This window comes from Polypterus senegalus, chromosome 10 (genome assembly GCF_016835505.1).
Source record: "Polypterus senegalus isolate Bchr_013 chromosome 10, ASM1683550v1, whole genome shotgun sequence".
NCBI classification, from domain to species: domain Eukaryota; kingdom Metazoa; phylum Chordata; class Cladistia; order Polypteriformes; family Polypteridae; genus Polypterus; species Polypterus senegalus.
Genome location: NC_053163.1, coordinates 25,299,017 through 25,428,337, shown reverse-complemented (window position 1 = coordinate 25,428,337; position 129,321 = coordinate 25,299,017). Strand labels below are relative to the sequence as shown.

Sequence of the window (129,321 nt, the reverse complement as noted above, 5' to 3'; positions counted from 1 at the left end):
CCACGTAGAATTAAGGCAGTTCTGAAGGCGAAAGGGGGTCAAACACCGTATTAATATGGTGTTCCTAATAATCCTTTAAGTGAGTGTATATTGTGCATGTGACATATGAAATATGATTTAATTTGACACGGAGGAGTAGTAGGAGTGAAATAAAGAACAGACAGCACCAGTCGAACAGCAGCATTCCGAAGGAACTGGACAGGTCAGATAAGAGTTGAAGGAGCTCCGACAGGAAAGAGTTTCACTAGTCACTGTCCAACTGAGAGAGAAATGAATTGCCTGAACAAGAAGTTATGTGGCATAGTTAGTGAGAAAGTGCTCAATCATCTGAACATTATCAAAAAAAAAAAAACTGACCCAATTAGGGAATTGAAGAAATACTTTATCTCTGTATATATAAAATCCAACATCTGTCTGTCTGTCCATTTTTGACGAGAGAACTACTTAACGGATTTAGATCAAGTTTTTTTCTATAATTTGCTTGAACATTCCGGTTGATTTTGTAACTTCTCTCATTGCACTAAGAATCATAGTTTGCTTGAGGTACCAATTTATTTGCGCAAATCTGAGAGACACGCTGAAGGGAGGAGGAAGCGTGACATCAGGAGTGGGGAGCCTCTGTTCGAATTGCTCTACCTCTGCCCACGTTTTTGTTTAAAAAAACTTGCTTCCACTTAGCTAGCATACCTGTTTATTTATTGATTTTTAAAGTTTGTCCTGTTTCATGACTGTGCCCTAAGATGGATTAGTGTCCCGTGTAGAGTTGTTATATATATTGGCTTTAACAAATAAGAGAATTAATTTTCCATTTTTCGCTCACCTATCCATAAAATATTCTTGCACAAAAATTAAAAATGACCTGGGTAATTTTTGGTGAACTTGAAGAAAACATCAGTAATCTTTATAAACATCAAGAGCTTTGACAATATCCATTGGCACCCACATTTGATTTTTCCACATACCAGAGTCAGGAATTTGACACTAGCCAAAGTCTGGGAGACCGGAAGATTTCAAATTCTTCCAGAATAATTTTACACTTTGCTCTTTATAGGATGATCACTCTTTGAAAAGGTTCACAATCTCACTCCATTTCAGGAATTTGTCACTGGTTGTGAGATTGTGAAACACCCAAATTTGAGAAAATATTAAGTATCTATTTCCAGACTTACAGTATAAAGAGTTTTTGTAAAATATTGCATCTTCTCTCTGGAGAGCTGCTGTTGTGGAGACCTGGACAAAAAGATGTGAGCTAATATTAATATGTGTTATAAAGGGTAGGGAAGATTCAGATCATGTAGACAGTTTTTGAATGTTTAACAGCTAGCTTAAGTTAGCCATTTAAATGGATTGACCAACCCTGGAGGAAGAAGAAGAGACCATTCTGCAGACCATATCTCTCATAGGCATACTTAATCGTAAAAACATGTGAACCAATTTTAAAAAATCAGATCAAATTCAAATATTTAAATGGGAAAATCCTTTATAAAAGAGCTTTACGCAGTTTTTCAATTTTTTTATCTACTTGTAGACATGAAGAGAGAACCTAGCCCCATGATGGAAGAAAAGAAGCTTCAATACTTTAGAAAAGAGAACAATAAACAAAAAAACAGATTTTTAAAGAACTTGAGACATGACATGAAGCACACAATTAGCTGCAATTCCTGAATGCATCTTCACTTGTGACCTTCTCCAAGTGCCCTACCATGAGATGTAATCCACAAACCTACTATACTGTGTAGAGTCAAATGGAAGGGTCAAGTAAGGCTGAAGTGAAGGTTGATAGCCATTCAGCAGGCTGCCTCTACCCATGAGCCTTTGCGTGTGGTTAAAGTGAAAAGTGCTTTCTCAGGCTTGACAAAAAAGACAATATTTAGCAGTTTCCCTTTGGGTTAATAAATTATCTGTCTGTCTCAGTGGCTCTTAAACGTTTTTCCCTTGCAACCCAATTTGGCCTATAATTTTTGCTGCAGAACAGTGACCGATCATCGTCTTGTACTCCCTTGGAGATTCACCACCTATCATCATCCTTCTTCATTAGACAATTGCTGCAGATCAACATCCGGGGGGATGGTTTTGTTTCCCCTTTGCAATCAGTGACCTGTCGCATGGCTTTCCGCCAACCATTCACAATTCTTTCTCATTCATTACAATTGTAATTCATGGCTTAGCACGACCCAATTTTTGACATCATGCAACCCAAAATGGTTCATGACCCATAGTTTAAGAAACATCAGTCTATCAATATGGAATGGATGTAACATATGGAAGCATTAGAGGAAATGTTTTCCATCTTTAGGCCAGTGACAAACTGGCAGCAGTAATTTACATGACTACTGCATTTTCTATGCCTACCAATGAGTGAATGCCCATTTGGCCTGCCATGGAGTGTCTGTGATGTCAAACGTGATTAACCTGTTTTCACATACAGTGGTGTGAAAAACTATTTGCCCCCTTCCTGATTTCTTATTCTTTTGCATGTTTGTCACACAAAATGTTTCTGATCATCAAACACATTTAACCATTAGTCAAATATAACACAAGTAAACACAAAATGCAGTTTTTAAATGATGGTTTTTATTATTTAGGGAGAAAAAAAAATCCAAACCTACATGGCCCTGTGTGAAAAAGTAATTGCCCCCTAAACCTAATAACTGGTTGGGCCACTCTTAGCAGCAATAACTGCAATCAAGCATTTGCGATAACTTGCAATGAGTCTTTTACAGCGCTCTGGAGGAATTTTGGCCCACTCATCTTTGCAGAATTGTTGTAATTCAGCTTTATTTGAGGGTTTTCTAGCATGAACCGCCTTTTTAAGGTCATGCCATAGCATCTCAATTGGATTCAGGTCAGGACTTTGACTAGGCCACTCCAAAGTCTTCATTTTGTTTTTCTTCAGCCATTCAGAGGTGGATTTGCTGGTGTGTTTTGGGTCATTGTCCTGTTACAGCACCCAAGATCGCTTCAGCTTGAGTTGACGAACAGATGGCCGGACATTCTCCTTCAGGATTTTGTGGTAGACAGTAGAATTCATGGTTCCATCTATCTCAGCAAGCCTTCCAGGTCCTGAAGCAGCAAAACAACCCCAGACCATCACACTACCACCACCATATTTTACTGTTGGTATGATGTTCTTTTTCTGAAATGCTCTGTTCCTTTTACGCCAGATGTAACGGGACATTTGCCTTCCAAAAAGTTCAACTTTTGTCTCATCAGTCCACAAGGTATTTTCCCAAAAGTCTTGGCAATCATTGAGATGTTTCTTAGCAAAATTGAGACGAGCCCTAATGTTCTTTTTGCTTAACAGTGGTTTGCGTCTTGGAAATCTGCCATGCAGGCCTTTTTTGCCCAGTCTCTTTCTTATGGTGGAGTCGTGAACACACTGACCTTAATTGAGGCAAGTGAGGCCTGCAGTTCTTTAGACGTTGTCCTGGGGTCTTTTGTGACCTCTCGGATGAGTCGTCTCTGCGCTCTTGGGGTAATTTTGGTCGGCCGGCCACTCCTGGGAAGGTTCACCACTGTTCCATGTTTTTGCCATTTGTGGATAATGGCTCTCACTGTGGTTCGCTGGAGTCCCAAAGCTTTAGAAATGGCTTTATAACCTTTACCAGACTGATAGATCTCAATTACTTCTGTTCTCATTTGTTCCTGAATTTCTTTGGATCTTGGCATGATGTCTAGCTTTTGAGGTGCTTTTGGTCTACTTCTCTGTGTCAGGCAGCTCCTATTTAAGTGATTTCTTGATTGAAACAGGTGTGGCAGTAATCAGGCCTGGGGGTGGCTACGGAAATTGAACTCAGGTGTGATACACCACAGTTAGGTTATTTTTAACAAGGGGGCAATTACTTTTTCACACAGGGCCATGTAGGTTTGGATTTTTTTTCTCCCTAAATAATAAAAACCATCATTTAAAAACTGCATTTTGTGTTTACTTGTGTTATATTTGACTAATGGTTAAATGTGTTTGATGATCAGAAACATTTTGTGTGACAAACATGCAAAAGAATAAGAAATCAGGAAGGGGGCAAATAGTTTTTCACACCACTGTATCTGATGGAATGACATTTTTATTGTTTGCCAATGGAGACTTTAAACAACCTGGGTACATGTATATGTGCACATGCAATGAAAACGTCATTTATAGACATTTGAACATAAAGCCGGCATATGCAGGCTTGAAAGAAGAACATGCACACAATAAATAAGACCTTATGACCAACACCTTTCGAACCCCACCTCATTAATCGCCCCCACCCCCCCCCAACCTATATCCACCTGCCCTCCCCTCCTAATTTGCGATATATTGCCTTGGATTACTGTAAGTCTAATCATATTCCTCTGATGATGACTCCTGATAGAAGTTAAAAGCTTAGAAATAAAAATCTATTTTAAGATACGGGATTCATTTTCTCTCTTTCTAGATTTCCAGCTACAAATATGCAAACCGTATCACAGAGCTTCACTTACATTTGTGCATTCCCTGATGTTTATTGGTTCATGTTTCAACATTATGTTTTGGATTTATTATTTTTTTTTCTTTTCATGTTGTGCCAGCAGCCATACCACACGTGCTTCAGAAGAGGTCATCCACCTGAAGCTAAGCATGTTCAGGCCTGGCCTGTACTTTGGATGGGAGACCACCTGGGAAAGGTCTGGGTGTCAGCTAGAAGAAGTGTTGGTAAGGCCATCAAGGGGGTGCTTACTCTATGGTTTGTGTGTGGATCCCAATGCCCCAGTGCAGTGATGGGCACACTGTGCTGTAAAAATGGTGCCAGCCATTGGATAAGATGTAAATTGAGGTCCTGACTCTCTGTGGTCTTAAAAGATCCCTGAGCATCCTTCATAAAGAGCTGAGTGTATTCTGATGTCCTGGAGTAGTTGCCCTCCATGGCCTGGTCATTCTGGCCCCTAATGATCCTCTGTCTCTAATTGGCTATTTCTCTCTCTCACCCCTTCACTTCTTAATGGCTAACATGTGATAAGCACATTGGTTCAAAATGGCTGCCATCACATCATCCAGGTGGATGCTGCACTTTTGTGGGGTCGAAGTGGCACCCACTCGCTATGTAAAGCGCTTTGAGTAGTTAGAAAAGACCTATATAAATGTAAAAAATTCTTATTATGTTTGTTATTATTGTTTAATATGCTGGTTTCATACAGTGCTTATAAAAAGTGTCTACCACCCCCTTGGAAGTTTTAATGTTTTATTCTTATACCACAGTGAATCTCACTGGATTACATTTGGGTTTTTTGAAATTGATAAACAGAAAATGACTTTAAGGTCAAAGTGAAAACAGATCCCTGCAATGTGGTCTAAATCATTAGCAAATCTAAAATAATTGATCACATTTTTTGCGATTGATTATGGAACTAGGATTTAATTAAGCCTTTAATGTAAATTTTAATCCATTTTCAAGTTCATTTTGTCAAATTATGGGGTTGTATGAATTTTTGATTTAATCAAAAGAACAAAACTGAAAATAGTGACATTAGAACAACACACTTTGTCCTATTTCTATATTTTCACTCCTTTAACATGACACGCTTACCATAAACAATCTCTGGTAAGCCAATTGGTTTTAGAAGTCACAAAATGAGTTCCATGAAGATCACCTATCTGGGTTTTCATTGAGTGATGCACCTAAATGTGAAAGGTCCAACTTGTGGTGAGTCAGTATGGTGTCTAACCTACACAATGAAGACAAAAGAACACTCTTAGCAAATCCATGAACAGGTTTAGGGATGGAGACAAGAACATATCCATGTCCCTGAATATCCCTTGGAGTTCAGTTAAATCAATTATTAAAAAATGAAAAGAGTACGGCACAGCTTTAAATCTGCTCCACGACAATTTATTTCTTTTACACACAAGGAAGGCCTCAATGGGCTTATTGGAGAGCCCCCCAGACTTGACTCTCTAAGAAGACAAGAAAAAACTCACAAAAAAAACCTTGTAGGAAAAAAGAGGAGGAAATCTTGGGAAGGGCAATTCAGAGAGAGAGAGAATTCCAGGTTGGCTGGGCATGCAATGGGTGTCAAAAAATGGGGTAAACAGAACACACATAACAGAATACTCCTCCTCACAGAGCTTGACGGACAATCTATGTTGCAACGTTAGATTACCTGACATGACATCTAGTGAGGGAGGCCACCAAGAGACAAAAGAGAACTCTTAAGGAGTCACAAGTGCCACTGGCTTAGATGGCAGAGACTGCGCAGACAGCAAATGTTGACCAGATGCCCCACCAGCCACAATTTTATGGGACATCTCAACTAGAAAGCATTCAGGAAGCTCTGAAGTTAGCTGGAAGAAGGTTCAATGTTCTGACGAGACCAAAATTGTGTTTTCTGGCCATCAGACTAGACACCATGTTTGAACACTGCTTATTATCAGTTAAAGTTTAATTAAGTTCAAGTTTAGTTAACAAAAACACACTGTTCCCACCATAAGGAATAGTGGTGGAAGAATCATTCTGTGGAGTTGTATCTCTTCAGCAGGCCCTGAAAGGATTGTGGGGGTAAAAATACAGGGAAATCCTGGAGAAAAACCCAATGCTGTCAGCAAAAAACCTTCCACTTCTAATAAGGTTTGGTTTTCAGCAAGACAACCCCACCAAAGCATGAGGAATGGTTAAAAAACAGCAACGTTAATGTCCTACAGAGTCAAGAATTCAATCCATTTGAGAATTTGTGGATAGGTCACTCACGATAAACATGTGACCTGACAGTGAAACCTGAGCACTCCGACTAAAGGCTGTCATGGCTGACAGAGGTGCGTCTACTAAATACAGACCTGAAGGCGTTGAGTACTTACGCATTCAATGATTCTGCATTTTATATTCATCATTAATTTAGACCATTTTGCAGAAGCCTGTTTTCACTTTGACATTAAAAGAGTGTTATTCTGTTAATCAGAGCCAAAAAAACCAAACTAAATCCTTTTTGATTCAATGTTGTATAAAATTCAGGTCAGAGTCAGGTTGGGGGCCATTAACTGGTATAGCATGTTGCCACACCACCCACATGATGAAACACCTCAGGATCCTGGTTGACAACACCCCGGGGCAGACACAGTCCAGTGTCACTCTCTGGAAATGACCGTCTATCTGCCGTAGCCAGGTGTTACATGGGCCTCCCCTTGGCCTGGTCAAGCCACTCAGGTCCTCAACAATGAGGATCCTGCAAGCCGGATCACCCTCAAGGAATCGCGCCACATGGCCGTAGTGTCATAACTGACACTCCTTCACAATACAGGTAATGTGCCTCATCTGGGACTCCATGAGTAACCGCTCATTCGACACAAAGTCAAACCAGCAGTTCTCAAGGATTCTCTGAAGAGATACAGTACCAAAGGAGTCCAGTCTTCTTCTCAGGTCACTGGATAGCATCCATGTCTCGCAACCATATAGCAAGACAGGAAGCACCAGGACTCTAAAGACTTGGACTTTCATTCTTTTACACAGATATTGGGAGTGCCACACACCCCTTTCCAGCAACCTTATGACTCCCCCTTGCTCTCTCAATCCATCTACTGACTTCATAGGAAGAGTCATCAGAGGCATGGATGTCACTAATGCCATCAACACTCTCTCCACAGACTGACATACTGCTGATGGCTGTGTCCAAGAGGTCATTAACTCTTGTAGGCCTGATGTTGACTTTTGTCAAAAGGAGGATTTGACGCTGGTAATCAACTGTAAACTTTGACAAAATCAAGCTGTTATGTTTTAGTTGGACTCTCGTTGCTAGAAGAAAAGTTAGCTTCATTGGTTTTGATCGAGATTTCCTGCACTCGCTTGAGTAGCAAGGTGCAACCGAGGGCAAAAATGGCATTGATCAAAGCGAACGTGTAAAGCAAAATACTCTGTGGACGACATTTTGCCAATTCTCTCTGAATTGGACTATGACTTGTCAGACTCTAATTTTGATGCAAGTGATCAAAAACAAATATGAGGTTCCTGGCTTCAGGTGGTTGGTCCCCAGCTAATCGTTGTGCTGAACAGGTTCATGTAGCTGACACTCCTACGACACTGCTCGCCTTGGAGGACTACCACTTAACAATAATAAGAGGTAGAAACCAGATTGCAATGTACTGTGACCCTGACCGCTGCTGCTGCTACTCCAGCCACACAAAGGCAGCCTGGCAGAAAGCCTGTCGCAAATTCTTGACAAATTGGCAGCCACAGCATGCAGCAACAGATGTTTTATGTTGATTTCTCTGTGAATCTCTGTGATTATATGATATCATCTACTTTTAAATTCTGCTACGTACTTGTAAAATTTTTATTTGTATACTGTATTGAGGATTTGTTCAGTTCTGTGTATTGTATTGTATTGCATTGACCCCCTTCTTTTTGACACCCACTGCACGTTCAACCTACCTGGAAAGGGGTCTGTCTTTGAACTGCCTTTCCCAAGGTTTCTTCCATTTTTTCCCTACTGGGTTTTTTTTTTGGGGAGTTTTTCCTTGTTTTCTTAGAGAGTCAAGGCTGGGGGGCTGTCAAGAGGCAGGGCCTGTTAAAACTCATTCTTGTGTGATTTTGGGCTATACAAAAATAAATTGTATTGTATTGTATTGTATTGAAGCAATTCCTTTTTAGAAAACTATGTTTTTTGGAAAAAATATTCAGCCCTCAAAGAGTTAAAGGCCAAATTTTGGTTTTGATCCAGGACACTCACGAGCCCAGACACTCACACTCCTCACTCAGTCTCTTGAGAGCCCTGATCAGAGCCTCCATTGAGTCGGCGAAGATCACAGCATCGTCAGCAAAGTCGAGATCAGTGAATCTGTCTTCACCAACAGATGCCCCCCAACCACCGGACCCCATGACACTACTCAACACCCAGTCCACACAAGTATAAGTAGAAGCAAGCAATGAACCTCAGAATCAGCTGGGAGGTGTTTAACATAACATTAAAATGTGAAAACTCCCACTTTTAATAGGCTCTGTAAGTGAAAGAATACGAAGGTTAAAATGAATTACTCGTGTCTTGGTATCACCACAAGCAGCATCTTACGATTATGCTGGGTGCAAGGAGCCAAAAAAAGCTTGTGGAAGCAGATCGGCACATATGGGAGGGATGGAGGGGGGTGTTCTTGATCCAGCAGTCTAGCTCCTTAAACTTTAAAATACGCTATAAGCTATTTTCTCAGTTCTAACGTTTTTAAACATTCTGCCCTCCAAACATGGATACCACTGTGCACATTCAAAAACTTATTGGTCTATATAACATGATGTAAAAGAAACAACAATTAAAAACCAACAAAGTTCTCAAGAGAAGAAAAAACATGAAAAATTTAGGGATTAGATGATAAATAAATACAGTTTTAGATTTGCCTTCCACAAAGTCCAATAAAGGATGGCTTTAAAGTTGAATTTTATTGAGGTCCAAAAAGACAGTCACTCCACTTCTCTTACTTTTTTGACGTTTACACCATCTAATGGGGCTTTCTTCTTGAAGACAGAATTCTTTATCTCAGATAAAATCTTGTCTTTACTGGAAACATGTCTGAAGAGAAGCATAGTGTAATGGACATTTTTTTTTTATTTTTCATGTCTTTAAAAGGGGCTGATTATTCACAACCAGAAAGGATCCTCAAACATGACGAAGAAATGCATTGATATTAAGGATATTTCTCTTTCCGAATTTCTCTGCTCCTCACATCAAGTCATTCCAAGTTCTCGTTTATAGTCCTTCTATTGTAAAAGTCCAGTTCAAAGCTGGGCAATGTAGTTGCTAGGAAACAATCCAACTTGTCCCCGAAGACGCCCTTTCCACCAGGATGGGTCAGAACGATCCAGCACTTCAATGACATCCCCGTGCTGAAAGCCCAACTCGTCCACCTCTTCTGCTGAGAAGTCATAGAGGGCGCGGACACGCATAACTCCTCCAGCCTGGAGACATAAAAAAAAAAAGCAAATGGTGAGCTGAATAATTTCTCAACCCTCTTAGATGAACTTGTATTAAATTGCATTAACATGGAAAAAAAAAGGTGATGGGGGCTGCATGAGCAGAGAATTTGTATAGGTGCAAAGAGAGGGGAATGACCCATGAAAATCAATAATTGAACAAAGCTTGACAATTACTTGCGGTACAGGATGAGCTTCAGACTGACGCCGAGGTGGAGTTGAGCTGCTACCTGGGTTACCAAATGGAGGTGACCTCACCTTAAAGAAGAAACCATATAAGGATAAAAACAGTTTCAACTGACAGTAACAGACTTTCATGATAGAGCTATCTATTCCATCTGGATCCTGTGATACTCCAATTATCCATACCAGCTTTTTCCATTACAGGTTTGTAGGTAACCATATCACAGGCAAGAATCAATCCAGGATAGGACACCAGTCCATCACAAGAATCACTCATAAAACACAAGCATAACACACACACATCTTCGAGATAGGAGATTAAACTGGAATACTCAGAAATCCATGCAGACATTTGCGAACAATAAAAAAAGCTTCTCATGGAAATTAACTATGGTCCCTTGAAGCTTTTAGGTGGCAGAATAGATCTAAAGCTTAGGTTACTTTTCAGATGGAAATTCACAGTTCCAAATTCTCCATTTAAAGAAGAAGATAATTTAATTCCAAGGTATGTTACCTGCTGAGATGGAATATCAGATGGCCTTCGGGACTGCATTGGATTTGGAGGTATTCCAAATGGCCCTGCACGCTCCTCTAAGCTTCCACGCTTGCTCTGGATAAAATGAAAGACACTTCAAAATCTTTGCTTTTATGTACACAACTTTTAATGATCTAAGCAGCATTGATAGAGCACGCAGAATATTTTCTCAACTTTCGTAGGAATATGTAAAATCACCTTGGAGCTACAGAAAGACCTAGTTTCCATGATGTAGTGTATACCAAGTCCAGGTGACTTTAGGTTGGTTATTCTTATGTACCTGGACACAAAACACTTTTTTTTTTCCAGTGAGGAGATTCAAGCTGTGTTGTTTAGTGGGGGATTTAAATTGATCTTGGCATGGGTGAGTGTGGCTGTTTGTGTGTTTGCCCTTGTTGTGGACCAACACTCTGTATGGCGGTTTCCTCCTTGAACAGGCTATATGGTCTCCAGAAAATTGAATGGGACTGAGCTTTTGTGAGGACTGCGTCTTTGTGGACCTGGAGAAAGCATATGACTGGGTGCCTTGAGAGGAGTTGTGGAATTGTAAGAGGAATTTGGGAGTGGCAAAGAAGTATGTAAGAGTTGTACAGGATATGTATGAGGGAATTGTGACAGTGATAAGGCTTGCAGTAGGAGTTTTGGATGCATTTGGTGTGGAGATGGGGTTACATCAGGGACTGGCTCTGAGCCCTTTCTTATTTGCAATGGTGATGGACAGGTTAACAGACAAGATTAGACAGGAGTCCCCGTGGACTATGATGTTTGCTGATGACATTGTGATCTGTAGCGAGAGTAAGGAGCAGGTTGAGGAGACCCTGGAGAGGTGGAGATATGCTCTAGAGAGGAGAGGAATGAAGGTCAGTAGGAACAAAACAGAATACATGTGTGCAAATGAGAGGGAGATCAGTGGAATGGTGAGGATGCAAGGAGTAGAGTTGGCAAAGGTGAATGAGTTTAAATACTTGGGATCAACAGTACAGAGTAATGGGGATTGTGGAAGAGAAGTGAAAAATAGAATGCAGGCAGGGTGGAATTGGTGGAGAAGAGTGTCAAGAGTAATTTGTGACAGACGGGTATCAGCAAGAGTGAAAGGGAAGGTCTACAGGACGGATGATTTGGAGACAGTGGCACTGACCAGAAAGCAGGAGACAGAGCTGGAGGTGGCAGAGTTAGAGATGTTAAGATTTGCATTGGGTGAGATGAAGATGGGCAGGATTAGAAATGACAACATTAAAGGGTCAGCTGAGGTTGGATGGTTTTGAGACAAAGTCAGAGAGATGAGATTGTGTTGATCTGGACATGTGCAGAGGAGAGATGCTGGGTATATTGGGAAAAGGATTATAAGGATAGAGCTGCCAGGGAAGAGAAAAAGAGGAACCCCTAAGAGAAGATTTATGTATGTGGTGATGGAGGACATGAAGGTGGTGGGTGTAACAGAGCAAAAAGGTGATCCGCTGTGGCAACTCCCAATGGGAGCAATCAAAAGAAGAAGAAGACTGAGCTGTTGTGAAGACAAGTACTGTTTTTATATTTTTAATGTAGTTTATTATGTCTGGAGGAAACCAGGCACCTGTGCAGTACCATTCCAATAGTGAAGGATGGTGGTGGCAGATTAGTCAGGGATGTGGGAAAGCTGAACAGAGCAAAGTTTAGAGATATCTTGAATGAAATCCTGCTCCAGAGCACTCCAGACCAAAGATGGAGCTGAATGTTCTCCTCCCAATATGATAAACACTCAGAGCACAAAGCAAAGACAATACAAGAGAGGCTTAGGGACAACTCTGTAAATGTTCTTGAGGGATCCATCCAGAGCCCAGACTTGAACCCAATCATACATTTTTGGAGAGACCTGAAAACAGCTGTCAACTGACGGTCTCCATACAACTCGATAGAAAAGAAAAAGCAGGAAATCTTCAAATTGAAGTGTGTGAAGCTTGTCCCTTCATACCCATGAAGACTCCAGGCTGTAATCGCTGTCAAAGGTGCTTCAACTGAATACTCACTGTGAAGACCTGGGGTACGCCTGCTGCCCCAACCTGACACAAATAGACAACGCCAGCAGCTCAATACAACAAAAACCTTTATTTCATGGAAAGGCGGTCTCATCCAGAGTAATCCACAAGGACCGATATCAACGATCCCAAGCTGGGTAAAACTCTGCCCCCTTTCCTCTAGAGTCTTGCAGCCTCTTTTCTCTTTTGAGCCTCACCAGCCTTATCCTTCGACTCTGGCTCCCTTTGGGAGGAGGCTGGCATCTTTTTAAGCCACACCCCTGAGCACTCCAGCTGGTTCATTAAGGAGGTCTGAAATTGCTCCCAGGTGCGACTGAAGCCCAAAGTAGAGATCAGCAGCTCCTGCAGTTCCCTATAGCTCCCACAGCTACCCTTTGTGGCATCCACATACCCCAACAGGACTGTGCTGGCAAATAGTAATTCCCACACAGCCCTGAAGCAATCCAAGGCACCGTTACATCCCACGACGGCTGCCAAATAATAGTTCCACCCCGGAGGCATCCCAGCTGGGTAATGGTGCTGGCCGCCATCTGTCACATCAGTAAAGATCTGGATACTTGTCACAATGTGAGATAACAGTTTTTAATACATTTTTAATAAATCTGTCTAAAATAATTTTTTCGAAATTTTTTAAAATTAATTTGAATGATTTTGGCATATGGCTGCAACATAAGAAAACATTAAAAAAGTGACAGGACCGGAATATTTTTTAAATGTAAGTATGTACAGTATGCATAAATTTAAATGTCTGTATGTATTTCTATAACACAATTTAAGTGGAATGAAAAATGCTATGATGTCCTTGTTTTTGATTTTGAACATGCGCTGACTGTTTTGTAATATTATAGTATTGAGCTATAATTAGTTGCCGTGCTGTGTCACATTGCCGGGGTTCTGTTGTGCATGAATTCGTTCTTGGGACATGAAATGAACGTGGCCACGTTGTCTTATTTAAAGCCAAGATGCATACTTTATAAGTGAACGTGCTTTGTTTTATATGAAGAGAAGACCCTGTAGCAGAAAGTTACTCTGGCGATTTCTATGATGAGGGGTTTTGACTTTTGCTTTCCCCCAGTGTTTATCCAGACTTACATCCTGTCTATTCCTTTCAACTTGGTTGCCAATCTTAATGTCTTCCACTTTTTTGCCCTCAGCTCTGTCAAGACTACTCATCGTATAATTCACTTAAAGTATCTCTGCCTCAAGTTGGCTTTTTAAAATATTTATGATTTGATCTTTGTTGAAAGGTCGGAATGGTTATGACAGTATGTATAATAGCAATGGAGCAAAAGTTTGATTTGCACATGGATATTTACTAGCCAGTTTTCTCTTAGACAATCAAAAAGCAGCAGTGGTCTCAGTGGTCTTCAACCTTTTCACCACAACGCTGTACACGCAACTGTAATTAACAGGACTTCCTAATACGTTTGAATGAGCGAACCACAGACATACTTAAGATGTTTGTCCAAGAAGCATTTTGGGTTCTGTGCATGAAAGATACTCATAGTGATGCATATGTGGCTATGTTTGCATAAGTTGAAATTGTTTGTCAGATCAAATTTTCTCTCTCTACAGCCTTAAGCAGGTTTATGCATCAAGGAAATTAGCTGAATTTTTGAGTACACAAACCAAAAGTGTTTACTGTATGGTTTGCTGACTTGCCTGCTTGCAATAGAAGGACCCTATGGTTAATCACCCGTAATACATTTTTCAGTAAATATATGTTTTCCATTCATTGCTTTTGTACATGGAGTCATTTCAGAAATTATTCAGACTCCTTCACTTTCCACACACATTTATTGCAGTGAATAGATTTGACATTTATGCTAATCAATAACCCATAATGACAAACTGAAAACACAGAATGTTTTTTGTAACTTTATTAAATATCAAAAACTAAAATCTCTCTTTTATGATTTATGACTGATTATGATTGATGTCAAGAACTTGACTGGGGTTCACCTGTTGCAAGCTGAATTGATTGGACATCATTTAGAAAGGCACACACCTGTGAATATAAGGTTTACAATTCAGGACAAAACCCGAGCCATGAAGTCCAAGGGACTCTCTGTAGACCTCCGCAAATCAAATTGTGGTGAGGTATACATCAGGACAAAGGGATAGAACCATTTGTAAAGCTCTGAGTGTTCCTAGGAGCTGAGTGGCCTTGATAATTTTGAACCGTAAGAAGTTTGAAACCTCCAGGACTCTTCCTAGAGTTGACCATCCGGCCAAACTGATCAACCAGATATACTAGGCCTCAGTCAAGGAGGTGAATAAAAACCAAATTGTCACTCCAAGAGTGCTTCAGAAGTCCTCTACTGAGATGGGAGAACCTTTTGGGAGCAGCACTTGAAAGTTTTTGCTACAGAGTAACGTTAGATGGAAGAGCTCTTGAGAAAAAGGTATAGGAACGCACGTTTGAACTCTGAGAGCTCAAGGAAAAAAATTCCCTGGTCTGATCAGCCCAAAACTGAACATCTTTGAGCAAAACTCCAAGCTCTATGTCTGGCAAAGACCAGGCACTACCATTCAACTGTTTAATGCCATCCCTATGATGAAGCATGGTGGAGGCAGCATCTTGCTATACCAGAGGTAGACTGGTTAAAATTGAGGGAAGGAGGATCATTGAAGAAAACCTACTGTAGAGTGCTTGTGGACTCACACTAAGGTGATGGTTCACCTCTCAAAGCCTGTCAACACTGGAGTGGTTTTGGAACAAGAATCGAACTGTCCTTGAATGGTCCAATCAAAGCCCAGACTTAAAACCTTATTAATTATTTATGAAGAGACCTGAAGATGGAAGTTTACAAAAGCCTACCATCCCAAATAATGGAGCTTGAGAGGTCCTGCCAAGAAGAATGGGATAGACTGTCCAAATCTAGGTGTGCAAACCCTGTAGAGTCTTACCCAGGAACACATGGAGCTTTAATTGATGTCAAAACTGGCTTCTACAAAATATCAAATGAAGGGTCTGAATACTGATACGATTGAGAGATTTCATTTTCTGATTATTAATAAATTTGGAAACCTTTGGAAACAAGTTTTCACTTTGTCATTATGGGTTATTGAGTGTAGATTGATAGGCAGTTAAAAGTAAATTTATAACACAATAAAGTGTGCAGAAAGTGAATCAGTCGGAATACTTTCTGAATCCACTGTATGAGGGGGTACTCAAAAATAACCGGAATCTATACCTGGTGCGCTATCTAGACGTAGAATTTTGCCGTTAGATGCAGCATACTTACATTATTCTGTGGCACTCTGCATTGTTCATACAGCATTCCGTGTCGGTTTTTCTTGGTGCTTATTAAACGTGTTCTGAGATTTTTGTGATGGGTGATCATAAAGAACAGCGAGTCTGCGTTAAATTTTGTTTTTCCTTAGGGCAGCGTTTCTCACCCTTTAAGTATTTGTGACTCGAGTTTTCATAACAGTTTTGATTAAGCCCCTCCTAACATTTTTTGAAATGTAGATGCATATTTTATTATACCTACTTAACTTTTATCGACATTTATCTAACTCTATATTTATTGTTCTTGTATCAGAATGTAATTTAAGTTAATTTGTTTTGGTTTCAACTGATGCTTTTTTCATATTTTTGATTCTTGTTTTCTTTTTTCACATCTTCGTGCCCCCCTTTTTGTTACTTCGCGCCCCCCTAGGGGGGCCCGCCCCACAGGTTGAGAACCACTGTCTTAGAGAAAACAGCTGCTGAAACTGTACTGATGCTTGAAACTGCTTTTACAGAGGAAGCTTTAAGTAAAACACAGGCCTACAAGTGGCTTTGCGTTTCAAATGAGGGGAAATGTCACTTAAGACCAACCAAGATCTGGCTGACCTTCCACAATTAGGAATGACGTAAGTCTTGAAAAAATTCGAAATGCAATTTACGAAGATCATCCTCGGACTATTGAAGAGATTTCTGAGTTGACTTGTGTGTTTAGGGAGTTCTTGCCACCTTCCCTATCTTGCTCTGTGTGACTTTTTCTTGTTCCCGCATATGAAAAAAGAACTCAAAGGAAATTGTTTTTTTGTAAAATCACTGCAGGCATTGGACAACTTCCTCTTCAGCAATTTACCAAATCATAGGAATAAGTGCATTCATTCACGTGGAGAGTACTTTGAAGGAGACTAAAGTTCCAGTAAGTAAAAATTATTAAAACAATTTCTTTTTTCAGTTCCGGTTATTTTTATACAAATGGGTGAATTCAGTCAATCAGTCAGTCAGTTATTTTCCAACCCGCTATATCCTAACACAGCACACTCATTTGGGACAATTTCAGATCACCAATGCACCTGACCTGCATGTCTTTGGACTGTGGGAGGAAACCGGAGCACCTGGAGGAAACCCACGCAGATACGGGGAGAACATGCAAACTCCACGCAAGGAGGACCCGGGAAGCGAACCCAGGTTTCAATAAATCAAAATGATTTCAATACACTTCTTTTGTTTCTCTTTTTAAAAAAACCTATTTGACAAAAATGGATTCCTAAGCTTTGTTTAAAAAGTTCAACGCTCAGTTGCTACCTTAAACCAAACCTTACCTGCTGGAGCTCGTCCCTGGTGCCCTCCCGCAAGAAGATCTGCTTGTGTTTGGAAATGGAGGAAGTCTTGTAGAAGTCAACCAGCTTGTTAAGGGAGGGGAATTTTTCTGTCCAGAGGAAATAGTTTCCTTTGCCATCTTTCATCACTTTGAAATGCTGCACGTCTAAGTCATGTCTGAAACACAGCAAATGAATACACAGATTCAATATAGAAATCTTTACAGTCCAATGAAAGATACAATACACAGAATCAATTTATGAATCATCTGAGTATTATACAAAATTTTGGTAACCTCAGCACTAATATACTGCTCAAAAAAATTAAAGGAACACTTTTTAATCAGAATATAGCATCAAGTCAATGAAACTTCTGGGATATTAATCTGGTCAGTTAAGTAGCAGAGGAGGTTGTTAATCAGTTTCAGCTGCTTTGCTGTTAATGAAATTAACAACAGATGCACTAGAGGGGCAACAATGAGATGACCCCCAAAACAGGAATGGTTTAACAGGTGGAAGCCACTGACATTTTTCCCTCCTCATCTTTTCTGACTGTTTCTTCACTAGTTTTGCATTTGGCTACAGTCAGTGTCACTACTGGTAGCATGAGGCGAAACCTGGACCCTACAGAGGTTGCACAGGAAATCCAACTTCTCCAGGATGGCACATCAATGTGTGTCATTGCCAGAAGGTTTGCAGTGTCTCCCAGCACAGTCTCAAGGGCATGGAGGAGATTCCAGGAGACAAGCAGTTACTCTAGGAGAGCTGGACAGGACCATAGAAGGTCCATAACCCATCAGCAGGACTGGTATCTGCTCTTTTGGACAAGGACAAACAGGATGAGCATTTCCAGAGCTCTACAAAATGACCTCCAGCAGGCCACTGGTGTGAATGTCTCTGACCAAACAATCAGAAACAGACTTCTTGAGGGTGGTCTGAGGGCCCAACGTCCTCTAGTGGGCCCTGTGCTCACAACCCAGCGCAGTGGAGCTCGATCGGCATTTACCATAGAATACCAGAATTGTCAGGTCCACCAATAGCACCCTGTGTTTTTCACAGATGAGAGCAGGTTCACCCTGAGCACATGTGACAGACGTTGAAGTGTCTGCAGAAGCCATGGAGAATGTTATGCTGTCTGTAACATCATTCGGCATGACCAGTTTGGTGGTGGGTCAGTGATGGTCTGGGGAGGCATATCCATGGAGGAACGCACAGACTTCTACAAGCTAGACAAAGACACCTTGACTGCCATTAGGTATCAGGATGAAATCCTTGGACCCATTGTCAGACCCTACGCTGGTGCAGTAGGTCCTGGTTTCCTCCTAATGCACGACAATGCCCGGCCTCATGTGGCAAGAGTATGCAGGCAGTACCTGGAGGATGAAGGAATTGAAACAATTGAATGGCCTTCACAATCCCCTGACTTAAACCCAATAGAACATCTGTGGGACATTATGTTTCGGTCCATTAGGCGCCGCCAGGTTGCTCCTCAGACTGTACAACAGCTCAGGGATGCCCTCATACAGATCTGGGAGGAAATGCCACAAGACACCATCCGTCGTCTCATTAGGAGCATGCCCCGACATTGTCAAGCATGCATACAAGCTCGTGGGGGCCACACAAGATACTGAAAAGCATTTTGAGTAACAGAAATTAAGTTTTTGAAAAAATGGACTAGCCTGCCACATCTTCTTTCACTCTGATTTTAGGGTGTCTACACAATTGAGCCCTCTGTAGGCAGAAAACTTTTATTTCCATTAAAAGACTTGGCATCCTTTTGTTCCTAAGACATTGCCCTGTCGTTATTTGTATAGATATCCAACTTCATATTGAGATCTGATGTATCTAATGTGTTTCTTTAAAGTGTTCCTTTAATTTTTGTGTGCAGTGTATCTTATTTTAATGGATGGGGTGTTACATTTACATGATGTGCCTCAAATAAATACATGAGGAAAACTCTTCTGGTCTAGTGTCTAAAGAACTGGACATTAAATAATAAAGTTGCCACTTCAATCAAGAGTTTACTTGACCTTCCTGTACTTCAGTTATAAATTAAAAGAAATACATGTGAATATCAATAGTTTAGCTTGTCACTTTCATACTTCTAAAGCTTTTTCTTATGTTGTTCACCACAGACAGGAACCATGTAAGCTATTGTAATGTGTTATCCAAAGCAATGACAGCACCCAAAAACTTTAACCCCACAGAGAGGTGAACATAAGGTAGAAAATAAATTAGCAAAGGAATAAGGAGGACTTAAATCATTTTTCCATTATCTACCTTAATAATAATACTAATACATTTGATTTATATACAGTAGCACCCTTACTCCATAGATGTTAAACGCCTGTCTGTTCCATGAGGTCCTAAGCTTCTCTCTCTTTTAGGATTCGTGGTTTTAGCATATTTTATACTGTGAGAGATGGCCGGCAGTTAATCTCGGCCAACACCCCCAGGACACTAGATGGAGTCCTCCCTGCAACATGGAGGTGCCCCGAATTCCTGCAGGGCATCATTAACAATGGAGTTTGGCTTCACAGTCCTGTTGGATACCGTGGGGCCCGCCAGGGGACGCTGCAGGGAGGCACAGGGATTTATATTTTCCTCATAGCCTGGAAGTACTCCCTAGTCATGGGGACGGAAGAAATGAAGAAAAAGAAGAGTTTTCATCTGACCCGGAAGTGCTATGGAATCACATGGACTGAAGGACAGAAGCACTTCCGTGTCGAGCACTATTTAAAGGACTGTGGGAAACCCAGCAGACTGAGCCGGAGTTGGGAGGGAGTGTGACGGAGCTGCTGGGTGGAGAGGAGGATTGATGTATTGTTGATTATTGATTTATTATTGTATATTGTGGAGGTGGAGGTGCTTTGTGCACATTATTCAAGAAATTAAAATTATTTCTGGGGCTTTTACCTGGTGTCTGGACGTGTTGTCTGCGGGTTTGGAGGAGCGACAGCGACCCCTAGTGTCACAATACTTACTAACTTGAATTTTGGAATTATTACCCTATTTACTTTTTCACTAGCCCTGGTAGCTATCCAAAGACAAGCATTCGAATACTTAAAAATATTTACCACCTTTTGCTCTCTGTGTAATTTCATCCCTTTACTTCTGTATTCATGTCTGTCTGAACCTTTCTTCACTGGCACTACCATTTTCAAACGTATTCCCGCTTCTCAGACTCAGTCCGGTTTGGCATTTGCCGTCTTTGAAGGCAACTCAGCAAGCCTCATATGTCCCTCGTGTGTCTCACGTTCGCACTTCCTCTTTTGTTGTGTTACCAAAGCCTAACTGACCAATCACACCAAAGCCAAACAGGCCAATCAGATTGCTCTGTGGGTCAGGACACACAACCTCAGTGCTTTATTATATAGTAGATATTTTATTATGGTGACATTACATGGCCACACTGTCTCCTTTGTGCACTGTTATTTTTTTAGATAGCTGTTGCCAGTTTGTGACTATCTTTGCATGACCATGGTCATGTTTTCACAATTCCCTTACCAGTCGACAGAGGTGTTTATATACTGTCCAGCTTTATATTCCATCCTGAGGCTACTGCAGAAACAATTCTCTGATGTTTGTCCAGTTTGAGAGGAGCTCTTTAGAAATCCTTGAGGCGGTCACTGCAGAGCTCCCCCCTCTATTTTTTAGCACTGGTACTGATTTAATAGCCCAGCCACCCTTAGACTACATCCACACTACCACATTTTAATTTAAAATGAAAATGTTCTCCATCCACAATATTGTTCTCACGTCATTTACAAAAGTATCCCATCTATGTTAAAACGACCATAAACACAAATGCCTACACTGGGCATGTGTGCATAGGTAGAAAAAAGGAAAAGGCTGTGTCCTCCACGCTAGACATTCATTTGCAGTTTGTATTTACACATGGAGAACAGCAATGGAATTGCTATTGAGAGCAACACGTACAGTAAGTGTAAGGTGAACAACACATCGGAGAAAATATAAAGAGCAGCATCCAGTCATGCAAGGGCCACACAATAAGAACAAACCAATCTGAGAGTCAGCATTTTCAAAGCTTTCTGTCTTCGCCCATTTACATTGCAAAGATGAGCCAGCATTTTCAGAAGTATATGGCCCTCTGGGGTGAGTGTTTTTTCAAAAGTCTCAATTTTTTAGGGGTTGAAAAACAGCAGGGTGGTGTGGACAAAAGGTGAAAACAGAGACTAATCTCTGCATTTTTAAATGAGAATGCTGTAGTGTGGACATAACCTTAGTGTTCTTAACCTCACCTGTTTATTTTAATGGGGCACATAGCTGCACTCTTGCCAAGTGGGTGCCCTGTACTCCAACCGGGCAGTTTGAAGGAATTCTCCAAGATCTCATTCCTCTCCATGACTACTTTCTGTCTGACTAAAAGACTAATCAGCTATTACAGCTACGGGGCTTTAGTTGCCATATATTTGGGGAAACTCATCTTCAGTAGCAGTGTCAACATAAAATGATTAATTACAATGCAAAGCCAACTTTGACTCACTTTATAACAATATAAATCCCAAATACAATATTTTGGGTGATAAGGCATTCTCAGGACAGTCCACTACATAAGCCTCAATGCTCAATATTTATTAGTAAATTATACTAAATTATACAGACGATATACTGGATACAATGTTTCACACAGCACCTTATGCTGACTTATGTTGAGGTTTAATCAGCAGCCACATCCTTTGACTACGAAACCAACAACTGTGTCAAAACGTCTGCTGGTTTATTCAGTCACGTATGCAAGCTGCAAAAGAAAACTTTGAATGGAAGCTACTGCCAAATTTAGCTTAGATCAGTTATAGTAATTGGCTGAAATTTACAAGGCAGACATTCTTTTATTACTGAGGGAAAGTGCAGAATCTTTAGGACATGAAAAGACAATATTTGCTTTCAAACCACAGATCAGATGTCGATTTGTGCTCATTACTACATTGAATCTCAACATGGAAAGCATGGTGATTTAAACTCTGAGACAAATTCAGAGAAGTGAGATTGCGTTGGTTTGGACATCTGCAGAGGAGAGATGCTGGGTATATTGAGAGAAGGGTGCTAAGGATAGAGCTGCCAGGCAAGAGGAAGAGAGGAAGGCCTAAGAGGAGGTTTATGGATGTGGTGAGAGAGAACATGCAGGTGAAAGGTTGTGACAGAACAAGATGACGAGGACAAGAAGATAGGGAAAAAGATGATCCGCTGTGGCAACCCCTAATGGGAGCAGCTGAAAGAAGAAGAAGACTAAAATAAGCAAAATTGATCTTTGTAGAATAAGTACTCAGTCAACACTTTTCATTCGTGTCCCTAATCCAGTCACTACAGGCTTTTTTAACACTAGAATTACCCAAGCCTACAAAAAAACGTGTAGATCCGTCCCACCTTAAATCGCTTCTCACCTCTCTGTCAACGTCTTTTGTCCTTTAAATGTGTTGATAAGCAGCAAACAGCAAGCAGCCTGCTATCACATCCCCCACCGTCACACAGTTTTCTCAGCTCAAGTCTGTTTACCTGTGTGTCAGTTGTTTAGAGTTGTATAGAGTTAGAAGACAAGCAAAATGACACCTTTTATAAATACTATATCGTTATTTGGAACACATGCATTTCATGTGTGTTCCATGTCTACAACGATCTATGTCAGGGGTGCCCACACTTTTTCAGCTTGCGAGCTACTTTTATAATGACCAGGTCAATATGATCTACCTACATTAAAAATGCTCTCTCTCTCTCTCTCTCTCTATACTGTATATATATACTGAGTATCGGAGGTGGGTAGTAATGAGTTACATTTACTCTGTTACATTTACTTCAGTAACTTTTTAAAAAAATTGCACTTCTAAGAGAGGTTTTACTGCACCATAGTTTTTACTTTTACTTGAGAACATTTGTGATGAAGAAACGCTACTCTTACTCCGCTACATTGGGCAACACTCAAATCGTTACTTTTTTTCCATTAGATAAAGTCTGACAGACAATTTTCAGTCTGCTCTGTAGCGTATGCTGTCAAGTTGTGCACACGCCTTCCATTGCGTCTCAACTGCGATTTTAATTCCCTCTCCTTTCTCTTGTCACGCTTGGGTCACAGATTTGCACAGAGACACAGAAGGTCGTAGAAAAAAAGAAGGATTTTTATTCAGACACCGCAAACACATGAGCTTAAACGTGCTCCATGACAAGTCAGAGATGACAGTTCCGCTAGGAGCAGAGAGAGATAAAAGCAAACAATCAATTCCCAAACTGACAGGCTGCAAGGCTTATAAGTCGGCGGAGTACCGCGCGAGGCTTGTATTACGCGTTATAGTGCAAGGATAAGGAGCAATGTGTATTCAGTGTTTCAGGGTTTGTGGTTTTCCCAGGGGCGTTTGTCTCTATTTGGGGTGCGATCAGCCCTCCAGCTCACACCCTCCCCCTCAGCTTTATTCACATTCCTGTGAATCAAGCGACTCTCTGTACTAGGTTCATTTAGTCGTGATAACACGTCTGCGTTGACGTGTTCAGAACCTGGTCGGTGCTTTACTGTGAAACTGTAAGGTTGTAAACCCAGAAACCATCTCATTAGACGAGAGTTTGTATCTTTCTGTCGGTACAACCACTGAAGTGGAGCATGATCAGTTACCAAAGTGAAGTTTCGTCCCCACAAGTAATAGCGAAGCGCTTCCACAGCCCACCTAATTGCCAAGCATTCTTTCTCAATTGTAGAATAATTGCGTTCCCTAGGAAGTAATTTCCTACTCAAATATGTGATTGGATGTTCTTCTCCATCAAAAATTTGTGACAGGACTGCGCCCACACCAAATGCACTTGCGTCTGTTTGCAAGATAAAATCTTTTGTGAAATCCGGGTTCCTTAGAACCGGGTAAGAAGACAATGCTTTTTTTAAATCGTTGAAAGAACGTTCGCAATTTTCTGTCCACAAGATAGGTCGGTTTTTCTGCCTCTAGTAAGTTCTGTAAGAGGAGCAGCTCTATGTGCAAAATTTGGAATGAATTTTCTGTAGTAACCAGCGAGTCCCAGAAAGCGTACTTGTTTCTGTGTCTCAGGTCTCGGGTAAACAAGCATTTCTTCTATTTTCCTTAATTGTGGCCTAAGTAAACCCTTGCCCATAGAATAGCCTAAGTAATGAGTCTCGGACATGCCTAGTTTACATTTCTTAGGGTTAGCAGTAAGGCCAGCCTGTCTCAAGCTTTCAAGAACGGCTCTAAGTGTGTTTTCCAATCATTGCTAAAAATCACGACATCGTCAAGGTATGCCCCAGCATATTCAGAGTGAGGACGTAGGATCTGATCCATCATACGCTGAAAAGTTAGAGGTGCCCGTGAAGACCAAACGGAGTCTTGTAAATTCATAGAGTCCGTCAGGAGTCGCAAATGCCGTTTTCTCACAACTGCTAGCCTCTAAAGGCACCTGCCAATAGCCTTTCGTGAGATCTAGCGTGGAGATATAGCTCGCCTGACCCAGTTTTTCCAACAGTTCATCGACACGGGGCATGGGATAAGCATCAATTTAGAGACCTTATTCAAGCGTCTGAAATCGATACAGAACCGAACCGAACCGTCTTGCTTTGGGACTAATACGACTGGGCTGCACCAGTCACTTTTACTTTCACGAATTACACCCAGTGTCAGCATCTTTTTACCTCTTCACAATATTTGCGCTTCGGTATCCGAACGGCGCATCTGTCTGCGAACATCAGGTTCTGTGGTAATTTTATGTTTTGTAATGTTAGTCTTGCCTGGTAAATCTGAAAAGACATCAGTGTTCCGTTCTATCAAAGATAACAGTTCTGTCTTTTGCGTGTCAGTAAGATCGTTACCAATGGTAACATCGGTCTGAGAAACAGCAGCCAAGGAAGTGTTAACCTCTTGTCGGTCGTGCCATTCCTTCAAGAGGTTAATGTGTAAAATCTGGAATGGTTTGCGCCGGCCCGGTATTCTAACCTTGTAATTTACTGGACTCATACGCTCCTCAATAATGGCGGGCCCTGCCATTTAGCTAAGAATTTGTGTGGATCCGAGGGAACCAGTACCAAAACACGATCGCCAGGTTTGAACTCACGGAGCTTGCTGCGCCTATCGTAAAGACGCTTCTGAGTTTCCTGTTCTCGTTGTTGGTGTTCCACAGCAATAGAGGAAAGCATAGAAATTCTGTCTTGCAACGAAATTAGTCGATCTGCAAAGCTTGGACCTTAGCTGCTCTCTCTTCCTATCCATTCCTCACGTACCACATCCAGGATGCCTCGCGCTGCCTGCCTATAACAACTCGAAGGGACTCAAGCCAGTGGACGCTTGTGGTGATTCTCGCAACGCGTACAAAACAAAAGGTAGGACAGTGTTCCATGTTGTGGGATCATTATGAGCAACTCGCCTGATCATCTGTTTCAATGTTTTGTTAAATCGCTCGGTTAAACCATTCGTTTGAGGATGGTAAACAGTAGTACTCAATTTCTTAATAGCAAAGCTGTCACACAATTGTTTCATCACGAGAAGTGAAAGGTGTGCCCTGATCAGTTAAGATTTCTCTAGGGATACCAATACGAGTAAAAGTTTCACATAGTGCTTTGGCTACAGCCGAAGAGTTGGCCTTTTCAGCACATCATTTCTGGATATCGTGTCGCATAATCAACCAACACCAGCAAATATTGGTACCCATCCTTAGTCTTAGGTAATGGTCCCACAATATCTAATCCCACACGCTGAAAGGGAACTTCCAATATGGGTATAGGACAAAGGGGAGCCGAGGAGGCTTATAAGCAGAGACGATCTGGCAGTCTGGACATGAAGTACAAAATCGTTCAACATCTTTTCCCATATTAAGCCAATAAAATCGTTTTGATAACCGGTCTCTAGTTTTGTCGGCACCGAGGTGCCCCCCCAAGATGTGTGAATGTGCCAGATGCAAAACAGTTTCCCTATGTGCTTCAGGTACCACCAGTTGTTCAATAAATTCCCCCTCCAAATGATCTGAGATCACTCTGAAAAGGCAACCGTCCTTTTCTATAAAGTGTGGTGTTTCACACCCCCGGAATTACGCTCTTGGTAATAAGAGTCATTAGCAGGGCGAGCCTGTTTAAATGCATATTCTAATGAGCTATCAGTATGCTGCAAACGCACAAAATCTGATTGTTCGTTAACGCTCGGTTTGTGTTCGGAGGCGTTTGCAATCTGGGAAGATGTAGAAGGACCAGCCCATTCTGGAAGATTGTCGGGGGTGACCTCCTCCGTCTCGCTGGAGAGATCGGGTTCAATATCTAAGTTGGGCTCTAGATTTTCCCCGCCGCTACCAGTTCTTCGTCTTGTTTTCTTCTTCTTCCCCCCCCACTAAGTTCATTAGTGGACTGGACTACTGGTCCCTTACATTTATTAATCAGTTTCGGAAAAAGGGCATTTCTCCGTCCTATGAGTAATGGCCAAGGGCACGAGTCCGAAACGGCAGACCAAACCTTAAAGTGGCGACCCTATAAGTTAAAGGAAGAAGTAAAGTCTGATAATCTTTAACATCACCATGTACACAGCGTATTTTTACAGTCTCACAGTCTCTAAGGCATTGTTCATTAAGACAGTCTCGTCTCACAATACAAAGGTCACTTCCCGAGTCTAACAATGCTGAGATTTCTCTGTCCCCCAATTTCACCGGGATCAACAAGCCATCTTTTCCATCCGGATATGTAATAGTTGAGCAACAAATCTGGCCAGTCCAATCCCCATTGAATGAGCTGGAGACAAGCGACATTCTCTTGCCAAATGGCCGAGCTGATCACATCGGAAACATCTACGGTCGGCTCCGTTTCCAAAATATCCTCTGCGACGTCCACATCGACGTGCTCTGTAGTGTCCACGGTCTCGTTGACCCGCTGTTGCCGCTGTCTCCCCAGAAACAGGCGTCCCATCTACGACTGGATTTCCCGGGGTCCTACCTGACCCCATTAGATTTTCAGGTCCTGCAGCTTGTCGATCGAGCGGAGAATGTCCTGGACGTTCGTTCACAGGTTGCGAAGCAGCACGAAATCCACCGCTCTTTCTCCAAGCGGACTGTGAACCCTTTAATCGTCTGGACATAATCGTTAATGATTTAATATCATGGCGTAGAAATTCATCTCGAAGAACTTCAGGTATGCCGGCCAGTAATATATTCACGACAACTGTTTCCATCACGTCACCTTCAAACCAACAGTGCACTTTATGTATCAAATCTTGAATTTGCGCACGGATTGGGTCATCCATGTTTAGTTCCCAGTCTTTAAGTGCATATGTTTTAGACTTCTGAAATAAGTCTTCAGCGGCATCCATCTGTGCAACCACTCCTGGTACCACTTGTCACGCTTGGGTCACAGATTTGCACAGAGACACAGAAGGTCGTAGAAAAAAAGAAGGATTTTTATTCAAACACCGCAAACACATGAGCTTAAACGTGCTCCATGGCAAGTCAGATATAACAGTTCCGCTAGGAGCAGAGAGAGATAAAAGAAAACAATCAATTCCAAACTGACAGGCTGCAAGGCTTATAAGTCGGCGGAGTACCGCGCAAGGCTTGTATTACGCGTTATAGTGCAAGGATAAGGAGCAATGTGTAGTCAGTGTTTCAGGGTTTGTGGTTTTCCCAGGGCCGTCTGTCTCTATTTGGGGTGCGATCAGCCCTCCAGCTCACACTCTTTCTCAGATCGCTTTTCAGAAGGAAGACAGGTTAGTAGTTTTTATGAACAGTTCGAAAGTGTCTTTCCAGATTTTCCTTCTTTGGATTAGCAATGACAAATTGACAGATCAGACAAATGCACTTCGATTGTGACATTGTGAGAGAAAAAAATCCTCTTCCAATTCCACATCCAGCCCATAAACAACAATTCTTTTTTAAATCCTTTCTTTAATTGATATAAATTGGAAGGCCAACTAGATCACTTAGATAGCCGGAGTTTTGCATCGTGTGTGTGGGATGACCAGTGTGTTAAAAGAAAAGAGATCTCAGACTGGCCGCCCTGTATGTCAATCAAGTGGCAAATGCCATAGGGAGGATATATGATAGACTAACATTTAAAAAAAATTATAAACTATATTTGTGCCTTTTTATTTTTTTTAACTCTGGTACTTGGTGTTGGCACAATCGCCACATGGGCAAAGTATACTGTAGCTTCTTGCAATGTTGGGAAGATACAGAAAGCTCCACAGGAGCCTCCTCATAATTGCGATACATTTATGTGCTATAGAATGCCATGCCCAGGAGAGGCTAGGTGGTATTTTGGTCTTGGCACCCATCTGTAATGTTTATTTCCTGTCCTTTTCATTGCCTTTTTTAATTGCTTTGTAAGTTTTTATCAATGAATCTAGAAAGCACTTTGAGTTGGCTTTGTGTGTAAAATGTGCTATTTAAATCAACTAAGCACTTTGATCTACAATCACATATGAAAAAAAATAATGTCGTAGTTGATGTTTATCTTTCCATGGTATTCTTATGGTTGCTATTCTTTATTCGTTTTTATTTGCTTTCCTGAGGAGTTCCTCGGATTTCTTAATGATTATTCTGGAGTTTGTGAGGTTGAGAGTTTGATACAAATAATTATTTTGTTTTATATTAATTCCTGACAACGATGAAACATTTTAATATCTTATTGTCGTGCCATTTTGAATATTGACAGGAGATGGAGATGCCATTATGGTGAGTTTCGTGTTGTCCATTGCTTAGGCAGCTTCCCAGAGTTCTCCAAAAGCCTTTTTTCAAGATGCTATTTGCGCACTCTGCAACGCGCCCAATGCAAGTCTCCAGCACATCTTGTCAGGCTGCAAGATCGCACTTTCCCAGGGGCGCTACAGATGGCACCACAACCAGGTCCTGAGGAAACTGGCTGAGGTGCTGGAGGGGCGTCGACAGGGCAGCACAGGACCACCACTATCAGAGGACTGTACCAGCTTCATTACGGAAGGGGGGGGGACAAAGTTACACCAGGCCAAGAGAGATGTCGAGGCCTTTTTCCCCTGACCAAGAGTGGAACATGAGGGTTGACCTCAACAAACAGCTGAGGTTCCCCACGGAGATAACAACTACATCACTCCGCCCTGATATTGTGGTGTGGTCCACCAAAGTAAGATCGGTGCACCTCATTGAGCTGACCATTCCATCTGAAGGGGAGATAGAGGCCGCCTTCGAGCGCAAGAAGGCCAAGTACTCCGAGCTGGCTGAGGAGTGCAGGGAGGGCGGCTGGAAGACCACCATCTACCCAGTGGAAGTGGGATGCCGAGAGTATGTGGGGCTGTCAACCACACGCCTCCTGAGGGACGCAGGGGTGACTGGAAGGAACCTAAGAAAGGCCATTAAAGATCTGGCAGAAGAGGCAGAGAAAGGCAGCTCTGGTTGAGGAGAAAGGACAGGAGCTGGGGAAAGAACAAATAACCCCAATAACAGCTGCAGGGGGTGACAGGGAGACGTCCCTGTCACTGCTCCGCTACCAGGAGGCGTTCTAGCGATTAAAGGAGCGAAACGTTGGTGAATGGTGGCTGAAGACCCTGCAGCTGACCCATGGGCACCGGAGGAGGTGCGACAGGCAGCAATGCCAAGCAGGTTATACCACCTACCTGTACATCGACTGTATATAAGGTCATATTATTTGCCATTTCAGTATCTGTGTTTGGATAAATATAAAGATTCTAATCGCACTTCTCTGGTTTTTTTTTTTATTTTTATTTTCTGACTTAAGATTTTTACTTGGTGAAAGACTGGTTTCAACCCCAGTGTGTACTCTATTTTGACTCTTATTTCATCTTCCAATCGCAGAATAAAAAGTTATTCTACTTTGACAGAGAAGGTACTTGTTTCTGTACAGAGCCAGTAAGAAACTGCTGTAGGTAATGGCATGAGAAGGTCATAAAGATGAAGGTATAACCCAAGGTTGAAGTTGTACCCAAGTCCAAAAGAAAAGAAAGATCAAACCCAAAATGAAAAACAAACTTTTTCTAAAGAAACAAGAATCAGTTGAGTCTAAGAATCAAAAGTTCACACACTAAATGCTGCAATTCGCTATCAGATTTCACAAGAATTTTGCCTTGAAACTTGGACGTCAACAGACATACAGTATACAGCGATCAAAAGATAACGTCACACTGCAACCAGCATGGGCACCGTGTTATCGCAGCTCCGACCAACTGTGGCTGCTCTGAAAACTCACAAATTAGCAGCAAAATGCATAAGTAATACCATAAACATAGAAAAATATGCATTTTACAAAAACAAAAAAATAAATGAATCAAAATAGACAAAACATTCATCAGACTGCTGTTAAATAATCTGAAATGTAAAATGATAACAGATGCCATGGTGGTCTGTGAGGAGCAGGGATGGGCAGAAGAAGCCTTAGAGGTGTGCGGGGCCCAGAGCTGACCAACCCCACGCGAGGCCGGTTACATCAAACGCTGTTACCTGTATTTGTGCGCTGTATTAACTTGTGTGCAAATTTAATAAAAATAAGGTTAACATACACCGGATTTTCTCATTACAGTATTCAGCTAAATTTTTGAAAGATAACACGCGAACTTTATCAAAATATAACTGATATGTCAGTCAGTCAGTCGTTTTCCAACCCGCTATATCCCAACACAGGGTCACAGGGGTCTGCTGGAGCCAATCCCAGCTAACACAGGGTGCAAGGCAGGAAAAAAATCCCGGGCAGGGCGCTAGTCCACCGCAGAAATATAATGATATAATCTTTTTAAAAAGTGCAATTCATATTTTTAATGACAATACCACGTCAGTGCGAAATGCGATGAGGTGTCATGTGGAAATTAGCAGGGCCTCTTCTAGAGAAATACGCAAATTGCAAGTAAACTCTGTGTCTCGATATCCAGGATGTCATAGTCATAACTCATGTTGATGTCATGTCAGCCGGTTATCATGTTTTTGTGCATTAATATTCGGACATGTTTATGGCCTACAAATAAAATGTAAGTTTCACTGTTTCGACAGGAAGTGTGAAATTAACATAGAGGTATCATCATGAAATCTTTTACCGGTTTCCAGGTTCAGAGACGAACATTTTCTTGTCTTCCAATTGGAAAAGTCGTTGATGATATCTTCATAGTCTAATCTGGAACTGCAATGTCTTTTTGTATAGAGAAGAGAAGCCAACCCAGCGACTAATGGGCTATACCTATTTTAGGAAGGGATTATACATGGTGACCCTTTACGGGCAATAAAGGTGGACTTTGGAATGCATATGCATATGTGGAATTTGACCTTGAAGAGGAATTTTAAAAGGATTCCACTTAGAAGCATCTCAAATATATATATATATATACATATATATATATATACATATATACATATATATACATATATATATATATATATATATATATATATATATATATATATATATATATATATATATATATATATTGTGGAGCCAACCCGGACACAGACAGGCGGACATGTTGTTTATCAAACCACCACACGTTTATTTACAACTATTTACAATGATTTGGTCACTCAGACCCAGTTCAATAAAGTGCACAAACCCCAATAATCACAGTCCTAGCCACAAATGCCTTCTTCTCGGGCCACCTCCACACCTCTTCTGCCTCGTCCTGCTTCCACCTGACTCCAGCCTTGAATGAAGGGAGATGGCCTCTTTTTATATGCTCCCGGATGAGCTCCAGGTGGTTCCTGACACTCCCCCGGACGCCCTTTTAATTCTTCCCCCCAGCACTTCCTGGTGTGGCAGAAGTGCTGAGGTAACAGGTCCCCAAGGCATTGGGGTGCCTCCTGGCGGTGACCACGGGCCCCTACAGGGTAGGGCTTCCATGCCCTCAACCCGTGGCCCCCAAAGCAACCAGGAAGGCGGCCCCCACGTGATCCAGGGTAGGCGCAGACCCACATCCGGTACCTCACGGCGTCCCGGCCGGGTCATTGCCCCTGGCATCCCTGACAATATATATATATATATATATATATTTATATATATATATATATATATATATATATAGTGGTTATCTGCTTTGGAATAAGTCCAACTTGGTATACGTCCTGTTTGGACAAGAAAAATTTTGCTTGGTATACGACCTTTGTTTGGAATACGACTCGCGTGCTAACCTTGTTTACCTCTCTCGAGACAAAGCCACGACTGCCAACGAGCGTTAGTGCGCCAGTTGCTAGCATTCAGTGAACAAACCGTGCTATAACTCTCTGTGAACTTTCACGTGTGTGATAAAGCGGGTCCACAGCTCCTGTCAAAGTCCAGCTTTAAAATAAATAATCACCGCACTCGCAGCTTAGTGAGGGGGCGTGGTGGTTATGTGGCTGAAGGTTGTCAGGGCGATTAGCGATGTGGGCGTTTCTCACCAAAGTGCACCTGTGAGGGGCCGTCCACATTCATGATTGTTCCTGGGGCTGCTTATCTTGATAAACAGAAGCGCGAGTTGGCTTGAAGGGGAATAAAAAGAAAGGAAGCAGGAGGGCCGCCAGGTAAAAAGGCACCGGGCTTCTTCTTGTTTTTTTTATTTTAATTTTTTATTTTTAAAGAATGCTTCCTGCTCTATTTTAAATTTGTTGTTTTTAAGAAGACTTTTTTCTATTGTTTTTAACCTCCACGTTTCACTTCTGATTTTATGGATTACTAGCAAAATGTCCGCGCTTTGCAGCGGCGAAGTACTGCATTAAAATTTTTATTAAGAAGAAAAGTAAACCTTTTTAAACTGAGGAAAAATATGCCAATAATTATTTGTTAAGGATCTCTTTGTATACCACATTGTCAGTTCGGCCCTCCGGTTGTAATATGGCCAAGCTGTGCGCTGAGCTTACTCTTGAGCATGCAAGTACAGTTGGCCATGTGAACAGTAATCTTGTCTCAAATCTCACAGCTTGGATTGCTGCTGTAACAATTGGTTTGAGTTTCATGGTTTGTTTCAATTCCGACAGTATTTGCAGGATTTGTTGTGTTGAAGTGACATTTGGCATCTGTCAAGCATTGTAAGCACACAACCGGTTTCATCGATAACTTCACATCCAGCTTTTGTGAGTTTAAACATTCATAAACATCAAAATGTCCACTACTGAAATCATCACCTGTGAATCTAAGATGTTTAAGAGGCATTGGCGATTGTCGAAAGGTGTAAAATATTTGGCCATTTCGGTGCACTTGAAAGTGACAACCGAACAATTCAGCGGCAGCCATCAACTCACATGCAGATGCATAGGTGAAGGGCTTAAGCATTTCACTCTTACAGTGCCCCTGTTTAGTATAATTATCTCCTGTACCGTCATCAGTCCACACCTTGAACCTGTCATTCAATACATAAGACACAATGTTCCTCCGGATATCAAGAGTGAGCCTGATATGGCCGTGCAATATGTAACAAAGAGAATGGAAAAGGCAGGTGCCTTAAATAAGTACGTACATTGGCTTTGGTTAGCGCAGGGAAGCCACCTACCAAATTTCGCGAAGATGGGGCCATAAATAAGAAAGTTCAACATGGCGGATGTTGTCGACCGTTATGACCGTTATGTGTAGAATTTCGGAATGAAAACTGCTTAAGTTTTGTAAGTATGCTGTAAGGAATAAGCCTGCCAAATGTCAGCTTTCTACCTACACGGGAAGTTGGAGAATTAGTGATGAGTCAGTGAGTGAGTGAGTGAGTGAGTCAGTCAATCAGTCAGTGAGGGCTTTGCCTTTTAATATTATAGATTTATTGGAACTTTGGAGACTGCACTTTAATTTGAACACCTTGTTTTGTTAATAAAGCACTTTGCACTTTTTCACCATCCCCTTGCTTTACCGATGAGGTTAGCAGTGAGGCACATTACTGACGGTGTAGGGTTCAAGGGCTCCCCGGCAGCAAATGGGAGCATACAGCAAACCTGCATCATCGCAACGTGATTTCGTGTTTTTTTCATGTAAATTTGAATTGATTGTTGAAAAGTATGAAGGTGGCATGCGTATCCGGGACATGGCTGTTGCATACCGTTTGCCGAGAACGACGGTATCTACGATTGTGAAAAACAAAGATGTTATTAAAAAGTAAAGTGAGGTAAAATTTTCATTTATTTCATCTAATTGCTTTTGTATTTATGTATTTTAGTATTAAGCAGTGTTTAAATTATTTTATACAACCCTGTCAATGTATAATATGCCAATAGCAATAGGATTTTTTTTTTCATATGAACGGTTAATCATTTTCCCATTATTTCTTATGGGAAAAATTTGTTTGGTATACGTCCTGTTTGGTATAAGTCCAAGGGTCTGGAACGAATTAAGGACGTATACCAAGGTTCCACTGTATATATATATATATATACACACTGGAGAATATAACTTGACAAATCCGCTTGAACGGGACATGTGGACTTCAAAATTGGGGCCCCCTTAGGCACGAGGGCTGGGTCACTCACCCCATTTGACACCCCAAAATGCTGCTCTTGGGGATGGGGGTCACAAACCATTCTTTGCAAACTGATTGGGTGACATTTTTGATTTTTCTAGTGTGGCCAATAATCTGGGGCAGAGAGCTGTGCATGTGCCAGATTTTTGAAATTACTCTTTTGCCAGCTTTCGACAGATGTCATCCCGACATCAGACTGTACCTACTTCAGTCCTGACACAGCAGTAAAGATTTATTACCTGTGATCTGTGAGAATCTTAAAGGCTACGTTCACATTAACCAGGCTGAAGTGACTCAGATCCAAGTTTTTGCCTTAATGTGACACAAATCTGATGTTTTCAGGGTGGTGTGAACAAGCAATCCAATCTCTTCAAATCAGACTTGAGTCTCTTTAATATGTGGTCCTAGATTGGATACATAATCGTGTTGTGGCCGCACGACATGAATGAGAATGGCCAGAGCTGTCAACCAGCAGCGGCAGTGTGTAAAAACAACAATGGAGGAGAGCTACAGCTCTGACAACAGTCACAGTCCATCCATTGCTGCATCCTTTCTCATACTCACATATCCCATGGTGCAGCAGTGTCCTCAATTGCTACAATGAGCAAAAGCTGGCCATTTGGCTTTTATTCACTTTCTTGACATAATCATGTACCGTTGAAGAACTGCTTGCCATCCTCCAGAGTAAAACGTGATGCATACACCAACAACTAGTTTGTCAGATTTGTTGGTTTTAATACTAAGGATCATCTCATAAAAATGCCGCTGCTCAGTTTTTAACTGGTACCAGCAAGCAGGAGCACGTTACCCCGATTTTGGCTTCCCTTCACTGGCTTCCAGTTCGTTTTTTCTAATCTATTTTAAGATTCTTTTATTTGTTTTTAAATCCTTTAATGGTTGTGCCCCATTTTATCTGTCAGAACTGCTGCACACATCTGCACCCTCTCGACCTCTCAGGTCAGCAGACCGAATAATTTTACTTGTTCCTAAGACACGATGCAAACTCAGAGTTAATCGGGCTTTTTCAGTTGCAGCTCCAAAACTCTGGAACGATTTGCCATTGCACGTTAGGCAGGTTCCTTCACTTGCTGTCTTTAAGTCTTATTTAAAAACATACTTTTACTCCCTGGCCTTTGACCCAGTGTGAGATGTTGACTAACTGTGTACTTGTTTATTATGAATTTCTTCAGCTCTTATGTGTTTCTGTTTCTTTTACCCTTTGGTTATTGTGTGTCTTATATGTTATGTTTTATTGTACAGCACTTTGGTCAGCCTTGAGTTTGTTTTTAAAGTGCTTAATAAATAAATCTACTCTCTATATATAAAATCTTAAGCCTAAAAGTTCAATGATTTTATGCAACGATTTTATGTGATGTTTTTATGTCACTTTTTTGTCACACCTTAAATTGGTCCTATTTTTAAAACCTACATATATATTTGATATCATTCTTTTCAGAATTTATCGAACTTTAAGGTGATGTGGTTAGATTTTCTGATTCTTATTACATTTTTAAATTCTAAACTAAAATATCAAGAACTCACATCCCGCAAGACAAGACTTTGTGCCAAGAGATTTAACCATGCCCGGGGCCAGAAATAAAAAACAAAGAGTAGGACAGCTGCTGTACAGGCTTTTAAATGTTCGAAGTGCCACGCAAGATGCAGATAACATGGCATGGCAGCAGCAGCAAGCCAGCAGCTGATCGAGCAAAGAGGAGGTAAAAAAAAACTATTTGTTGCCCATTGCATCACTGTTTAAGAAGGGGTTTCGGAGGAGCGACCGCGTCTCTTTGGGGTGCCCCTCAGCCCCTCTCTTCAAAACATGAGCGGCAGAGACACGAAGTGGTTGGCGCGTAGCGCAGGCAAGGGGGGTTGGCAAGCGAAGTGAGCGGGGGGTAAGCTTCCTAGAAAAAAAATGAATAAATGAATAAATAAATGTGTGCATGCATACTATTTTGGAGGATAGATGCTTTCAGATTACAGTTAAATACGTGAACCATCTAGACAGGCAAATGTGATCTGAGCAAAAAGCTGGAATTAAGAAATGAGGATTATAATGTGAACACAGCTGAAGTAATGCGGACTGATTTCTGCAGTTATGTAACCAATGAATAAAAGATAAAATGTCATAAAATCCTTATTTTAGTCTTCTTTTTCTCAGTGTGACTGTTGACCATTTACGATCAGGGTGCTGAGGAAGTCATCTACTGACATCCTACTAGCATGATTGTGTGGCTGTTCATGTTATTTGCCGAAAAGCATTTCCTGCCCACCTGCAGGTAATATCCTAGGAGAAGAGTGCCCACCTTCACCCAAGTAGCAGCTCTTTCTTTCTCTCTCTCTTTCATCTTGTTGGTTCCTCAATCCACTGCCACTCCCATCTCATACATGAGGAACACTGCTGTTTCAACACACTGATACTAGGAGGAGCTCATCTCTCACCAGTGTGGATTCTTCTTTCCAAGGACAGATTTAGCCCGACCCGTCTTCTGCACTGCTTCAACCCTTGTAGTCTCTTTTTCTCTGGCACTTCTTTGCCAGCCCAGCGTCCAATCTCATGAAGGAGACTCTCAAACCTCAATAACTCTCAGAATATAATGACCCACGGCTGCATCCTCGGTCAGCATGAGCTGTGCTCGGCTGATATTTAGGGTGTTGTTTGTGAAACGTACAGTACCTACGTTTTCACATGGTGGATTTGAAAGCATTTCACTTATATTTATTTATCACTTTTAAAAAATCAGAAGAAACCCGGTCACACATTGACAGAAATGATAATATCACATTTCTAAAAGGAAGAGGGAATTTTTTTAAAACAAAGTCCTCTCAGACAATTGTAAGCTGCAGGCTTATGTCTGGCTAAGTCGACTCTCCATTATAATGGCGTGTGCTGTCCGTTAGGTTGGCTCGTATACTCTGCTCATTATTCACAAACAGAGGGACAGCTGGGGGGCTGCCACCTGTGGAAACCATACATTACATTTTCTTCACTCCATTGCCCCCGCCATGACACGTCACTTGAAATGCCAGACCTCCTGGAATGACAATTCTTCAAATTTGGCTGATGGGTAATGCAATTAAAATTGCTCCAGTTACCGGGCTGTTGGTGTGCCAGAGGGGTACGACAGCATGACAGTCCTGAGGAAACGCGGATCAGTCATCAGGTGCTCCTGCATGGCCTCTTTTTCATTACTGAGGTAAACCATACTGTTAGTACAACAAACAAGAGCAGCCAGGTTTTCCACAGTGATCTCACTAGGGTTAGGTTCAACACAAAAGGCTGTCTCTTTTGGCCTGATGTCTCTCTTAATAGTCACCTAAAATACAACTAGATAGAGGGCCGTAACTTCTCCTTTACAATTATGACATGAATTCCATTTTAAAAAGAAAATTGTGTATTCCTCGGTAATCACCTGCCATCAACTGACAGACAAATTATAGGGTGAGTGAATGCAGAGCTTGGAGCTTAAGATTTATGAGAGATCTTTCACATGATCCTAACATGAGCATCTGTAGGAGACATTTTGCATTTTCGACTGTCCCATAAATGTCTTCAGCAGGTACACATAGTTCTAAAAATCCAATGTGTAATGATTTTTTTTTAAATTATTTTCATTATTTGCATGAAACTTGTCAAAGCGTCATATTAAAAAGCCATTTTTGGTCCACTGTGGTGTTCATGGGATACAAAAATAAAAATACTGTACAAGCCCCACTTCCAAACACTTTCCTAACAAATGGCACATCACAAGTGCAAGATTCATTCATATCTAAAAAATACATACATGCAGATTTCCTGTTGAAGTATATATGGTTACCTTTTTTATTCATTTGTTAAATTTTATTCATCCCTGTGTCACACATGTATGACAGAGGATCACCTTCCAGGTTAATCTGAGGTGAGTGATACCACCCTGGGTTGAGAAGGGGGATGCTGTCATTAACGCTGTCATCTATTTTTTCATCCACTTCAGCAAGAAAATCCCTAGTGAGGGCAAATTACTGTTCCCCTTCCAGCCAGAGCACTGTAAAAGACCAGATGCCCAAGAGAGGGGCATCTAAAACCGAACTCAGACTGGCACCAGAGCAGAGCTCCTGAGAAAGACCCACTCTATTGAGCTGCTAATGCTAGAGAAAGAAAGAAAGAAAGAAAGAAAGAAAGAAAGAATACTTTGTGTGACTTGTCATCCCTATCTGATAAGGGAAGGGTGATCATTTGAATTGCAGCAACTACAGGGGTAAGGTCCTCTCTACGGTCATTCTTAATAGCATCCGTGATCAGAGCAGTCTGGTTTTATGCCTAAGAAGACTACCATTAACCACATCCTGGTACTGAGGGTTCGAATGCAAATATTGGCAAAGTTTCTTTGTAGCCTTTGTCAATTTTCGTAAAGCATTCGACTCAATTGGTCGAGCGGCCTGGTGGGACATCCTGAGACTTTGCAGGATTCCCCCCCTGCAAGACACCAAGCTGCCTATATTATATTATATTATACTAGCTAACCCGCAGTGTACCATACGGCGCATAATCAGGCCGGTTTTTTAATGATTTTTAAGCACAGGGAGAAAATTAACATTTGAAAAATCGGTAATGTAATAAATCAGCAAGAAAAGCAACATTGTAACAATGCACAGAATGAACCAACACACTATCGTCCGTGACTGAAAACTGGCGGACCGCCATCGCTCATGTGCCCACCTCCAACTCGTCACTTGAGTCGTTGTCGTCTTTGCACAGTCCAGATGCAGCTGTGACTCACGTAAACGTTCCGTGTTCCTGCAGGAGCATCTAAGAAGACGGATGTTTGTCGTGGATGCGAATCGCTGTCTGTAGCATGTAAAACAGTTTGCTATGGTGCACGCGGTCGTGCATCGTAACTGAAAACTCGGTTTTTAAAGACTGCTTACTTCATTGTGTTTTAACCTCAGTTGTAAAGGATTGTTTTAAGGATCCCATGGGATACCCCTCGCAAACCGTTTTACACGCTGCATATGGCGATTCACCTCCGGCGTGGCTCCTTCCTGTGTGCGCCATAGGTGTCTTATTTGTCGGCGGCTTAGTGAATCCATACCCCTTCCGGCGTGCTTTCCATGGGTGTCTTGCCTTAGTGAATTATATTATATTATATTATATTATATTATATTATATTATATTATATTATATTATATTATATTATAGTAGCTGTTCCCCACGGCACCACCGATGTAGTAGTGAAACAAGACAAATTTTTAAAATCAATAGAAAAAAATGTAATTCTGGCCAAGTGTAAGGTGGGTGCACTCCAACATCAAACATTGGCACTGTACCTGATCGTGTTAAGCTCAGACAGGAGAGTGTCCCCCACGTGTGGAGAAGAGCTCTAAAATATATGTAGCTGTGATATCTCACTCAAAAACGTCAAACGTTACTCCTTAACAATCTCTAGGTGATAATATCTGTTGAAGAAACAGGTATCAATAGCTAAGCAGAGGCAAGGTACACTCCAACATGTGGCTAGATGTACAGTGACTTGAATTGAGGCTGGCACATGAGTGAGGAGGGCCCTGTCCCCTACCCTCGACCCGCAACCACTCTCTAGAATTGGTACCGCAAGTGAACTATCAACCGGAATGTTCAAAAAATTTTTAGAAAAATACCCAATTTAAATCCATTAAGTAGTTCTCTCATATAAGAGGACAGACATACAGACAGTCAGCCGTTGGATTTTATATATAGAAAGAAATTATATTATATGAGTCAGTCATTTTCTAACCTGGTTAGTCCTGAAAAGGTTCATGGGGGTCTGCTGGAGCCTATACAAGCTACCATAGGGCACAAGGCAGGAACAAACCCTGGACAGGGTGACAGTCCATCACAGTGCAAATACACACGCACACACACATCCCACAACCACCAACTAGGCCAATTTAGGAAATGTCAGTCCTCCTAACCTGCATGTCTTTGGACTCTGCGTGGAAAACGGAGAACTCGAAAGAAATCTACTTATTGCGAGGCAGCAGAAATACCACTGTTTTATCACGTTGCTCTTTATATTATATTATATTATATTATATTATATTATATTATATTAGATAGATAGATAGATAGATAGATAGATAGATAGATAGATAGATAGATACTTATATTATATTATATTATATTATATTATATTATATTATATTATATTATATTATATTATATTATATTATATTAGTTGTGTAAGCCCATGCTGTAAAATGCCCAGGCTCCTAGAAACTATCGAAATTGTCAGAAAAAAAAATTGAAATGTAGAGTCGGTGGTTTTGTTTTGCGGATGTGCTCGCCCTCCTCGTCTATCAGCAACTAAGCGAGTTTCTCTCTTATCTTTCTTTCCTCGGCGGTTTCACTTTGGTGATGGAGTCACTTTCTTTCAGCTTCATGCTGTAGCCTCGTATTTCTTTATTCTTCTGACTCGTTAACTTTAGGCCACACTGTCGGCTGTTTGAGCTTCATGCTGTTGCCTTGCACTTCCGGGCAGACAGACACACACACTTCCACGAATAGATGTTTATATATTACTAGCTGTGTAAGACCATGCTGTAAAAAGCACAGCATCCTAGAAACTATTGAAATTGTCAGAAAAAAAATGAAATGCAGGGATGTCAAGTAATTGAAATTAACTACTCTGGGCATCTCTCTCCTAGGAGGTTTCGTGTTGCCGATGTGCTCACATCATTTGTGTATTAGCGGCTAAGCAACTGTCTTTCTTCGGAGGTTTCGTTTTGCCGACGTGGTCACCTCACTTGTGTATTAGCAGCGGGAGGAAAAGTAAAAGGGATACCGTTTTGCCGATGTGCTTGTCTCGCTTCTGTATTGACCGCTAAATGAGTGACTCTTTCTTCAGATGTTTCGTTTTGTCAATGTGCTGTCCTCATTTATGTATCCTCTGAGGTGGAGCCATTACCCCGACTCCACCTTTCACTTCCGGGCCAGACAGACAGACATACACACTTCCACGTTTAGAAATTTATATTATATTATATTATATTATATTATATTATATTATATTATATTATATTATATTATTTGTAAGTAAACTATTAAGGCTTTTTCAAGCTCTTTCATAGGTATTAAGAGTAAGGTACATCTATAAATAAATAAACTTAAGCATTGTACAATCTGAGTGACTAAACATGAAAGAACCTTCATGTATTGCAGACCTACATAAATTAAGAAGAAAAATGACTCATTTTGATGTCTTCTGTTGAAGGACTTATGTTTTATTACTTTCACTTTCAACCAATGTTTGTTTCTGTATGACAGTTCATAGATTTCCTATTTCTTCCTTTGCAGAAGACCTAAGGGCCCATGTTTTAGATTTCAACAATAGTAATAATGATGAGGCAGAATACTTTGACCCAATACCTAAAACATCTAAACATATATCTTACATCCCCGCCCGACATCCTCTTGAATCTTACCTGACAGAAATGGAGAATTCTCCTGGTGAGCTCTGACTACCACGGATGAGAAATGATCCCAACTCCTTTTTTATCAGCATTTCCTCAGCGTTTTGTCTTGTTATGGTTTCATGAAACCAGCTAAAGTGTGATAAGAAATACAGGAGAGTCAGTTCAAATACTCCACCATATAAATGAATGGAACTGAGGAAAACATATTAGTCAGGCAGATGGACTGTCACACATCCACCCAAATTTGATATACATCCCCATACCCCTCCATTAGGTTTAGCTCGGTAGATAATGGACAATATGACTTGATTCAAAGGTTATGGATATAACAGAGAGACCGTCTGCTTTAGAATAGGTTCTGTGGGCAGTGTATGAAAACCAAGAAACCTTTCCATTTGTACCTGAGAGGTGGTTACCATCGCTATGAATGGAATGGAATAAAATCCTTTTAATTCAACAAGGAGATTATCACCAGAGACAGATGTGTCAAGTTGTACTCCATGATTTGTAATGTAGTTTTTCATGCACCATCTGTTAAAATTGGCAAACTGGAAAAATAACAGAGAGACAGGTGGAGAGACCTAGTTGCGTATTTTAAATGTTGAGAAACAGTCATATTGGTGGACACTTTGAAGTGCATTGGTGTGCATCTTAACCATGCGACTGCCCAATCAAGCTCCAAATCTATAATTCGTTTTAGATAAAATCAGCACCTACAAATAAGTATGTAATATTTAAAGACATTTTGCAAATGAGAGATAATGACGCCAGCTTTAACATTTAATGACAAGAAGCAAACAAATTCATAAAGATGATGAAATTCCTCACACATGATGGAAGTGGATGAGGCAGTGTAAGTTTGAATTCTGAACACGTATGTTCCTTCTGTGACGTATTGTTTTAGGATTTCATAGATACAAGTATGATATTTTCCAAGATGGTATTCTATCCCAGTAAGAAAATAGTCAGATTTTTTATGAAAAGGCCATGCGAAGAAACCTGTCAAATGTAGTGCAAAGTCTGTTTGTTAACCAAAAATCCAAAACTAATCTGTTTTCAAGCGTAAAAGTAGTTAAAAAAATGAAAGGCAAAAAAATTAAAGAACAGGGTCTTAGCCAGGAAACTGATAAATAAAAATGCCCTAGAAATAATTAATGTTTCATTCCACAAACTTGGATAACCAGGAAATCTTTGAGCTAAGCCATATACCCCCTAATTCAATCTCCGGCTCTCAAGATGGCTGTCAACAGCAACACAAACTAAGCCCGAAATGATGGTGCCCACTGAAAACAAAACAGTGTTATGGTAAGATGTTAAAATGCTTAATGTATTTAGAAAAACTTATCAAAATAACATTCAGAAACCTTCAAAACCCTTCAATGTATGTTTAAGAAGAAATTAAAATGCTGTAAAATATTTATAGCGAAAGCAAATTTTTACACTTACAGAAAGATGTATTCACTAAAGAGTAAAATCTTATGTAGTTCTCATGCACCCTTAAAAAGTTGGGTTCTTTTAAGGCACTTTGTGGTTCTTTATTGGTTGTGTGATTGCTTGACAAAGCACCATTTCATTTTGGGACAGGTTCTTTGCATATGAAGTTGTTTCTTTGTGCTTTGAAAAACTTCCCAATATGTGGAAAACAAGCTGAAATGTTTAATGTGTGGTAAACTACCTAGCTGGTGTCACACACATGAGACTAGGAGGGAGCTGAGTAGACCATGTGGAGGTAATTACCCACCAGGCCAGGGGGTGGCGGGGTGCACTAAGCCTACCTCTGTTATCTCTGCAGGCCAAATACGGGAAGACCTGCCTGATTCAACAGCAATGATGTCACTTCCGGCTCTGGCACTCAGACTGACGGCACTTCCGGTTCTGATGCCCAGACTAACATCACTTCCGGCTCTGGCGCTCAGACTAACATCACTTGCAGTTCCGGTGCCGAGACTGCCATCACCTCCGCTTTCGGCTTGGAACTCAACCAAATCACATCATTTCTATCCTCTTTGCCCTTTTGCAGCCAGGGACAAAATCCGGGTGGCTGCCCCAAACCTTTTTTGTGCATTGAGACTACTTCTTTCACACTGGGCATAACAGATTATGAAAACCTGGACTTAGCCTGTGTTATGGGAGGCAGCAAGAGTCCTTTTAAAATCACAACCCACTGGTATTTCGCAAATCTGCTACCATCTAGTTCTGGTCATTTAGTGTATGGAGCCGATTGCAGATCTAAATAAATAAAGGTTCTTTCTGGAACCTTCTTGTGGATGGGTCTTCTGGAAACAAATCATGGCATTTCTCTGAAGAATCACTCTGGCAACATTTATTTTAAAGAGTGTAGAGAATGTCTACAATTAACGACTAATGGGCTTTCATTTATTTTCACTCACCCAGGCAGACACACACTCTTACCTTGGCGTCCGTTGCTCGATGTAGTTTCTGGGAACGTACCCTTCATGACCATGAAGTTCAGCCTTAAACCAGTCATCTTGATTTCCTAAAATCTGGAACACCAAAAGAGATTCCATCACTGACATGGCACATCACGCTGAAAGCCCTCATGCTGATTCAGTCTGACATTTTAACCTTATTAAGAATTCTCACTTATTAAGGGGGATTATGTGTTTATATCTTGAAGAAGCCACTGCGGCTCATCGTCGGGTATGTTATCGACAGTCCCAGGTTGAAGTGGTTCCCAGAAGCTACTGGGGCCAACCCAGACCATCAGACTAATTGAGTCTGACCAGAGGAAAATCTCCATTTGCTGCTCTTTGTACAACGTTTAGCATTATGCCAGGTCTCCCCCTCTTCAAAAAAAAATTAAAAAGGAATAAATGAATGTTTGCCAACTGGGACTGCTAACCCTTTTTACTTTCTTTAACCCTAATTTACACAATTAGCAATGACAGAAAAGATATTCTTAAGCCCTCACCTTTAGAATGTCTCCTTTGCGAAAGGTGAGCTCATCCTCCGCCGTGGCAGTAAAGTCATACTTCCCTACAGCTTCCATCTTGAGGGGACCACCAGTCAAGTTAGAAGGGAGGCAGTCTTTGAGCTGGAAATGTGGTGTTCTGGCTAACGAGACACAAAGGAAAAGCATTTTAACTTCGATAATCCTCTGTAATTGTACAATACAATTTATTTAGTATTGCCCAAAATCACACAAGGAGTGCCACAATGGGCTTGAACAGGCTCCGCCTTTCGACAGCCCCCAGCCTTCACTCTCTAAGAAGAAAAGGAAAAACTCCCAAAAACAAAACTTGAAAGGGAAAGAATGGAAGAAACCTTGGGAAAGGCAGTTCAAAGAGAGACCCCTTTCCAGGTAGGTTGGGCGTGCAGTGGGTGTCAAAAAAGGGGATGAATGCAATACAATACACAGAACAGAGCACAAGTAATCCTCAATACAATATAATAGTACAATAGAAATATTACATGTACAGAGCAGACTTCAATAGTCGATGATATTACATAATACAATTTGAGACAGGAGCACATCTGCAATTATTATTTTTGTGAAATTGTTATATCAACATTTTCTTTAATATAAATCTCCATTTTGTGCTTTGCTTTCTTTCACAATTTATGGCAACAGCACCCTTTGTATGCTACAGACGTCACATGACGTGATGTCATCAAGCCTCACCAATAAAACACTCATCCACAACTTGACCAAAAAGGCATTGTCTAGAAGAAGCTAAAAGGAGGTCCACATGAAAGATTTTGATATAGGTTACTAGTGTCAATGCATCTTTTTCTACCTGAATTTACATTTGTGGTTTATGTTTTGGTTTTGGCATTCTGTTTTTTCTTTCCTTTGTGCTTCAATCTTGGCTTACATTTTGGCTAATGTTTTGAGCGTCCATTATACGCTGCTTCTCTTCCTTACTGACCTTTGCAAGTCACACTGCCCCTCACATATTCCTTTTTAAAAGTATTCTGCATCTCTAACTAAATCACTATTTTGTGTTCCCATTGTTAAGATGCGGCTGTTCATTGTCAAGTTGTGTCACATGATGTCATTGGAGTAACATTATTTAAGGTGATGTCACAAGTCAGCCACTGCCTAAATCTGTGAATTTAAGCCTACTTCTTTTATTCCTTCTATGTAAACTTTGGTACTTAGACCTAGGCATTGATTTAGACAGTGATTCTTAGACTACAATTCTTTAATCATACATTGGGTTTGTCATAAATTAGTTTGACTTTCTGGTTACAAATCTTGCATGTATCTTGGTTAAAATCCATCTCTTTTTTCCAATCACTTTTTTCCAAAGCTGCCAGAAACAGTAACAGTAAACTGCCATTAACTTTCCAGAATACTAGACATAATGCTTGTGCTCTGCATTTAATAAGGAATTAGGTCTTCTAAGCTTATATTATTCTTCCCGGCGGTATTGGTTTGATATGCTTAGACTACAAGGCGGCAGTTATCATGGACCCTATTGTTAGGTAAGTAAAGATTAAAGGAGAATGGAATCAAAATGTGAGTTTATACATCAAAGAAATATGACAAAGCACTGAGCTAATGAGAGAGAGCCCAGAGTAAGACTGCATAACTGACAAGGAACTGAGGTAGATCTAAAGATGAAAATGAAGAGGAAACAGTCAGATGACCTAACTGTGAAGTACGATAAAAGGGAACAGAGTGATGAGACAGAATTTTAAGGTTGTCAGGCAGATGGAATGAGAGAGTGTTGTGTCTAAATGTTCACTTGATAAATATTCTTTCACGCTTACACAAGGTGGCAATAGTTTTGAGGGAAAATGGAATCAGGAGGTGGCACAGGGAAGTCAGAATTCATGCAGGTGTTATAAACAGGGAAAACAATAAATGATAAAGCTTAGGGTAGGTAGTTAGAGCCATTGGCAGAGTGGTAAGTTTTAAGAGAAAGTAAAGAAACACAAAACTCCAGTCTCAGCTGAGGGGTAGAGATGGTCCAGTTTAGTGACCTCAGGATTGTATCTTTTGTTTATTTGCAATAGATGTGGGTCTATTGGCTTCATCAGGTGGTAACCTCAGGTGTACAGTGGAATGAAGCCAACTGTGAAGCAGTTGGGATTAGGATTAGCACCTCCAAATCTGAGGTTATGAAAGATTTAAGAAGGTGAAATGACCTGATGAGACCAAAATTGATCTTTTTGGCCAATTCTGAGCACTGCACGTTATCAAAAACACACCATTCATCTGCAGCAGGCTTGTGAAGAAGAGGGTAACACACATAAAAATCCAGGAGGAAAGCTTGAAGGAAACCTGCACCTTGGGAAACAAATTACTTTCCAGCAAAATAATAAAAAAAAATCATCTAAATAAAGCCAAAACTATAAAAGAATGTCTTTAAAACAACAATGTTAATGTCCTGGGGTGACCGAATCAGAGTCCAGATCAACGTATGGTTGGACCTGAGAAAGGCCGTTCACTCATGATCTTCAGTTCAACCTGACAGGGTTTGAGGAGTATGGCAAAGAATATTATGAGAAAATGCCCATGTCCAGATGGGCAAAGTAGATAGACTCAAGGCTGTCATGGCTGTCAAAGGCACATCTACTAAATATTGGCTTGGAGTGGACAAATATTTACGTAATCAATTATTTTGCATTTTATATTTGTAATTAATGTAGAGCAGAGGTCTGTTTTCACTTTGACATTAAATACGAGGGATGCTCAAAAGGTTTCTGCACTTTTATATTTTTGTTGGAAATGGTGAAGGTGGGACGAGTAGTAATTGGGTATAAAAAAGTTGGTACGATGCTGGGAAAATGGCATCACAAACAAAGGTAACTATGTAGAAAATAAACAGAGTTAAAATAAAGTGTGGAAACTTTTTGAACATCCCTTGTAATTTTTTTCTGTTGATCAGTGTCAGAAAGCAAAATTAAATCCACTGGGATTCAATAATATGTAAAAATAAAATAGGAAAACGTCCAAAGGTAAATACCTATTATCAATACTGTAAGTAATTCATTTTTAAGAAAAGTAAATAACGGTGAAAATATAATTCTGGTATAGATAGACAGACTTTTTTTCATCTTAGCTCTTTCTCTTTAAATTCTAGTTTAGCTTCAATCTATTTTTATTTGTAGGGAGACTATAAGTATTTACTCTCTTTTTAGGCACTGGTTTCATTGCTGACCTTTTATACTCACTCTGGATGACTTATTTGGCCACCTAACTCCATCGTGCAATATTTGCTAAGATGATTACAGCACTGTGGCTTAGATTGATGGATTAAAAACCACAAAGTTGCAAATTCAGTCCCCTTTAATGATCCAAGACACTCAATGGACCAGTGCTGCAGCTGTATAAATGGAAAGTACACAAGAGTGACTTCACCTTTTAGGCCATATAAGGCTCCACTGACTTAAAAGTTGTACTCCTTCCAATTGTGATGAAAAGCTTTTAGAGATAAACGGAGCAGTGAATTTGCAATCTTTTGGACCATCTCCAGTTTGCATACCACTGCAGCTGGCCAACGGTGAATGAATTATCCTTTGCACTTCATTTAATCCTGGTACACTTGTATAACAAAAACTGCAATGTCATTGAAAGGTTTATAGAATACAGATAAGCATTTAATACTGTTGTTACACTAAAACTGATCATGAGGCTCCTACATGTGAGACTTAATGCCACCCTTTGTAACTGGTAGACCCCAGCAGGTTCAGATTTGTAGCGTCACTTCTTCCTAAATGAGCCGCAGTGCAGGTTATTGTGTTCAACTCCCTTCTATTTTTCATTGTTCATCTATGGCCTGTCACTGCTCCAGGACAATCATTAAACTTGCTGCTGATACCACCATTGTAGGCCTAGTCACTAGAAATCATTAAACAGCTTAAGCCAATGTCACATGATGCAACTATGTCATTGATGATCACATCACCAGATCATGTCAGTTTAAATGACTGTAAAATCGATTGCCTTGTCACATTTATTCACTGAGTGCAAATCTTCTAGCACAGTCATGCTCGCCCCTTTTTATGACACCCAATAGCGTGCTGGCTGATGAAGACTGCCTGTTTAAAAGGTTCGGCCGCAGTCTCGGCCGTTATTTTCTTCTATTATTTTCCATTCTCTCATGGTATGTAAAACATGAGACATCAGACAGACGAGCTTCTCTTTTGCTTGTGAGGTGTTTGTTATACCTCATTCCTTCATTCTATACATTGTACTTCCAGATGAAAATTCAATGGTTGTCAGCTATCGAGCACACAAAGCCTTTGACTATGACTAAAGACAAGAGAGAGTCGGCACAAGCCATGGACTAGCTGGAGTGAGTCGCTGGGCATGTGACTGGGCATGTTTATATGACTGGCACAAACTTGTAAAGAATATGCAAATGAAGGCTCTGAAGAAGTCGTTGAAGATGAAATGGCCTCAGAAATGAGGAGGAAGACCACACTTTCCATTATCTATGACAGACAGTGAATGTGAATAGGCAGAGTCAGCAGCTGTAAATTTTCATGGAGTTGACATCACAGATTGCCAGGAATGGCAACTTGGCGATCTTTAAGATGATTCATTAATTTTTTTTACCTCATTAGACCTCCTCACCATTTACCATACCATTCTGGTAGGCACCTGCTCGTGCTGGTGAAGTTGGGTACAGATATTAATGGCACGCAGCTGCCTTCTATCCAAGAGTGAAGCAACACATACAGTGCCCCAGGGAGTCAAACAGTAATACTGAAGACCTCCATCATAGTATGCTGTCACTCTCTCTTCTGTCCATCATCCTGCACTGTCAATCTCTCCTCTGTTCTGACTAACAGCACGTGACCATTAGAACTTGCAACACAAGATTCCAGGACAGCTTTTAATCACAGGTTGTAAACTGATTGCTTTTGACAGTTTTTGATGAAACGTATGTTCACATTGCTGCTGTATTCAGGATCTGCTGTTCTATCTATTTATTGTCTATCCTTCTGTCACTGGGAGACAAGAACGTCAGAATCTCTTTGACATTAAACTTGAATTGGGACTTGACATTAGAAAGCCTGGATAAGCACAAGGATACTTGGGAATTTTTCTCACTGCACAACAGATATTGTCCTAGGCATCACAGTGTGGACACCCAAATAAGACAACAGTGTCATTCTGGGAATTTTGACATGCACAGGATACAAATTAATATCAATTAAAGAGATCTGCATCAACTCCTGCTATAATTTAAATTGGTGTCCTAATATACTGTTTACCACTAATATCTTCTTATTCTTTCGGTTGCTCCCATTAAGGGTTGCCACAGTGGATCATCTTCTTCCATATCTTTCTTTCCTCTACATCTTGTTCTGCTACACTCATTACCTGCATGTCCTCTAACACCACATCCATAAACCTTCTCTTAGGCCTTCCTCTTTTCCTCTTGCCTGGCAGCTCCTTCTCCAAATATACTCAGCATCTCTCCTCTGCACATGTCCAAACCAACGCAATATCACCTCTCTGACTTTGTCTCCAAACCATCCAACTTGAGCTGACCCTCTAATGTACTCGTTCCTAATACTTTCCATCCTCATCACACCCAATGCAAATCTTAACATTTTTAACTCGGCCACCTCCAACCCTGTCTCCTGCTTTCTGGTGCCACCATCTCCAGCCCATATAACATAGCTGGTCTCACTACCATCCTGTAGACCTTCCATTTCACTCTTGCTGATACCCGTCTGTCACAAATCACTCCTGACACTCTTCTCCACCCATTCCACCCTGCCTGCACTCTCTTCTTCACCTCTCTTCCACAATCCCCATTACTCTGTACTGTTGATCCCAAGTATTTAAACTCATCCACCTTCACCAGCTCTACTACTTTTATCCTCGCCATTCCACTCACCTCCCTCTCATTCACACACAAAGAGTGAAAACATAAGAAAGAGGAGAACATTTAGTCCATCAGGCTCATTTGTTTATCTAAAAGCTAAATTTCCCCAATATCTTGTCAAGATGTACTGTATCTTAAAGGTTGTCAACGTTTCTGCTTCAAACACAAGCCCCTGTAGTTTGTTCTGGATTCCCACATCTCTTTGAGCGAGGAAGTGTTTCCTTACTTAAGGTTGTATGCACTTCCCTGTTAATATCCACTTGATGTGAGCACAGTGACACAACATGGCAAAAAGGAGGTAATAAGGCCTCAAAATGACCCAAAAACTCCATACCAAGACTACACTAGTCAGCTGCAGAAACCTGAAGATCCTAAACTCTAAAGGATGGATTTAATGCCTGCATTTTTAAATAATTTTAAATGTCCTAAATACACAATAATGTCCTTCAAGGGATAGGATGATCGTAAACCTCTGGCATAAACTGACAGCGCAAAATTACGTCATGTCATTTATAAATCCTCTTATTCCAGGGCATGGTCACAGGTGGTGCTGGGGGTCTATCCCAGTTAGCATAGGGCACAAGGCAGGACCAAACAGTGGCAAGGATGCCAGTCCATTGTAGTGCAAAGTACTGTATCTAGATTAAATAATTCAAGTATATTAACAAAATAAAGCACAAACAGGCAAACAGGAAAAAAAAAGACAAGAAACGAAGAAAAGATGCATGCTTAAAGAGGTAACCCATAGCTAACAAGAAACTGCCACCCAGCAACAGGGCCTCACTTCCTATCAGCCAGTCTCTAACATGAAGGGCGTACATAAGGAAAGCAAGACGGTGCTGCAGGGGAACAAGAATCATTTTTAACAAAAATAAAACACAACAATGCAAAAGATGACAACAACCACTATATTCATTAAAATAAATAATATTTTGAGGGCAAGGAAGAGTTCAAAAAAAGTATCACATTAGTTAGACTGACTCACACAATGCTAATTTACTTCTTCCATCACAGGGAGAATATTTTGTTATATATTCCCAACTCAATAGCTGTCAAAGAACACAAGTCTCCAGAGCAAATGGTGTTTATTTTCTTAATTTAAAAGATCCCACTTCCAAATTGTAGAAATTTATTATCAGACAAATTTGCAAAGAAAAAAAAAAGTCAAATTAAATAGAATTTAAGGGCAGAGTAGTGTGATCCCCCTAAATTATTCTTAAAAATGGGTGCCATCATCCCAGTTTGCAAATTTCAATGCACTCTCCCACACTCCTCCGCAATATTGATAAAGGTGTGTCAACAGCTTAACAACATCCAAAGCCTTCAGAAACTCCAGGTAAATATCCCTATATCTAGAAAGGGGTGGGGGGTCCATGTGGTGGTCAAACCATGGATTCAAGAGGAACAACATGGATTTCACCTTGGTCACAGTACAGCTCTTTAACCCTCCCAAGAATTTGGGGGCAAGGTGGGCTCATAGAAGTATGTCCAACCAGTGGTTCCTTACTTCAGGTTGTAATGCACTTCCCCTTTAATATTCACTTGATGTGAGCACAGTGACACAACATGGCAAAAGTTAGGTAATCAGGCCTCAAAATGACCCAAAACCTCCATACCAAGACTTCACTAGTCAGCTGAAGAAACCTGAAGAACCCAAACTCAAAAGGCTGGATTCAGCGCCAGCACTTTTGAATAATTTTTTAATGTCCAAAATACATAATAATGTGCTTCAAGGGACAGGATGATCATAAACCTCTGGCATAAACTGACAATGCAAAATTACGTCATGTCATTTAAAAATCCTCTTATTCCAGACCATGGTTACAGGTGCTGCTGGAGCCTATCCCAGCTAGCATAGGGCACAAGGCAGGACCCAAACCTGAACAGGGCGCTAGTCCATTGCAGGGCAACAAAATCAAATATCTATATAAATAATTCAAAATACATGAACAAAATTAGGCAGGAAAAAGGAAAAGAGGCATGCGTAAAGAGGTAACCCATAGCTAACAAAATCAGTCCGTAATCCAGAATTAGAAACTAACAGCAGCAAGAAATAAAACGGCCAGAAAAATACTCACAGATATTGCAGTGTACTCCAACAACTTCCTGTTGTAATATACGGGTATCACAAACATGGTGAATGGGTGTAATGCGCCCAAAAAGTTCCACAAAAAAGGCAGCCTGTAGGATACTAAGCCCAAAAATGGGGAATTTTCTTTAAAAGTTCAAAATATCCCAAAATGTTCAAGAAATATAGAACGCTCTCCTTCAAGAGAGAGGAACCAGCAAACCTCTGGTTTGAAAATACACGTTGAAAGAGTGAATATAAGTGAAGAATCTATTTGTAATAAACAAAAAAGAAAGAATTTTAGATGAAGGAGAACGGGGAAATAAAGGATTTTCTAAAAAAGCAATCCAAGGTGAACAAGTTCTAATGCAAAAATCAAAAATCAGTTACCCAAGAACAGTGACAAATAAAACAAAGTGAAACGAAAATGCAGGAAACAAATAGAAAACAATACGTACAATAATACCACCGACAAGCTCAATTAAGCACTGTTTCACCTCAGTGTAAAGGCTAGGGGTGGTCCCAGCAGCTGTGACATCACAATGACATCACCACCTCATGGCATTCCACCCACAAAGAACGAGAGACGTCACAGATGGAGTGCACAAATATTAAATAATAAATAAACCTTACAGATACTACAAAAAACATGAAAAATAATAATTACAAAAATGACAAAACCCACAATAGAATAAAACAATAAAAATAAAAACAAAGCAGGAAGACATATCCTTGCTGTAACATAACATCAGTGACACTCATTCATCTCCGCCACCCGAAAGAGGCAGAGGGTGGCTACACCCTCAAAACCCACAACTGTCAGTTCCTGTATTTGGGTGTCAAAGAATAAAGTCTTGAGGGTCATACACAAAATAAAAAAATATTTAGATAAAACAAAATCAGCAAAAATACCATAACAACAAAATTATATTTAATATGAAAACACATTAAAACACACCTTCATGCACACTACTGCACAGTACTACACAGGTAGCTGCTCCCTCATCCCATTGTTAGTTACCAACCGCCCTTTCGTATTTCTGGATTCCAGCAGAATAAATTATTGAGCCATGGAGCTGCAAGTTTCCTTTTACTCTGCCATGGATCCTAACGATTGCAATTGCCAGGATTGTCATCATAATTTACAAAGTGTGAATCGTACGAGAAGAACGCGTATGATGGCTCAGCAAAATGACCATGGAAGGGAAGACGTGAGTCATGTGATCTTCTTTTTTCAATAGAGATCTTTATTTACATCCTAAATGACAGGCAGATGCATGGGAAATTAATTTGTGCAGATGTATCCTGACTGAACTTGCATCAATGGCATTAGTTTTCACTGGAAGTTCGATCCAGTTTTGCTTTGCAAAAACAGTGAATTTTATTGCAGATTCAGTTTTGTGCGAATGGTGTCACTCATCACTATTTATTATCAAGCATATGGATAGCTGGATGCCCAGTGGTCAGTGACAATGGGAGTTCTATCAGATCAGGTCAGGTTGGGGAGCATGCACTGGTACAGCTTGTTGCCGCACCCACCACACGATGAAACAGCTTGGGATCCTTGGTGGTAACTCCCCATGCAGACACATGGGGCAGTCCCACCCTCTCGAAGTGACCCTCTATCTGTCACAGCCAGGTGTTATGTGGGTGTCACCTTGGCCTGGTCCAGCCAATCAGGTCCTCAACAATGATGATCCTATGAGCTGGGTCACCATTGGGGAATCGCACCACATGACCATAGTGCCGTAACTGACGCTCCTTCACAATCAGGTAATGTGCCTCATTTGGGACTCCATGAGCACCACAAAGTCAAACCAGTGGTACCCAAGGATTCTCTGAAGAGACACAGTACCGAAGGAGTCCAGTCTTTGTCTCAGGTCACTGGATAGCGTCCATGACTCTCAACCATATAGCAAAACAGGAAGCACCAGGACTTTAAACATTTGGACCTTCGTCCTTTTGCATAGATATTGGGAGCGTCACACACCCCTTTCCAGCGACCTCATGACCCCCCATGCTCTCCCAATCTGTCTACTGACTTCATAGGAACCAGAGACATGAATGTTGCTACATTTATTGATTTGAATTGGTTTTTAATAGGCTGTGAAAGCTACTCAGGCGCTATATACAGTCGTCCCTTTACCCTTTTCTATTCTATAGCAGCGCTAAAATTTTATATACATGTATATTTTTTTTCTTTTTAAAAGTAGCTTTTGATTATTGTATTAATTATAATTACTTTAGAAAATCACAAAACACACCTTGAGGAAGAGGAGACACGTGCAGTCGCCAGCCAGGAATCTCAACAACCCAGTTTCCTATGCCACAACACTGCCCTCAAAAGGACAGAATATTATTTACTTGAAAGAATAATAAAAAAAAAACCTTCAGCTTTAGAGGAAATGTCATGTTTTTTTTAAATTTATTTATACTATTTACTTATTAAAACAGTATTTGCTTCTAGCTTACAGTTTCCTTAAAGTATTTCTTTCCTGTAAAGCACTTTATTGATGTTCTGTAAATGGGTTACACGTATTAAAAAGAAACGGAAACACTCTGCTTCTCGCGCTCTCTCTGTACCCTCCGCTTTGATTTTCGAATGAATATTTAATATTTCTGAAATAATGATTTTGGCAGTTACTTCAGTTTCCTAGCTGGTCCATATTAAACACCTGTTCTCTGTTCTTTCACCTGCCTGCCTCTTTTCTTTTTACTATTTTCCTTCATTTATTGCCAGATGATTCTCTTGTTGCTTTGTTAAACAAGCTGCTTTTAAATTTAAAATCGGATTAAGGTTGGGTTTTTCAAAAATTCAAATAGGCCATTGTTAGGGAAAAAATAATAATAGGAAATACTATCAGAATTTGTACTGATCATATAATTTATTACTTTTGTTGAATAAGTAATAATAGTAGTAGTAATGTTAGTCATTAGCACTAAAACATAAGTAGTATGATAGTTATAATTTGTTACTAAACCTCACCTATTCTGTACTCAAATGTGGCACTCGGTCCCACTGCCCACCTGCCAAGTTGTTTTGCCTGCCTAAGGTCAACTCATCTCTGATGGAGGATTGCAGGAGTCATTGGGTAGAGGGGTCCTTTCATCGGATTGGCTGGCCCAGCGCTGACTCACCTGTGGAATGTCCAATAGGGGGAGGCAGCTTGATGACCGAGGTCTCCAGGACTCTAAACAAATCCAAATCCTATTCAATAATATCATCTACAACTGTGGGGCAGGCCCCACTTTAGGGGGGGGGGCGCAAAGTAACAAAAGGGGGGCGCGAAGATGTGAAAAAAAGAAAACAAGAATCAAAAATATGAAAAATACATCTATTGAAACCAAAACAAATGAACTTAAACTACGTTCTGATACTAGAAAAATAAATATAGAGTTACTGTAGATAAATGTCGATAAAAGTTAAGTAGGTATAATAAAATATGCATCTATGATATAGCATTAATTAAAAAAGAACAAATTAGTATTAGTGTGCTCCTTTCAAAAAAACATTAGGGGGGCGCGATTAAAACTGCTATGAAAACTCGGGTCGCAAATACTTAAAGGTTGAGAAACGCTGATCTCCTGTTTAATTCTGCTCTGTCCTTGTAATATTTCTATTGCACTATTATATTGTATTGATGGTTACTTGTGTTCTGTTCTGTGTATTGTATTGTAACAATTGTATTGTATTTTTTTAACACCCACTGCATGTCCAGCCTACCTGGAAAGGGATCTTTATTTCGACTGCCTTTCCCAAGGTTTCTTTCATTTTTTTCTCCTACAAGGTTTTATTTTAGGAGTTTTTCCTTGTCTTCTTAGAGAGTCAAGGATGGGGGGCTGTCAAAAAGAAGGGCCTGTTAAAGCCCATTGCACCACTCCTTGTGTGATTTTGGGCTATACAAAAAGAAATTGTATTGTATTGTAATACTTCAATCAGGGTCTACGTTTATAACACAGCAGAACATTATGAAGTCCATTTCAGGGCTCCTGGAGGTTGGGGCCTACACCTGCATTAGTGTGCATGACCTATGAAGCAGAGCAGGGGCCTCATTTATGAAGCATACACAACTTCCCATGCAAATGTCAAGAAATATAAAAGAGAATTTGACTGTGGAATGCTGGCGCCTTCCCCGAATCCACCAGAGCACGGAGGAAAGGCACTATAATGCCACACATAATCTTTAGTGCTCAGTTGCAGAGCACGGGCGGATGTTCTTGAATGCAGGGGGCGGGGTCATGAAGCGACAGGTGGGAGGCAGCAGAATTGTGATTGCATATGCATGAGCTTGATTAGCATTGAGGTGTGTCCACGAACGCACATTCACAAAGTGACTGTGAGTTATTAAAGGTGATTTCTGCAGAAATGTGCACACGCCAGGTTCTATAAATCAAATTTTTGTTGGCGTATGCATGTTCCTGTTTTTTTGGTGTGTGCATATTTTCACAATCTAATCCAAGCAAAGTTTTATAAATGATGCCCCTGGTGAGAGCGCCAGACCATCACAGCTCCAAACAACAGAATAATGGGGATGTTTTATTGAGGTTATCCAACTTTAACAAAGTACTATTTCGTGACCAAATTTTCAATAAACAAAAAATGACAATTACAGACAAACTTTAAAAAAAAAAAGGGAAACAGCAAAACCACCAACTCTGACAGTGCCCTAGTCCTAACCCTATAAGGATTAAAAGATGATCTATTGAATGGCACCGCTGAAAGCTCAAGTAAAATTAGATTAACCCTTAAACTGCCACATATTTGGGGAGTTAATGCACCCCCAGATGCCAAATACTTTTTTTACTGCACTTTTTAAGTAAACGTTATGGTTTACAAAGAAAAAAGTGAAATTTTAATGGAGCACCTATTTTTCTTCATGCAAAAAGCATCACAATTACTGCAACACACTGATCATTTTACACACTGCCAATGAACTGTAAAGACTATAAAAAAAATACCCTGCCTGTGGTTTGTTCCTGCCTTGCACCCTGTGCTGGCTGGGACTGGCTCCAGCAGACCCCCGTGACCCTGTGTTAGGATATTGCGAGTTGGAGAATGACTGACTGGAACAATATGTACAAGGTGCAACTGACGCCTTTGATGAAATTCACTAAATCACAGAGACAACTGCACTTGAAGTGGCTCTACGAAAGCACACAGAGGTAAATGCTGATGCTCGCAGGCTAGTCTAGTGCAGGGGGCAGCAGTGGTCATGAGCTGGCTGCTCAATGAATGTACGGCACTGAATGAGCAGCTCCAGCGTGCTGGCAAATTGCACTGAGAAGCAACAATAGCCAGTTGCGGCTTTCAATGAATGAACGTCGCCAAACATACTCAGCTCCAGCATGCTGGCAAATTGCATTGGGAACCGAATATAGGTTTAGGTTTAAGGGTTAATGAAAGAGGATTTTGGAAAGTTTACACTGAGATAGTCAATAATAAACCTCTGCTGGATAGAAGTCAGGGAAAGAGAAGAGGGGTCCCGGAGATCAGATTCATGTCATTTTCCAACCTGCTTAATCCAGAGCAGGGTCAGGGTGGGTACTGGGGCCAATCCCAGCTAGTACACTGCACAAGGCAGTACCAGGGCACCCAGTCTTTCACAGGGCAGACACACGCACACTCCAGGGCCAATTTAGTGTCACCAGTTCACCTAGCTGGCATGTCTGTGGACAGTGGGAGGAAACTGAAGCACCCAGAGGGCCTGAGCCCACACAGACTTGAGGAGAACAGGCAAACTCTACACTGGGAGGACCCTTGGACGTGAACCCTGGTCCTCTTACTGCGAGGCAGCAACATTACCACTGTGCCACCCTGCAGGTGAAGAAGTATATGAGGTAAATGGAGAATATTAACAGAGAGAGTAGAAGACAGGCAATCAGAAATATCAATCCAGAAAACAGAGACTGGAGGACAACCTCAGCTGGCCTGCCTGAGGTCCCCAACTGAGAATGTGTGACGTATTTTGAAACATAAAAAGACCCTGTAATGTTGCACACTTAAAGACTTGTTGGCATAAATATCAAATGAATACATTTTTGCCTTCAGTATCTCAACATTTATTAAGTGTTGTGAGAAGGAATGGCCATGTTCTTAGAATATGTTGCAAGTATCAAAATCAAGTTTAAAAGTTTAGGTAAATCATTTGTTATAACATCAAAGAATGGACTGTTATATTGTTTTCATGTTAATGATCATTTACTATTATTTGCTGATCACCACTTTCGGTTTTTATTTGCATTTTCTATACCATCCCAAAGCTTTCCAAGTTAGGGTTATTCATCCACCCCATGTCTGTGGAGGTTTTCCTCTATTTTTTCAGATTTCTACTACTTCACCTACTCAAAGCATCAGGATGCACCAACAATGATGGACTGAAAGCCAGAAGTCTACGTGACCATCATCATCAGGTCCTTCCATGAAAACCCAAAATACAAAGAGGACTGTTTGACTTGTGTTAGGTAGATTGCCCAGAGGGGTCTGGGCGGTCTCTTGGTCTGGAATCCCTGCAGATTTTTTTTTTTTTCTGCAGCTTTGGAGTTTTTTTTTTGTTTTTTCTGTCCACCCTGGCCATCGGACCTTACTTATTCTATGTTAATTAATGTTGACTTATGTTTATTTTTTATTGTGTCTTCTATTTTTCTATTCATTTTGTAAAGCACTTTGAGCTACATTTTTTTCTATGAATATGTGCTATATAAATAAATGTTGATTGATTGATTGATTGATTGATTTCATCCCAAACATGGGCAGATCAAATCAAGGGCTCGCTTATACTTCACGGTCAGAACGTGTATGAACGCATCATGGATGACACGCGTTCCCAGCGTTCATTTGACGCATCCTCTGAGCAGGTCCTCAGAAATTAACATGACGCGTGCGTGAATTGCAGTACCCACAAAAAGTCGGGGGCGCAGTGTGATAAAAGTCAGAATGTGACGTCACAGTCTCCGTTAACTGTCTACATATGACAGAAAGCCACTGTGTGGATCCTACGGGATCAATGTGCGCACTTCGATGTTTGATGAATGGTTCGATGTTGTGAAGCAAAATGCCTACATACAGATTCATTCGTATTCGCTTTTATATTCAAGCGTGGCATATTCCCGATCGTAATGACACGATACATTTTAAAAGTCTCACATACCATCTTTTGTGCCGTCTTTCTTTTCTGTGGCTTCCTCCTGACCTGACAGCAGCGACAAACAGCAATAGATCACCACACAGAACACATTAAATGTATGATATTCCAGCTCTCTGCACATTTAGAATCCTTAGATTTATACTTGTTATCACTTATCATGATGAAATGCATTAAAGTATGTATGTTGCATTTTACAGATAAATCGTTAATTTCATTTAAATAATGGATACTCTTAATAATCACACCCAGTGGCGCAGCAGTAGCACTGCTGTCTTGCAGGGAGTCACGTCACTGGTATTCTCTGCCTGGAGTTTGCATGTTTTCCTGGTTGGTTTCCACAATATGCTTCGGTTTCCTTCCAAAGATATGCACATTTGGTGACACTAAAATGACGCCAGTGTGTATGTGAGTGCTCGTATTCACCTTGCAATAAGCTGATGCCCTGACTAGGGATGGTTTCTGCCTCGTGCCCAGTGCTTGCTGGAATGGACACATCCCTGGATTGATGGATTTAATCATTAAACATCCTTTTCAGAGATACTGTGGTAAGGTTTCATCTGAATTTAATGGATGGTTCAGGCCATTCACAACACAGTGAAGCCGAACCTGTTCTCACCGTGATGATATCTCGCACTGCCACCTGGTGGATTCCTCCAGATTTACGTAAAGTACGTGCACAAGTATAAACAGTACAAAGCTTGCATAGCAGGAGCGTCCGCTGTAGCATGCGTCGCGTCGTGTGAAGTATAAACCTGGCCTAAACTGGCTCTAAATCAGTTAGCGTCACCATGCTTTGTAACAGACTGGCTTTCTATCCAGGATTGGCTCTGATTTTGCACCCAGTGCTATATTTGAGTGGGAATGTCTATCACTAATATCCTCGACTAAAAATCAAAAAAAAAGAAATAACTTTCACAAACTGATTGAATTCAGGAGGCAGGAATCCAGAGTCTATCCCATTAGGACAGGGTGTAAGTCAGGAAAGAGCTCTGGATGGGATGCCAGTCCGTCTCAGGGTCTCGGATTTGAAAGAGGAAACAGGCTGCGTAAAAACATCTTATCAGCGTGTTAGCAAATCCTAAAAGTCACCATCAATGTTCCACTTCAGTGTTAGTGCAAAACAACGTTGATGTCAGATGTGGAGGTCCCCAGGGGGTTACTTTGCATAGTGCACATGTTCTAGTTACATCTTTGTATGAACTGTTCTTTGATTAAAAAAAAAAAAAAATTTCCAACCATTTGCATAAACCCAACACCACCATGTCACTTCATATTGCCACCCAGGCGCAACGTTAAAAGTCTTTATCTGCTCCTCAGACTGAAACAGCAGCCCTCTTTCTGGATCTTTTCAGATGACTCAAAGGGCTCAGCCCTAGAATGAGTAATGAGGCCCCTAAGTTGGGATAACAGCCCCGGCAAAAAAAAGGCTGCCAGCACTTTCAGGACATTTCACAGAAAATGAAATGACAATAATAATAATAATATAATATGAAATAATTATAGTACAATTTTAAGAAAGGAAATAAAAACAGAATCGATGAAAAGAGAGCACTTCACATACTGTGAGGCAGGGATGTCCAACTCTGGTCCTGGTGGGCCGCAGTGGCTGCAGGATTTCATCCTAACCCTTTTCCTAATCAGCGAGTAGTTTTCACTGCCAATTAACTCCTTTTCCCTTCATTTTCATTGCCCTGTTTTTAAGGATTCAGTCCTCTGAATCATTTCCTTTCTTCATTAAATGGCAGTCAAACAGAAATGAGATGTGAAACGAGCCAACAGATGACCAGCTAAACTGGAACATCAAACTCCGGCCAATTTCACTCCAACCAGTTTCTTAATGAGAAGCCAATTCTTGCTGTTAATTAAAGCCGTTATTGACTATAAGGACTTTTTGCTGATCCCATTCAGTTGATTTTCTGCTTTTTCTAAGCCCACCGTCAAGATGTTTTGGTGACCTGAGCAGACCAACATGGCAGGGGCCTTCACCTTTCTTTATTTTCAGATTAGCTGGTCTTGTTTTGTGTCTCATTATTGTTTGGCTGCTCATTAAGGAAAAAGAAACAACTAAGGGGTCGGAGTCACGTCAATTAAAACTAAAGAATCAGCACCAAAAATGACTCACTAATTAAAAAGATGGGTAGAATGAAAACCTGCACCCACTGCAGCCCACCAGGACTGGAGTCTGACACCCCTGCTGTAAGGCAAAGAGAGGCAACACCATGTTATTAAACACCAGCATCACACAATAAGTGGATATTCAAAATGATTTGCTTACGCATGACAAATATGTTTTCACATTAATAGCTAGTCTTAAATTCCACACCAGACTAAATTAAGTTGCTACTGCACATTTAAATATGATAATCAAGGCTACAAGAAACAGCACTTAAAGGCTATATCCATCCAACCATTATCCAATCTGCTAACTACAGGGTCACGGGGGTCTGCTGGAGCCAATCCCAGCCAATACAGAGCGCAATGCAGGAAACAAACCCCGGGCAGGGCGCCAGCCCACTGAAGGGCGCACACACACACCCACACACCAAGCACACACTTGGGACAATCTAGTCGGAGTGGTGGCTCTGAGGCTAGGTATCTGCACTGGCAATCAGAAGGTTGCCGGTTCAAATCCCTTAAATGCCAAAAGGGACTCTGCTCTGTTGGGCCCTTGAGCACGGCCCTTAACCTGCAATATCTGAGCACTTTGAGGAGTCAGAAAAGTGCTATATAAATGCAAAGAATTATTATAAATAAGCTTCCCTGCTTAATTTAAGTTATTATTAAAATTGTATAAAAGCCCTCAGCTTCATCTTCTTAAGCAATTTATTTTCAATTTTTTTTATATCTAGAAAACCATTGCTTTTTGTAGTAAGTGAACTTGCCTTCATGTTGGGGGCTGCTAGCCACTTTCCGGCCGAGATGCTTGACCAATTGGCCCTGCAGTGTTCCCCATACCTGAGGGTCTGTGTGCACATGTGGAACTTGGACTTTCCAATGATGGAGACCCCCTTTATAAAGCATTTGCACTTTTTAAAGCCTTTCTCAGTTAATGCCATTCAGCACATGTCAGTTAAGGAGTACAAAGCATCCTTTAGCAGTTCATTTCTTAAAGGCTGTGGGTGCCCCGTGTAATGGCACACATTGCACAGTTTCAGACTCCGGGTACCTGGAGCTGCAACCAAAATGTGGGGAAATGAGAATTGAGACACAGACAATGGTGACTATTAAAACAAAAAGTGGAGAAGGACAGACAAACCGTAATTGCCTTTACCTCACTATCAGAACGCAGATGTTCTACCAGACGGTTGTGGCGAGTGCCCTCTTCTACGCGGTGGTGTGCTGGGGTGGAAGCATAAAGATGAAAGACGCCTCACGCCTGGACAAACTTGTTAAGAAGGCAGGCTCTATTGTAGGATTAAAGTTGGACAGTTTAACATCTGTGGCAGAGCGACGGGCATTAAGCAAACTCCTGTCAATCATGAAGAATCCACTGCATCCACTGAACAGTGTCATTTCCAGGCAGAGGAGTAGCTTCAGTGGCAGACTTTTGTCACTGTCCTGCTCCACTGACAGACTGAGAAGATCGTTCCTCCACCACACTATACGACTCTTCAATTCCACCCGGGGGAGTAAATGCTAACATTAATTTTATTTTAATTTTTTTCATTTTTATTACTATTTAATTTAATATTGTTTCTTTGTATCAGTATACTGCTGCTTGATTATGTGAATTTCCCCTTGGGATTAATAAAGTATCTATCTATCAATCTATCTATCTATCTATCTAGACTTATTTTGATCAACTAGAAAAATCCCAGCCCACCGCTTTTAAACGTCAGTGGGTAACTGATGACCTATACTATCTGAAAATGGAAAAAAGTAAAATTGTCTCTTAGAAAATCTGTTCAAAACTATTTTTAAAATATGGCAGGATCTAATCAATAACATTTTAGAATAAGCTTCTATAATGGCGAAAAGGACACTCTTCCTTCCTTGCTGCTTCAAAGGTTTGCTTTTTGTTGGTTGGCTCTCCTGTCTTTCTTTCTTTTGGGTGAGGGTTGAATTTTGGTTTTGTTAAGTTTGGTTTGATTGTATGGATTGGTACTTGCTTTTAATTAAAAAAAAAGAACAGACTTCCCCATGGAGCAAATCAAAAAGCTAGCAATCAAACCATAGAGATATGAATAGGCAGCATTATCCTTTATGCCACCTTGTAGCTAATAAATTACATGTCCGATTGCAGGGGAAGAAAACAATTAATCAATGACATATCAAGAGAGAACTGTAAGGGTACAATTTCAGGTGTATTCTCATGATTAAGTGTAAATACTTTATTACACTTTGTTTTACCTCATGATTACACAGAAGGTAGACACAAACACGAATATGGAAAGCACTAAACGATAGATAAAAAGCAGACAACAAAGGCCCTGATATACAAGAATGATAATAATCTTAGGTATGGTATCCATCTATCCATTATCCAACCGGCTGTATCCTAACTACAGGGTCACGGGGGTCTGGTGGAGCCAATCCCAGCCAACTCAGGGCGCAAGGCAGGAAACAAACCCCGGGCAGGGCGCCAGCCCATCACAGTCTTAGGTATGGTAACAAGGTACAAATACACATATAGTGCCCTCCATAATGTTTGAAACATTCTTCCTTTATTGATCCCTCTCCTCCACAGTTTAAAATTACAAATCAATACAATTCAGATGTGATTAAAGTACACATTGCAGACTTTCATTTAAGGGGATTTGCATACATTTTGGTCACACCATGAAGAAATGGCAACACTTTGTATAAAAAAGTAATAATCAGGAAAGTGTAAAGTGATTAGAACTGCACATACTTATAAGTTATAATTTCACAGTACAAGATGTCTGCCATTGGCACATTATATAGTACATCACATCATTGTCTGTTAAGATGTCTGCTTAACCAGCTCAGTACCAACCGAGAACAACAACTCCTCGGCCGAGGGGTAACTCATTATAGAGTCTGGTGGCTGAGGGTGGGTCTGACCTTACGTACTCTGTGCTCCCTGGAGCAATGCAGTCATGGCAGTCTGTTACTAAATGTGCTCCTCTGTTTGGTCAAAACCTCATACAGGGGTTCACTGGACAAGACAATAAGCAGCTTCCTGAGTGACCTCTGTTTTACTGCGCCGTCTGGTGAGTCCAGCCTAACTCAAGAGTGAACCAGCCTTTTAAAAAAAATTCTTTGGTCTATTGGCATCATCTGCGCTAATTCAATTTCTCTAGCACACTTTCACAAAGAAATGGCATTATATGATAGATAGATAGATAGATAGATAGATAGATAGATAGATAGATAGATAGATAGATAGATAGATAGATAGATAGATAGATAGATAGATAGATAATGTGGCAGGAGGCCAGGGCCCATGCCCGGCCATGATGCCCCTGCAGCATATGTTCCGGGGGAGCAAGGATGGGAAACCAAGTATCTCCTCTTGGACGCTACGTGGCAGCCTCCGTGGGTGGTAGCAGTGCCTCAGACTCCCGCAGGGCTTCATGGGAGTTGGAGCTTGGTGCAGCTCTGTTGGGTGCTGCAGCAGGAACTGCTAGCCGTTTTGGGCACCAGTTTCTCCACACCCGGCAATCAGGTACCTGGAGTACTTCTAGGTGCCTAATAAAAGGAGCCAGCAACCACCACTCATGAGCCACAATTGGGAGAAGGAGGAGGATGAGGTTGCCTGGGAGGAGTGGTGGAGAAAGAGAAAGAGTGCTTTTCTTTTTTGTGTTGGTGCTTTGAGACTGCGTTGTGGCTGGGGACACGGGGAAGACATGCCCTCCATCTGAAGAAAAATAAAAAGTCTTTTTGTTTTATACGTGCCTCCCGTGTCCAATCTGTGTCAGGTTGGGCACATGTATAGCACCTTTTAACAATAGATAGATAGATAGATAGATAGATAGATAGATAGATAGATAGATAGATAGATAGATAGATAGATAGATAGATAGATAGATAGATAGATAGATAGATAGATAGATAGATAGATAGGAAAGGCATTATTAGGTTGGGTGCGAAGTAGCAAACGTCTTTGGACAGAGTGCCAGTCCATCACTTTACCCACACTCACATTTACACAGAGCCATTTTAGAATCACCAGTTAATTCACCAGCAGATTTTTGTGGCTGTAGGAGAAAAATCAAAGAAGCCAGAGGAAAATCTGTACATAAAATGAAATGAACATGCAAATGACATTGGGCATGGTATTTACATACAGGATGCTGTATATGTGGAGCAACAGCACTGAACTCCTAAATATGAAAGGCAGTCTAAAAAGCAGTAGACAGATATGGAAGATACTATATGATAGATACATAGATGTCAAAGATACTACGTGATAAATAGATAAACATGAAAGACACTATATGATAGATGCTGACCAATACGAATACAACACACCACAAAATGGGGTTGAATGGCTTAATAGGACAGACTGTAGGTCTTATTCTGGAAAAGCTAGCTGACCATTCCTTCTCTTACAATATGTCAGATCTGCTCACACCTTACAGTGTCTCCCTCTCCTCACTGAATCACGGCTCAGTCTCACGTTGATGTTAACTAATTTTATATCTTCAAATGATTCTGTTCAGGAGTCATTTCTCGATCTAAACTAATTCCTGGAGTTTTTATATGCTATTACAAAGGAACCACTTGAGGCCCCTTGGATGTCAGCTGCATAACACGGCAGCACAAATCACGTTACACAGTATTGTAACTTTGTTAGACTTTTCAGTACTTTTTCCTTTGAGTCACTAAAAATTGAATAAAAAAAAAATAAGAATTTTCTAAAATTCCCCAGACTCTTTCTTCTTATTATTACTTTGAGTTCTTCCTGTCATACTGTTTTTAATAGCACTCATAACCATAATAACGTGAATGAAAACTGTGTCATTTAATTAGCCAATCAATTAATTGATTAGGTAATCTTTCTATTTTCTTTATTATCTGTTAATTCTGCACTTTCTACTGAGTCAGTTATATTGCATGTATATTACATTGATAAAGGTGTCTGCCAAATAAAAGGAAAGTCCTGAGCTTTACATGCTGTAAGATGCCATCATCTTAATGAAGAAATAAAGAATGAGAGCCAGTGAGTGTCCTAAATGAAAGCAGGGCATCCCACCTTATTGTAAAGGCTTGCAGGAGTCTGCCAAAGATTTGGATGGCACTATGCATTAAGTGAAGTGAACTTTGACAGAATGGCTTTCTGGACATGATTCTCAAGTCAAGTGTAGTTGGGGAGCATGCACTGGTACAGTCCATTGCCACAGCCACTACACGACGAAACAGCTTGGAATCCCGGTTGGCAACCCCATAGGCAGACATGTGGGGCAGTCCCACACTCCAGAAATGACCATCTATCTACCGCAGCCAGGTGTTACGTGGGGGACCTCTTGGCCTGGTCCAGCTACTCGGGTCCCCAACAATGAGGATCTTACGAGATGGATCACCCTCGGGGAAATGCACCACATGGCTGTAGTGCCATAACTGACGCTCCCTCACAATGCAGGTAATGTGCCTCATTTGGGACTCCATGAGCAACACAAAGTCAAACCAAAGGTACCCAAGGATTTTCCGGAGAGACACAGTACCAAAGGAGTCCAGTCTTCGTCTCAGGTAACTCGATAGCTTCCATGTCTCACAACCATACAGCAAGACAGAAAGCACCAGGACTCTGAAGACTTGGACCTTTGTCCTTTTGTATAGATATCGGGAATGCCACACACCCCTTTCCAGCGACCTCATCACCCCCCATACTCTCCCAATCCGTCTACTGACTTCAGAGGAAGAGTCACCAGAGACATGAAAGTCACTGCCGAGGTATGTAAACATCTCAACAAGGTCAGTGCTCTGTCCACAAACAGACACACTGCTGATGGCGGTGCCCAAGAGGTCATTAAAGGCCTGATTGACATGATTCTGGTGAGATCACAATTGCATCAATCAATTTTAACGAAAAGCAAAATGACTAACCAGGAGCTGACTAACTTTGTTTTTTTGATAACACACAAATATATCAACAGAATATCCTGCATACTGGGAAATACAAGAAAACACTTGTCAAATCAAAAAGAAAACCTCTTACTCTACATAAAGCTATGATGTTAGCAGTAAAATACTGCCCGTCAACATGTTCATAAAATACAAACTCCTCATCTCCGTACAGGATCACCTACTAGAGAAAACAAACAGGCTTCAGGCATTTTAACACGCTACTAACAGTTTCAAGTTTCTTTTAAATTGAATTATTTCCGAGCCTCCGTGTTTAATCACATTCTGAAATTAAGCCTCACCAAATGCTGCTCCAGAAGTGGTGATCAGATTGTGTTTGGGCATCTTTCGGCAATGCTTAAAATATAACTCTGCTCAAAACTCAAAGTTGAATTTTTTTCCATTTCACAATACACTCTCTGTATATAACATAAACTGCACTTATGCTACTGAAGAGGAAGTACAAAAAGGAAAGAAATGTTATTGTTGCTCTTCTATTATTGAACCAATTTAGAGAGATTTCGAAATTGTAGAGAGAGAAGTGCTGCATAGATTAAATAGGCTGAAATCAAATAAATCACCAGGACCAGATTATAAACTGCTCAAAAAAATTAAAGGAACACTGTGAAAACACATCAGATCTCAATGGGTTTAAAATCCTGCTGGCTATCTCTACTGATATGGACTGGTAATGTGTTAGGAACGAAAGGATGGCACATCGTTTGATGGAAATGAAAGTTATCAACCTACAGAGGGCTGAATTCAAAAACACCCCAAAAATCAGAGTGAAAAAATGATGCAGTGGTGGGCTAGTCAATTTTGCGGAACTTTCATTGCAGCAACTCCAAATCATACTCAGTAGTTTGTATGGCCCCCACATGCTTGAATGCATGACTGACAACATCTATGCTCCTAATGAGACGACAGATGGTGTCCTGGGGGATCCTCTCCCAGAACTGGACCAGGTCATCACTGAGCTCCTGGACAGTCTGAGGTGCAACCCAGAGTTTAGATGAGCGTGGGGGCCAGTCAATGGTATCATATCCTACATCCTCCAGGAAATGCCTGCCTACTCTCGCCACATGAGGCCGGACATTGTCGGGCATCAGGAGGAACCCAGGACCCACTGCACCAGCATTGGGTCTGACAATGGGTCAGAGGATTTCATCCCGATACCTAATGGCAGTCAAGGTGCCATTGTCTAGTCTGTAGAGGTATGTGCGTCCCTCCATGGGTATGCCTCCCCAGACCATTATTGACCCACCACCATACCAGTCATGCTGAACGATATTACAGGCAGCATAACATTCTCCATGGCTTCTCCAGACCCTTTCACGTCTGTCACATGTGCTGAGGGTGGACCTGCTCTCATCTGTGAAAAGCACAGGGCGCCAGTGGTGGACCTGCCAATTCTGGTGTTCTATGGCAAATGCCAATGGAGCTCCATGGTGCAGTGAGCACAGGGCCCACCAAAGGACGTCAGGCCCTCAGGCCACCCACATGAAGTCTGTTTCTGATTGTTTGGTCAAAGACATTCACACCAGTGGGCTGCCTGCTGGAGGTCATTTGTAGAGCTCTGGCAGTGCTCATCCTGTTCATCCTTGCCCAAAGGAGTAGATACCAGTGGGTCCTGCTGATGGGTTAAGGACCTTCTACAAGGGGCCCTGTCCAGCTCTCCTAGAGTAGCTGCCTGTCTCCTGGAATCTCCTCCATGCACTTGAGACTGTGCTGGGAGACACAGCAAACCTTCTGGCAATGACAGGCACGTATTGATGTGCCATCCTGGAGAAGATGGACTACCTGTGCCACTTCTGTAGGGTCCAGGTATCGTCTCATGCTACTTACTAGTAGTGACAATGACCATAGCCAAATGCAAAACGAGTGAAAAAACAGATGAGGAGGGAAAAATGTCAGTGGCCTCCACCTGTTAAACCATTCCTGTTTTGGGGGTCGTCTCATTGTTGCCCCTCTAGTACCACTGTTGTTAATATTATTAACACCAAAGCAGGTGAAACTGATTAACAACTTCCTCTGCTACTTAACTGACCAGATCAATAGCCCAGAAGTTTCATTGACTTGATGCTATACTCTCATTAAATTGTGGTCCTTTCATTTTTTTTGAGCAGTATATTTACCCTCGATTTCTTAAGGAGGTTAGCGAGTACCCATATAAATATTTAATGCAGATTTTCAGGAAGTCTTTGTGCACTGGGGAAATTCCAAAGGAATGGAAAATAGAAAATATTATCCCGTTTTATAAAAAGGATGATTGGCAAATCCAAGCGGCCGGGGAGCTTAACGTGCATCACAAAAAAATGAATGGAAGGAATTATTTGAGGGTAAGACTGAGCAACACATGGCAAGAACAGCAGTTTAACTGAATAGCCAGCATGGGTTCAAAAGAGGGAGGTCGTGTTTTACCAACATGCTGGGATTCTATGAGAAAGCAACAAAAGGGGAGCAGATGATATTATTTATGTAGACTTTCAGACAGCATCTAATAAGGGGTCACAGGAGTAGTTGAAAATCAAATTAAAAGAGTCCAAATTTGCCTCAGGCACAGGAAGCAGAGGGTAATGGTGCAAGGAACCCTATGAGAATAGGCTGACGTTGAGAATGGCATTCCACAAGGGTATGTGCTAGGGCCGCTGCTAGTTTTAATATATTTACTGTAAATGTTTTGAATGGGAATATAAATTACATGCTGGTTAAATTGGCAGACGATACCAAGATAGGTGGATTGGCAGATAAAATCGAGAATCTGTTGAATAATCACAGAGGGACTTGGACAGCATGCAGGCTTCATTTACGTCAGTAAATGTAAAGTATTACATGTAAGAAGAAAAAATGTTGGATATGAATACACAATTGGAGGTCTGAAATTTGAAAGCATAATTTATGAGACGGATTTAGGAGTCATAGTTGACTCGACACTATCAACTTCCAGACAGTTTTCAGAAGCCATGAAGAAGGCTAACAGAATGTCAGGTTATATAGCGCCTTGATGTTTGGAGTACAAGACCAAGGAGGTTCTGCTCAAGCTTTATAACACACTGGTAAGACCTCATCAGGAGTCTTGTGTGCAGTTTTGGTCTCCAGACTACAAAAAGGACATAGCAGCACTAGAAAAGGTCCAGAGAAGAGCAACTAGACTGATTGAGGGGCTACAGGAGATGAGTTATGAAGAAAGATTAAAAGAGCTGAGCCTTGAACATTAAGAGGAGACCTGACCGGAGTGTTTAAAATTATGAAGGGAATTAGTCCAGTGGATCAAGACTGTGACTTTAAAATGAGTTCATTAAGAACACTGGGACACAGTTGGAAATTTGTTATGGGTAAATTTCACACAAACATTAGGAAGTTTTTCTTTACACAGGGAATCACAGACACTTGGAATAAGCGACCAAGTAGTGTGGTAGACAGCAGGACTTTTAAAACTTGACTTGTTATTTTAGAAGAATTAAGTGGATAGGACTGGCGAGCTTGGTTGGGCTGAATGGCCTGTTCTCATTGAGATTGTTCTAATGTTCAAGATGCCACAGCCTACCTTAGCCACCATCAGTGCAAAGCAGGTGCTAACTCTGGATGGGGTGATAATCCATTTGCAAGGCTCACTCTCTCATACTCAATCCCTCACTCACTCCAAATCAAATCAAGAATCACAGATTAAACTAACATGGAAGCTGAAGCGCCTGGAGATAAAAATCAATATGGAGTTAGAAAAACGCTACATGTGTGTATGTAATTGTGTCCTGCAAAGGACTGGAATCCAGTTCAGGGCTGGTTTTTGATTTGCTATTTCAAAATTATCGTCAACTCCGATTTCATTCTGTTTTAAAGTTTCCTACAGCTTCTTACCACTCATTCGCAGTCCGTCACCTTCATCAGGCAGCACTGAGGCCCCAGCACTAGAAATGAGTGGCCATCCTGTGATCTCGGTTCACCTTTGACATGCTAAGCATATGAAGCAGTTAGTTTAGGATGATCTGCGCTCCATAACAAGAAGTGAATGTGGGCCTCCTCTGTAGTGCTGTGCTGAATTAGACATTTGAAAAGACATCCAAAGTGCATGTGGCTGTGTGCGTGAAGGTGGTCTACAAAATACTGGTTCCCTCAGCCAGTTTTTGTTCCTGCCTTGTGCCCAAAGCTGCCAGGTTGGACACTGAGTGCCCATAACTCTAACATGGATAAGCAGGTGTGAAATGAATCATTGCTGCTTCTTCACATTTTGAGCTCTCAGCATTATGGAAGAGGGAACCTAGAAGGGAAACTGACTTGTGCAGGAAGTGTTAGGCTTGAAGAGGCCTTGAGGAACAAAGCAAACAGTGGATGTGTGGATCTTCACAACATTAGCGATCCTGGAACCAATTTGAGATAAAGTCCTTATTGTATCTTACTAGCCATTTCATTGGCTAGCCATTTTTCTTTACCTGTGACCTGTCATTTATTTTGCTATCCTGTCATCTTCCACACTGCCTACTGCTGCCATTTCTGTACTCTATCACATGGAGAGGAAATACAGATTGGCTCTTTATGTCTTTAAAATTGAAAGTCTTCTATTGTGTAAAATGGTTTAAAAATGAGAAAGAAAAATGGCCAGCATGGCATTTAATAACATCTTTCCAGGCATTAAAGATGCTAAGTATTTCCTGTCAGCAGGCATCAACTGGCATATAAACTCACTTTGAAGGCATTGGGTGGGATGCTGTCTAAAATCAGAGCCTTTCACCATTTAGCACAGAAGACGGGCTGTGGACAGGTGAATGCCCTTGTTGCATTGTATGAAATTTTAGACTTACCAGTTGATGATACAGAAATGTCTGTTCCACTTCCTAACGCTGTCTCTTTGAAATAATGCTAAATAAGTACAGAAAAAAAAAATACAGAAGCAAAAAACCCTACAGAAACCAAACAACAGCAAATTCTCCTTCCTCATTTCAGCAATTCTTGTAATCAGTTCCCAGTTTCTGATGCTAATACTAGAGATTTTCATTGTGAAAGACTCTATATAAACAATTTCAGGTATGAAAATACTGTATATAGTGAGAAAAGGCAGGATACAAACAGTTTGGAATAAAGTCTTCATAACAGATTAAAAAAAGTGTTTTACGGTACCTCCTAACAGTCCTAGTGTGTTAACAGACCTTAATTAGCATAACATCTGACAGAAAATGGACCACTTAGGGGAAAAGGGGCATCAGATGAATTGCTTTTGGAAGAACTTCCAATAAGACACGCATGGAGGAAGGTCAGGTGGACTTTTATTTTTGTTTTTGTTATGCCTATGACTTTTTAGTCCATCCCACGCCTTTTGAAGCATTGGGCAGCAAGCCGTTGGAAATAAGATTGGTCAGCTACGACTGTAGCAGCTTCATTCTGCTCCAGTTCAGCAGTTTTGAAGTCTTGAATCTTGAAATCCCGATTACTTCCAATTCTTGAGCTTCTTGTTCATTGCGATCTTAGGGGTCTGGTAATTAGGAAGTCTTAGCATGTGGCCCACTAGGTGCATTCGGTGAAGGGTGTCTGTGTACTTCAACATCTGCAGACCACTGAGTTGGAGCACTTCATCGATGGTCATGTGATTGAGTAATAGCATTCTATAAATGTCTCCGTCCTTATGTGTACTATCATAAAACTGTGTTAGCACTTGCAGAATGTAAGCCTTAATTACTGCTAGTATATATCTACGATACTGGGCCTTTCACATCTATCTATCTAATCCTGACAACTATGCTAAACTTAGTATCTATCTATCTATCTATCTATCTATCTATCTATCTATCTATCTATCTATCTATCTATCTATCTATCTATCCTGCCTACTATACTAAAATCTACCTATCTATGCTATCCTGCTTACTATACTAAATCTATCCATCTATCTATCTATCTATCTATCTATCTATCTATCTATCTATCTATCTATCTATCTATCTATCTATCTATCTATCTATCAGCTGGCTGCCACATTATTAGTTAGACCCCTTGTTAATGTGAACAGTCCATACTTTTGGGTAACTCATAATGTATCTGCAACACACCCACATGTAAATATGGTCCAGAGGTATAGCTGCTGTGGGAATGGGAATGGGAAAGACATCATTGGTATGACTGTTGGTACCTGACATGGTAGTTTCAGCATTACATAAATCTCTGCTCCGTGGGTTTTTCACTCACTACATTTTCCATTGTTAACATTGAAATAAATTTTGGGTTAGATACATTGGTAATGAGAAAGGACAGAGGAGTATGACCAGAGTTGTTCAAGCCAGAAATAATCAAATAACAGCGATAATCAAATGCACAACACTTTGCACTATGGAAATGGCCAGAAGGTTGTGGTTCTCAGCCGTTAAAGGGTGGAGTGCCCTCTCCAGTTTGGGGATGAGGTGCTGCCTCAAGCGGAGGAGGTTAAGTATCTCAGGGTCTTGTTCACGAGTGAGGGAAGATGGGAGCAGAAGATCCACAGGCACACTGCTGTCATGCAGATGTTGTACCAGTCAGTCGTGGTGAAAGGAGAGCTGAGCTGGAAAGGCAAAGCTTTTTGGATTTATTGATCAATCTGTGTTCCTATCCTCACCTATGTTTATGAGCTGTGGGTAGTGACCAAAAGAACTAGATCATGGATACAAGTGATAGAAATCAGTTTTCATTGCAGGATGTCTTGACTCTGCTTTACAAATAGGAGGACAAGCACTGCTGCTGCTGATCCACATTGATTGTTGAGGTGGTTTGGTCATCTGATCAGGATGCCTCCTGGATGACTCCCTATGGCCTTGTCCAGTCAGTAGGAGACTTCGGGGCAGAAGACACACGGTGAGATTATATCTCTTGGCTGACCTGGGGATGCCTCCGTATCCCACTTGTAGGAGGTGGCAGGGAGAAGGGACATCTGGGAGTCTTTGCTTTGACTGTTTCCCCACAACCTGGGCCCAGAAAAGCACCAGAAAATGGATAACAAGTCAAGAGATAGAATGAATAACAGTGTCTGGAGACACTGGTCCAGTCACCATCCAGGAATCTTTACCACATTGTCTTTCCATGTTCACATTAAGTTAACTCTGCCCAAGTGGATGGGGAAGTGTGAGTAGGGAGACATGCTACTCCAGGCTGTTCCCTGCTATGCACCTAGTGATGTTTAGAATGACTGTGACAGTGTAATGGGTAAGCGGTAGCAGCAAACTGAGACGGGTATGACTGCAGAAGTGTAATGGATGTTCCTATGTTAGTTCATGTTGCTGTTAATGTGCATGAAGTAATATTGTTCTATTTATAATCATTCTAATAAAGAAATGGTGACTTGTGCCTTGTCCAGGAATTCTTCCTGGTCTACGCCCCATGCTTGGAAGGGATAGACTCCAGCTTTCCTATAACCCTACTCAGGATAAAGCAGATCTGGTGGATGGATGGATGGACATAGATATTGTCTACCTAGTGGTGAAGCAAAGCAAACAAGAAGTTCCCTGTATTCTACACATGAAATTGAAGTTAACTCTAAGGAAAGTTAGGGTTGTGTGGGGCCTGCCCATCACAGGGGTCACACACACGTGCCCACAATGAGGCTATTTAGGACCTGCCAATTAAAAGAGCCCACACCTCTCTGGAGATGCGGGAGGACAACTGAGGCTAACTTCACACAAGCAACAGATTCAAACTGAAGATGCCCAATCTTGGTGGAAAAAGCTTTTAACATCTGCATTAAAAAATACAAAAACATCAAAAAACATTTTGACTTTTCTAAAATTATAGGCCAAAGAAAAAAACGAAATAATGAAAACGTAATCTGTGTGTGAATTCTTAAAATAAAAATGTAAAAATGACAAGAGTGGCCTACCATTTTAACTCCAAAAGAACTATAAAGTCCCCACGCATGAGTTCTTTTGGAACTTCCCTGTATCATCAGTGAGCTTAAAATACATGCGGCAGCAGCTAAGGCGTCAAAGGGGGTCATGTGCTGCTGTAAGTAGCCACCCATCTACTTCTGGCTCATTGCACTTTTCATTAGATGCACAGCTACTTACTGCACTGCTCTCTTCTTTTATTGGTTGCTCTGTTTTGTAAAAATGGAGGACACAGAGTCATAAACAGCCACATCTGTGGGGCTTACTTTGTGGACTCCTATTTACTCCCAGAGCACATCTCTATATTTATAAAATCCAACGTCTGTCTGTCTGTCTGTCCACTTTTCACAAGAGAACTACTTTTTCTATAATTTGTTTGAACATTCTGGTTGATTTTATGACTTCTCTCATCACGCTATGTATCTCAGTTCTCTTGCGGTACCGATTTATTTGTGCCAATCCGAGAGACACGCAGAGGGCCGAGGGGAGGGGGGCAGGGCCTCAGGGCATACCTTACCTCCACTTAGCTGGCGTACGAGAGAATTGCTTAATGGATTTAGATTGGGATTTGTTCTATAATATGCTTGAAAATTCCGGTTGATGTTGCAACTTCTCTCATTGCGCTATGTATCGTAGTTCGGTTTCGGTACCGATTTATTTGTGCAAATCTGAGAGACATGCAGCGGGCTGAGGGGAGTTGGTGGGACCTCGGGGCGTGTACCTTACCTCCACTTAGCTGGCGAACGAGAGAATTGCTTAATGGATTTAGATTGGGATTTGTTCTATAATATGCTTGAAAATTCCGGTTGATGTTGCAACTTCTCTCATTGCGCTATGTATCGTAGTTCGGTTTCGGTACCGATTTATTTGTGCAAATCTGAGAGACATGCAGCGGGCTGACGGGAGTTGGTGGGACCTCGGGGCGTGTACCTTACCTCCACTTAGCTGGCGAACGAGAGAATTGCTTAATGGATTTAGATTGGGATTTGTTCTATAATATGCTTGAAAATTCCGGTTGATGTTGCAACTTCTCTCATTGTGCTATGTATCGTAGTTCGGTTTCGGTACCGATTTATTTGTGCAAATCTGAGAGACATGCAGCGGGCTGAGGGGAGTTGGTGGGACCTCGGGGCGTGTACCTTACCTCCACTTAGCTAACGAACGAGAGAACCACTTGACGGATTTAGATCGGGTTTTTTTCTATAGTATGCTTGGACATTCCTGTTGATTTTGCGAGTTCTCTCAATGCACTGTGTATCATAGTTGGCTTATGGTATTGATTTATTCGCTCAAATTTGAGACACACACACAGTGGGCTGAAGGGCGGGGGCAGGGACTCGGGCGTGTGTCTTACCTCCGCTTAGCTAGTGGACGAGAGAACTACTTAACGGATTTAGATCAAGTTTTTGTTCTATATTTTGCTTGAACATTCTGATTGATTCTCTCATCACGCTAAGTATTGTAGTTTGCTTACAGTAGCGATATATTTATGCTAATTAATGACAGAGGCTGCGGGCAGAGGGGAGGGGGAAGCGTGGTGTTAGGGGTGGGGAGCCGGGCCCTCTTTACTCATGCGTCAGCTTCCATTCAAGTCAGTGTACCTCTCGCAACGTGTTGGAGTGCACCGCTTAGCTAGCGATGTCTGTTTGCTTATTGATTTTGAAACTTTGACCTGTTTCACTACTACACAGGCGAAGCTGTGGGAGATCAGCTAGTAGATTAGAATATTATACTGGATGGTGACAATAGGTAGTGTGGCATAGTGACCGAGGCTTTGGACTTCAAACCCTGAGGTTGTGGGTTCACATCCCACTACTGACACCATGTGACCCTGAGCAAGTCACTTGACCTGCCTGGGCTCCAATTGGAAAACCAAAAGAAATGCAACCAATTGTATCATAAATGTTGCAAGTCACCTCAAATAAAGGCATCAGCTAAATGAGTGAATATAAAGATGGAAGAAGCTCATGTGTACAAGATGGTCCTATTCAGGGTTGTTTCCTGTACGGCACCCAGTGTCGCTGAAATCAGCTCGTTTAGAAAATGGTTGGCATGAATTCTAAATATTCTATAAAATAATTTTTAAAAAGAGCTAGAAATGACTGAGCAAAGCATAACAGAAACTGTGACCTAAGGTGTGCTTCTTCATAAAATGCCAAAAGAAAACCAAATCAAGAAATCTGTAAAGGACAAAGTGTGTTGGAGGTACTGGAGGGAGTGTTCTTTTGTCACTATATTTTTAATTTTGCTCATTTGAATTAATCAAAAATGCATACAACCCCATAATTTGACAATGGATTCAAATTTACATATGAGGTTTAATTACAGTAAAGTCTAGTTCCACAATCAAGTGCGAGAAATGCAACCGATTGTTTTACATTTGTAAATAATTTAGACCACATTGCAGAGATCTGTTTCCACTTTGACCTTCATGTCTTTTTCTGTTCATCAGTTTCAAAAAAGCTAAAATTCAATCCACTGTGATTCAATGTTTTAGAAGGAATACAACATGAAACTTCCAGGGAAGTGAATACTTTATATAAGCGCTATGAGACCAGCAGGGCTGTATGATCATGACAAATATAATATGAAGATAAAAGCACAAAAACAAATCATAATGTTGAAACGTGAACCAAAAATCACACAGAACATATATCCAGGTTGTATAAAGTCTAAAATCCACCACCGTTCTGAAAAGGCTCCCCATTGGCAAACAATAGAAATTTCATTCCGTCAGATGCCTGGAAACAAGTCAATCGTGTCTGACAACACCAACACCCCATGGCAGGTCAAGTGCCACCATGGATGTTCACTCACTGGTAGGCATAGAAAATGCGATAGTCGTGTAAATTACGTATAACGATGGAAAACATTTGCTCTGACACTCCCATATCTTCTTCTTTCAGCTGGTCCCGTTAGGGGTTGCCACAGCGGATCATCTTTTTCCATAATCTAACGCTCCCATATGTGACAGTTATTTCAGACAGAAAGATGTGCAAGTCACTATATGCCACAGACTAGATAGGTAGATAAGGCACTATATGACAGATAGATCATTTAATTTTAAAACAAGCTTTATTTACAATTACATAACAGATGGGTGATAAAATTTAAATTACAAAAGTCAATTTTCAACAGAACATAACGCATCATTACTTCTTCATATTTATTGAAAACCTTCAACCTGACATGATATTATAAAAAAACTAATTTCACTATCGGTCAACTGTAAATAAGCACTTTAAACATTAGCACAGCATCAGAGCCTAATGTGTTATCCATCTTATTACACCTTGTTTTCAAAATCGCCAGTTAAGCTCGGCCCGGGAAAACGTTACCAAGCGAACATTTTGATATTATAAAGATAATATCTGAAAAAGGAATGTCCAGTGTCCGAAACAACCCAGAAGGAAAACTGAATAAAGATATCAGTCTACTGCAATGTAGAGAACAAAATAAAAATGTTTTGTGGTGAATACAATATGAACAGGCATCAGCAGTGCTTGAACCAATGTGTGTTTTTTAAAGAGCTTGTGGCAACTTTACCATGAGAATCTTGCAAGTTCCCAATTCTTTTTTTTAGTAGGTGGTTTACAAAAAGCACTTCATGCTACAGAAGTTGTTTAATCGTCCTTTAAAAGATTAGTCTGCTTAGTGACTGGCAAATGGATGGAATGCAACACTTTTAAACATTAATCATAAGTCATTTTTTGTTAATAAACTGGAATAAAACATCCAAATTTATTCATTTTAAAAGCTTATTTTTCAAATTGACATCATTGTCAATATTTGGTTTGATAAGTAACTAACACGCTAGATAATAGACATTCATTTAAGTGTAGTTGGCAGAATTAGATGCATGGAGAGATGGATAAAAAAGTGTGAAAGATGGTATACAGTAGGTCGATAGGAAAGGCACAATATAACAGTTTAAACGTGATGTACAACATAGAACTTAAAAGCTACTGTGATAGACATTGTGAAGGAAATTTATTTTAACGTATACTTTTTGCTGTTTTTCTATATTTTTATGCATGTCTGCACATATTTATACTTATGTGTGCGTGTGTGTATGTGATAGATAGATAGATAGATAGATAGATAGATAGATAGATAGATAGATAGATAGATAGATAGATAGATAGATATGAAAGGCACTATATAATTAATAGATAGATAGATAGATAGATAGATAGATAGATAGATAGATAGATAGATAGATATGAAAGGCACTATATACTTAATAGATAGATAGATAGATAGATAGATAGATAGATAGATAGATAGATAGATAGATAGATAGATAGATATTATAGAACAAAGAATTTCTACAGCCTGTCCTAAACATAGCCAAGTTTGCTTATGCGATTTAGTTATTTGCCTTAAGATTCTTACTTTTCTCAGTTTTTAGGATGATTCATTTCTCTCTGGTTGACAGTTCTTATCTTGATTTATAAAAAATAAAGGAATGTCTTTGTTAGCCAAAGTGAGTTGGGAAGAACAAGAGTTCACTTGCCATTCTTCCATAGCTGTACTGAAATATTTATACGGAACCTCTTACAGAGTACCTTCAAACTAAAAAGGAATCCTCGATGATTGATAGAGAGATATTAATTGTAGTATAGTTTGGCAGGATTATATGGTTGGATAGACAGAAAAGTGTGAAAAACACTACTGTATATAGTGCCTTTCCTATCTATCTACTATATCACATATTTTAAACGTAATATACAACATAGAATGTTAAAGCTACTATGACAGATGCAGTGAAGGAAATTTATTTTTACCTATATTTTTTGTCATTTTTCATTATTTTTATATGCACATATGTGTGTGTGTATATATATATATATATATATATATATATATATATTAATTTTGTATAACAAAGGATTTCTGCAGCCTGTCCTAAACATAGCCAAGTTTGATTATGAGATGTTATTTACTTTAAGATTCTTACCTTTCAAAGTTTTTACAATGATTCATTTCTCACTGGTTGACAGTTCTTATCTTGGTTTATAAAAAATAAAGGAATGTCTTTGTTAGCCAAAGTGACTTGAGAAGAACAAGAGTTTACTTGCCGTTCTTCCATAGCTATACTGAAATATTTATACGGAACGTTTTGCAGAGTACCTTTAAACTAAAAAGGAATTCTCGATGACTGATAGAGAGATATTCATTTTAGTATAGTTGGCAGGATAAGACAGACATGAAACACACTCTGTAAGTGATAGTCACATTTTACATACATAAATTACCTAAAGAACTACTACTAATGTGTGGATGTACATAATAGCACAAACAAGATCATGCTTAAATGCAAGCCTATTTTCTCAGAAGAATTGCACTTTGTAGCGAACTGAATTAGAATAAGCAAAGTAGTACTACTGTATAGAACTTACAGGACCTATAACAAATATAAAAACATACAAAAGTTCAGTTACATTCATCCATTTACCAACTCAGTCTCACAAGGAATTGGAGCCTACCACAGCCGTACCAGAGGCAAGGCAGGACAATAAATAGATTTTAGCATATTAGGCAGGATCAGATATATTTTAGTATAGTAACCAGGATAGATAGATAGATAGATAGATAGATAGATAGATAGATAGATAGATAGATAGATAGATAGATAGATAGATACTGTCAAAGGTAGGACGCCCATGAGGACCGGAGGAGGGCTTGCGCCTTCCCCAGACCATCTGGGGGCAACCACCCTGGTTCCTTTGAAGGCCACGGGTATAGAGCTTTGAAGCTCCACCCTGTAGGGGCGTGTGGTCACAGCCAGGGAGTGCCCCCATGCCTTTGGAGCCCTGGACTTCAGCACTTCCGCCACACCAGGAAGTACTGGGGGGAAGAGGAGCAGGGACACCCGGAGTGCTTCTGGGGATACAGCCGGCACATCCGCCACACTGGGGTGTGTCGGCAGGAGATTGCCGGGAAGCACCTGGAGCACATCTGGGTGTGGATAAAAGGGGCTGCCTCCCTTCATTCAAGGCGAGAGTTGGAAGTGTAGTGGAGTGAGCTTGCAAGGAGGCAAGGAGGCGGCCTGAAGAAAGTAAGGCATTGTGTGGCCAGGACTATGGGGGTTTGTGTGGCACACTTGTAAATAAACGTGTTTGTGGGTGACATGAACATGTCTTCCTGTCTGTGTCCGGGTCAGCCTCCACAATAGATAGATAGATAGATAGATAGATAGATAGATAGATAGATAGATAGATAGATAGATAGATAGATAGATAGATAGATAGATAGATAGATAGATAGATAGATAGATTGTTTTGCCCTTTCAGTCGAATATTATGATAAATTGAGTGACATGTAGTTTACAAATTAATTTGAAGAGAAACTAAATTAAGCATAGTTTTTTAAATTCAGTTTTATTTTACTGTAAACCCAATTGTCATTCAGCTAATGAGTGACAGTCGGCTTGTAGACATTTTAAACATGTAACGTTCTCTTCTAAAAAGCTCTTAAACTCGAGTCCTCTCATGTCTCTTATTTCAAAGCAGAGCTGGCTGGCATCCTTTCTTTCTTGCTTATTCTTTAAAGATTCAGCTCCTTCAACCCTTCTCATGGCTGGTAGTCCCTGAATTCATTTGCTCACTCTTCTCTGGCCTTTCCCTAATGCTGTTATGTCTGTTTTGTAATAAAACGATCAAAACTGCCTACAGCCTTCTTGACGTGGCATCCCCAGTGCCCTAAATAAACCTTCTAGGTACATAGTGAGCCTCCTGTGTGTCTTTTGAGTTGCCTCCATACACTGTCTGCCAGTGGACAACAATGAACGTACTAGTGCCAGCTCCACACGTGCAGGTCATCACAGAAATCACAGGCTGATTCTTCAATCAGTGGCAAAAGCCGGAGACAAGAATTTCAGGAAAGCCAGCTTGGAAATGTTTAAATTTAAGTGAAAGTCTCCGAAAGCAAATTGACCAACATGAGAGCCATACAGAAGTTACACTGATTTCAACGCAGGTAAGGTAATCGCTAGAGGCTCAGGTGACAACAAAGAAAATTCTACAGCTCTTTAAGTGAAGTTTTCAAAAGTTAGTTACTTTTTTTTTTTGAAAAGCTTCAGAAAATGGGGCAGGTTATGAAATTAGGTAGCACCTAACCTAACCAAGGAGGAAATGTCGTGAGAACAGAACAGTTGCAAACAGACCAGCCATGTGCTGCTCACTTCACAGATGCTGTTTCCCACCAGCAGACACCATGCAGCATTCATCTGGTGAGAACTGAGTTTCATGTAACTTTTGGGAACAAAAAAACAATATTATTTGCATTGCATCCCTATTACGACTCTCTTTCCTTTTTCAGTTTCCCATCTGTAGTTCTGTTCATGTAGCGATTGTGTCTTTTTACAAAACAGAAGGAGTGAATGAATAAGAGAAAATGCAACACTCAGCTATTGCTGCAGAACTTCACTGCTCCTCTTAGGTTTCTTAGCCCCTTTCTCTGGCACTGAATGTTTGAGTTCTGCCACCCCAGGGCCATATCATCCTGACGTTTGTGAATGAACTAATCATAATAAACATCGGCGAGGGGCACCTTGGAAAATCCCCAGGTTCTATGGATTAAAGAAGTTTGCCATTCATGGATATTTTTATGAATGGATTTATCCATCCTCTCATTTTTTTTTAAAACCAACCCTTTACAATAATGGGTCACACAAGCCAGATCATCAAAATCCCATCATGCACTAGTGTCCAACCCTGGATGAGATACCAGCCTGTTGGGAGACCCATTCACTCACATCAGGCACATCGGTGTGACCAGAGACTCTGGTGGAGCTGAGTAATGAATCTTCAGAATCTCTTCATGTCATTGAGTAGTGCTAACCACCCAAATGCTCCACTGCACCACCCAATTGGTTCTTCATTTATTTATTTATTTATTGTAGTATGTAGTTTTTCTTTTTTTTTTTTTTTTTTACAATGCCAATAAATTAGTCAGCTATTCCCAAAATCACTTAATTGAGGACAGGACCGTAAGGGCAGCATGAGTTGCATGGCAAGAAACAGACCTCAGTCGGACGGCCTTCATATTTTTAAATTAAACTGTATTTGTTCATAGCTGTCCAAGCCCAAAGTGTTTAGCCCACCCTCATAATATTTATTTCTACGGCTGATTTTGTAACTTTCCTTTTATAGGATATTCAGTTACTTCCAGGTGAGTGGAACAGAACGAGTAGATATTGCAAGTAGGAGAATGTATGGTCAGAAAACAACTATAATCCATCTAGAGAGAACTATCCACCATGTTAAACTTGGTGTGTGACAGGACAAAATAAAGAACGGGTACAGACAGCAACACTCCCACCGCCCAAGTCAAAGTAACAGTTTGTCACTGACTCATGGGAGCAGTGAGGCACAGACAAGTGGTTTACGAGACAAAGTCAGAAAAATATACATTTGATAAACGGCCATGTGGTCACATCTGGAAGAACTGGCCCTTGCTTGTTCTTGATGGAGCCATCACCCAGCACTCCAAGTGATCAAAACCAGCAGCAACATAACTGTGAATGTAAGAAAGAAGCTCATTTAAGATCATTCTCCTCCTCCTCAAACCCTCTCACTGTTTAGAAAAATATTTAGCACACAAGAGACCACCCTAAGAAGGAGAGAATCTCCTTTCCTTGTGCGTTAGTTGGCAATTCCGAGCTGTTCCCATTGGACAACTTATACCTGGGGACTTCCTCCATATTAGAGTCTCCCAAGATCCTCCCATGAAGTGAAATGTTAATTCAGGGTGACACTGATAAGCACCACTACAAGACCCCTTTTTAAATAAAACACTTTGCCTCTTTAGAGTCACATATGAAGCCTTCATTGCCTCCACTGATTTCTGATCTGGTGCCTGCCTATATGTGGTTGTGCAAAAAGTTGTGCATTGTGTGGAGAGTTCGAAAATTTAGAGGAGCACAAGATATTCCGAGATGGATGGGAAAGGTGAGCAGAGGGGCAAAATCGAGAGCCGATCCTATCACAACAGTCCAACGTGTTAATTGTATTTATCAATATAAATAGTTATCAACATTAAATAAACACAAAGAACCCAAATTATAAGAGTTCAATTGAAAACTCATTTAGGATAAAAAAGTTCTATTGCTTAAAAATGCATAATAATCAATAGATACCAAAACTTGTGTATCATTCCTGCATTACTGAATATTTAGCATACACAGTGAAACTTCCAAATTTTAGTATATCTTTCAATTATCCATCCATCCATTACCCAACCTGAAGGATCATGAGGGTCTGCTGGAGCCAATCCCAGCCAACGCAGGGCGCAAGGCTGGAACAGAACCCCGGGCAGGGCACCAGCCCACCGCAGGGCGCGCACACACACACACACACACCAAGCACAGGGACAATTTAGAATCGCCAATGCACCTAACCTGCATGTCTTTGGACTGTGGAAGGAAACCCATGCAGACACGGGGAGAACATGCAAACTCCAGGCAGGGTGAACCTGGGAAACAAACCACTGGTGCGCTACCACTGCACCACCGTTCCGCCCTCTTTCAATTATTTAATTATATAATATAATTGTACAACAATATGTACTGTATATGTAAATACTTAACCCATGCATATTGGAAAGTGAAGACTGCTGGTTTTATTTTCATGCACTACCAATTTTCAGAAAATCCTTTGGATTATATTAAAAGACTTTTTATTCCTTAACGAAGAATACAAAGAGTTGAACGCCAGATTTTGTCTTTGTAATCGCTGTACGCTACATGATTAAACTTGTATACCGTTTATTATACTGTATATACTGCGGTGGGCTGGCGCCCTTCCCGGGGTTTGTTTCCTGCCTTGCACCCTGTGTTGGCTGGGATTGGCTCCAGCAGACCCCCGTGACCCTGTGTTAGGATATAGCAGATTGGATAATGGATGGGTGGATGGATACTGTATATAAACTTTTTCAAATGTACTATGTAAATGGTTGTGCTAAACAACATAATGGTATGCTACTTATCTGATTTTTTGTTTTTTTTAAGATTTTATATATGTATATACAAATGTGTGCATGTGTATGTCTGTATATGTATGTATGTATGTGTCTGTGTGTGTGTGTGTATACTCTTTTACTGTTTGGCAGATACTGCATCACATATCTAGAATTTGCTTCTTGCAACTGAGAGGACGTGGCGGATGTTTGCTGACTGGCCAACCAACCACAAGTGTTACCTGGTAGGTAGCCATCTAAATAATCAGATTGTGATCAGACCTATGCATGTAATACTCTGATCTTCACCCTGACAAGTAAGTGAGCCAGCGGCCGTGACACAACATTAGAGGCTTCGCCTCAGGTGCTGATATCTGGGGCTCGATCCCCATAAGGGGAAGCAAAGGGACGTAACACCTGATGAGCCCCAGTTAGGGTCAGACACGTGTTGTGTAGTCTTTGTATTATTTGGCAGATACCATGTAACATCCATCCATCCATTTTCTAACCCGCTGAATCCGAATACAGGGTCACGGGGGTCTGCTGGAGCCAATCCCAGCCAACACAGGGCACAAGGCAGGAACCAATCCTGGGCAGGGTGCCAACCCACCGCAGGACACACACAAACACACCCACACACCAAGCACACACTAGGGCCAATTTAGAATCACCAGTCCACCTAACCTGCATGACTTTGGATTGTGGGAGGAAACTGGAGCGCAGACACGGGGAGAACATGCAAACTCCACGCAGGGAGGACCCGGGAAGCGAACCCGGGTCTCCTAACTGCGAGGCAGCAGCGCCACCACTGCGCCACCGTGCCGCCCACCATGTAACATATACAGTATATATATGTGCGTGTGTGTGTGTGTGGATATATATATATATATATATATATATATATATATATATATATATATATATATATATATATATATACTGTATATATATATATATATCTTTACACTGTTACACTGCTAGGTAAAGTAGCATTATAGTAAGCTCAATGTATTTACATACAGAATATCTAGAGAAGATAAAATCCATTATGTCAATCAAGTGGACTGTTTAGTACTTATATTTAATAAGAACTATCCCACTCTGAGTATCGAAAAGACTACTAATGTTATTCGACTCACTTGTCATTTTTCTGTTGGAAAAATGGAACTATTCCAGATATAAATCGTAATTGGAATATTAATACAAAAAAAAACAAAAAACACTCTAAATCCAATCAGTGCTTTTCTTCTCCTTTGTAAACTCGGCCAATTTCAAGTGGACAAGGACCTCCTGTTGTCCTTTAATCGCAGTCTGCGCCGGTCTATCATCACTTTCAGCTTCATTCGCTGGTTTACAGGTCAGAAAAATCAAATTTTAAAAATGCTTCTGCAGATTACCAAACAGCTAAAGTCATTAGCAGATGATTTGGTAAGTGATAGACGGCAGTGTTAAAGAAACTGGAAATCATCTCAACTGATGTCAGACCCCCATTACACACAGAACCCCTGGGTGGACAGTTGCTTTAAAGACCTTCACAAATCGCTCCAGAAATTCTCTTTTTACCTTTGTGGTATTAATCTTGTTAATAAGGAATTTTGGGCCAAATAAAAATTTCGAGAAGAGTCAAATTTTTCATATTCTATTTAAAAACACACTCTTACTCTGTGGCCTTTAACCCAGTGTGAGATGTTGACTATCTGTGTACTTTTTATTCTGAATTTCTTCAGCATTTATGTGTTTGTTTCTTTTACCCTTTGGTTATTGTGTGATTGATATGTTGGGTTTTATTGTACAGCACTTTGGTTAGCCTTGATGTACTTTATAAATAAATAAATATGTACAACACAGCTATGTAAGGTAAATACATACTAGTAGTTAGCGAAGAGTTTTATTTCAGATGATAATAATAATAGATTTTATTTATATACCGCCTTTTCCATGCCCAATGTAATTATTTTAGAATTTCTATGTACATTTTAATTTGTCTTGCCTGTATTTCATGTTTTCTTGTCCATTCATAAACCTTAGCCTTGGATGGCCCGATTTCAAATCTCATGCCATGTCGTTCATACGGAGTGAACTCGCTTTGGCCATGTCTGCATCAGCTTTCCTCCAAGTGGTCGTCAGTATTTTCTTCTCCGTTTTTGTAGATGTCTGTTTACCAGCATACTAAATTAATAGATCACATCATTTGGATTGCCGGATAGAATGGGACTCCAATACACACTTGCTCTTCCACATTTCATCTGATTGGCCTCATTTTTCACTGACACACATATGAATATATTTTGCCAAATTTATCCCTGGCCAGCAATAATCAGGCTCTCTGTTTATCTATACATACTGTATAAGATAGAGAGAGGTTTTTGAATACACCATCCAAGCAAAATCAATCATTTTTATTTATGAATTGAACTCAACTTTCACATGGCACCAACAGTGGGAATAAAGCTCTTCAGAGATGCTTGGCATTTCTAACATTTTCTAAGCTGCTTAATCCAGACAAGTGTCATAGCAGAGACAAACCCTGGACTGGACTCCGTTCCATCACAATAGATGTATGGTCGACTGTTTTAATATAGTATTGTGTAATATAAAATGATGTAATATGATTTTATATAGTACTGTGTACGCAGATTTCAGCTGCATTGTTTCGCCATCCTGGCCCGCTTGAGTCCCTCTAACTGCTAGTTTTGTGTTGACCGATGTAGTAAATGGCTGCACATTCTTCTGTTTATCTCAATGACTTCTTTCTGCTTGTAAATCTCTCACATCAGTAAAAACCAAACTGTGTACTTTAGTTGTTAGGGAGAAGGTGAAAAACAGGCCTAGGCTAGTCTAAGCTAAGCTCATCTTATATACAGTATATATATACATATATATATATTTTTTTTTTTTCTCATAAGGCATCTCTGACTCTCTGATAGTCTGACTAAACTTTTTTTTTATTTGGTCATAGCCCTCCTTAGGATGATCATTCAAAGTTATATTTAACACCAGATGAGCTTCTCTGTAGCCACGGCCTCATCCCCACCGGTGGCTTCTTTTTGATAAAGATGACGGCAACCTCATAACCAAATTAGAATTAAATTGAAGAAAAAAAAATCCAAGAACAGACTTACTTATTAAGAAATACAAGAAAAAAAATGTAATATTTTTCTGTCACGTTTTCAAAAACCTCAAGAGCAGAAAGTTGAAATAAGTCCTCCAATTAAACAAGAAGGCTGATTCAACTTAGTTAAAAAAACTAGGCGACACAAAACCTTGCAGTAGCAGCGTCAGCCGATGGCCAAAGTGCTGAAATTCTGTTTAGTAGCATTACTTAAATTAATAAAGCTCAAAGTATGCTTTACAAACTGCGGTCTCGTCATCTTCATGCAGGACGTTTTTGACCATACAGGACGTCCAGTGGGTCAATGAAATCACTAAATTGTTGAACAGCCCGGTCAGTTCCTCAACTGGTGGGGAGGTAAATTTGCCTTTTTTTGTATTTTCTCGATTTTAAACGTGTTAGCGTATTTCTGCTGCTTATGTGTACACCTGAATTTTTTTTTTCGATTTTTAGGCTGTTTATAGTTGGTCAATTTTTTCTTTCTTCAGCTTCTGCAGATGTCACCTTTTCTTTAAAATCCCCTTATTTGTTAACTATTTAGAAAGTATTTCCTTTTTACAATGTCGCAGATGGGCTACAAATGAGAATTCAAAAGAGGGCTGCTTTTAAAAACAAATATGGTTATGAATAGATAACGGGAGAAATTCTTATCATTAAATGACAAGAAATTGAAGCCTAGCCTTGTGACAAGTCTTAAAATTGTAAAGCACACCCTGAACAGAGTAGAAGAAGGAAGCAAGAAGTATGATTAGGTCAAATCAGATTAAATAATCAGATGGATGAAAAAGAAGCAGCTGCAGAAAACCTCCCAGCACCGTATAAACTAAATTTTAGAACGGTGCCTCTTGACGTTACAGCAGTAATAAGTATGTCTGGCTTCTGGAGAGTCTTTTTAACCTTTAGGGCTTCACTAAGTGAGCTGACACGTACTGTAGACGTGTGCCAGGATCCGTAGCCATTGGTGCCAAGCTGTGTTAAATTGCACCAGGTCCCGCCATGTGTCCCGGTCACTTCACACTGAAGTCTGCTCAACATTTCACTTTCCGTTACTGCCGACGGTGTCTTACGTGGTCAGTACTCAAGGTAACAATTTCATAGTTGGCTCCTCATGTGTCTGATCGGTGTGTTTCTACACTCTGAGCATCTGTCGGCAGTTCTGTTTGACACCCAACGTTGGCTTTCAAATCCAAACCACTGGTTCACATGACAACCTTATGTAAACTTGCATGTTCTACTAAAATCTCCCATGTATGCCAAGGCCCTCAGGTCACAATTTTGTACTTTGGCACCTCTTTGGTCAATTTGTTTAACACCGCACACCACGGGACAGCTTGTGGGTAAGTCCTCTCAGAACAAACTAACAGACCAGGGCTACAAAGTTGCACACATTTCTTGGAAGGCATTAACCCAATTCATGGAAGACACTTTGACATGAAGTGGAAATGATTTTGTCACCCCCACCCTACCCCACCCCATCGATCTGTAGCCACCATAAGTTTAAAAAAAGTACCAATGCATATTGTAATCCAAATACTATAGATCAGTGATATATATATATATATATATATATATATATATATATATATATATATATATATATATATATATATATATATATTTAATACTCACCAGTATGTCTTGAACAAGCAGGTTTGTCAGCTTCTGGGTTATTGATCACACGGTAACGGTTGGCTTGGCAGTATGTAACGGATGTGTGTTTCCAGTCAGATCAATGAAACTATTAAGCCGGAGTGTCTGTCTTTAGTGCTCTCTCGTTGGGAGCCTCTCTCTCTGCGACGAGCATTCAGCTCCCTTTCAGTTTCTCTCTTCCTGGAAGTGCTGCGGCCCCAGCTGCTCACTCAAGTGGTTTTGTGTTTCTCGGATATACGCCACGCCCTCTTTTTTTTTTGCGATTCTCTCTTTCTCCCACTTGACACTCTGCCCTCTCTCTCTATCGCTCTCTCTATCTCTGTCTCTCTCTGTCTTTCATCATTTGACAGCAAGACCGAAATGCAGGAGCTTCAGAGGTCTAATTTTTGTATTGCACAAACATGCACACACCCACTTACACACACACACACACACACACACACACACACAGATCCCCAGACTCAAAAATTACCACAGAAATAGAAAAAAAAAAAGTGTCAGGAAGACAAAGCCAGTCTCACACACCACATGTCATTGCTCTGCAGCTTTGTATCTGCTTGTTGCAGTGTTCCTCTTTCGCTCTCTTTTTGTGTGACTCAATGTTTTAGAATAATTAACAGCAGGTACTGAAAAAAAGTGTTTCAATAGCACTTGCAGAAAGTACATAAGTGGGATGGGATCAATTTTATAAAACACATATACAGAGCCGGAAAGTGAAATTCAACCTAATATTGAGCACAATTGTAATACTTTTTTTAATAGAATGAATGATCAGCTCTGCTGCTGGTTGAATAGACTAAATATATTAAATGTTAAACCTTCTGTCCTGGTCAACCCAAGTGTGGTGTTTGCACACTTCACCCCATCTGCATCCCAAAGACTTGCAAGTTTGAAATCAGTGTTACTCGACATTTGTGGTGTCATTACCCATGTTTTCCTTATCTATCTGTTAATTTCCCCTTGTTGAATCGAGCCCAGCCATCAGAGAAGATAATCGAGCACAGTCCTTGAAGTGGCCACCTGCCGCAGCCCACTGTGGGACCCACTCACGACCCTCTGCCATCATAAAAAATAGTAACTTGTGACCAACAGGTGGCAGCCTGCAACCTACTCGGTGGTCAAGAAGCACTGCTCTAAACTGTAGCAGTGGGGGTCTCTGTCATGAGATGGCTCCCCAACCTGATGCTGTAGTAAGTATGAGAATGTTACATTAATTTGGATCATATTCTGTGTAACGTTGGTATGCTATTCAAGAACATAAAACAAAAAATTAAACTGACCTTAGACAGATAGATAAGTATTGCATTAGGTAAAATATTACTTCCAAAAGTAATTGGACTACATTATGTGTGTTACTTTCAATGTTACCCTATTGCTCTCAAGTTTGTGTTATTAAGTTTAGCACTGTAACTCCAGCTCATCGACGTAAGAGACCTGATCACTTCATCCCGCTTGATAATTTTGACTTGTGTATACTCAATTGGCAGGATTGGCATGTCCATTTATTTTAAATGTGAATACTCAATCGTTTCAGTGGACTGGTGAGGTCCGTCTCAGTCACTTCAGCTTGTGGATACTCAATCATTTCATCAAGCTGGTGTGTGTGTGTGTGTGTGTGTGTGGGAGGGGGTTGTTCTTGGTCAAAAGGTCCCCATGCCACGATGGACCCCTTGGATTCACACCCAGAACATGCTGATGGGTCTGCCACTGGAGGTTTGTAGGCAGATTGTCAGACTGACGTCGGTCAAACATCTAGAGCTGGCCGATCTGAAGCCATTCACTGTACTCATCTCGTCCCATCCAGTCTGTGAAGCGCTCAAAGAGGGCTGTCATCCAGTCCTGCCTGCTGGATAGATAGATAGATAGATAGATAGATAGATAGATAGATAGATAGATAGATAGATAGATAGATAGATAGATAGATAGATAGACTGAGGTCCATAAATATTTGGACAGACACAACTTTTTTCTAATTTTGGTTCTGTACAATACCACAATAAATTCTGCTAGTATATATATATATTTAACTCTGTATTTATGTATTTATTCATATAATGAGCTTCTGTAAAAAGCCAAATTTTCCCCTAGAAACTAGATTTTATCTATCTATCTATCTATCTATCTACAGTTAATGTAGGTCCATAAATATTTTGGACAGAAACAACTTTTTTCTCATTTTGGTTCTGTTCATTACCACAATGAATTGTAAATAAAACAACTCAGATGCAGTTGAAGTGCAGACTTCCACCTTTAATTCAGTGGGTTGAACAAAAAGATTGCATAAAAATTTGAGGCAACTAAAGCATTTTTTTAACACAATCCCTTCATTTCAGGGGCTCAAAAGTAATTGGACAATTGACTCAAAGGCTATTTCATGGGCAGATGTGATCAAGTCCGTCATTATGTCATTATCAATTAAGCAGATAAAAGGCCTGGAGTTGATTTGAGGTGTGGTGCTTGCATGTGGAAGATTTTGCTGTGAACAGACAACATGCGGTCAAAGGAGCTCTCCATGCAGGTGAAAGAAGCCATCCTTAAGCTGTGAAAACAGAAAAACCCATCAGAGAAATTGCTACAATGTTACGAGTGGCAAAATCTACAGTTTGGTACATCCTGAGAAAGAAAGCAAGCACTGGTGAACTCAGCAATGCAAAAAGACCTGGACGTCCACGGAAGACAACAGTGGTGGATGATCGCAGAATCATTTCCATGGTGAAGAGAAACCCCTTCATACCAGCGAACCAAGTGAACAACACTCTCCAGGGCTTGGTAGGCGTATTGATATCCAAGTCTACCATAAAGAGAAGACTGCATGAAAGTAGATACAGAGGGTGCACTGCAAGGTGTAAGCCACTCATAAGCCTCAAGAATAGAAAGGCTAGATTGGACTTTGCTAAAGAACATCTAAAAAAGCCAGCACAGTTCTGGAAAAACATTCTTTGGACAGATGAAACCAAGATCAACTTCTACCAGAATGATGGCAAGAAAAAAGTATGGAGAAGGCGTGAAACAGCTCATTATCCAAAGCATAGCACATCATCTGTAAAACACAGTGGAGGCAGTGTGATGGCTTGGGTGTGCATGGCTGTCAGTGGCACTGGGACACTAGTGTTTATTGATGATGTGACACAGGACAGAAGCAGCCGAATGAATTCTGAGGTGTTCAGAGACATACTGTCTGCTCAAATCCAGCTAAATGCAGTTATATTGATTGGGTGACGTTTCATGATACAGATGGACAATGACCCAAAACATACAGCCAAAGCAACCCAGGAGTTTAGTAAAGAAAAGAAGTAGAAAATTCTTGAATGGCCAAGTCAGTCACCTGATCTTAACCCAATTGAGCAGGCATTTCACTTGTTGAAGACTAAACTTTGGACAGAAAGGCCCACAAACAAACAGCAACTGAAAGCCGCTGCAGTAAAGGCCTGGCAGAGCATTAAAAAGGAGGAAACCCAGCATCTGGTGATGTCCAGGAGTTCAAGACTTCAGGCTGGCATTGCCAGTAAAGGGTTTTCAATCAAGTATTAGAAATGAACATTTTATTTCCAGTTATTTAATTTGTCCAATTACTTTTGAGCCCCTGAAATGAAGGGATTGTGTTAAAAAATGCTTTAGTTGCCTCACATTTTTATGCAATCGTTTTGTTCAACCCACTGAATTAAAGGTGAAAGTCTGCACTTCAACTGCATTTGAGTTGTTTTATTTACAATTCATTGTGGTAATGTACAGAACCAAAATGAGAAAAAAGTTGTTTCTGTCCAAAATATTTATGGACCTACATTAACTGTAGATAGATAGATAGATAGATAGATAGATAGATAGATAGATAGATAGATAGATAAAATCTAGTTTCTAGGGGAAAATTTGTCTTTTTACAGAAGCTCATTATATGAATAAATACATAAATACAGAGTTAAATATATATATATACTAGCAGAATACCCGCGCTTCGCAGCGGAGAAGTAGTGTGTTAAAGAAGGTACGAAAAAGAAAAGGAAAAATTTTAAAAATAACGTAACATGGTTGTTAATGTAATTGTTTTGTCATTGATATGAGTGTTGCTCTCATATCTATCTATATATATATATCTCTATCTATCTATATATATATATACCTGCGCTTGGCAGCGGAGAAGTAGTGTGTTAAAGAAGAAAAGAGAAAGAAAAGGAAACATTTTGAAAATAACGTAACATGATTGTCAATGTAATTGTTTTGTCACTGTTATGAGTGTCGCTGTGATATATATATATATATAGCAAAATACCCGCGCTTCTCAGCGATGTCATGTGTTAAAGAAGTTATGAAAAAGAAAAGGAAACATTTTAAAAATAATATAACATGATTGTCAAAGTAATTGTTTTGTGTATTTGGCGGTAGCGTCACGAAGTTGTTTTCGGCAGCTGCATCAGAAAATGTACCACGACGTCTGACACGCCTCCTTTTTACTGTTTTCTCACAGCTTGGATTGCTGCTGTCATATATACACATACACATACATACATACATATATATATATATATACATATATACACATACATATCTTCATATCTACATATCTATATACATATCTACATATACACATATATATATATACATACATACCTATCTACATCATATATACACACACATACATACATACACACACACAAATTATATATGTGTGTATGTATGTATGTATGTGTGTGTGTGTGTGTGCATATATATACACATACATATACTTGTGTGTATGTTTGTATGTGTCTATATGGGTGTGTATAGGTTTGGTCACTGAGTGCAAGGGAAAAATAATAAATTATAGTCTATAAGTTATTAAACAGTAAAACATTAACGTTTTAAGAAGTACAGGTACATTGAAATTACATTTTCTATGTGAACGTTCAAATTTGGGCCTCTGGTAATGTGCCTTACCGGCATTTAAAGAAAATTAGTTTTGTGTCCTCTGCAGTGTTAAGAGAGAAAGGCTTTGGTTTGGGATAAAAGGAAAAAGTTGTAAAGAAAGGAAAGTTGCCTTTTCTTTTATATAGTATAGAGAGATGTGTTCGCTGACATTATGATCGCCTTTTGGGGACAGTCACGGTGGGTCTTGTGTAGACTGGTGAGACGTCCCGCCATTAATCGGCTGTGATGGCACTGTCAGTCCTGCACTCGTGTGCGTGTCTTCATAATTCGAGGTGAGGACCTGATAATCGATACGTGCAAAAGAAAGTGTGAATCGCCTTAATATTATTTTGCCGTGGTGTAGAAAAGGGGTCCCGTGTTTGCACTTGTCTGGGCTATAGCGCAGGGGGAGGATGAAAAAATTAAAAGTGCTCACTTTGACTTAAGGCAGAAGCGCAGTCAGCGTCTCAAAGGCCGGCACAGCTATGCGCACGCGCTGGCTGCTCGACTTTTGCTGGGCAGGAGACCCCAGTTTGCAGACACGTTCATGATATCAAAAGTCTCAGCGCTCTTTGGAGGTCATTCATATATATATATATATAGCAAAATACCCGCGCCTAGCGGAGAAGTAGTGTGTTAAAGAAGTAATGAAAAGAAAAGGAAACATTTTAATAATAACGTAACATGATTGACATTGTCATGAGTGTTGCTGTCATATATATGCCTGCCTGAATAAGTCACCCTCGCTTCGTTCTTACTTTTTTACCGTTCATTTAATCATGGCTAGTGGTGGAAAAATTATAAAATGGAAGGAGGATGGCTTTACCAAAACAATTATTGATAGCGAATCGATTATTCATAAAGCTTGAATTGGTGATCTGTTTTTCTGTGTTAACCTCATATTTTTTCATACTTCTTCTCAAACTAAGGTGGTGCGAGGGTAAAATGAATCGGGATGCGCTGATCAATGTAATCCGTGTACCAGGAAATCATGCATTGACAAAAGCTCCCCTTTGCTTGTAATGCAAAGTGTGATTAAATGCATTCTTTTTTAACGTTATGGAGCACATGCATCGAACCTTCTCAGCTGTGCTTGTGCTAAGAAAAGGAAAGATTTTAAAAATAACGTAACACGATTGTCAATGTGACCTTTTGTAAGTAGTGCCTGGAGGATTCAGTGTGTAGAGTATTTGGTGGCAGTCTGACGAAGTTGCTTCGGAAGACAGCGTTAGCCGCGGAGCTCAGCTCAGAGCAAAATGAGGTGGGAGGGGAGATGATGACGTGACTCCCCCACCCGCCTTAACTGTCAATCCCCACAAACACAGTCTCTCGGAATTTGCATAAGCACACCCCTTCACCTACAATTTTAACTTAGTTACAAAGTGATCAAAACTCTCGTTTATATCCTGCGTCCTCTCATTAAACTTGTATCCCGCATTACCTGTGGGCATGTGAAACGCCAGCGATAGCCTGTCTATGAACTTAATTTAAAGTTTAGGTTTACACCTTGCTTTCTTTCCGAGCTAGCAACACTCATGAATATGGTAGTATATGTCACTCGCTCGCTTCTTACTGTTTCGCTGCCTTCTCAATTATAAAATGCATGTTTTCTTAAGCACTTTTTGGAGGTCTTCCTGGTTTTCTACCCACTGCGTTGACAGTCAGTTCACGTGATTACGTGGGAGGCGTGATGATGTCACACAAAACTCCGCCCCCCCCACGTCATTCCAGCTCAACTCCATTACAGTTAATGGAGAAAAATACCTTCCAGTTATGACCATTAGGCGTAGAATTTCGAAATTAAACCTGCCCAACTTTTGTAAGTAAGGTGTAAGAAATGAGCCTGCCAAATTTCAGCCTTCTACCTACACGGGAAGTTGGAGAATTAGTGATGAGTGAGTGAGTGAGTGAGTGAGTGAGTGAGTGAGTGAGTGAGTGAGTGAGTGAGTGAATGAGTAAGTGAGCGAGGGCTTTGCCTTTTATTAGTATAGATATATATATATATATATATATATATATATATATATATATATATATATATATATATATATATATATATATATATATATACTGTATATATACACACTTTGTTTTGAACACCCTCCAGAATGACTAAAAAGAAAGAAAAATTTGAAAGGAAATAAAATGTCTGACTTGACAGTTCCAGTTCCAGTGAGGCGTTATGCAGACATACCGCTGTTGGTATGACGGACCCTCAGTGGCTAGGGGAGAGACCCGGCTGGGATGCCCAGGAGGACCGGAAGGGGGCTTATGCCTCCCCCAGACCACATGAGGGTGACCACCCTGGTGGCTATGGGGACCACGGGTACAGAGCTTTGAAGCTCAACCTGTAGGGGCCTGTGATTACCGCCAGGGGGTGCCCCGATGCCTATGGAGCCCTGGACCTCAGCACTTCCACCACACCCAGAAGTGCTGGGGGGAAGAGGATCAGGGACACCCGGAGTGCTTCAGAGTGTGCAGCTGGTACTTCCGCCACACTGGGGAGTGTCGGCGGAGGCTTGTCAGGAAGCACCTGGAGCTCGTCCGGGTGTAAATAAAAGGGGTCGCCTCCCTCCATTCGTTGGCTGAAGTCGGGAGCGAAGGAAGACAAGGTCTTGGAGAAGGAAACAAGGTGGCCTGAAGACTGAAAGAGGCAGTGTGAGGCCTGGACTTTGGGGCAGTTTTGGGGGTTTGTGTGCACAATTGTAAGTAGCGACTGTAAATAAACATTTGGTGGTGGATTTAAAACATGTCTACCTGTCTGTGTCTGGGGCTCATTCCACAGTATATTATACAGTATAGTATCCCACAGTATCTCAGTACATCATGGATAATCAGAAGAAATATATTAGAATTATATTATATAAAAAGATTAATAAAGTATAGATAATTAAAAATTCGAGGATAGCATTAATGAAGTTGTCACCAAATGGAGTTGCCACCACATTAAAAGGTAAAAAAGGGGCGCTCATCATATATCTGATCCCAGTGTGTAATAAAGCCTTAAACCATTACATTAATCATAATTAACAACCCCACCCAACACCACCACCAAAGGATCTCCCTGGTTCAAAAACACATATGCCTACATTTCCACAGATGAACAATTCTACAATTCAATAACTCAAGCTCAATGGTGAAAATCTATGATATTAACAAATTTCTACTTTTTTTTTGTATGTAATTAACCTTTACTTATTAATCCCTTTGCCTAATCTGTGCATGGGCAGCGCTTACCTAACTGCCCAATACCATCTTACTCCATATCTATTCAAATGCTCATTTGAAATTAAGCACAATCCATTTTTTTTATAAGAATGCTTTCTGGAAGTGAATTGTTTAATAATACCTTAGTAAAAAAAATACATGTGCCTGGAATATTGTGAGAATACAACTGGAAAACTCGAGATGTGGATTTGGTAACACAAGTAATGTGAGATTTTTTCGTAGATATTTTTGACTAGCAAAATACCCGCGCTTCGCAGTGGAGAAGTAGTGAAAAAGAAAAGGAAACATTTTAAAAATAACATAACATGATTGTCAATGTAATTGTTTTGTTTAACTGGCATTCCCAGTATTAAGTTGTGGATTTGTCTGTTAATATTTAGCGGCAGCGTGTCTATGAACGTAAAAATGTTTCTCTCGCACTTTTGCTGAGTTTGTGCCAAACACTATTCTATCCCTTACAATCTCATCTTCGTTTGCATACGCACAGTCCTTCACCAGCAATTTTAACTCCGTTACAAAGTGATCAAAAGTCTCGTTTATACCCTGCGTCCTCTCAGTAAACTTGTATCTCGCGAATATCATTTTCATCTTAGGCATGACAAACGCCAGCTGCAGCGTGTCTATGAACTTAATTTAAAGTTAAGCTTTACACCGTGCTTTGTTTCCGCAGTAGCTGCACTTATAAATATGCTTGTATGTGTCACTCGCTTCATATTCTTTTGCTGCCTTCTCAATTGTGTAATGCATTTTTTGTTCAGAGCTCTTTGGAGCTCTTGCTTGTTCTCTGTGTACTGCGTTCACAGTCAGTTCACGTGAGCCGCTCGGTGTACATGCATCGAAGGTTCTCAGCTGTGCTTGTGCTATCTCATGCGATCTTGCGATGTCCACGTCTTTATTTAATGTTAAGTAAGACCCGGCACTTAAAAGTTTCTCTCACACTTTTGCTGAGTTTGTGCCAAACACCAGTCTATCCCTGACCATCTCATCTTCGTTTGCATAAGCACAGTCCTTCACCCGTGAATAGTTAGCGGCAGAGTGTTTCTATTGGATTGCTGCTGACGGACGGCCTTATATGGGCAGGCACTCAATTATGTGGGAGGCATGATGATGGGGGACGAAACTCCGCCTCACATAGTGACCGAGCTGCAGGCAATGGCCGTATATATGTACGTAAGTAGGTTCCAGTTATGACCGTTACGCGTAGAATTTCGAAATGAAACCTGCTTAACTTTTGTAAGTAAGCTGTAAGGAATAAGCCTGCCAAATTTCAGCCTTCTACCTACATGGGAAGTTGGAGAATTAGTGATGAGTCAGTGAGTGAGTGAGTGAGTGAGTGAGTGAGTGAGGGCTTTGCCTTTTATTAGTATAGATTTTGTTTGCTGCTGTCCAGTATTGTGTCAACATTGACACCGTTCAGAAACGTTATTATCTCCCTTCTACGCGAGAAGCTAAGGTTATTTTTTATTTCTTGGCCATCACTACAAGCTGCATAGGGGAAGTAACATATTAAAATAAAATATCATTTTTGGATAGAGTCTTCCTTTAATTTTCCCTGGTCATTCATGGTGCTATGTTACTATAAGTTGCATTTATTTTGATTAACATTTCATATTTTTGAGAAGTATAACATGTCTCTGCTATATTAAAAATAGGCTTGAATGGAATTAAAAACCCAATTGAGAGTTTTTAGTCCTTAGCAAATCAAAAATATAAATGTACAGACTGCTTGATAAGATTATTGAGTAATCCTGACTGTTAATACGGTAGTCATGATCCACTGGTGGCTAACACCCTTTCATTAGGTCTGGATTCCTCATAATCTATCTATCTATCTATCTATTGTGGAAGATGAATGTTGTCTTCATTCCCTTGTACTAATTCATGTCTGAGAAGTAAGCTTTACGAAACCATACATTATGTAAAAGCATGCTTTGCTGAGCAAAACAGAAAAATATTTGTCCAAAGGACTCAAGGTCTAAGCATTCCACAGATGAGTCTGCCTTATCACGTTTTCCCCTAGTTTACATCTGAACGGCATAACAAAGGGGCCAAGAAATCAAGTTTTACAAGGGGCATTGAAGGGGCTCAAGGATTGTGTATAATAAACATGTTGACTGTTGCATTTCATAATGATATTAAATCACGCATTCTAGGGGTATAAAATCTTTGCCCCACCCAACAGACGGGGTTCAAAAGAGCCCTGACGCTGTCATGTATATTGATTGTCTGCTTTTCTGAAACTCTTCTCACTGTGACACTGCAAAATAAAGCTGCTTTATAACCACATCTTCTGTCTTGTCTGAAGTCTTCATCCACACTATCTATCTATCTATCTAATTATATATCTATCTATCGTCGCAAAATCCAGACATAAGAGTCATAAAAATGGTTTGGGGCAGCCACCCGTATAATTGATTTCCTGGCTGCTAAGTCGATCAAATGAATACAGCACTGATGTGCACAAAACCGAGTCCAAAACAGAACTGAGGGTTTAAGGAAAAGGTGGAGGCTTTAAAAGGGGAAGACAGGAAGTGAAGTCAAAGGGGTCGGGCTCATAAAGGTCTTCTGTAATTGGTGCGAGCCTGGACGTGACATCACAGGGGCCGGAGCTGGCAAGGTCTCCTTCCATTGGCTCGGTCCCAGAAGTGACGTCAAGATGACAAGGTGGAATCTCCCGTGAATGGTCTGCAGGCAAGGGAGAAAAAGAGTCAGTGCACTCTGCCACATCCCAGCTGCCTCCCATGTGCACCTGCAAAGAGTAATATGGTTTGACTTCCTTCTTTTTCTTATAACAGAGAAGAAGTCAAAAGCAGACTAATTTGAAAATGACAATTTGAGGTTCCCAAGTGACCAATTGACTGTAATTAATTGTGCTCAGCTACACGGTGTGACTCAAGAGATCAGAATGCGCTAGGGATTAACATCTTTAGCATGAAATCTGCCACGATGCTGGAGCTGCAAATACCCAAAAGGACACATGCCAAGGCATCTAAAAGACAGAGCAATTTAAAGGCTTAGTGCTTCATCCTACCCACCAGGCAGTGGCATGCCAGCTTAATCAGCATTTTCTCTGCTTTTTTAACAAATCTATCTATCTATCTATTGTATCCTGCCAACTACACTAAAATCTATCTATCTATCTATCTATCCTGCAGGTAGGACTGAATGACAGCCCTCTGTGAGCACTTTTTTACAACCTCTGCCACCAGGATAAACAGTGATGCATATTGTTGTGAAAAGAAAAACGGGTATGTTTTTATGCAACATATCAAAAGTAAGCTATATGTACACAAATATTTAATAAAAAATTGACAAACGTGATTTAATTTCTTAACAGCCATCCATCTTCATTAGATTTGATAGAACTTTATTTGTCCCCATACAGAATACAGAATAAATACAGTCAGTCATTTTCCAGCCTGCTATATCCTATCACGGGGGTCTGCTGCAGCCAATCCCAGCCAACATAGGGCGCAAAGCAGGAACAAATCCCCGGGCAGGGCACCAGCCCACCGCAGGGCACACACACACACACCAAGGACAATTTAGGAACACCAATGCACCTAACCTGCATGTCTTTGGACTGTGGGAGGAATCCAGAGCACCCGGAGGAAACCCATGCAGACACTGGGAGAACATGCAAACTCCATGTCCGGGAAGCGAACCCAGGTCTCCTTACTGCGAGGCAGCAGCGCTACTTACTGCACCACCATGGTGCCCCAGATTAAATACATAAATACGGAGCTCAGGAAGTTCATGTTAAATGTTTAAACCAGTTTCAAAAACATGCAGAACTTCTATTGTGTATGTAAAATGTAACATTTGTACTTTCTATGTGTAACACTTCACATATACTTTGATTAAATTGTATCTCCCCAGGCCTGTGTCTCTCTGTAATAACTTTTGTGATCCTACGTTATCTGCCCTTCTAACTAGTTTGGCATCATCTGCAGACATAACCCGCTAATTATTTATATTTTTGTCTAAATCATTTATGTATATTAAAAAGAGAAGCAGCCCCAGCACTGACCCCTGAGAGACACCACTTTTCGGATACAGTGCCTCTCACCATAACCCTTTGCTCTCGACTTTTTTTGCCAAATGTTCCAAGTGTTTAAACCAATAAACTTATACAAGCAGTGCTTCTTACAAAATAATCAAATGATTAAAGTTCTCCGATATCTGTTGTGGAAGGCAAATAAGGAAACCAAATAAAAGCTGGGGTGTCAACCGGGTCACCCTCTTCATTGTTGGTGTCCAGAAAATTGAACAAAAATGAGTGTGTGCTGGTGCAACAGAAAACAGGCACAAAGTTTAAGGCTCAATGGCTTCACTAAACTTTCAGATCTATCGAGCAAGTCGGGGAGCTCACTCATAAGAGATGCAGATTCTCTGACTGAGACACCATCATCCAGGAGCCCTTAGCTTTATACCATCTTGACAGGAAGAGGCGTGGCTTAGTTGAGTAGGAGATGTGGCTCTGGCACCTTCCCTGGGTGGCTTCTTGGGAAAAGTGATGGTACTGTCAGCGTTGGCGCTCTCTCTTGTCTCAACGAGTTATTACATACTTTATACGTCCTCAGGCGTCAATGGACTGTGACATTGAATATGCAACTAGATCTTCTTCTTCTTTCAGCTGCTCCTGTTAGGGGCTGCCACAGTGGATCATCTTCTTCCATATCATCCTGTCCTCTGCATTTTGCTCTGTCACACCCATCACACCTGCATGTCCTCTCTCACCACATCCATAAACATTCTCTTAGGCCTCTTACCTTAGCATCCTTTTCCCAATATACCCAGCATCTCTCCTCTGCACATGCAATCTCGCCTCTCTGACTTTGTCTCCCAACCATCTAACCTAAGCTGACCCTCTAATGTCCTCATTTCTAATCCTATCCATCCTTGTCACACCCAATGCATATCTTAGCATCTTTATCTCTGACACCTCCAGCTCTGTCTCCTGCTTTCTGGTCAGTGCCACCGTCTCCAACCCATATAACATAGCTGGTCTCACTACTGCCTTGTAGACCTTCCCATTTGCAGCTAGATGCTTTCTTTATTTTTTGATGTTAACCCTTAGCTCTTTCCTTTCACTTTCTTCCACTTCACATTTTAGAACTTTTTGAAGCTTCCCATCTGCAATCATTGTGGTATCATCTGCAAAACTGATGTCGATATTTCATCCTCCTACTGTTCTCTGTTCTTTTCTGCATTATAATTCAACGACTCTGGCACATATCCCTGTCTATTTTCTTCGTAGATCTTGATCCATCTTCCCATGTTATTATCTATTTCTAGTGCTGATGTTTGCTTCTAATACAAATTCTGTCACAAATCTCTATTTGCAATCAGGTCAGGTTAGGCAGCATGCACTGGTACAGTGGGTTGCCATACCCACCACAAGACGAAACAGCATGGGATCCTGGTTGGCAACCTCCCAGGCAGACATGAAGTCCAGTCCCACTCTCCGGTAATGACCCTCTATCTGCTTCAGCCAGGTGTTATGTGGGAGACCCCTTGGCCTGGTCCAGCCACTCAGGTCCTCAACAATGAGCCAGATCACCCTCGAGAAATCACGCCACATGGCCATCGTGCCGTACCTGACGCTCCCTCACAATGCAGGTAATGCACAATGCACTGCTGTAATGTAATACGATATTGCATTGCATATATTTTATGTTGATATTTAAGACTATTTTATTTTAACAAAATGAAAAAAACTTGCAGAAACTTAAGTTAAAGCTTGCATATTTGTGCACTGATTTGAATTTATCTCACTGTGTTTTGTATCCTGAATGTCTAATACCAGATGAATTGAGGGCTCACTTCATGGACTGAGACATTTATCCATAACTCTGTGCAAATAAAGAAATGTTCTGCATTTTCATCTGGACTCGGCAACTGCCTTCTTTGAAGATGGAGGAAAGTTTTTTTCCATGACAGGAGTGGTGGCTTTCTTGTAGTTTTTGTGGTTTACGGATTACTTGACAGTGATATTACCTCTGTTTGGGCCTTCCTGGAACTTGGGATGTATTGGGACTTGTGTGCTTTGGGACTTCAGTCCATGACACATACGTGACAATCTGTATGAAGATAAACTGCAGTTCACCATAGGGCACTAAATGGATGATCTGTCCAGTATAGGATCATTTATAAGGCAGAGTCCAATGTGACTAACTAAGCGGAAAAGCCCCTAATTTAAGCGGGTGCTTACTGTATGTTTGATCGATCACTTCAGGGTTAAATCTAAAGGTTCCCCTGCCTTTGCTCCTGGTATAATAAAACAAATGTAAATGACTTCATGGTGCTCACTACAGAAAAGATCTAAATCAATGAAATAATGAAATGAATTAATTAGTGGGCTTTGTGTTGACTTGTCAATTCAGGCGTTAAATTTGCTTGTAATAATGTGAGCCAGTGTGCTCACGATTCTTCACAAATAATGTACAGCGTGTTTAATATATGCCAGATAAGGTAATTCACCAGCGTCGCCTAATGTTAATACAATTTAAGAACAAAAAGCAAAGTCTTTCAATCTGTTTTGAATTCTCCCAGCATGGGAGTGCGGGTTCAACTTAACCCCGGACCCTTCAATCCAGTCACTGCAGCTCCGACAATTAAGGCAGACGTTAACGCCGCAAATCAAACTGCATGAAAAAAAGAATCATTAAGTGGATAGATGCAATTATTTTCTTTCTTGTCCGTGTCAAGAACTAAAAAAGACTGCTGGATTTGGTTATTTAATTATGGCTACACTTCATAGATAAGCCTCTCTTTAGAAAGTGATAGCAAGAAGATGCAATTGCCATCATGCGCTCATGTTTTATTACTTGGATTTGCAGAACCGTTCTCAGCTGCTGATGAGTCAGAACCGGACAGCAACAAACTGCAGTGAGCACACATTGAGAGTCAGAAACAGCACTTGTTCAATGAATAGACATGAGCCATAAAAAGGTTTGGGGCAGCCTCCTGTATACTGAGAATTGATAGTATAACAGTACAGGTTCGAGTCCACAATTGGACTGTCTGGATGAGGTATAGATGGTGGCTTTAAGGAATGGGGCAGAGGAAGTGACGTCATCGGGGCCGGAACCAGAAGTTATGTCACCGGGACCGGAAGTTATGTTGTTGGGGTTCATGACCGGAAGTGACATCATCAAGGCCAGGCGGAAGTGACATCATCAAGGCCAGGCGGAATTTCCTGTAACTCGTCTGCAGTGCAAAGAGAGAAAGGATTAGTGTACCTCGCCACCCCCTTTGAGCCCTGTAGCTGCCTCCCATGCGCATGTGTGTGACAAACTGTATTTTTGCTTTCAAATTTAATGTGAAATTGCAACGTTTTGTGTCTAGTATATTGAATATTTCACCTGTGCTACACTTTCTTTACTAATTTTAATTTAAAGTTTTGTGTCGGATGATTTGCTTGAGTCATTTGGTTTGAACCCCGACCCGCTCATTAGCCTGTGCGAGATTTGCTTGTTCTTCTGATGTCTGGAGGATTTTTGTCGTTTTATTAACTTTTCATAAGTGAAAGACGTACATGTCACTTTATTTGATAACCCTGATTTTAGCCCATTGAGTGCAGGCACATGTGTGAATGTGACCAGAATCACAAAAACCAGAAACAGGAGTCATAAAAAGGTTTGGGGCAGCCACCTGTATAATGTCCCCTGGCTGTAAAATGGGTAAATGGATAGCACTGATGTGTACAGATCAGAGTCCAAGATAGAACTGATGAGTTTTGTAGAATATGGCGGCTTTAAAGGATCAGAAAGGGAACTGAACTTGTCAAGGGGAGAAGCGGAAGGGTCCTCATCTATAGGCTTGGACCTGGATGTGATGTCATCCAAAGGGCTGGAACCGGAAGTGACGTCATTCACGTTGGAAACGGAAGTGACGTCGTCTGTAACCGGCAGAATTTCCCATTAATTGTCTGCAGGAAAGTGAGAAAAAAGGTCAGCACACTCCGCCACCTCCTGATCTGGTGTGGAATTACTCTTATTTAGACCCTTTAGCTGCCTCAAATACACATGTGTGTGACACCAGGGATGGACTGACCACCATTCTGGGTTTATTTTTGTATCAAGTCTGTTGGACATGCTCCCCTTACAGCCTCAGAATGTTTTTTTTTTTTTTTGATTTGATATACAATCCCTGAAGGAAAATTATCTTTTTGCATGACCTTTAGGGGGGTCAGAGCTGAGGGTCAGTCATTGTACAGCACTCGTGAAGCAATTTTCAGGTTAATAATAATAATTCTTTGCATTTATATAGTACTTTTCTCAGTACTCAAAGCACTCAGCAATTGCAGGTTAAGGGCCTTGCTCAAGGGCCCAACAGAGCAGAGTCCCTTTTGGCATTTACGGGATTCGAATCGGCAACCTTCCGATTGCCAGTGCAGATCCCTAGCCTCAGGTCCATCAAGGTTAAGGGCCTTGCTCAATGGCCCGACAGAGTAGGATCCCTTCTGGCAGTAACTAGATTTGAACTGGCAAATTTACAGATGCCAGCACAGATCCTTAGCCTTGAGTTTAATAAGAAGTGGATGGCTCTTTGATGGTCGACTAAATACTTTAAACCATATTGCAATGTGCAGAGAACTATGGGAAAAGTATTATTATTAAATATTTTTATAACCCAGGAGGTTGGTGTCAAGGGCCAGCGTGACAGAAGATGCAGCAGGACTGGCATCTCAACAGGGATTGACAAGAGTTCCATACCTGGCAGGGAGGCCACGTAGCAGGTGGACAATGTAGGAGCATCCTATTCCCTTTCCCAATTGGGAGGCCAGTACAAATGAGAGACAGTAAGAGACTAATATTGTACCCCCACTACACTATGAGGCAGCATCTCATCAGTCGAGCTCCTGTCTGGACACATGCAGGGCATCATGGGAGTTGTGTTTCCTTAGGGCTGCCCTGTTTGGTGTTATCTGGGGGGAGATATTGTGTGGTAAATCCCCTGTCCCAGGGTAGTTCTGCCTAACAATGGTCTGGCATCGGAGCCTTCCATGTCTCTCAGGGAGCTGGATTAGGAAAGAGGTGGACGAAGTACACCTGGGAGAAGTGAGGGAAGAAAAGAAGAACTTCAATAATATGGATCTTTAGGAAACAAATTTAAAAAACAAATATGTGGAAGGTCTTTTCTTTCAATAAAAATGTCTGTTTGATCCTAAAGGGGGTTTAGAGGTCTGTGATGTCCCCTAGCGGGATAACTCTGTCCCAGTAACACGGAGGTACAAGATGGCAGCCAAACCTGGACAGGACGCCAGTCCAACTCACAACATATGCCAACTCAACAACTGACTTGATTTGAGCCGAGAACTATAGGGCTGAAATCACCCCTGTGCCACCTTGTCTTATAAGTACATAAATAATAAGGCAACTTTTCTGTAAGAATTTCCGCATTTTCTGAATGTGATTGCACGCCGAGTCGTTTGAAGAGTTAATCACATTTATTTCCAAAACAGATAATAAATAGATGCTTAACTCATTTATAATAATAATTAAGCACTCCACAACCGTATGATGAGATGCTTTATTAAAACAGTAAGAAAGCTAGGCATCAATTATCAGAGTGAGTGTCTTGTTAATGCAATGGCTCAATAGCTCATTATCTGTATTATTACTTGTAAATCGATAGGCTAAATAAGAAGGATAGCCATGCAGAGTTCACTGCTGTTTGTCAAGTGCGACCATACGTTACACACTGTTGAAGTAGCCCGCTTCTACTGATTGGGCACAATAAATTCCAATTTGTCTCCATGATGATGTATGATTTATGTTGCACACACACACACACTCGCATACACACACATTGTGCCGTTTATTCAGTTTTCTCACTCACACATGTAGACACAAACCATTTCACATACTGTACATGCCTTAGCTCATATGTACACACAGCAAGACATACATGTAAGCACTCACTTCCATATGCACACACTCACAAACAAAACCCTCACCCATTACATACCCTCAATTACATGCAGACCTATAAATACCTGGGAGTGCAACTGGATGAGAAATTGGACTGGACTGCCAATACTGATGCTCTGTGCAAGACTATACTCCATTAGAAGGCTGGCCTCCTTCAACATCTACAATAAGATGCTGCAGATGTTCTGTCAGACGGTTGTGGTGAGTACCCTCTTCTACGCAGTGGTGTGCTGGGAAAGCAGCATAAAGAAGAGGGATGCCTCATGCCTGGACAAACTGGGGAGGAAGGCTGGCTCTATTGTAGGCACTGAGCTGGACAGTTTGACATCCGTGGCAGAGCAACGGGCGCTGAGCAGGCTCCTGTCAATCATGGAGAATCCACTGCATCCACTGAACAGGATCATCTCCAGACAGAGGAGCAGCTTCAGCAACAGACTGCTGTCACCATCCTACTCCACTGACAGACTGAGGAGATCGTTCCTACCCCACACTATGCAACTCTTCAATTCCACCCGTAAACGTTAATATTATATAAAATTATTGTCTGTCTGTTATACCTTCATTGCTATCACTCTTTAATTTAATATTGTTCTTTATCAGCATGCTGCTGCTTGAGTATGTGAATTTCCCCTTGGGATTAATAAAGTATCTATCTATCTATCTATCTATCTATCTATTTATCTATCTATCTATCTATCTATCTGTCTGTCTATCTATCTATATACTTGCTCAATGTAAACTGCACATCTTGTTTTCATTTACATTGTGATACTTCTGCACTCTTTTGACACCCTTCCCAGTGGGACGACAAGCAGAATTGCGACTGTCGCATCTGTTGAAAGTTGCTTGTCCATTGCCGAGACAATCACAGATTTGCAGCCCCACAGAAACAACTACTAGCAGACCGCTGCCACAAGCGATGGGTGACACAGGGAACATTATAACTTGACCACTGACCTGGCTCAGACCCTGCCTGTTTCCTGTGTCTGTGTATAGTAGAATGGTAGATCCCACCACAATAAATAGCTGTTCCTGTTTTGAGGGGAATAAAGCTGGTTTTGCTAAAGTACTGAGACTCAGCCTTGTCTTTGGGGTCTAAGACACTGATTCAGGCATCACAATATTTATTAAGAAATGACCCAATCCTAATCCCCAAGGTCTCAATCTTTTCATTCAAGCCAGTTCCACCTCAAAGTGTGCAACTTTGGCATGGTGACTGATGACCAGTTGCCCTTCAGGGACCATGTTGCTATGGGCTCTCTGCCCTGTAGATCACGGGTGTCGAACTCCGGGTCTGGAGGGTCACAGTTACTGCAGGTTTTCATTCTAACTATCTTCTTCATTAGTGACCAGTTTTTGCTGCTAAATTAAGTTCTTTTGCCTTAGTTTTAATTAACTTGACTCTATCCCCTTGGTTGTTTCTTCTTCCTTAATTAGCAGCCAAACAATAATGAGACACAAAACAAGCTGCTACATGACCAGCTCACCTGTGCCCATCACACAATATCTGAAAATAAAGAAAGGTGAAAGTCTCAGTAAGGTTGATCTCTCAGGTCACCAAAACATTTTGACAGTGTTCTTATAAAAAACAGAAAATCAACAGTTTTGGAAATGTCTGCTGTGGCAAAATGATAGCAGCAACAAGCCATGGAATTAAATAACGGGCTTAATTAACAGCAAAAATTGGCTTCTTATTAAGAGACTGGTTGGAGTCTGAAATTGGTTGGAGTTTGAAACCACAGTTTATCTGGTCATCTGTTGGCTCGTTTCACATCTCATTTCTGTTTGGCTGCCATTTAATAAATAAAAGAATAAATTCTGATGACTAAATCCTTAAAACAAGGCTATAAAAATGAGGGGAAAATAAGTTAATTAGTGCTGAAAACTGGCCACTGATAAGGGAAAAGGGTAGGATGAAAACCTGCAGCCGCTGCGGCCCTCCAGGCCTGGAGTTTGAAACCCCTGCTGTAGATTCACTCTATAAAATATTCGCAAGACGCCTGACTATTCCACCAACAGAGTCTTTAATGACATTGCATTCAAATCCATAGACTTTAACTCTTTGAGGGCTGAATATTTTTTTCAGGCTACTCCGTTTTCTGAAAAGTACACAAAGCAAAGGTTTCACATGTAAATCAATGTAAAATGTCTGTTGCTGTGGCTGCTGTTGGCTCCCGTTCAGCGTCTCTGGTGTTTGTGTAGGAGCAGCACGATGGCCAGATGCCTGGCCTGTCTTCGCGTGGCAGTGCTACGCAATTTGTTTTATACCTCTTTCATCATCAGCAGCAGTCCTCCGAGGTGAATGTTACCGTTGGCGCATCAGCTACACAAGCGTGTTCAGCACCACGGTCAACTGAGGGCCGATCAGCTGAAGCTGGTATCTCACTTCCGTTTTCAATCTTCATCTCCAGATCAAAATTGGAGTCTTTGCAAGTCAGAGTCTAATTTGGCAATAATATGCAAAACGTTGTCCATGGACTATTTTGCTTTGTTCATTCACTTTGGTCTCTCGTCAGATGTCGATGCCATTTTAGAGGTTGTTTGCTCTACGTTACTCACGCATGCTCAGGGAATCGAGGGCAAATCGTCAAAGCTATCTTTCCTTCTAGCAAGTTTTGTCGTCGTTTATGGATGATTACCATCCTCTACCCCTGAATTTTGACAAAAGCCAACATCAGCCCTGAAAGATTTTATTTGGAGTTGGTTCCCCTGCAGCTATAACATCTTCCACTCTTCTTGTAGGACTTTCCACAAGAGTTTGGAGTGCTTCTGTGGAGCATTAATGAGGTCAGGCATGATGTTGGACGAGAAGTCCTGGCTCACCATCTCTGTTCCAGTTCATCCCTCCCAAAGGTGTTTGATGGGGTTGAGGTCAGGGCTCTGTGTGGGCCAATCAAGTTCTTCTACACCAAGCTCATCCAAACCATGTCTTTATGGACATGGTTTGTGCACTGGGGCATAGTCATGCCGGAATCGAAAAGAGCCTTCCCCAAGCTGTTTCCACAAAGTTTGAAGCATAGCATTGTCCAAGGTGTCCTTGTTTGCTGAAGCATTATGTTTGCCACTCACTGGAAGTAAGGGGTCTAGCCCAAACCCTGAGAAACAGCTTCACACCATTATACCTCCTGCTGCAGTCAGGCAGATAACGTTCTCCCAGTATCTGCCAATCCCAGATTCGCCCACCAGACTGCCAAACAGAGAAGTGTGATTCATCACTCCATAGAACACGTTTCCACTGCTCCATCAGATGTTTAGCTTTGGACTTGGTGATGTGAGGTTTGTACAGCTGCTCGGCCATGAAAACCAGTTCCATGAAGCTTCCGTTGCACAGTTTTTGTGCTTATAATAATGCCAATGGAATTTTGGGACTCTACAGCTATGGAATCAGCAGAGTTTTGGTGACTTTTACACACCATACACCTTAGCAGTTGTAGACCCCATTCTGTGACTTTATATGGACATCTGCTTCGTGGAAGAGTTGCTGTTGTTCCTAAACTCTCCCATTTTTCCAATAATACTACTTACAGTTGAGTGTGAAATATCCAGCAGGGATGAAATTTCACGAACTCTCTTATTGCTAAGGTGGCATCCTATCAAAGTTGAAGTCACTGAGCTCTACAGAATGACCCATTTTGTTTCACAAATGTTTGTAAATGGAGACTGCAAAGCAAGATGCTTGAATTTTTACACCTGTGGTAAAGGGTCTCATTGAGAAACACATGAAATTCAGTAATTAAGTGGTGTGTCCCAATACTTTGGTCCATATAGTGTATCTAACAGAGTATGCAGAACAACTTCTGGTCCAGTCTTTGGTCTACTGTAACTCTCTTTTGGCAGGACTACTGGAACGTCATCATGAAGCTGCTGCAGATGATTGAAAACACACATCCGGGTGCATTATAAAAGGGGCCGCCTCACTCCATTCAGGGAGCCGGAGTCGGGTGGAAGAGGACAGAGCTGCGAGGAGTGGAGTAGAGGTGGCAGAGAGAAGGAAAGAAAAAGACTGTGAGTCTTTGGGCACTGTGTTTGTGCTGTGTTGTGTGTAGGAAAAGAGAAATAAACCTAATACTAAAATTAATATCTATCTATCTTATCTATCTATCTATCTATCTATCTATCTATCTATCTATCTAATCCTACCAACTATACTAAAATTCATATCTATATAATCCTGCCAGTTCTAATAAAATTAATATCTATATAATCCTGTTAAATATACTAAAATTAATATCTATCTACCTATCAATGTGCCTGGGACATTGTGAGAATACAACTGGAAAACTCGAGATGTGGATTTTGTAACACAAGTAATTTTTTCATGGATATTTCTGATTTTGTTTGCTGCTGTCCAGCATTGTGTCAACATCGACACCATTCAGAATTATCTCTCTTCTCATGCGAAGCTGAGGTTAAATTTTTTATTTCTTGGCCATCACTACAAGCTGCATAGGGGAAGTAACATATTAAAATAAAATATAATTTTTTGGATAGAGCCTTCCTTTAATTTTTCCTGGTCATTCATGGTGCCATGTTACTATAAGTTGCATTTATTTTGATTAACAGTTCATCATTTTGACAAAGATAGCTTTCAGTAGACGTATAACATGTCTCTGCTATAGTAAAAATAGGCTTGAATGGAATTAAAAACCCAACTGACAGTTTTTAGTCCTTAGCAAATCAAAAATATAAATGTACAGACTGCTTGATAAGATTATTGAGTAATCCTGACTGTTAATACATAGTCAGGATCCACTGGTGGCTAACACCCTTTCATAAGGTCTGAATTCCTCATAATCTATCTATCTATCTATCTATCTATCTATCTATCTATCTATCTATCTATCTATCTATCTATCTATCTATCTAATACTGCCTACTATACTAAAATCTATCTATCTATTTAATGGCATTAAATGACATTTACTATAATGGCACCTTCAACCTTATAACATAGTAGCCAAGATCAATCATTTCAGTTAGAGTTAACTTTTTTTACACTACAAATGCTCTGGTTACTGTTTTCAATCCTCTGCCCTATTAGGGGTCCAAATAAATTGAAGCAATTAAATACCACAGTGGTAGCCCACGGGAGAGAAAGTCAAATTCTTACCCCTCATATACAGTATAGTCACTTAGGGCCTCCCACTGGTGCAATCATGCGCAGCTCTGAGGTGACTGCAGGCCGTTCTGTAAAACAGCGACTTGCATTGTCACATGGCTCGAGGCTAGCAAAAGGAAATGCTTTCTGTGAGAGAGTCTCATATCACTGTCAAAAAGAAGTCACACTCTGAGTAATAATGCAAGCCGCGCTGAATTGAACAGAGAGACTTGCAGCAGGCATTTAGGCCAGAAGGAAAGATCTCACACACAATACGCATCTAAGTGACACTTTGGACGGCTCTAAGAGCTCTCATCTCCCACATGGGCTGCTGTGGGCTCCACACTAACCTGTAAGAAGTTCCCACCGTCCTCTAGTAATGTGTTATGAAATTCTGGATCCTGCATAGTATTAAATATCTAAACTGGTGGTGTGTCCCATAGCTGGACCACGCTCTTAAGAAATGAGGTGGCACGGGAACTGGATTATAAAACACACAAAGGGAAGAGAATGCAATTGATTATTTAGCTGTATGAGAAATGTAAAAAGAATTATTTATCAGGACCAGCTGGCAAAAAGTTTAGCAGGAATATTTGAAAAGAAGTTCATTAAACATTTAGTCCAGAGGAGACCATACAGTCCTCTCCAGATTAAGTCTGTTGCATGCTTTAATAAAAAAAAAAGAAAAGATATGGCACAAGATAGTATAGGTCTTGTGTAAGTCTGCCCTACATAACAATAGTGGTTACTGTCCTATTATTTAATAACAAATACTCATTAAACAATTCTGAAGTGAGAAGACTATTAACACATCCAGCCTGGACATTACTGGATTGTCTCTCTGCCATATTTTTCCAAATTAGGGAACGTTTCTGTCTCAATGCCCCACTACAATAAGCCTCCTGGCATGAGGCACCTTTACAGGAAGCCAATACACCTCACATCCACTTTTCTGGGGTCATGAAAAGCCCTCCTTGGCCAATGGGAGATGTCTTTACAGGCAGCCAATGCAACTCGCATTCACTAAAGGGGTCATGGAAAGCCTTCCTTGGCTACATTAGAAAGCTCTAGTCTGGTGTGTGTGCCCTCCTGAGCCTTCTTTAGCTCTGAACAGGACTGTTCCCTCAGACTGACACTAGATCTCAGCACAAAGCAGGAAAGTCCCCTCTGCCCCAAATGAGAACCATCTGCTGCCACCCGCTATCTAAAGAATTTCCACCGATCTGATAAACTCTCGCTCTTTTAGAGTCTCGGATGCCTGCTATATAGTGTCTATAAAACATATTCAACCTCTTAGAAGTTCTCACATATTAATGTTATACAATATTGAATCACCATGGGTTTGACTTGGGTTTTTTTGACACTGATAATTAGAAAAAAGACTCTTTAGTGTCTCTACAAAGTGGTCTGAATTAATTACAGATATAAAATGCAGCATAGTTAATCTCATAAGCATTCACCACGTTAAAACGACACACTTAAATCATCAGTTGTGCAACCAATCAGTTCTAGAAGTTGCAGAAATAGTGCAATGGAGATCATCAGTCCCAGTTCTAATTGATTTATAATGTCAATGCACCTTATTTGGAAGATCCAACTTGTGGGGAGTCAGTATGGCGGCCTAACCTACCCAATGAAAACAAAATAACACTCCAAGGAACTCAGTGAAGGGACTTGAAAACCAAAAATCAGGGAATGGAGACAAGAAAATATCCAAGTCACTCAATACCCAGTTAAATAAGAAATGGAAAGAGTACAGCACAGCTGTAAATCGGCCTGCAGCGGGCCATCCATAAAAAGCGAGTGATCATTTTAATAAGAAGTCTAGAAAGGAAGGACACCAGGTGATCATTCCTCTGAGGGATCTTCAGACTCCTCTGGCGGAAATTGTAGGGATTGTGCAGACCACAAGCATTGACCGGCTGCTTCACAGGTCGCAACTTTGTGGGAGAGTGTCAAAGAGAAACTGTGATACTTGGTCTGCCCGCAGCCCATGTCACCTTCCTGTTTCCAGGACATCGAGGGCCATAACCATTACAAGTGAGACAGACAAATGAGACTTTGAAATCAGAAGAGACATGTCAATTAACGGTCAGAAAACGTGCTACCAGACATGTGCAAACAGTGCATCCTCCTAATCTCTCTCTCTATATATAAAAAATCCAACGTCTGTCTGTCTGTCCACTTTTCTCGAGCGAATTACTGATCAGGTTTTTTTCTATAATTTGCTTGAACATTCCGGTTGATTTTGTGATTTCTCTCATCTCGCTAAGTAGTGTAGTTTGCTACCGATTTATTCCCGTGAATCTGAGGGAGATGCTGTGGGCCCTCCTTACTCATGCGCCAGCCTCCGTTCGAGTCACTCTACCTCTCGCCACATGTTGGAGTGTACCTTGCCTCCGCTTAGCTAGCGATACCTGTTTGTTCAGCAGACATTATGATCTAGAGATTGTTAAAGAGTAACGTTTGACGTTTTTGAAAGAGAGATCAGAGCTACGTGTGTTTTAGAGGGTAGCTGCTCATTGGCAGAGATATCTCAACCATGTACTCTTGTCCCCACGCGGGGGACGCTCTCCCATCAGAGCTGAACGCGATCAGATACAGTGACAACGTTTGACAATGAGAGCGTACCTACCTTCCACTTAGCCAGAGAAACTTTTCCAACTTTTTACAATTTTGCCAAAGAGAGCACAGCTACATTCTCACCCCGATAATAAAACCAAAAATATTGTATATTAAGAGGCCCTCGGATACAAAAGGTATCAATCTAAATTCTTCTCAGTACAAATTATTAAATTTAAAAAAAAAAAATTTTATTGAATTTTAAAGTTTGTCCTGTTTCACTACTACGCGGGCGGGAGCTGTGGGGGACAGCTAGTACATAAATAAAGTGTTGTGGCCACCAGAGGGCGGTCCAGCAGCCCAAACCCCGACACGACCGGACAGACATAGATGCAAGTTTGCCACACAACACACGTTTATTCACGTGAGAAGCGCTTTTTTGCTTGCTCCCCACAGCACAGCACAGTTCCCAAACACCAAAGTGCAATAGAACACAGTGCTTTCTTTCTTTCTTTCTTTCTTTCTTTCTTTCTTTCCTTCTTTCTTCCTCGTTCCGCCTCCACTTCCCCTCTGGCTAGCTTCTTTCTCTTCCTCTCATTGCTGTCTCCTTTTATGCAGCTCCTGGGTGGCTTATCAGCATTACCTGGAGTCACTCCCATATGTGGTAGAAGTCTAATGTAGGTCTGCAGCTCCCCTTGGCAGCCCCCACGGAACCTGACAGGGAATCTGGGGTGCCGTAGCTGCCTAGGAAGGCTGCCCCCTAGCATCCTGGGGAAGGTAGTGCCTTGTAGATGCTCTCTTCCCCCAAGTCCTTCCATCCAGCTGGCATCCCAGCTGGTTCAAGCTCAACAGGAGCCAATGCTCCCTGGGATGTCCTCTCACGTTCTCTCTTTGCAATGCCACACAACTGAGAAGAGATCACTTTTTTAGAAACAAACACTCTCTTTTCAAAGTGCTAACCCGCTTCCTTTTATTCACCGCAACACACAGCTGGTGCCTGTTGGTCATGTGGTAATCATTCCATTAAAGCAGCACACACTTTCAGGTGCCCACTATGCCACTGCATGGGCCATATATGGGTAGCGCTAAAATCATCCAATGAATTCTCAGTTCAAACAACAAACACTCCTTCTCAGGCTTGTTTCAGAACAGAATGCCACTGTTAAACGTACCCACTTCACTTCTCAGCAGAAGCCAACTGGGAGAGTCTAAAGTCATCTGAAAGAAGCTTCTATGGTATCAAAATTGAGCTTTTTGCCCATTGGACTAAATGCCATTTTTAAATGCTGCACCTCATCAAAAACAAACCACCCCCATCATGAAGCACGGTGGTGCCAGCATCCAACTGCAGACATGCTTCTCTACAGCAGGCCCTGGAAGGCATATGAGGGTAGAGAGTCAAATGAATTCAGTGAGTTCCTGGGAATTCCAGGGGAAAGCGTGATGCAGTCTTCAAGAAACCTGCACCTTGGGAGAAGATCTGTTTTCAAGCTTGATAACGGCCCCAAGCATAAAGCCAAAGCTGCACAGGAGCAGCTGAAGAGCAGCAACATGTATGGCTGGAGCTGAAGAAGACTGTTCTCTCACAATCCTTGTGCAGTCTGATAGAGCATGAGCAGTTTGATGAAGAAGATTGGGGAGAAATTGCGGTGTTCTGATGTGTAAAGCTGTTAGAGACTTGTGAACACACACTCAAGGGAGTCATGGCCGCTTCTATTAAATAATGGATCTTCACTGTGTTTTTTCTCCATAATGCTGTGAGTAGTGAAGCACCCAGCCAGCAGTCATTGTCTCTCCAATCTCTGGCACTGTAACTTGTAACTCTTTCTGAGTTCCCATAGGTCTCTCTCACTAGTCGTCTATTTACATGATCGCTCTGTTTTAGTGGGTGGCCTGCTCTGTGACGATTTACAGTTGTGCCATACTCATACTAGGCACTGTGTACTGGATTATTTACCCTTAGTTGGCAAAACTTGGCTGGGTCCCACTATTTGCTTCTAGTGTCCCAAAAGAAACCCACCATTTCCATCCAATCCTACCATGCTGAAGTCCTTTAAAGTGTAATCATGCACAGCAGCAAGGCAGATTACCCTGCGAAATGAGCCCAGGTAGGACACTTGCTGGAGATGACTCTTGTCATACACCATACTGGGGTGAAAAACACCGGCATCTTATAAGTCACATGAATATGGCCATATCATTGGACATCCCAAAACTATATTATGGTAGCCCTATGTTATGTGTCACAAAACTAGATAGGAGATGGAAGCCATGAAAATAGAAATAAAAACAAAGTCTGGTCAAGTGAAGTAGGAAATCCACTCACATGTGCGATCAGAGCGCTCTTCACATGTATCAAGTGCAATTATCCAAAAGTCCTCTTTAAATTCTTTTCCTAGAATTCAATTCAGCGTGTGTGGGCTGAACTACGTCTACTTCTAACTACTATCGTGTGTGGGCTACATTCATATTTTCTTGTGGACATGCGATGGCTATTGAGGAAAAAAAGCTTTGGTCTTCCTGACTTTAGGATGGAATTTAAAAGAAAAGAGATGGAATCCCATAACAGTATAGACATGTAACTAACCCTGCACTGTATATGTTTGAATACACCTTTACAACACAGTGAACTTTGTTGTCACCCTCTGAAAAAGATAACAGATATCTTCCTTATTATTTTTGCTGTAATCTGTCAGCTGTTTATAGCATATATCAGCATTTGCACAGCATTCTGTGCGAGGTTCTTAAGAAATACACAAGAAATTGCACTCCGGGGATGTACGAAGAGCGATACTGTAGTTCAGAACTTAATATAAGTGAACCTTTTTATTATGCAAATCCTGCAGGAAATGATGCGCCTTTTGCATTTCATTCCCCGAGGAAAGTGATGCCATGAATTATACTGGCATGTTTTATAAGCTGTGAAGAATGAATTTGATTTCTTTTGATTCAGTTAGGCCTTCCTCTTATTCTTCTTCTCATTATTTCCTCAGCAACTTTTTACAGTGGTATATGTATTCCAGCCTTTTCACAGGCCTTTTTATACTTAATAATAACAACAACAAAATGAATATGGAAATGTGATTGATACCACACTGTGTCATTTACTGTATTGCCTAAATCAATTATCACAACCTTTAATCGCCAGACTGAAAAATAGCTAGATAGCTAGATAGCTAGATAGATAGATAGATAGATTTTAGTGTAGTTGGCAGGATAACATCGATAGATAGATTTTAGTGTAGTTGGCAGGATAACATTGAGATAGATAGATAGATAGATTGTGGATCTTCTGCTCCCGTCTTCCCTCACTCGTGAACAGGACCCTGAGATACTTAACCTCCTCCGCTTGAGGCAGCACCTCATCCCCAAACTGGAGAGGGCACTCCACCCTTTAACGGCTGAGAACCACAACCTCAGACTTGAAGGTGCTGAGCTCATTCCCCGCCACTTCACACTCGGCCGCAAACATCTCCAGTGCAGTCACAGCGATGACCATAACAAGAAAAATGAATACTCTGGGGCAGTTCTGAAAATGACAATAAACTCATAAAACGTGTATGAAAACATGTATATAGTTGACAGGAGTGCAATCTGGTGGGGGTTTATTTTGGATGTTTTGCTGCTTCTGGCCATTTCCATAGTGCAAAGTGTTGTGCATTTGATTATCGCTGTTATTTGATTATTTCTGGCTTGAACAACTCTGGTCATACTCCTCTGTCCTTTCTCATTACCAATGTATCTAACCCAAAATTTATTTCAATGTTAACAATGGAAAATGTAGTGAGTGAAAAACCCATGGAACAGAGATTGATGGAATGCTGAAACTACCATGTCAGGTACCAACAGTCATACCAATAATGTCTTTCCCATTCCCATTTCGACAGCAGCTACTGTATACCTCTGGACCATATTTACATGTGGGTGTGTTGCAGATACATTATGAGTTACCCAAAAGTATGGACTGTTCACATTAACAAGGGGTCTAACTAATAATGTGGCAGCCAGCTGATAGATAGATAGATAGATAGATAGATAGATAGATAGATAGATAGATAGATAGATAGATAGATAGATAGATAGATAGATAGATAGATAGATAGATAGATAGATAGATAATTTTAGTATAATTGGTAGGATTAGATAGATATTAATTTTAATAGAGCTGGCTGGATTATATAGATATGAATTTTAGTATAGTTGGCAGGATTAGATAGATAGATTTGTTAAAAAAAAAACAGAGAAAATGCTGATGAAGCTGGCATGCCAAAGGTCTGTCACTGCCTGGTGGGTAGGATGAAGCACTAAGCCTTTAAATTGCTCTGCCTTTTAGATGCCTTGGCATGTGTCCTTTTGGGTATTTGCAGCTCCAGCATCGTGGCAGATTTCATGCTAAAGATGTTAATCCCTAGCGCATTCTGATCTTTTGAGCCACACCGTGTAGCTGAACACAATTAATTACAGTGAATTGGTCACTTGGGAACCTCACATTGTCATTTTCAAATTAGGTCGTTTTTGACTTCTTCCCTGTTATAAGAAAAAGAAGGAAGTCAAACCATATTACTCTTTGCAGGTTCATCTTGTTTTTCTGCATCTATAACTGTTTTATTCAGTGCTTATGCACTGGATTACATGTGTGTCTAGAGATCACCTTCCTGGCTCTGCTGTGGTAAAAGGGACCACTCCAGGATGACGGGGGGCACTCATGCTGTTTCTCCTTTTCCACTCACAGCTTCAAGAAGCTGCTCAGTGAGGGCTACTAACCCCAGCCGCAGCACCCAGAGCTGGCTCCACTCATTCTAGACAGGGCTGTACAAACCTGACCAGTCCCAGAGAATGATGTCTGACTTTAGACCATTGTGCCCAATTTGCAGAAAGCTCCCACAAGTTGCCTGTGCCTCCCTAACTTGGAGAGCATTTATTTGTTGGGCTGTTTAAAGCCAGATTTTCTGTTGTGCCATCGTTTTTTGTTTTGCTTATTTAACAAGGCCACCAGGCTGGTGCCCCAACATTGAAAGTGGTTCTGCTCTTCTGTCCATCAGTCACACCAGACATCTTTAAATGCTCTAACCACTTTGCTTTAGAAGTCTAGATTAGCAAATGTATCTGCTTTAAGTAGGATGGATACAACATAGAGGTGATGGGATAGTCAGGATTATTAATTATTTATTCACTTGTTTATTTAACACACACCTTTATCCAAGGCACAGAGAATGGAAACTGCTACCTTCCGTTCTACCAAGATAAGTAACATAGCAGACCTTGGAGAATTAAAACTGAAAATGGATCACAAGATGAACTCTAAGTGAATAAACAAACATTGTCAAAACCAGTAAAGAAAGCCTAATAAACATCCAAAACCAAAACACGAACTGTAGTCAAGTAACAGTTGAATGATGGTACCCAAAGAATTTGCAACCTGGAACACTTTATATGGGGCAAATGAAGCAGTCAAACTTGGACAGTGTATGTACTGAGGAGCTGATTAAATGTCATAATTTCAATAATGTCTCTAAAAGTAACCTCGGGTTCCTGTTGCCAGGCCACCTGGATACACATCCTTGTAAAAAATGCAACATTCATGACAAAAAAACAAGCTAGCCCTGTGGTAAATTAAAAATAAATGGTTAGCAATTTATATAGACACACCAAACCATATACAGTAACTTCCATGTCGAGTATTCACTCTTTCAAGAAAGTGTAAAAAAGACCTTAACTTGAGTTACATTATTGTAACCATCCTGATTCATGTCAGCTGTACAAGCTGGTGAGCAAGGGCAAAAGAAAGATAACTTGATCAAGCACTTGAAGAGCAGAACCTACAAGACCAGTTCCTCTGCTTAATTACTTGGTATGTGGCTGCCGGCAAGACATAGGAGGGATCCTGGATTGGATCAGCTCCCTGAGATGGTAAAGAGCAATAGTGCTTATGTTGCCTCTGACTCTAAGTGAGTAGTGGGAGATGAGGCCTGAAGTATGACTGTGCAGGAAGTGGACAAGGCAGAGAAAAGAAAACTGGACCCACATGGAAGGCCCTGTTGATGATCAGAGCTGGCAGTACCATTGGAGGGCGGCCGAAGAAGGAGACAACCTTCTGCAAATGTCACATAAGAGAGTGAGGGAAAAAACACTGCATTTCACAGGGTATTAGGTTATGAGCACCAGTGTTGAAAAAACGTCAGCCAAATAATTTCTTTAAAAAAACTCAGACAAAATGAAGATTTATCAACGTATTATTTTGTGAAACTGTCTTCTTCTTCTTTCGGCTGTTCCTGTTATGGGTTGCCACAGCAGATCATCTTCTTCCATATCTTTCTGTCCTCTACATCTTGTTCTGTCACAGCCATCACCTGCTTGTCCTCTCTCACAACATCCATAAACCTTCTCTTAGGCCTTCCTCTTTTTCTCTTCCCTGGCAGCTCTATCCTTAGCATCCTTTTCCCAATATACTCAGCATCTCTCCTCTGCAAATGTCCAAACCAACATAATCTCACCTTTCTGACTTTGTCCCCCAACTGTCCAACTTGAGCTGACTCTGTAATCTCCTCATTTCTAATCCTATCTGTCCTTGTCACATCTCAAGCACACCTTTAACTCTGCTAACTCCAGCTCTGTCTCCTGCTTTCTGGTCAGTGTCACCATCTCCAACCCATATAACATAGCTGGTCTCACTACCGTCCTGTAGACCTTCCCTTTCACTCTTGCTGATATCCATCTGTCACAAATCACTCCTATCACTCTTCTCCACCCATTCCACCCTGCCTGCACTCTCTTTTTCACTTCTCTTCCACAATCCCCATTACTCTGTTCTGTTGATTCCAAGTATTTATACTCATTCACCTTCACCACCTATACTCCTTGCATCCTCACCATTCCACTGACCTTCCTCTCATTTACACACATGTATTCTCTCTTGTTCCTACTGACCTTCATTCATCTCCTCTCTACAGCATATCTCCACCTCTCCAGGGTCTCCTCCACCTGCTCCCTACTCTCGCTACAGACCACAATGCCATCAGCAAACATCATAGTCCATAGGGACTCCTGTTTAATCTCGTCTGTCAACCTGTCCATCACCATTATAAATAAGAAAATGCTCGAAGCCAATCCCTGATGTAATCCCACCTCCACGTTAAATATATCTGTCACTCCTACTGCAGACCCCACCACTGTCATACTGCCCTCTTACATATCCTGTACAACTCCTACATACTTCTCTGTCACTCCCAACTTCCTCATACAATACCACAGCTCCTCTCTCCCCATCCTGTCATGTGCTTTCTCCAGGTCCACAAAGATGCAATGCAACTCCTTCTGGCCTTCTCTGTACTTCTCCATCAACATCCTCAGAGCAAACATCACATCTGTTGTGCTCTTTCTTGGCATGAAACCATACTGCTGCTCACTAATCATCACCTCACTTCTTAACCGAGCTTCTACTACTCATTCCCATAACTTCATGCTGTGGCTCATAGGTTTTATCCCCCTGTAGTTACTACAGTCCTGCACAACCCCCTTATTGTACAGCCACTAAATGATAACATTAAATGATATCTTAATATCAAGATCAAATTTGCAAAATTGCCAATGATTATTCATAAATTTCAGAGTTTGGTTCAATGGGCAAAGAATTAAATGCAATATGTAGAAAAGTATGTAAGTCATGATTCAGAAATAACTGCTTAACTACTTCAAAATAGCCATATATGAAATTTCACACAATTCAAAAATCATTATAAGCTACAAATCTGAACTGAAAAGCAGAAGCTCCACACCTGACCAAAGGTGATGCGAGACCTCTGCAGTCTCCAAGGGCCTGCTCAAGCAACCCAGAAGCATTTTAGCGGTGCCAATCACAAAGAAAATGTCACATACAACAAAAAGAGGCATATCATGGGAAACTGGAAAGAGTTTGTATATAAAAACTGTCATTGCTATAAACATTTTAACAATGTATTTTAATACAGGCAGGTTTACTACTTATTTAATTTTTGAACAGCAGCACTGTGTGATGCTTGAGACAAATTACTGTGACGAGATAGGAGAAAACTATGGCAAGCAGGCAAGGAAAAGAGAAAATATATCTAATCTCTGATCCAAAAGAGATGCCACTGATAAGCAGGTGGTCAAAACACAAGATAGCAAGGCACAATCTGGCCAGAAATTGAAAATGAAGCCTAACTGAAAAAAATGGCACAAAGAAGAAGAAACACTAAATATCCAGGGCAGTCACCTAAAGGTCTTTTCAAAAGCACAATGTTAGAGTGAAATCCTCTAGTTAGCCTTCCTGTGCACTTCTTTCTTTCTATTAGGAGACTGAAGGTGGTCAACTGTGAAAGACGTGTGGGGCTGAGGAAAAACTATACATTAAAGGATAGGCCTGACAGCTGGAGTAGGCTCCAGCTCCTCACAACCCTGGATTGAAATTCTGTTTGGAAAATTCAGGGATTAAAGCCAAGGAGACGATAAGAATAAAAATGTATTGTTTAGAAGATTTTTGGACAAGAAGAAGGAAAATGAATGTTCATTTAGCAAACATAAGAACCTAAGAAATGTTACAAACAAGAGGAGGCCATTTGGTCCATCAAGCTCATTTCTTAAGCAAAGAGCTAAGCTGTCCCAATATCTCATTCAAATACTTCTCAAAGGTTGTCAAGGTTTCCGCTTCAAATACATGTCTTGGTAGTTTGTTCAAGAGTTCCACCACTCTTTGTGTAAAGAAGGGCTTCCTGGCTTCCATTTCCTCTTAACTTCCACTGATGTTCTCAAGTATGCGCTTCACCCTTAAGAATTCTGCTGGATCTTCTTTATTGATGCCTTTGAAGAGTTTGTAGATCTGCATTAAGTTCCCGCACAGTCTCCTCTGCTTGAGACTAAATAGGTTAAGTCTCTCCGAGATTGCTCGTTCTCCACCTTTAAATCTCAACTCAAAACTTTTCCACTTTGATGAACTTTTTTACCTTCTGGGTGATCTTTTTTTTCTCTCCATCTATATGTAAAGCAACCTTGGGTTTGTGAAAGGTGCTCTATAAATGCAACTTATTATTATTATTATTATTATTAAATTCTTGGTGTCTGTCAAAATACGAAATGTCCTTAAGACTTGGGATACACTTCGTTGTTCTCCTCTGCACATCTTCAGGTGCAACTTGTGTTTTTTTAAGCAGTGTGGTGACCAGAACTGCATACAACAGTCCAGATGTGGTCCCACTAGAGCGTTTTATATAACCTAAGTATCACTTGATTGATGTTTAACTCCTAAATCTTTTTCATAGGCTGCATCCTTTAGTGCAGTGTCTCACATCTTGTATTTATAGTTGACGTTCCTTTTTGCCCGCTTGTAGCTCTATGCACTTTTCTACATTAAACTGCATTTTCCATGTTTTTGCCCAATTCTGAAGCTTGTGTTGGCCTTTTTAAAGTCTTTTTGTTGCCTCCTCAGAGTCTGCAATTCCTCTGTGAATTTCATGATTTTGCTAACTATACAGTCATTCTTGCACATCCTCTAGTGAAGTCATGATGTTCGAATTCTGTGTCAAGTTGCTATGGATCATTTTCTGGAAAAGAAGAAGTTCTCAAGGGGCAAATCCACGAGGTGAGGTCTGTATGGGTATCGAACGATTTGCAGAGAACTCAATGGCCAGGGGAGATTAGTGAAAAGACTCAGTATTATTATTATTTAAATTGCTTTTCAATTACCATACTGTGTCATGTATGTAATCTGCCATCACATGATAAGTTTTCAGTTTTGTTTCTCAATTAGAAGTTCATTACATGCTCATTAGCAAGTACGGTAATAGCCTTTTTGGAGTTTACAGGATGATTCTTGATACCTATTGTGACAAGAGACATCTGCGATTCTAACAAATGTCTTTGAGTATGTTGCACTCAGAACAAGGGTTAAGTAGGTTTTGGTAGATTATATGTATTATAATTGAATGTTTGACTTTAATAAACTCCTTTTAAATTGCTTTGCGACAGTCTCAAAGGTACCTGAGCATCACAAATTATTCTGTGAGTGTGGGGAAAACTCTGCTGATAACTGAATGATGTTGTAACTCTACTACTTGCAGAACTGAATTCACAGTAAAACTGTGTTTTGCTTCACAAAAAAATCTCATCAAACAAATTATGTTTTGCCTCCATTGGCAGAATATTAAAGGTCTTTGATTGTCAGGCATTAGAACAATCTAGACGAGAACAGGCCATTCAGCCTGTCCACTTAGTTCTTGTAAAATAATATCAAGTCGAGTTTTGAAATGCCTTAAAGTCTGACTGTCTAACACACTACTTGGTCACTTATTCCATGTGTCTGTGTTTCTATGTGTGAAGTTAAACTTCCTAATGTTTGTGAAACATTAAAACAAGTGTGTCCCCGTGTTCCTGAAGAACTCATTTTAAAATAACCATCTCGATCCACTGCACTAATTTCTTTCTTAATTTTAAACACTTCAATCCCATCTCCTCTTACTTCTTTTTCTTAAACTGTAAAGGCTCAGCTCTTTTAATCGTTCCTCATAACTCATCCCTGTAATCAGCCTAATCACTCTTCTCTGGACGTATTTTAGATAGATAGATAAATAGATACTTTTTTAATCCCAAGGGGAAATTCACATAATCCAGCAGCAGTATACTGATACAAAGAAACAATATTAAATTAAATAGTAAAAAAAAAAAAAAAAAAAAAAAGAAAAAGAAAATTAATGTTAGCATTAGTGCATTTAGTGCTGTTATGTCCTTTTTGTAGCCTGGCTTAATGGGAGAATCCATCCATCCATCCATTATCCAACCTGTTACATCCTAACTACAGGGTCACGGAGCCAACACAGAGCCAATCCCAGCCAACACAGGGTGCAAGGCAGGAAACAAACCCCGGGCAGCGTGCCAGCCCACCGCAGGTCACACACACACCAAGCACACACTAGGGACAATTTAGGATCGTCAATGTACCTAACCTGCACGTCTTTGGACTGTGGGAGGAAACCCACGTAGACACAGGGAGAACATGCAAACTCCGCGCAGGGAGGTTAATGGGAGCATGTAAATTGAAAATAACAGAAGACTCAGAATAGATCCTTGTGGTACACCATATATAATATCATAGATCCCTGAACTACAGTCAGCACAATAAACAAAGAATTTTCTACCTGATAAATAAATTTGAAACCTATTTATGACACTGCAAACATTGGCCCACCCATTTGACCAAAGAGATTTTTCAGAATAACTTGGTCTTTGGCATCAAATGCTACACTTGAATCTAGGAGAACAAAAACAAATAACTGATCTGCGTCAGCGTTAATCTGCAAGTCATTTATTCTCTGGCTTATGTTTATTTTCCATTTTAAGGTTATTTTTGTTGTTTTTGAATCATTATTTGTCATGTATTTTTTATTATGTAAATCTTGTTATGCTTTCAATATTTATTATTCATGTATTGTGTGTGTGTTTTTATTTCTTTTTTTTATGTCCCTTGTGTTTTGTGGGAGGTACCCTAAGAAGTAGATGTCCCTGCTAAAGAACTGTGCTCAGCTAATATATTTCAGATTAGGGAGTTGGTCACCCCAAGGTTCACTGAACGTTGTGGAGTGCATTTCTAGTAAGTATTCTTTGGTATTTTGATTTTTTTGTTTCTGGGCTTTAAATATTAGATTTCAATTTGAAATTCTTTCCATTGGATTGCCTTAAGAATATTCTTTTCTGTTTTACCCTGTTTGCCTTATTTTTTTGAATTCTTTCTTGTTTGTATAAATAAATTATTTACAAAGATTATTTTTCCTTTGTTTCTCAAGTTAGACATATTAAAATTGACCCTCTCCCTTGAAGGGCATTTTGAACACTGAAAGTATTCTTTAAACTGTAAAAGGCAGTTGCATATTTTGGGCCTGGGCAGGCTCAAGCCTATATGTGGAATGTGTGGTCAGGCTGCAAGGGGTGAGGCCTAATTCTAGGCAGGCCAGTGAAGGTCCTTGCCTGGTTTGTGGGTCAGTTTGGTGGTCTTTCACCCATTGTTTGTGTCACTTGTTCACAACAATGGTTTAGTTCAAGTTTTGGCATTGACCAATGGAATATAGAGTTATTGGTTTTGTCCCTCACTTACTTTTTGGCTCACTTCTATCTTCTGATTCGTTATTCTACCCTTGTGGTTTGGCTTCTTTCCATTTTCTTCCATATACCAAAGCACAGATTCTGTTACCTTCTTGTGGAGATTGGAAGCAAAATTCTCTGTTTTGCATATGCACCAATCCCCGATCCCCTGAAGTTTAAAGGTAAAAAAAGTGAACACAGATTTAAAATCAATAAAGAGTGGGGTACCCCATTCAGTACTGTCTGGTAGATAGTATAATGGCATGCTGGTTATTTTAACTGAAGCCATCTTGATGGATCTACATAACCAAACCAACCAATGGAGATCACAAGCAGTGGAGTTATTGGCAGATAAGATCTGAGATCCTCAGCTTTAGAGTAAGAGAACAGACAATAAGCTTTTGGTGCCACCTTACCATCTTTTTCTTCTGCTGAGCAGAGGAATTAAATAAGAGACGAAATCTGAGTCAAATAACAAGCCAATTTTGGAATTAACTTGCCATTTCACCAGACCAAAAACAAACCCCTAAATTGTAAATTGTAGTCAGAGTTCATGCCAGTCATTTTTTTATACCAGAAAACTAAAAACAAAACATATTCACTATTGTTACAGTCTTTGTCCAAATTTTGGATAATCCAGTAAGTTTGTATTGTCACTACATTTGCATGCTACACGTCACCAGTCAAATCTCTAGCAAGGGGGTCACAACCTCACCACAACTAAGTGGCCCCTACAAAAACCTATGTGCTGTCCAGGACAAGTGCAAATAATTTTTAACTACAAGAAAATTAAATTAAAATTAAGAAGAAACATTAGGAATATTTTCAGCAGCCCAGAAAATGGTAACAGTTATAAATTCCTACTTGGAAACTTGTTCCAATAACATGGCAAAAATATAAAATGGAGTAGAATCACCAGACTCTCCTTCCTCA

General features: G+C 40.7%; 1 protein-coding gene across 1 annotated transcript; it reads right to left on the bottom strand.

Moving 5' to 3' along the window:
- Window positions 1–8,917: 8,917 nt before the first annotated feature.
- grap2a (GRB2 related adaptor protein 2a) lies at window positions 8,918–90,844 on the bottom strand. Its single transcript, XM_039765547.1, has 8 exons — window positions 90,574–90,844; window positions 44,910–45,052; window positions 44,390–44,481; window positions 41,987–42,106; window positions 17,190–17,364; window positions 10,606–10,701; window positions 10,086–10,166; window positions 8,918–9,893 (listed from the first exon to the last, which is right to left on the bottom strand). Exons 2-8 carry the CDS (start codon window positions 44,985–44,987, stop codon window positions 9,714–9,716), a joined length of 822 nt encoding a protein of 273 aa, XP_039621481.1. The 5' UTR covers window positions 44,988–45,052; window positions 90,574–90,844; the 3' UTR covers window positions 8,918–9,713.
- Between the last annotated feature and the right edge of the window lie 38,477 nt (window positions 90,845–129,321).

Coding starts and splice junctions, on each gene's coding strand:
- grap2a (XM_039765547.1), bottom strand. CDS start 44,987: ATGGAAGCTGTAGGGAAGTATGACTTTACTGCCACGGCGGAGGATGAG. Junction 44,482..44,909: donor GCAAAGGAGACATTCTAAAG/GTGAGGGCTTAA, acceptor TTGGTGTTCCAG/ATTTTAGGAAATCAAGATGA. Junction 9,894..10,085: donor AAGCTCATCCTGTACCGCAA/GTAATTGTCAAG, acceptor TTATGTCTCCAG/GCTGGAGGAGTTATGCGTGT.